Source organism: Rhinopithecus roxellana, chromosome 19, assembly GCF_007565055.1.
Source record: "Rhinopithecus roxellana isolate Shanxi Qingling chromosome 19, ASM756505v1, whole genome shotgun sequence".
In the NCBI taxonomy this organism is placed as follows: Eukaryota; Metazoa; Chordata; class Mammalia; order Primates; family Cercopithecidae; genus Rhinopithecus; species Rhinopithecus roxellana.
Window position 1 is genome coordinate 232,806 of NC_044567.1, and position 144,179 is coordinate 376,984.

At 39.6% G+C, this 144,179-nt stretch overlaps 1 long non-coding RNA gene across 1 annotated transcript; it reads right to left on the reverse strand.

The window, feature by feature from the left end:
• Positions 1-8,470: 8,470 nt before the first annotated feature.
• Positions 8,471-96,029, reverse strand: LOC104667945. Its single transcript, XR_748740.2, has 3 exons — positions 95,920-96,029; positions 55,310-55,617; positions 8,471-10,663 (listed from the first exon to the last, which is right to left on the reverse strand). It is a non-coding gene; the product is annotated as an uncharacterized LOC104667945 (long non-coding RNA).
• Positions 96,030-144,179: the final 48,150 nt, after the last annotated feature.

Below are 144,179 nucleotides of genomic sequence, written 5' to 3' on the forward strand. Positions count from 1 at the left end.
GCTCAAAATGATGGTTTCCGGCTTCATCCATGTCGCTACAAAGGACATGAACTCATCCTTTTTTATGGCTACATAGTATTCCATGGTGTATATGTGCCACATTTTCTTAACCCAGTCTATCACTGACGGACATTTGGGTTTGTTCCAAGTCTTTGCTATTGTGAATAGTGCCACAATAAACATACGTGTGCATGTGTCTTTATAGCAGCATGATTTATAATCCTTTGGGTATACACCGAGTAATGGGATGGCTGGGTCAAATGGTATTTCTAGTTCTAGATCCTTGAGGAATCGCCACACTGTCTTCCACAATGGTTGAACTAGTTTACAGTCTCACCAACAGTGTAAAAGTGTTTCTATTTCTCCACATCCTCTCCAGCACCTGTTGTTTCCTGACTTTTTAATGATCGCCATTCTAACTGGTGTGAGATGGTATCTCATTGTGGTTTTGATTTGCATTTCTCTGATGGCCAGTGATGATGAGCATTTTCTCATGTGTCTGTTGGCTGCATAAATGTCTTCTTTTGAGAAGTGTCTGTTCATGTCCTTCGCCCACTTTTTGATGGGGTTGTTTGATTTTTTTCTCATAAATTTGTTTAAGTTCTTTGTAGATTCTGGATATTAGCCCTTTAAGGAATGAGCACCAACAGCAGCCTAAGAGATTCTCCTTTCACCCAGTTCTCCAAGGAGTGTGCTCAAAGAGGATGAACTTCCAGAATGAGGAACCCCAGCTAATCAAGACTCACAATGTGCCCTCACTGTTTTCAAGGGATACATCCCGCAACCTCAAGAAGCCCCAAATTCCTGAATAATGTTGAAGGGGAGACAAAACTGCATTGAGATGTGACTGCGGGGTGACAGTCTGCACCCACTCCTACCTAGGCAGCTCACTTCTGTGTGTCCACTAACCACCCCACTGATTGAATTCCCAAGAAAAAGGCTAATTTCTAGACATCATGGACTCTAGGCTCATCGACAGTAAAAAACCAGAAATCTTAAGATAGCCAGTGACAAGGACCTGTTGGTTTGCTATTTTAATTAACTGAGAAGAAAGTAATTTCATACATCAGTGTGAATAATGCACTAATTATAATTCTCTCTATTCATTCGATTCACTCAGAGACTCTTTGAGGCCTCCCGCAGTCACATCTATGTAACAGGATTGCTTCAACCCACTCGTGTGGAAACTTTTTCTTCCTTCCTATTTTATGAAGTAGTGTAAAGGCATTCATATTGAAAGGCCTACAATCTAACTACTTTTAACAAATTGTGTTTTCTCCTGTGCCTGAGTTTAGAATAGAGTGTGTGTGTGTGTGTGTGTGTGTGTGTGTGTGTGTGTGTGTATATATATATATATATATATATATCTCCTGTGTCGCTTTTTCTTATTCATTGTTTTGCTAAATCTTTAGGGTGTTTACTATGTGCAAAACAGAGAAATGTTGCATTCTATGGGTGATAAAGTACAAGACATTATTTGTACTTTGTCTCTGAAGATCTTACAATCCATGGGAAGGGGCTGGTAAAAGTCATTTTCTTCAGCAGAATATGAGCTTGAGGGCAGAGGCCTTGTCAGCGTTGTTTGCTAATACAATGTGAACAGTGCTGAGCACATGGTAGGCAACAAAGAGATATTTAGTGAGTGAACAGAGGAATGATGTAAAACCTACTGTGTCTTATGGAACTGAAGATGCACATACTTTCATCTTTTACTATCGCTAAAAAACTAAAGCCTCTTAAAACCAATGGAATGTCACACTGTACTTTGCAAAGATTTTTTTGTTTTTTCTTTTTTAGTCTTACATAAAGTAATGGGTTATCTCACAATCAGTAGTGTTAAATTTGATGATATATGGCAAATAATGATACAAGGTAGGATTTATTGATTAGGTATTAGAATATAACACCTAATTCCTTGGATATTCTGAAGGGGAAAATTTCTTTGTGGACTGGGCTAGACCACATTTAAAGAGGGTAAAGGAATGACTTGTTGAAACTGGAGGTTGAAGCAGGGAAGGTAGAAGTGGAAGGAGGTGAAATGAGGCTTCAAATGTGTACACAGAAAGATACAGAGGGAGAAATGGTAAAAATATGTCTCATGCCTGTATTCCCTTGGGAGGCCAAGGTCAAGAGATTGAGACCATCCTGGCCAACATGGTGAAACCCTGTCTCTATGAAAAATACAAAAATTAGCTGGGCGTGGTGGCGCGTGCCTGTAATCCCAGCTACTTGGGAGGCTGAGGCAGGAGAATCGCTGGAACCTGGGAGGCAGGGGTTGCAGTGACCCGAGATTGTGCCACTGCACTCCAGCCTGGTGACAGAGTGACACTCAAGTCTCTAAAAAAAAAAAAAAAAAATGTTTCAGGGCTATTGGAAAGGTAGACAGTATTGGAATGGAGAGTTCATTTTGAGAAGTAGTACAGCATAAGCCTGTAAATAAAGGTAGGATCATGGCAGATCTTAGAGGGCTTTGAATAACAAGCTGGCAAGTTTGAATTTCATCTTGTATATACATTTTGAGCCAACAAATGACATACTAAAAATAGTGTTCTAAGAAGATTAATCTGTGCAGGGTGGATTGAAGTGTGTAAAACTGGAGACTGGGAGAGAAGTCAGGAAATTATCTTTGTAATTTAGCTGAAATGTAATGAGGGACTCTACTGGGGTGTTAGAAATAAGAATGGGGAACAGAGGTGAGAGATGAGTGAAATTTTGAAGGAATTGGTTAATGATGTCTCTTAAGTGTGTTGAAATGACCATAAATATTAAATCCAGATGAAAATAATTAGGCTTGAAAAATTTATTTTTCCATTATAGAGTATTTTTGGCAAGAATTATCCTTACATTTGCATTTCGTTTCAAAAGCATTTTAACAAAAACCATGAAGCTTTACTCTAGTCTAAATATTACTGTTCTTATTTACACTTTGCCTTCTTCGATCTTGCATTATCATTTTAGATTTTGCTTACCTGTTTATTTTGGGGCAAGCACCTTCTCTGGTCTATTTTGCAGGGACTGATGTACTGGTGAAGATTGAAAGTCTCTGCATGTCTGAGAGCATCTCCCTCTGCCATGGTTTTTCCTTACCTAAAATTTGTAGAGTTGACTTCTGGTGTTTGTATTGTGAAGAAGAAGTTTGATGTGGAATTGACTTTGTTCTTTTGTGGGTAAATATTAAACATATTTGCACTCTTGTGGGATTTCTTTTCTCCCTAAAACTTGAATTTAAAAAAAAAAGGGGGGAAACAAAAGATGTCTGGATGTGTGTTTCAGTTCATTCATTGTGTAATACTCGGTGAATCCTTTACACTGAAGATTCATATGTTTATTAGTTCAGGAATAATTTTCTTCTATTTCTTTGACTGTTAATCTTTTGAATACTCTTGATTGTTCAGGAATTCTTGTTACACATAACTACTAGATCTTCTGGATCATTCTCCTTGGGTTCCTTGTCTTCTTAATACTTGATTGTGTTTATCTCATATGCCAAGTTATAGGGAAACTTTTTGAACTTGCACTGTAATTAAATTATTCCGCTTTAGACAGAATCCATTTGCTATATACTGCATTTTAAAAGGTATCTGTCATTTTTAAATTGCTAATAAATACTTTCTGATGTCAGACTGCTTTCTTTATGGGACCATTTTTATAAATGTAAAATCTTCCTGATGAGTTTTGAAAATATGTATTAGAAATAAAGTTACCCATGATTATTTTAATAACTATTATTAAAATGGGGTAATTTTCTTTGATTTATCAGATCAGTTCCCTTTTTGAGGGTTGATGGATATTTTCACATCCTGCTGCTTTGCTTCACGATCATTTGAACAGATGATTTGTCCGGTATTCAGAGATGAGATGGTCTCTATCAAGGATTTTGAGTATTGGTACTCAAATATTTCAGGTCCAAATGCAGGGAAATGGGAAATGTTTCGATTTATAGATCTTTAGTTTGCCAGATTAGAGATCCAGTATCTTGTAGAGAATAGGTGGAGACTTTACACTAGAGGCATCTGTGGGAAGGGGGAGCCAGGCCAGGGCACCATGACATCACTCTGCATTTTAATTATCAGCAGGTATGCTGGAGCCAGCTCCCACTGGTTTGTCAGATTCAACTACTTCAGTCTCTGTGAATCTGTGTTCTCAAGTCTGTGTTCAGTGATGCCACATTGCTAACTGAAAATAGATGATGGTGGGAGTATTTACACCACTGAAATTGGCAAACACTACAAATCATGGCTCCCCCCTCCGCCACTGACTGATGTTTGTTAAACATTTACCAGCATATGACTGCTCATAGAAAACATACTTAGCTTTCCATTTTCCTGTGTCCAATGTCTAAATATGTCTTGAGAAAAATTTGTGCTGAAGTTGAAGCTTGATTTTGGTATTTCTGATGCTTCCTTCCTGTTCTGGGCTGCATTGTGCCCCCTCTCCAAATTCATATGTTGAAGTCTTAACCCCTGGTACATCAGAATATGACTGTATTTGGAGACAGGGCGTTTAAAGAGGTAATGAAGTTAAATGAAACTGTTAAGGTCATTGTATTAAGTCCCTACTCCAACCTGACTGGTGTCCTTATAAGAAGAGGGAATTTGGACATACAGAGTCACCAGGGTTGCACATACACAGAGGAAAGACCATGTGATGTGAGGACACAGTGAAAAGGTGACCATCTGCAAGCCAAGGAGAGAGGCCTCAGGAGATACCAATCCTGTGATGCCTTGATTTTGCATTTGAAGCCTCCAGAACCATGAGAAAACAAATTTGTTTTTTGTCACCCAGTCTGCGATACTTTATTATGGCAACCTAGCAAACTAATATACCCCTCTAATGATTCTGATGATTTGGTATCTTCTCATTTTCCACCCTCCCCCTTTTCCCACTAGAATGTCAATCAGGGACTTTTCTAATTCTTTACAGAATGGCATAGAATCAGGAAATGAAACTATATCCTATTTATCAACTTACACGTTTAGCGATGGGGTTAAAGATCCCATGCTTGGCCGGGCGCGGGGGCTCACGCCTGTAATCCCAGCACTTTGGGAAGCCTAGACGGGCAGATCACAAGGTCAGGAGATCGAGACCATCCTGGCGAACACGGTGAAACCCCGTCTCTACTAAAAATACAAAAAAATTAGCCGGGTGTAGTGGCGGGCACCTGTAGTCCCAGCTACTCAGGAAGCTGAAGCAGGAGAATGGCATGAACCCAGGAGGCAGAGCTTGCAGTGAGCCGAGATCGCGCCACTGTACTCCAGCCTAGGCGACTGAGGGAGACTCTGTCTCAAAAAAAAAAAAAAAAAGATCCCATGCTCAAGGGCCAGGTCAGCTGTTTCATGCTGCAGAACTGCTGATCCCTTTCTCCCTGTCGTCTTCCCTCACTTGCTCCCAGAGTCTTGGGTTCATAGAGAGTGAGGCAGGTGAGAGAATGGAGCAGTGTGAAGAATCACACATAGGTGCAAATACAAGTCAAGGGTGAAGGGCTCAAAGATGACGGACAGACAGAGTTAAATTCATATAAGGAACAAAAGAACTTTTTTGGCCACAAAGAACTGCCTTTGTCCAAAATATACTATCTTAGAAAACTATGACATCATAGACTGAGGGCTGTTCACAGATGAAATTCTGAAATTGGCATCTTTAATTCCAAAAACATCCCCAGTTGATTCAACTCCTTATCAGGTTCCCACCTAAATATGTCAAATGTATCTCACTCTGCAAAAAAGGCCACTGGATGAAGCAACTTCAATTTTTCATGAAGAATTATAATTCAGGCAGACCTCTTGATTATGTTTGATACCAGGCTTACAACTGATTTTTCAATGGTTGATAAAGTTGTGATTATGTAAGAACATCTGTATGGAAAGAATGTCTTTAATATGGTAAATAAATATTTGTCTCGCTAACTTATCCTTGGCTTGGTTTGTGATCATAGAGATTTTCTGAGGTAATATGCTCTGTGAGATAAAAAGATGACTTATAACACTGGACTTACTCAAATACATGCATGGTAGCACAATACATAAGAGATTAATACCTCCAGCAACTGCTTACCGAAGCCCTGTTGTCTGCTAGACACTAAGGATGCACAGATGAATGAGATACAACTTCTCTCCCAAAGCAGTTACAAGGCATTTGAATGGTTCCTTATAGTAAAGCAGGTTCTGACAGCTCTACCATTACATGCTGTGTACACTTGGAGAAGCTATTTTACCTCCTTGAGCCTCAATTTCCTTATCTATAAAATGGGGTTACTAAATCTTGTCTGATCATTCCTAAATCTCTGCTAAGGTCAAATAAATGACAGTTGAAGAACATGCTAATGGCAAACTTTTGGCCTTCTCAGGTCTCATCTCAAAGGTAGAAACATGGATGCTCATTGGTTTGTCTGTTCTGGGCAGAATGATCCTCCTCTTTGCATTGGCTGGGCAACTTTGGTCAACCTCGGTCACTCAAGCTTCATTTCCTGCTTCTTTCCTTTCACACATTCCCTGTCCACTATGTCACAATTTCCACTCTTACATCTGATTGTGGGATAGAAGAGTATAGGTTTTGAGTTTGAGGGGCAGGAAGGATAGATCTTATTTTCCCTTCCATACTAATTTATTGATTTCTCTGATTTCGTTTGCATTGAGCCACAGGAACAAGACCATCCATTTGCATTGAGGCTTTTCCAGGCCAGATGCTTCTATGCACACCATGAATTCTCACAGTAATTGGATTTTGCAGTTGAGAAAAAACCAAGAGAGTTTAAGTAATGTGTCCACAATCACACAGGTCGGCCTGCCCCCATGGTTCAGCTCCGTCTACTCTGCACAAATTGCCTCTCCACTGTCTCCAGGTTCCTAATGAGTTGTCAGAAGACAGGTATTCATGGAAGCCCAGCTTCTGGGCTTAGAACAGATTTGCCCATCTACCATTTTCTGTCTCTCATAATTGGGTCCATACTTTGAATTATATGCAAACATCTCTTTGTCTCAGCTATTGACCATTACTGACTTAGGAGTTGTCTGAAATTAAAATCAGAAAGGAGAATTTATATTGAAAAAAGAGGAGGTTAAGGGGCCTAGATTCTGAATTCCATTTCTCTACTACTTCGCCATGTGATCTTGGCCAAGACATCTCACAACCCGATCTTAATTCCTCATCAGTAAAAAGAGGAGGGTTGAGTTGGGTTTTATATTAGAGAGCGGTGGAGAGTCAGCCGGAGCCCAGGTGCCCTATTTCCACCCCAAGTCTTTCACCAGCGGCTCTGTAGACCGTACACAGCCCTTTTATTGGAGGGGAGAAGGGAGATCAAGTTGGCACTCTTCTTAGTTCCCTTCTGCCCATTAGTTGGCACACCCTCAGCGAATAAAAATGCCTTTTTGTGTAACTCTAATCAAAACACACGTTGAAAGGGGTGCCTGTTGCCAAAAATTTATATTTATCCCAAGAAAAATTAGAAACTATTTTTGGATTATCTGCACATGACTCGCCTGCCTGGCTGCAGAGAAACAGAAATTACTTGCATGCAGACCCCTGTGCTGCTCAGGACACGTGTCACAAAACACTTGTCGCATCTCGCCCTGCAATTCTGCCTGTGGAAATGAACGTTCTATGCACCTGCTTGCCTCCCTGGCAATTCCAAATTGTGAGAAGATTAAGGGTATGGGAAGCACTCAGATCTATGTTTGAATTCCTGTTTCCCAAGCTTCCCAGCTCTTGAAGCTTTGGGCAAGTTATTTCACTTTTCCGAGCCTCAGTTTACTCATATGTAAAACGGGTATGAAAATGCCGAATTTCAAGGTCGTTGTGAGGATTAATTGGAATAAAGCCTTGTTATTTGGTTGTCCCTCAACGACTGCTATGTTTTTTTCCCCAGATTTGGTATTGGCCTAGAAATAAAAGATCTTAATGTACATTTAAGAAGATGACTAGAGGGCCGAGGCAGAAGGATCACCTGAGGTCAGGGGTTTGAGACCAGCCTGGCCAACATAGTGAATCCCCGTTTCTGCTGAAAATACAAAAATTAGTCGAGTGTGGTGGTGGGCACCTGTAATTCCAGCTACTTGGGAGGCTGAGGCAGGAGAATCAGTTGAACCTCGGAGGTGGAAGTCACAGTGAGCAGAGATCACACCTCTGGACTGCAGCCTGGGTGACTCAGTGAGACTCTGTCTGAAGAAGAAGAAAGAAGGAAGTAGGAAGAAGAAGAAGAATGAGGAGGAGGAGGAGAAGGAGAAGAAGGAGGAGGAAGAGAAGAAGAAGGAGCAGGAGGAGGAGAAGGAGCAGGAGGATGAGAAGAAGAAGGAGAAGACTAGAGAAATTAGAGAAACACTCACACGTTTACATAATCCTCAACGTGCTTTGGACAGGGAGAACTCACTCTGGAGAGGGAAGTGCTATAGACAGCAGGCTGCAGAGCCAGAACTCAAATTCAAACGGCCTGTGAGTCAGGCATGTGCCATAGATGCTGAGAGCAGCATGAGGTGATGGAAATGCAGCTTAGTGTGGAATGCATATGTTATCTACAAGTATTCAGAGTTGAAAATTTCAAAATACTCTGTCAGTGCTGCAACCATGTGGATAGGCTGAATGAGGCCCTTAGAGGTCCAATTTGTAACTCCTGCTACAGAAGAACCTGCTACTCCATTCCTTCAAAAGCTGTCTAAAAAAATGAAAATGAAAAAAAAAATCACCTCCCCTGGAACTTGTCCTTTCTTTCTTTATTCATAGCTATTGGACTTTCTTGGTGCAGGCATTCATTTACAAGCATTTGTTAAACACTTTTCTTGCACAAAACATTGCAGAATAGCAAAAGAAACTATCAACAGAGTAAACAGACATCCTACAGAACAGGAGAAAAATTTTGCAAACTATGCATCTGACAAAGGTCTAATATCCAGCATCTATAATGAACTTAAATATATTTACAAGAAAAGAAAAGAAACAACCACATAAAGAAGTGGGCAAAGGACATGAACACTTTTCAAAAGAAGACATACATGTGGCTGAAATCACGAGAAAAAGCTCAGCATCACTGGTCATTAGAGAAATGCAAATCAAAACCACAGTAAGATACCATCTAACGCCAGTCAGAATGGCTATTATTAAAAAGTCAAAAAATAACAGGCACTGGTGAGGTTCTGGAGAAAAAGGAACACTTAAGACACTGTTGGTGGGAGTGTAAATTAGTTCAGCCACTGTGGAAGACAGTGTGGCGATCCCTCAGATACCTACAGACAGAAATGCCATTCGACCCAGCAATCCCATTACTGGGTATATGCCCAAAGGAATATAAATAATTCTATGATAAAGACACCTACACATGTATGTTCATTGCAGCGCTATTCACAATAGCAAAGAAATTGAATCAACCTACATGCCCATTGATGGTAGACTGGACAAAGCAAATTTGGTACATATACAGCATGGAATACTATGCAGCCATAAAAAAGGACAAGAACATGTCCTTTGCAGGGAGATGGATGAAGCTGGAGCCCATCATCCTTTGCAAACTAATGCAGGGACAGAAAACCAGATACCGCATGTTCTCACTTATAAGTGGGAGCTAAATGATGAGAACACATGGACACATAGAGGGGTACAACACATACTGGGGCCTTTTGGAAGGTGGAGGGTGGGAGAAGAAAGAGGTAACTAATGGGTACTAGACTTAATACCTGGGCGATGAAATAATCTGTACAACAAACCCCCATGACACATGTTTACCTATGGAACAAACCTGCACTTGTACCCCTAAACTTAAAAGTTAAAACAAAAAACATTGTGGAAAAGATAGAAAGGAAAAAATATACAACAATATGGATGTAGGCATCTGAATCTAGAGGTAAAGCATCTAGAACCAAAAATAGCATTTTAAGCTATAGAAATATAAAGAGATGGCTTCTGACCTGGGTGAGGCGAGGTGCTGGTGTAGGAGGGATGAAGATTAATTAATAGTTAAGGTGTCATATGAGCCCTCACGGGTTTTGACAGGCAGCAAAGGAGGGGTGATGAGGACATCCTTCATAAGTGATGGTGCTGGGTTTTGCTTGTCTCTTACATGTACGTTTCTTCTCTTTTGTCTATTGTCATGTTGGAAGCCCCACGAAGGGGGTCCTCTATTTGGCTTTTCTGGTTCCCTCAACGTTCCGTAACACCTATCTTAGTTTCTTGCTATGTAAGAATCTTTGTCTGGACATTGAGAAAATGAGATGCCAGGTTTCCCTATCAGTGGGAAGCAAATAGTCTAAGGCATTTGGGGAACACAGATAAAGCTAGTGAGATTGGAGTTGCGACTGAACCAACCCGTGGATTCCTGAGACTGCAGCTGGCAGATAATGTCTCATTCCTGATAACGGTGCATGAGGATTTCCTCCTCAGCTGAAAGGAGAAGAATGACAGGCACACCAGTCCCTAATTGTCCCTAATCACTGATGTTTGCAAACAACTAAGAAGGAAGACCTCACACATTACAGATCTTACCAGGAAGCCCTTAGTGAGATTATCAGCAGCCTAAGGATAAAGAGTGTTGATTTAACTGTAGGAGGATGGAGCTTGGGAAACTCAGCAAAACCAATGAAAGGGGATCTCCGTCCTTCTCCCGAGGCTTCTTGTCTTGTAGTGACAGGTCATGGTGCTTTTCACTTCAGCCTGTTTAGGTGCTCTAGGAAAGGCAAAACTGAAACACAGGAAGGGATAATACAATTTCCTGAACACCTGTTATTTGCTACAAACCACTAAATGGAGTTCTTTGCCTGGGATAGCTCAGTGACTCTTCTTAGCGCTCCAGGATTAAATGAGAGAGAGGAATTGCTTTTCTCATTTGACAATAGAGGAAAACTGAGATTCAGAAACTGCATTTAGCTTTGTCTAAAACATAAACTTTCTAAACTACCAAGTCATCTCCCTGTCTTCGGCGGGGGCCTCTAGAAAACCGACTCTGCCAATGTTGGGTTTCAGGGTAGGAGGCTTTCTGGGTAATGGCTCGGAAATAATTCCTACAAAGGAGTGAGGAAAGCAGGATAGAGCATAAAGAGAAGTTAAACTGTGATGTGTTTCCCATCGAGGTCTCAGCAGATTCAAGCAGAGTAAGACATGTTAGGTGCTCGCCTCAGGGCAAAATGTCAGGGGTGCCAGAAAACTCAGTAATCAAGATACATATTTTAATGCAGTATGCAAACATTTAAACTAATGTAAAAAAATTCATGATGATCAAAGAACCAAAATTTCAAATAAAAGGCAAAATCCAACCCTGTATTTACATGGCTGACCTCACTCGCCCCGCCCTAATCTCCACCCTGTCAGGGTTTGCCTTTACAACATTTTTTAAAAATTTATGATTATATTTTTTAAGAGACAGGATCTCACTCTGTTGCTCAGGCTGGAGTGCAATGATGAGATCACAGCTCACTGCAGCCTAGAACTCCTGGGCTCAAGCCATGCTCCAACTTTGGCTTCCTGAGTAGCTGGAACTACAGGCACACTCCACCACGCCCAGCCAATTTTTGATTTGATTTGATTTTTTTCATTTGTAGTGATGGAGTCTCACTATGTTGTCCAGGCTGGTTTCAAACACCTGTTCTCAAGCCATGTTCCTTCCTTGGTCTCCAAAGATGCTGGGATTGCGGGAGAAAGCCACCATGCCCACAGCCCTATAAAATATTTTGGGCTGGGCATGGTGGCTCACGCCTGTAATCCCAGCACTTTGAGAAGCCGAGGTGGGCAGATCACGAGGTCAGGAGATCGAGACCATCTTGGCCAACATGGTGAAACCCCGTCTTTACTAAAAATACAAAAAATAGCTGGGCATGGTGGTACGTGCCTGTAATCCCAGCTACTCAGGAGGCTGAGGCAGGAGAATCGCTTGAACCAGGGAATCGGAGGTTGCAATGAGCGGAGATCACACCATTGCACTCCAGCCTGGCGACAGAGTGAGACTCTGTCTTACACACACACACACACACACAAATTGTAATACTTTATTATAAACTTTTTGCATTAAGCTTTTAAAGTATTGATTTAAATATTTGTGTTGTTTATTGAGATTTTTTGGTTCTCCCTTAAATTTCACATCTCAGTCAAGTTCTTCACTTGCCTCACCCTAGTTCTTCTGACCTTGAATCCTAGGGAACTCTGGATCTGGGATAATCCTTCAGAGTTGTCCTGCCTTAAGGAGATGAGATCAGGCCTTGTTTTTCTCCCATCCCCAGAACCAGTTATTGGATAGATTTGCGCCTAGGAAGAAGATGTAAGCTTGGGTGATTCCCATTAGCTGAGAGCAAATCTCTGAATAGGATTTAGCTGAGAGCTGGAAGCCCCCAACACCCCCAGAAGCTGGTTGGCTCTGGGAGTTACAGCCTTGTATCCACTACACCTCCTAATGCAACAAACCTCAAGTCCAGGGCTTTCCCTGCTGTCCCCTTCTCTGAACTAGGGGCAAATCTTGTCATTAGGTTAGAACTCCTATGGCGGGAAATCTGCTCGGAGTGTATTGTTTACAAAATAAAAATTTCCAATATCATGTGGTTTTATCAAGGAGAATATTCAGGGTTGGAACTATTTATGCGTCAATTCAAGAGTTGTGTGCTGTTATTTCCATCTGCAAAGGTCATTCTACTAAGGCTAGAACTTAAGCCCCAGGGAGTTTCTTGGCTTAGTGAAGACTTCTAGTTTTCAACAGAGATGAGACCAGGAGTGTCTGAATTCATTCACCATTAGCCTCCAACTCCACCACACGTGTCCTCTGATAAGTGCCTCAATTACATGTGACTTTCTGCATGTTCTCTCATAGTAGATGTCTGTCGAACCCCTGGATGCTGACATTGAGGCTCAGACATGTTCATCTTGCTTCATTCTACATGGGACTCCATCAGCTTGGAACGAAAATGAGATGAATTGGTGAGAAACAGGCCAGAGGTGCTCTTGCAGGTGCCATGGTCAGCGGGAAAACAACACTTTGGCTTGGCCATTGGAGACCGTGTCATCAAGGGCGTCAGACCCAATAGGGACAGGACTTGAGATCTCATAGGTCAGGGGATTTAGGCAGGGGTTATACCTGGAGGAGGGGTGACCAGCCAAGCTGGGCATTCAGAAATGTTTCAGTAAGAGCTTACTGGCATGAGGAGAGGCGTAGAAAGTACAGAGAACGGATTTGAGCAGTGGGGATCTGAGGACTCTAAATGGGATTTGGAACAGGGGTTCTGTGGACAGGAGAGGTTGGCTATCCCAGTCCCTCAGTCACAACTGCCATCACATTGTCTTTAAGGACACAGACTCTGAAGCCTGACTGCTTCAGTCTGAATTCCAGTTTCTCTACATACTTGCTGTGTTGACCTTGGATAAGTTACTTAACCTCTCTGTGCTTTACTTCTTCAGAGAAGGCAATAATACGGGCTTTGTGAATTTTCATAATGTAAAAGAGTTAATAAGTGTAAAGCACTTAAACAGAAAGTGTTTTTTTTTCTTTTCTTTTCTTTTTTTCTTTTTGAGATGGAGTTTTGCTCTTGTTGCCCAGGCTGGAGTGCAGTAGCGCGATCTCAGCTCCCCGCAACCTCCGTCTCCCGGGTTCAAGCGATTCTCCTGCCTCAGCCTCCCGAGTAACTGGGATTACAGGCATGTGCCACCATGCCTGGCTAATTTTGTATTTTTAGTAGAGACGGGGTTTCTCCATGTTGGTCAGGCTAGTCTCAAACTCCCAACCTCAGGGGATCTGCCCACTTCGGCCTCCCAAAGTGCTGGGATTACAGGCGTGAGCCACTGCACCTGGCCTGGTTATTTTTTTTTTTTTTCAGACATCTTGTCAACTCTTCCTTTACCTGTCCTCTCCCCTACTTACCTTCTCCCTTTCTTTCTTTCCTTCTTTTTTTTCTCTTTTTTCCTTAACAGATCCTCATGTGACGCTGACATATGTATATTAATTTGTTATCCAAAACGTGGTACCCTTTGTGTTTAATTTAAAATCAGGTAAAGGAAGTTCTATTTCAATTGCTCCTTTCTGGTTCTCAAGTGAGATTTTCCCACGGCTATGAGGCTCCAAATAGAAAACCTGTTTCCTACCCTTGACCTCTATGCTCATTACCTCATCATTAAGCCCCTATTAGCTTTTCCTGGACCCTAATGTTACCTAGATTAGATTTAACGTGGCATGGCCAAGTACACAAGGAACCATTCAGGCCATCAGAAAGCTTTCTCCGTTTCATGAGAAATCTTGAATTCATTTTGAGATGACTTCAGGAGAGTGCAGAGATGTTCTTTTTTTAAAAAGTTATTTTTGCCTGTGGAACACACCATTTCCACAAATAATGAGTCTCATCCAAAACGCCGCTGTGGGCAGGCAGACTCACGGCTCGCGAGACGGTAACTCTTTCCTCCCCCGCTCCTCCACTCTCCCATGGCCGGCTCCATCAGCATGGAAGAGAAAATTCACCAGCTCTGGAGAGTCGTCTCAGAGATACGCAGATTTAAAATATGCAAGACAGCATTGCAAAGTTAAAAATCAGTAAAATCCTGCAAGGGGAACCGAATGGACAGTTTTTTAGTATCTCCTTACTGTTGAGGGTGGAGATAGGAAATTAATAGAGAACCACATAAAGTAGCTTGAAGCAAAAACAACTTGTGAAAAGTGGTGCTAGATTCAGATAAGCCTGAGAATGGAAGTTGTTTTCCTTCTACAGAAAGTCAGAAGCATGAAACGGCTCCCATGAAAGAGAAGACAGCATTTGTACTCAGGACGTGAACAAGGCCCACATATTGAATACAGTTGCGGCACTGGAATCTGCACAGACAAAAGAGAAAGAGATGGATCAAAGTTCAATGAATTAGGATTGTTTAGTTTGAAGCATAAACATCCCACAACTTCAGGCGCTGCAATTAATATTTACCCCAAATTAAGCAAAAGACTAATCTTATTCAGAAGAGAAGTAGATCTGTGAATAATGCAAAACTGGCAACCACAAGGAGAGGCTCTGTCTGTTCATTCGTCTATATCTGGAACGTCACTGTGAGCTTCAGAGAATTCACAGACAAGTAGGGAGAAAGCTTTACAGAAAAGACAGATGTGGTGCTGGGATAATAAGTCTAAGCAGGAGTTTACCAGGTAGACAAGGGGTTCTGTCTACCCAGGACGCCTCCTCTCCTTGTCCCCTGGCAGATAGGGAGGAAACAGGCAACCTTCTGGTTTCCTCTTTAGGAGATCTGCATTGGCTGAAATATAGAATGTTACGGCAGCAATTTTAAGAACCACAGGCCTCTCTGGGACTCTCATGAGCGTCCTGCTCCCAAAGCAAACACACAAATACACATAACACACGATTTCAGGAGGTTCCTAAACCTGTTTGTAAGCATGAGGTTGTATGGCTCTAGGCTTAAGAGGAGGAGGCGGAGAAGACCAGAATGGAAACACCTTCCCGTTAACTGAATCAACAACCTGCCTACTGAAGCCGTTGTGGCAGATAACACTAGTGCCGTGTTACTGGTAGTTTGTGTAGATCAAAGTTTAAGTTAACAGCTCCGTGCCTGGTACATAGTTCCTCCCATAGTGTATAAATAACAGGCACAGTTATTCTCAAATAAGCCCTTTATTTTGATTATTATATATTTTGGTGTAAAGAACTCCTTATTTTGTGTTAAAATGGAAAGAAATAGTTAAAGCCAGAAGACCCACTTCACATTATCAGTCAAGATCTTGGAACCTGCCAGGAATCTTTCATGTTGCCAGGAAAAAGCAGCCCTCTTATAGAATAGTGTCTGAATAAGGCTCAGTTCTGTTGGTGGCACCTTCTCTATAAACATTTATCGTATAGCATCACGGGGAAAGCTGCCAGCACAAGACTACCTTTTGTGGCAAAGCTGCTTCCTCATGGGAGGGGCAGTTACTAAGTTTGGGAGACGTTTCTTGAAATTAACAGATTTTGGACAAGTTACGGGCACCGTGCTGTAGAAATGCAACTTCAAGAAGAATTTTACTGCCTCTAACTCCCCCTAACTTCTGCCCTCCCAACCAGACTGTTACCCCTTGAACTCTTCTATATAGAATTATGGAGACCTTAGGATCTCTGGTGATGAATGCTGAAAGCATGTCAGAGCGAGCGTGGGTTCTCTGGAAAACTAGTGGTTTTCTTACTTTCCTGCAAAAGTAAATTTAGGAAAATGTATCATTATTAGATTTATAACATGGACTTGTTTTTTCTTATTTATTTCTGGAGAAAGTGCAGGAAGATACTCTTACCTACCATTTTAAGGTTTTTTTGTTTTGCTTTGTTTTGTTTTTGTTTTTGTTTTAAACGGACTCTCTCTCTGTCGCCCAGGCTAGAGTAAGGTGGTATGATCTCTGCTCACTGCAACCTCCGCCTCCCGGGTTCAAGCAATTCTCCTGTCTCAGCCTCCTGAGTAGCTGGGACTACAGGTGCCCACCACCATGCCTGGCTAATTTTTGTATTTTTAGTACAGATGGGGTTTCACCATATTGGTCAGGCTGGTCTTGAACTCCTGACTTCAGGTGATCCACCCGCCTTGGCTTCCCAAAGTGCTGGGACTACAGGCGTGAGCCACTGTGCCCGGCCCATTTTAAGGTTTAAACACTTACCATTTATTATAGTTGATGGAAAACAGCATTCTCTTTAAACTTCTGGATTATTTTTTTTACACCCAATGGTGAGCAAATGTTCATAAAGGCTTTACCAGAGTGAAGTGATGGATTGAGGCAAGCAGGCACCTCCGAAAGACACGAAAAGACTCAGTGAGCACAGTTGCTATTTGTGAAAGAGACTGATGGGTACTTTTGGAAATTAGCAGCTCCCCGTCTTTTTTGGGCTGGTAATTGCTATGTGACCAAGCTCTGGCCAATGAGCTGTAACGGAAGCGTTGTGTGGGGCTTCTATAAATCTCTTTAAAATAGAGGAGACCACACTTTCCCTCCTTTTCTCTTTCCTCCTACTTGAAGTGTGCCATTCCGATAGACAGCCTTGATATAGAATAGCTATGTAGGACCATGAAGCAACCTGGAGAATGGAAGCCACGTGCTCAAGTTGGCAGAGGATACAGTTTAGAGCCTGGGTCCCTGATGACTCTTTCGTGTCACCATACCAGACATCACACCAGCCACAGGCTGCCTGCCTCTGGACTCTTTTTATGATTAGACCACTACTAGGAGAGTTTTTTTAGTTTAGCAGCAAAATCTAATTCTAATTAATAGACTCTTACGGGAACAATCACTCCAACTCTAAATTTTTATGGAAATAATCACCTATGGCTTATCTTCCTGTTTGGTAACTGTCTGAGCATTCCAGTCATGTTGTGGCGTTGGGATCATGGGGTCATCAGCCTAATGGAAAGTTCCAGTTGACACAGTTTAGGAATAGCTCTGATGCAGCTTCCGTAAGACTTAAGAGAATCTCCAGGGCTCTGTCTTTGAGCTGCCATTGGCCAATCTTCTGTCTTTACCTGGCCTGTTGAATAACGGATATACACAGCCTAGCTCCTCCCTCTGCTATAAATATTCTAGACATGAGAAGCATCAGGCCATTTTTCTTTCAATTATTTCGTGACTCTTACGGCTATTTGACTTTTCTGCGTCGAAAAACAAACATAGAACATTAGGATGAAGCCAGGTCTGCCACAAATGCAAAAAAAATTTTTTTTCTCTTCCCTTGAATGTTTTCCTAGTGACTCCTTTTGGAATGTTATTTTGAACTTACAAAGGTTCTTTTAAAAAAAACTTTGTATATTTCTTTTAAGCATCCCTTGAGAAAGTCAGATTTAAACTTAGCAAACTCATTGGCTTTTTAAAAGCACGTTCTTAAAATAGTTGATGTAAATCTTGGTGGGAAATCTTTAGGTGCCCCGAATGGACAGAAATAGAAATGTTAATGGAAATGCCATTTGTGAAGACATTGGTGACGGCTCCATTCAGATGGACCCAATCAGGAAAGACAGGAGTTTGCAAACCATTCCAGTGTGAGTTCGACTTTAGGAGCCCCAGAGGGGGAAAAAAAATAAGAAGCCAGTGAAAGAAAGAAAGAGAGCAGGCGATTATAATGTTGTTTGGACAGGACAGACTCCTAGGTATGCATATGTTAACACATTACAAAAGTCACAGTTATTTTCTAACCCTTTTATGGAGCAACTTCATCTTTCAAAGATTACAAATATTATTAAATGAATCACTCTGGTAGGTCTGCAAGACTTGGCATGACGTCAGCTGTTTTGCCGTAGGTCAACAGGAGAGTGAGGTCGCAGAAGGTCCAAGCTACACGGAAAGCTGGTGGCAAAGGCCTCTGGGTGCTTGGCTTTACAGACTGAGGACTCTGAGGGTCAGATGTTTAGAAATGTGCTTAGTCACATGTGTGGCTCATAGTAAATCTAGGCAGTGCCAGCATAGAGGTGTGGCTTGGTGATGGTGCTGTGAGGCGACAGTACAGCAGGAGCTTTATCTCCCCCAATTCTATTCCAGACATCCCACAAATCGCCCCCCAAAATAAATCATATTTATGAAGAGTTGAGTTTTCCTTAGTGTTATTTTAAGGATGATTAAAAGTATCTGTAGAAATACAATTCTGAGGCCGGGTGTGGTGGTGGCTCACGCCTGTAATCCCAGCACTTTCGGAGGCCGAGGCAGGCGGATCACCTGAGGTCGGGAGTTCAAGACCAGCCTGACCAACATGGTGAAACCCCGTCTCTACTAAAAATACATAATTAGCTGGGTGTGGTGGTGCATGCCTGAACCCAGGAGGCAGAGGTTGCAGTGAGCCAAGATCATGCCATTGCACTGCAGCCTGGGCAACAAGAACAAAACTCCATGTCAAAGAAAAAAAATGAAATACAATTTTGATTCATCCCTTACCACTCTCACTTTCTCAGTATTTCTCTCCTTCTCTTCAAACCAGAGGACATCCGTTTTTCTATAATTCCACCACCCCCATTAAGTGTTCCTATCTACCAGAATTCCCAGCCCACAGGTTTTTATGTGATAGTGCCTTGCTATATTTATTGCAATATTCATTGAAAGGCTTCAGTCTTTAATGGCACCAGACAGATTTTTAGCACATTAATAAATGTGGTTTAGGCCAAGCACGGTGGCTCATGCCTGCAATCTCAACATTTTGGAAAGCTGAGGTGGGAGGATTGCTTGAGTCCACTTCAAGACTAGCCTGGACAACATGGAGAGAGACTCCCATCTCTACCAAAAATTAGCCAGCATGGTGGCTAAGGCCTGTAGTCTCAGCTACTCAAGAGGCTAGGCAGGAGGATCTCTTGAGCTCAGAGTTCAAGGTTACAGTGAGCTGTGATCGTACCACTGCACTACAGCCAAGGCAGCAGAACAAGACCCTGTCTCTAAAAATAAAAATATGAATAAAATAAATGTTGTGGTTTAGAGTTATAGATTCCACCATAAGTTTGGGCACTTTTGCTGAGAGTGCACTCTAGTCATGGTGACTATACCTCCTCATCTGCCCTGTTGTACCACTGCTATTATTATTTTTACTGTCCTCTTTCACTTGAGAAAGTGTCCTAAGGCCGGGTGCAGTGGCTTATGCCTGTAATCCCAGCACTTTGGGAGGCCGAGGTGGGCAGATCACTTGAAGTCAGGAGTTCGAGACCAGCCTGGCCAACATGGTAAAACCTCGTCTCTACTAAAAATACAAAAATTAGCTAAGTGTGGTGGGGTGCACCTGTAGTCCCAGCTACTCCAGACACTGAGGCAAGAGAATCACTTGGACCTGGGAAACAGAGGTTGCAGTGACAGCAGAGATGGCGCCACTGAGCTCCAGTCTGGGTGACAAAGCAAGACTCTGTCTCAAAAAAAAAAAAAAGTGTCTAAGTTTGCATGATAAATTATAGACTGTCCCACTGCCAGGGGACAAAGAATGCCAGGCTTTGAAGTCCAGAGGTTGGAGTGGAGTATGATGTACCCACGTCCATTGCTGGGGCAGGCCAGTTGGTGTTGGTCATAGAGCCAGCTCCCTGTTATTAGAAAGGTAGATCATCGGGTTCAAGACTCCTCCAAGTCAAGATTTTTCCTCTATCACATTGCAGACATGGTCCTTCAGGCTGGGACAGGGACCTGGCTTCGAGAAGCAGCCTATCCTGTGTGTAGCACTGACGGCAAGGGAGTTCTTTGTCAGACTGAGCTGAGTGCTACCTCCTGGAAGGGCAGAGGACATCTGCTCTGCCTTCCACCTGATGACACTTTAGATGGTAGTAGGGGAGGCCAGAGGATGGAAAGATGCTATCTGACCGGAGGGTCAAGAGAGATCATTTGCTTCTCCTCTCTCTCCCAGATCTCTCCCAAGGGCAGTGAGGAGGCGCACTCCCCGCCCCTCCCCCGTATCTGTCAGCTGCATATCCCCATGCAGGGTGCCAGGTGCTCATCTTTACTGTTGGATGGTCAGTGAGGGCATGAGGCTGGGTCCATTGCCCGACTTGTTTTAGCTCCCAAATGGCAGGGCAAACACATATGCTAGTTAAAAGCATCCTGAACCTGTCAGGGCAGGTGTTATTGTGCCCCCAGTCCCTTTTGTCCCTTGACTTAAAAATCTATAGGCACTGGATAAACTTCAAAGCAGCTGTCTGGAACCTCCTTCCTCAGCGGACTCCAGAAATGCCTTTAGGGACTCCTTTTCTTTTCTTTTCTTTTTTCTTTCTTTTCTTTTCTCTTTCTTTTCTTTTTTCTTTCTTTTCTTTTCTTTTCTTTTTTTTTTTTTTGAGACAGGGTTTTGCTGTCACCCAGCCTGGAGTGCAGTGACGCAATCTCAGTTCACTATAACCTCCACCTCCCGGGTTCAAGTGATTCTCCTGCTTCAGCCTCCCGAGTGGCTGGGATTATAGGCTCCCACCACCACGCCTGGCTCATTTTTGTTGGGGGCTCATTTTCTAAAAGCCTCTGCTTCTCCCTGGGCACATGGTTCCTCTTCTACACATTTGTTGGGGCTGTGACTTACCACATGCTGTTGGCCATTTATTCAATAAATACTTTCTGAGTGTGGAGTTTCCTGGTAAACAAGTAGGAGTATTCTCAACCTCATAGGGCTTTTTTTAAAAAAATTGACAAATAAAAATGGCATATTATTATGGCATACACATGATGTTTTGAAATCTGCATACGTTGTGAAATGGTTAAACGGAGCTCATTAGCATATGTGTTGCCTCAGCTACTTACTATTTTTTTGTGGTGAGAACACTGAAAGTCTATTCTCCCAGGGATTTTCAAACATACAATACATTGTTATTAACTATAGTCACTGTGTTGTACAATAGAACTCTTGAACTTATTCTTCCTAACTGAAATTTTACATCCTTCAATCAGCAGCTTCCCACTCTGGCCTTCCCAGCTCTTGGTAACAACTCTAACTTTTACGTATTTGACTTTTTTAGATTCCATATAGAAGTGAGATCATGTGCTGTTTGTCTTTTTGTGACTTGCTTATTTCACTCAGTCAAATGTCCTTCAGGTCCATCCATGTTGTCATAAATGACAATATTTCTTTCTTTCTTTTTAAAGACTGAACAGTATCTTTATGGGGCTCTAAATCAGGAGACATGTTGGAGTCAGGCCTCAGCAAACCACCTCTGGATTTTTCCTTTTCAACGCCCATTGAGAATTCTGTAGGGATCAGAGGAACTGAAAGACTAAACAGGGCTAACCCTAAATTAAAAAGCACAAGCTTTGTTTGCTTTACAACTTTTAACTAATGCAAATCATTAAGATAATTTAATAGAAAGAATTCAACCAGTCACTCTAACCAAATCTGTTTTGGTTATTTTAAACCCTTCTTTCTTCTTATTTATTTCAGCCATACTGGGCACACACTTGGCATTTTGCTTTTTATATGCAGATGTCAGAGTGTGGGTATGGCAAGGACTTCCATATGCACGGATTTGGGAGCCTTTTCCCCCGACCTTCTCCCCTATACTCCGTGTCCTTCCTGCTCCCTGGAGGGGAGGGCCCACTTGAGAAAGCTTTCAGCTCTTGCCCATTTGGCTCTTCTAGACTTTCTGTCCCTGACTGAGATTATTCAGCAGCGTACACACCTCTGTCTAACTTGCCTAAGAAAAAGCGAAGATAAGGACGCGTTCATCCATTCGCTTGGATTCTCTGAGTGGACTCTGGACAGTGCTATTTGGGAGCCTACTTCTCATATCACTGTCAAAGGTGTCAGCTGTCCAGAAAACTGTCGAGAGAAAATAACACTGAGATTAGCTAAATGCAGATGGCCACCGTGAGCCCTTCTCCAGGGCACGGGTGTGGCGATGGCAAGCGACATCGGTCTGCCAGGTGGCGTTATATCTAGAAGTTGTGTTTTTGTCGTTTCTCTTTAGAGGTGCATATCACAGAGCTGGAGGGGCACAGCTGGGTAATCCTGGGTCCAGACTCAGAGCCTTAAGCTCCTTTTACTTATTTTTTTTTTTAATAACAAAGAGGAATCTCATGTTTTGCTCCAATGAACAACATAAAGGAGAAGTAGTGCATATTTTAGGAACTTTGTGTCCCAGATACCAAAAAGATTTTGTACCATCCTTAGAATAAGCAGATAGACGCCACCTCCCCAGCCCACAGGGTCACAGCTTTGAAGGTTATACGTGTGTTTGAATGTTTACGATCCCATTTCCAGGACCTTTGCTCTTTTTATTTCTCCTTTCCGGGAATATGCTTTCCTCACATCTTGGCAGCCTCCCTCTCTCATTCCATTCACGTCTCTGCTCGAGTGTCATCTTCACACAAGATCTCCCTGACTTCTTTATCTCAAACGGCCTCTCCCTGCAACATAACTTCCTATACTGTACTTTGCTGTCCAGTATTGAGCCCTTGATATGTGACCACTGCAAGTGAGGAACGGAATTCCTACTTGTACTTAACTGTAGCCAATTTAAATTTGAAAACTGAAGAAGTGTAAAATATTGCTCTGTTAAAACAACTCTATTGTTTGATGGAACTACATTTCTCTTTAACCGTGGAACATTTAGCTTCCAAACTGAGATATGCTGTAAGTGTAAAATGTATTTGAATTTCAAAGATTTTTAATGGATTTGGAAGATTAGGTAGGGAAAATGCAAAACATCTCGTTAATGTTCATATTTATTACATGTTGAAATAAATATATTTTGGATATATTTGGTTATATAAAATATACTATTAAATTAATTTTATTGCTTTCTTTTTACTTTTAATGTAACTGCTAGAAATGGAAATTTTCCATGGGATAGCATTGCTCTATACTTTGCCTTTTTATGACCTAACATTATATATTTAATAGATTCTATATTATACAATATAAATATTATGTATTATTTCTGTATTATCTGTTTGTTTCTCTAGAAGTCCTACTAGAGCCTTACACCTTTTAAGTACTAATATTGGAATGTCTTTGTGTGATTTATATAGAAGAAACATAGCACCTTCTCAGAACTCCAAGGGGAGGAAAATACACTAGATTTGGTCCCAAATAGTAAAAAAATATGAATAGGAGCTAGGCCTAGGTGTGGGTAAGAGACAGGTGATTGGATGTTTAGAATGAGCCAGATGATTCCTTGAACCATTGTTCCAAATCTTTCATTTAATATATAGGATATCTGAGGCTGAGTGCTTGACACTCTTCAGGACTCAACTCTTGGGAGGATGCTTCTTTTTCAAACTGAAATTATAGAAACACAGTGAAATTATTTGGTAGGTTGTAGCTGAGAGGAATTGCCCCTAAATAAATGACAGTGACGTCTGTGGTCACCCAGAGTCAAAGGTTGCTGTGTATGCATACCTGCCCCTGTGTTTCATGAAAAGACAATGTTCTGGTCTTGTTTTATCTCTAGAGTCACACACATCATGCCAAAAACAAAACAAAACAAACAAACAAAAAAAAACACCTTATTTGGAATAACTTAGGTCAAAGTAAGAAATAAGATACAATAATCCACCAGTGGAGGCCATGCGGAAAGCTGGCTGGAGATAGGCTAGAGTATGGTGATGCATTTGCTCAATGCTCACAATGATATACTCAGTGCCCACAATGATATACTCAATGCTCACAATGATATACTGTACAACAGGATGTGCCGCAGTCTCTTTGGTATGAGCATAGAGTGATGGGAATTGCAAAATTCCAATCATGCTTTCATTCCATACCTTCATTCAACAGGTATATTTTGAGTATCTTCCATGTGCAAGAGATTGTTCTAGCTGCTGGTAATATTGCAGTGAAAAAGCAAGATCCCACCATACAATCCAGAAGTTTCACTCTGTGGGCTTGAAAACTTAAGGTCCACACAAAAACCTGCACACAGATGTTTACAGCAGCTTTATTCATAATTGCCAAAACTTAGAAGCAGATGTCCTTCAGTAGATGAATAAATACATCAGTACATCTAGACAATAGAATATTATTCAGCATGAAAAAGGAATGAGCTATCAAGCAATGAAAAGCCATGGAAGAGCCTCAAACGCATGTTGCAAGGGGAAAGAAGCCAATTTAAAAAGGCTGCACACTACAATTCCAACCATAAGACATTCTGGATAAGCTGAAACTACGAAAATCGCAAAAAGATGAGTGGTTTCCTGGGGTTAGGGTGAAGAAGGGATGAATAGTCAGATCACAGAGATTTTAGGGCAGTGAAACTATTCTGTTGATACTTTAATGATGGATCCATGTCATTGTACATAAAAAATGCAATACCAAGAGTGAACCCTAATGTAAACTAAGGATTCTGTGTGATAATGACATGTCAATGTAGGTTCATTAATTACAACAAATGTACCAGTCTGGTGGGAAATGTTGATGATAGGGGAGGCTGTACATGTGAAGCCGAGGAGAAGGCATATATATATATATATATATATATATATATATCCCCATATATATATCCCCATACATATCTCCATATATATATAACCCCATATATATCTCCATATATATATGACCCCATATATATCTCCATATATATATCCCCACATATATATCTCCATATATATATCCCCACATATATATCTCCATATATATATCCCCACATATATATCTCCATATATATATCCCCATATATATATCTCCATATATATATCCCCATATATATATCTCCATATATATATCCCCACATATATATCCATATATATATATATAGAGAGAGAGAGAGAGAGAGCGGAAATCTCTCTACCTTTCACTTATTTTTGCTGTTATCCTAACACTGCTGTAAAAAAAAAAAAAAAAAAAAGACCTTAGGAAAATAAAACAAATAAACAAAAAAGGTCTCTGTTTTCACGGAAAGCATATAAAGTGACTATATAAAGTTTTCACAAAAAGCATATAAAGTGACCATCTTCCCAGTTGTACAAATGTTAGGTAAACATAAAGGCCGAGAGGAGAGAAGGCAGGGGGCATTCTGCTGGTATGGGAGCTCTGGATTCTGGTCCTTCCAGAGACAGGCTCTACTCGTCATTTCCTGCATTTCGCTTTTATGAGCTTCCGTGGCTTATGCTAATGAGATATGAGTGTCAGTCACTTGTCTGTGCTAGAATGTTGATGCCCGCGGATGCCACCAACTACTTTGTAAGTTTATCAAGAGCCTTAAATAAAATTATAAATGCAAAGTAACTAGCATGATGACCAGCATACAAAAGGCTCTCAAAAAATGATAATGACAGTGATGATTTAAAATCTCTCAGAGTTCTCCAAATCTTTCTCAAGCTAAAGATCCCAAAGCAACACACAGCTTTATGCAAATCTAGCCACTGCTAAGCATTTCAGAGGAACCTATATTGATGTGGGCTGCAAAAGAGCCTTTTTCTTTTTTTCGTTAAGAAAACAGAATGAAAGATGTAGAGTAAGTCTGAGTCATTCACCTGGTGTAAGCCAGGATTCACCAGGAACAGCTGGGACACACACACACACACACACACACACACATTGAGCTCCATGTGCTCCCATCATAAAAAAAAGTCTCAGAAGTCTGGCTTGTTCAATTTTTTTTTTCCCTAAAAAACAGAACATTTTTTCCTCTTGCAAAATCTTTTGCAAAACTCAAAATATGAAACAGATAAAAGCAGAGCCCTCCATGCTGCAGTAGCACTCAGGACTCTAGCTTCTCTGCCCTTTGTGCTCCTGGGGAGTCTCTCTGGAGCTGCAGCACCCCTCAGAATGGATTTGGAAAACACTGTGGTAGGAGATGGGGGAGGATGGAAGGACATAGAGGCTTTAGTTTGGCAAACTTAACTGTTGAATAAGTGTCAGAGAGCTGGAGAGCAAGTTGAGGCATTGCAGTGGAAACAAGCAGTGATGAAGTGGGGCATTAGCCCTTGGACTTGACCTGTTACGAACTCTCCCAGTGAGGAGGGGCAGAGGCAGGCAGAGCTGTCCCAGGAGCCTGAAGCAGATTTATTAATGGGATAGACAAGCCTGAAAGTTAGAAACTGAGCTTTATTACAGTTAAATGGCAGAACGTAGGCTTTTATTTAGATGTCTCTTGCCTTTTTCTTTTCACTTTCTAAAAATGACATGTAAGTTTCTATATTACCTACAATTTATAGAGCCCACACTCATACACTGTCTTTTGCTTTGGGGGGTTTGTATATACTGACTTTACATGGCACTGGATCATTTATACTTAACATGAAATTTAATTCATTCTACTTCTAAATAATTATATTTCTTTATATACTACACTAAATGATTTTTTAATGCCTGAAGAAGATCCAAACTTGTATTTCTGCTATGCCGTTCTGTCTCTCTCTTTTAAAAATTAAAACTTTTGTTATTGGAAATTTCAAATATATACAAACGATGAGAGAACAGTATAATGAACACTCATGTACTCATCATACACCTTCAACAGTTTGCAAATGGGCAGTCTGTTCCATGTATATTTCTACTTCCAGTCCCCTGGATTACTTTGAAGCAAATTTCAGACACATATTTCATCTCTGATTATAGTTAATTCTTGTAATTCATGGCAGTTATGTTTTTTTAAAGTCACTGTGAACACTGAATTAGTGAATACTGAATCACTGCTCCTAGGGAAAATACGGGATTAGGTTCCTGAGAGCCTCTGGCCACAACATTTTTGTCAACTGATTAATACATAAACTTGTTTAATGCATGTTTCTGTTTAAAGACACCTTATTTATGTTGTTGATTCATTGACATTGAATTTACCGCCAACAGCACTATAACTAATGCCAGAATGAAGCTTACTGAACACACGCGTTTTCTCTGTAAGGCACACATAGCCTTCTTGTACTTAGGAACACTATGCAGGATTTCAGCACCATGCTTGTGAACCCCTTCCTTACACCGTAGTCAAAAATTAACTCAAGATGGATTAAAGACTTAAATGTAAAACCCCAAACCATAAAAACTCTAGAAGAAAACCTAGCTAAACCTTGAGGACATAGTTGTGGGCAAAGGCTTCATGATGAAAATGCCAAAAACAACTGCAACAGAAGTCAAAATTGATAAATGGAATCTAATGAAACTGAAGAGCTTCTGCACAGCAAAAGAAACTATCATTATAGCGAACAAGCAACCTACAGAATGGTAGAAAATTTTTGCAATCTACCCATCTGACAAAGGTCTAATATCCAGAATCTACAAGGAACTTAAACAAATCTACAAGAAAAAAACAAACAACCCCATTAAAAAGTGGGCAAAGGATATGAACAGACACTTCTCAAAAGAAGACATTTACACAGCCAACAAATATATGAGAAAAAGCTCAACATCACTGATCATTAGAGAAATGCAAAACAAAACCACAATAAGATACCATCTCACACCCGTCAGAATGGCGATTATTAAAGTGTCAAGAAACAATAGATATTGGTGAGGCTGTGGAGAAACAGGAACGCTTTCACACTGTTGGTGGGAATGTAACTTAGTTCAACCACTATGGAAAACAGTATGGTGATTTCTCAAGGATCTAGAACCAGAAATATCATTTGACCCTGCAATATCATTACTGGGTATAAATTATTCTACTATAAAGACACATGCACACGTATGTTTATTGCAGCACTATTTACAATAGCAAAGACATGAAACCAACCCAAATGCCCGTCAATGATAGACTGGATAAAGAAAAGGTGGTACATATCACCATGGAATACTGCACAGCCATAAAAAGGAAGGAGATCATGTCCTTTGCAGGGACATGGATGAAACTGAAAGCCAACATCCTCAGCAAACTAACACAGGAACAGAAAATCAAACACCACATGTTCTCACCCATAAGTGGGAGTTGAACAATGAGAACATATGGACACAGAGAGGGGAACAACACATACCAGTCCTGTTGGGAGGTGGGGGAGCGAGGGGAGGGAACTTAGAGGACAGGTCGGTAGGGGCAGCAAACTACCATGGCACACATATACCTACGTAACAAACTCGCACGTTCTGTACGTGCATCACAGAACTTAAAGTAAAATAGTAAAAACTAAATAAACAAATACAAGGTGTAACCAAAGTCTCATGTCCCGTTATTCCACAAGAAATTTCACAATAATTGAAATAATTAAACATCCAGTCTGGGTTCACATTTCCCTGATTGTCTCATAATTTGTTTTTCACACATTTTGTTCATTTGAATCATCTCTTAAAGGTTTTATCAACTTTGTCAACCGGACTCAACTTTTCCATTTATATCCACAACATTTTAGCAGCCTTTAGAGATGGCGCGCCAAGGCCTTGATTCAAGGAGATTTCCAGGAGCTCACCTCAGGGGTGCTTTTCCATTGACAGCTCAGGTGGGGCTACTGTGCATATCTTCAACTATGGGTGAGTTTCATCTGACTTCCTGCCTCTGCACTATATTCAGCAGAAATTCCTCCAAGTTGTTTTCATGTGGATAATGCCCTTCCCGATTTTGCAACACTAATGCAGATATTTTTGCTGGTTTTTCTGTGTGGGGGAATGGCAGTTCTATGGACATTTGGAAGGGGAGTGGGATTAAAAACATGTGCTTAATCAGTCATCCTTAACTGAAACAATGCAGTCTTAACAGATTTACAGCACTCTTCATTTTACAACCACTTAAGTAAGTTTATAAAGTTAAAACAGACCAAAGAAGCATCCACCATTTAAAGGACTATTCAGTCCCCTAATTTTTAGATGCAGTGAAAAATTCATTAATTAAAAAAAATATTTTCTTCTAAAATGATTTGTTGGACATCTGTCATGTGCCAGACTCTGTGTTAAATGCCAGTTATAAAAAGGAATAGGCACATTCCCTGTCCTCATGCCTCTTACAGCCTACATAGCAAGGGGGTTATACACATAGGAACAGCAGGATCCACAATGGCCATCTTGGGAACAGAGGATTCTGGGAGCAGAAGTGATTCATTCCACCTGGGGCTCCTTTGCTGGGAAAGCTTCATGGAGGAGGAGATACGGTGGTGGGAGGGTAGATGAATGGACACTAAGAAGAAGGTAAAGAATGTGCTTGGCAACTAATGGGTAGCCTGGTGCTTCTGGATCATAAAGACTAGAAAGAAAGCCAATCTGAGATTATGAAAGCCTTTAATGTGAAGACTTGGGGCTTTATCTTCTCAGGCAGTAGAAATCCATAGATACTCCTAAAAATAGTATTGTGGCATGATTAGAAGTTCAATGAAATAAGAAACCGCAATCAAATGAATCATTCTTTACGGATCAAGAAAAGACTATAGGAAAGACTATAATCAAACTTACTCCAAATCTAACCAAAATTTAAAAGTGTTCCCTATATGAGATAAACAGTATATAAACTGTGGAAAATCCCTTTAAAAAATTTTAAGATAAAAAAGGAGAGCAAAAATAATTTTCATTGCAGTTCAATCTTAAGCCCTAACTTATCTGGTGCTTTTATAAAGAGAAGAAAATATGGCCCCCAAGTTCATATTTTTGATTACCAGCAGTACACCTGGCCACACAAGAGGCCAGGACAGACTTCTCAGTGGTGCTACCCCTTTTCTTCTGGCTCAAAATTTGACTTTTCCTCTAGGCCAGTGAAAGCAAGTCCTTCTGCCACATGCTTTCCACTATCTGTTTTTCTCTCCTGATACCTGAAATACAGGAAAGGAGCATGATTTCCTGATCTACCTTTGCCCTCGTGAAAGTATCTTACTTAATTCTTTTGAATTTTAATTTTCACCCCAGAAGAGTGTTTATCTCTTTAACTTTATACGTGCTACCCCATCCCCCCCAAGTACTAGAACGCTCCAGACTTCATTATTATTATAATTTTTAAAGAATTTTGGACATACTGGTAACGATTTGCAGACACCAGGCCTTCTGCCAAAATCTAGAATCAGCTTTGGACCTGTTTAGAATCTCCGGTTCTTTGTGAGTGATAGAGAACATCTCCGGGAACACTTTTCAGAGTCCAGAATGCGCTTTTCCGGCGAAGACACCTCACAGCCACAGCTCTGTATGTCTGTATTAGCACTTTCCTCAGACACACGGTGGTCCCCATCAGCCTCTCTAATAGACCAGAGCACACGGCCTAAGGCCCTCTTGGTCTGCACTTATTAGCAAGTTACTTTAGGGCTTTGCAGACATCAGAGGAATCTTTTGTCCATCACTATCTGTAGTTCTCCAATTGCTGACATTTTCTAAGGCCTTAGAATCACATATACCAGAACTGGAGGGAGCTCAGAGACTATCTAAACCATAAATGCTCACATTTCATTTTTGCATCAAAATCTTTTGTTCAAACATATCAAAATCTTAAGCTCAAATTTTAATCTTACAAGGGAGATCATTGCTAGAGATAAAATGAATAAAAGTGTAACTCCCAAGGGTGCACAGGGCACCTCTGCTAAAAATCCTTGGGCTCTGCAGAGCAGAGTTTGAAAACCAATGGTTAATTGAAGCTTTTATGAAAGCGTAAGTCATGAAAATAATGTTCGGAGACATGAAGCCATTTGTCCGCAGTGACACCATTGGAAGAAAAGTCACTATTCTAATTCCAGTGTGATGGATCCCAAAGCCCCAGGACTTTCTATGGGGTCATGCATACTGCCCACTTATTTGCCAGTCTTGTCTCCAAAAGCTTCTCCTAAGGTAGAATTGTAGACATTCATTTTAAGGACCCATTTGCTTGGTGATTCACCTTCATATTTTTTTCCTTTTTTTTTTTCCTAAATATAATTCACCATTTTGCTCATAAGGTACAAACTTGTGTTTTGGGCATCTTGTACCCAAAGCAATAAAATCTGGATCTCAGTGTTCTTCATTAAGATGTTAGACTTCTAGCTATATTGCTTTTGGTGAATTTTCTCCTCAAACCGGTTGACTGTTTTTATAAATGTTTTGCTCTGCCTGGCAAAACAATGAGTTGACCAGTTGGCTGTTTTTATGAATGCTTTGCCCTTTCTGGCAAGATTGATTTTTCATTTTGTTTTGTTCAAACATATCAAAATGTTACACTCAAATTAAAATCTTATAAGGGAGATCATTGCTCAATATAAAACAGGTGAAAGTAGAACTCCAGAGGTTGGGTCTGGATAGTGTGATTGTATCATTTGCCGTCCAAACCCGGACATTTTTGAAAGTGAAAGGGGGTTCGATTAATTAGTAACCTGGGACAACAGGTATAATCCTGGACTGTCCTGGACAAGCAGGACGGATCACCTGTTGTCCTGTTATAGTTTCCAGGTCACCTGAAGCTGGGATGAAGTTGACAACATTTCAGTTAATAAGCCACAGGAGAAATTACAGAGAAGGAAGAACGCTAAGAGTAATCAAAGACAGAAAATACGAGAAACTGGTATGGCTGACAGCTTTACAACCAGAATTGAAGCTTTGTGTCTGGTTGATTGGACCTCAAGCCCATAGGAGTGGGTAGCCCAGATGGGCAGAGAGTAGAAAGGAAGAGAAGAGGAGAAAAGCTCCTAAAGCAGAACTAGTTAGAGGCTAGAAGTAGCCATAACAAGGGAATTTGGCTCCTATATTCTCTTCAATTATCTGTGCAGAATAGTATACGTGAGGCATTCTAGCTGGAAAATTCCCAAATTCCAGAGACAATGGCCTTATGCAAATCGTAGGAGATATATCTGTATATGGCCTGAAAAGGATGAGCTCTGGAATGTTTTGATGGAAGACAAGGATGTTGGCATTGCCTCAGCAAATGACATCGGGGTTAGAAAGGACAGCTGCTCACATTCCTGGCTGGTGTTGCATCCATTAGCGCTGCTGAGTGCTGCCTATGTCTGCCTGTAGCCACATCAGCATCCCCAAACCAGGCCCACAGGGGGCTCGTCATTGAGAGGCTAATCTGTCCCTTGATTCAAATTTTATTTTGCAGACAGGCAGTCATTTTGTATTGCTTGATATGTCACACTTACACAGTCCTCTCTGTTTCTCAAGAAAGAAAACCATATAACCTTTAAAAAGTAGAAATTTAGAGTCAAAAAGGCAAAGTTGGGTCGTGCTCTGGTTGAATGGCTCACGCCAGTAATCCCAGCACTTTGGGAGGCCGAGGTGGGTGGATCGCCTGAGGTCGGGAGTTCAAGACCAGCCTGACCAACATGGAGAAACCCTGTCTCTACTAAAAATACAAAATTAGCTGGGCGTGGTGGTGCATGCCTGTAATCCCAGCTACTCAGGAGGCTGGGGCAGGAGAATCACTTGAACCTGGTAGGCGGAGGTTGCAGTGAGTCGAGATCGTGCCATCGCACTCTAGCCTGGGCAACAAGAGCCAAGTTCTGTCTGAAAAAAAAAAAAAATCACCCTGACATCTTTATATTTATGCGCTATATATTTATATCACAACCATGGCTAGTGTCCATTGAACATTGTCTATGTGCTTTACAGGTTTATCTCAGGTGACACTTGTGACTATGGGGTGGTCAACCATCCCAGTTTGCCTCGAACTGTTCTGCTTTGAGCACTGAAAGTCCCGTTTCCTGGGAAAGCCCTCAGTTCCAGTCACACCACAACACTAGGCCACTCTACTTAACAATATTCCAATGAGGCTGGTTTATTTTCTTACCCATGTCACAGATCAGACTTCACAGATGACCTAACTGAACCTCAGACAAATTAAGTCAATTTTGTAATACCATGAGACTCCTAGAACATGAGGCGGCAGGATTTGAACCCACCTCTGCCTGACTTCAAAGTCAGTGCTCTCAACTATTACACACTCACCTCTTCATTCCCACTGATATAAAACCAGAGACATCAACACTAATGATGAACCGCACCCCACTAGCAAGACAATTTCTTAATTGCTACTGAGAAATTATGTTTCCATATGTTATAGAGCATAGGGAGCATTAGAGTTTAAAGCATTCCTAGAAGGCATCTAGTTGGCACTATCCAATTCATATTGAGCCTCAGAAGGGTACAGGGCATTACTCAACGTCACACAGCAAATGGATGACAAAACTGAGACTGTATTGAAAGTCTTCTGAATCTCAGTGCAGTGCTCTCTTTTCCATTAAGCGATATAATATAATTTCTCAGTGATCTCTTTTCCATGAAGTGATATAATATAATTTCTAAGCTTTTCAACAAAGCATATTTGAAATTAGAAACCTGGCATGGACACTCCGCCAGTAACTGGGGGGTTCTGAGTAAATTCAGCATTTCACAACATGGCATTTTATAACTGTGACAGATGACAGGGATTACAAAATTATCTTTTAATTTTAGTAAAGATTACATTGACCTTTCTTTATTTTAAGTTGGTGATTACCTACAAGGCTCATCCATCGAGAGCAGGCAGCCTAGAATTAAACCCATATTCTACACAAGGACAATCATTGTTTCTGTAGCTAATAGTTTTTTCCTACAGTTCTAGATGAGAAAGGGCATGGAGATTTTTCTCCATCTGTGGAATGGTATAGAAACAATCAACTTGCTAAGGTGTGACTTGGACCAATGGCATCAGTGTCATCCGGAAATATGAAATTTCAGACCCCAACCCAGACCTTCTGAATCAGAAGCTGTATTTTTGCAATACCTCCTAGGAAATATGTATGTGCATCACAGGTGAGAAGCATTGCTTGAAGGATTGTAGAAGAATGTGTCTTCTATTAATGGGCTTTTGACAGTCAGCTTTGCGTTCCCTAGAACTGATTTGTAAGAACTGCACACAGGATGTCAGTATACCCAGTAGAGTCACCTGGATGTTTGTTAGGCAGCTAATCTGTGTTAAAGTAAGATGGGTGAACAGAGGCAGGTGACACATCTATCTACATAGAGCCCGTTTCCTAGAATTCCAATCTGTGCATTTTTCTTCTCCTTATGGACTTGATAGTACTTTATTGCATCTCTCACATCTCTGTAAACAAAGTCTTTCTTGCTGCTTTCTCATTTGGGCTGAAATGGTATTGAACACGTATAAAACAGTAAAAGGACTTGAAATAGCCCCTTGGAATGCTTTGGAATCAAATTTGACTTAAAGTTGTGAGAAATCGCTTCAAACCTTTTCACCCATCCAAGTCCAGTTTCTCCTTTGATGTGACCATCCCGTTACGAGGACGCAGATTGAATAACTAGTTATGAATTCCACCACTGCTTCCAGAACTGAATTTTACAACTCTGTTAAGGATTGTTGACTTCTTGATCATGGCTGGTGTTTTCCCTTTTTTCCTGCCAAAACAGTAAATCTTCCTGCTTTCCTATAATCTCCTACATATGAATTTTTTTGCTGTTGATGGAATAACTAAGCTGAACAAACTGCCATCTTAAGTCAAATATCAACATAAATGGCTATTTCATGTTACAAGTATTCTTTTTTTAAAAAAGCAAGACTATCTTATCCCAGGTTCCCAGCAGGATTTGAATATATATTTACTTATGTCATATTGGCCAAATGTCTCCAGGCCTCACCAGCCTGGGGCTGGGAATGAGGTTACATCCACATCTATGCCCAAATTATGATACTGTGAGCTCAAGAAAGAATAAAGTGTCCTTTCCTACTGTTAATGACTTTCACGTGATCCCAAAGGGGTTCTTCCCAGGTGCGCACAAATCATGCTTTCAGCTGAAGAATTCTTCTGTCCCTGCCTGTTTTGTTGCAAAGCATAATTTCTAAACTCATCTTTTTCAATAACTAGACAAAAACACTCAGGCATGTTCATGAATGTAAAAAAATATTTGGAGAGTGGGTGATAACTAGCATTATCTGAACCCCGGCTTAGATAATGGCAGGCGCTGTATGACTCTGAGTTGCAAAGCACAACCTTCAGCTATTATCCCTTGATCAGGTGTGACAATACAGGAACGGAGGCAGTGGCTTTGTTTTTTACTATTCCCAAATCCATATGTATTCTTAAAGCAATTTCAGCTATATATTCAGGAGGAGGCAAAAATGAATGAATGAAAGCACCCCTGTATACCTAAATAGGTGTTTCAGTAGCCATGCCCAAAATTTCACGCAAAGACCCTTACAAAGAGTCTATTTTCTGTTGTTGTACACACAATGCAGATATTCTAGAGCCTCCCCAGCTTGCCAATTTGGTTTTCTAGTTTTCATGTTACAGACGATTCTTAGAAAAATGCTCAATGTCAGAAAGGAAAAAGACAAAAGACAAACAGCATCTCAATCTACAGCCATTTAGCACGCAGGTCAATGAGACATCACTATGTGATTACTCAGTTCAATAATTGATATTTATAAGATGACCTGACTCGTAAAGTAAAGGATGGATGGATATTGCCCACTATACCCTATATAAGGAGTGAAGGAAGTGTGATAGAAACAGTCCCCTCAAAACTGTGAATATATATATATATATATTTTTTTGACACTCAGAGCTAAGAGAGACAAGAAAATGTAACACCAAAGATCTCTGCTGGGCAAAAAAAGTTCCCAAGGTGTAGGATCAGGGAATATATGAACTGAACTCTCTTGGATTCTCCCACTTCCCATCTCTGAACGAATTAACCTCCTTTAGCAAGACAGTCACGTGAATCTGTAAGGCGGAAGTCTTCTGATTATCCCCAGGACACTGACAAAGACCTGATCTTGGTCTTCCATTCTGATGCTGGAATTACAATTCTGAAGGCCCTGTAACACCACTGGAATTATAATTCTAGGGGCCATGCATTAGCCTAGCCCAAGCATCTGAATTGTTTTGAGAATGGAGAGAAGTATGACTTTTTTTTCCTTTTTTTTTGATCAACAGAAACTTAGTACAGTATCTGATACACTGTAAATACCCCATATTTGCTGGGTGAATGAGATCACCCCACAAATTCACTGTTGCTGCTTCCAGGGTACTCTTAAACCTTCAGAACATGAGGAGATACCTGTGCCTGGAACCAGCAGGTAGGTGGAACGGGGGAAGAAAATGGGCAACAGCATTTTTCTTATTTTTGCCTGCTAAGTCCCATAAGGAGCTTCTGACTTAAGAGTTTGGATGCCAAGAGGACTTCTTTTTTCCCCTTTTCTTTTTTTCTTTTCTTTTATTTTTTTGAGATGGAGTCTCGCTCTGTCGTCCAGGCTGCAGTGCAGTGGCACGACATCGGCTCACTGAAACCTCCGTCTCCTGGGTTCAAGCACTTCTTCTACTTCAACCTCCCTAGTAGCTGGGATTACAGGTGCATGCCACCACACCCAGCTAATTTTTGCATTTTTAGTAGAGACGGAGTTTCACCATGTTGGCCAGGCTGGTCTTGAACTCCTGACCTCAGGTGATTCACCTCCCTCGGCCTCCCAAAGTGCTGGAATTACAGGCATGAGCCACTGCACCCGGCCCCTTTTATGTTCTTTTCTTGTTTTACACAGTATTCCTTCAGTTCTTATCAACCTTCATGATTTAAAATATTAAGCTATTTAAATCATGAAAAATCATGATGCGTATAAAGCTCTGTATCTTCATATGTTCAATTTCCTAGTGAAAATCTCCATTTGAACAGCTCCTTTTGATTCCTCAAACTCAAATCCAAAACAGACTCAATCATCCTCTCCAACATAGATCTTCCTCCTTGGTTTCTTAATTCATAGGCCAGTGCCCCCATCCACCCAGTTGCCCAAGACTGAAAATAGCTTCATGTTTTACTCCTTCTTCTCCCTCAGTAGTAGTATCCAACCAACCTTCAAACACAATTAAGTCTATTTTCTAAGTTTCTCTTGAATCTATTCATTTCTTCTGAATTCCTTTACCTATGCTGTCATTAGTGGTATCTCAAATATACTTGCAATGCCAAAGCGTGCATTGTATGACCTGTCGGCACATGATTTGTGTTATCATCCATAGACACACCTTATTTTACTGTGCTTTGGGTTGTTTTCTATTTTGAGCTTTGCGGATACTGCTCTTTTTTACAAATTCAAAGTTTATGGCACCTGTGTGTCAAGCAAGTCCATTGGTGCTATTTTTCCAACAGCACGTGTTCACGTCATGTCTCTGTGTCATGTTTGGTAATTCTTACAATATTTCAAGCCTTTTCATTATTATATCTGTTATGATGATCTGTGATCAGTAATTTTTTTTTTTTTTTTTTTTTTTGAGAAGGAGTCTCGCTCTGTCACCCAGGCTGGAGTACAGTGGCATGATCTCGGCTCACTGCAACCTCTGCCTCATGGGATTCAAGCGGTTCTTGAGTAGCTGGGATTACAGGCATGTGCCACCATACCTGGCTAATTTTTGTATTTTTAGTAGAGACAGGGTTTCACCATGTTGGCCAGGCTGGTCTTGAACTGCTGACCTCATGATCCACTTGCCTCAGCCTCCCAAAGTGCTGGGATTACAGGCATGATCCACCAAGCCCAGCCAATCAGTGTTCTTTGATGTTACCCGTGTATTTGTTTTGGGTTGCCAAGAACCACACCATGTAAGACGGCAAATTTAATTGACAAATGTTGTGTGTCCTGACTGTTCCACTGACTGGGAGTTCCCATCTCCTTCCCTCTCCTTGAGCATCACCATTCCCTGCGGCACAATAATACTGAAATTAGGCCCATTAATAACTCTACAGTGGTCTGTAAGTGTTCAAGGGAAAGGAAGAGTCACACATCTCTCACTTTAAGTCAAAAACTAGAAATGATTAAGCTTAGTGAGGAAGGTACGTTGAAAGCTGAGATAGGCTGAAAGTTAGGCTCCTTGTGCCAAACAGCTAGCCGACTTGTCAATTCAAGGGAAAAGTTCTTGAAGGAAATGAAAGATGCTACTCCAGTGAACACATGAATGATAAGAAAGCGAAACAGCCTTATTGCTGATATGAAGAACGTTTTAGTGGTCTGGATAGAAGATCAAACCAGCCCACAACATCCCCTTAAGCCAAAGCCTAATCCAGAGCAAGACCCTAACTCTAGCTCCATGAAAGCTCAAAAGAGGTGAGGAAGAGGTGAAAGAAACGTTTGAAGATAGCAGAGGTTAGGTCATGAAGTTCAAAGAAGGAAGCTGTCTTCATAACGTAAATGTGCAAGGTGAAGCAGCCAGTGCTGATGTGGAATTTGCAGCAAGTTATCCAGAAGATCTAGCTGAGATCATTAATTAAGGTGGCTGCATTAAAAAACAGATTTTGTGGCCCGGCGTGGTGGCTCACACTTATAATCCCAGCACTTTGGGAGACTGAGGCGGGCGGATCCCCTGAGGTCCGGCATTTGAGACCAGCCTGACCAAAATGGAGAAACCCCATCTCTACTAAAAATGCAAAATTAGCCGGGTGTGGTGGTGGGCACCTGTAATCCCAGCTACTCAGGAGGCTGGAGCAGGAGAATCACTTGAACCCGGGAGGCAGAGGTTGTAGTGAGCTGAAATTGCGCCATCGCACTCCAGCCTGGGCAATGAGAGTGAAACTCCGTCTCAAAAAATAATAAGTAAATAAATAAAAACAGATTTTGCATGTGGACAAAATAGCCTTCTGTTGGAAGAAGATTCCATCTAGGACTTTGATAGCTAGAGAAGAGAAGTCAATGTCTAGCTTCAAAGTTTCAAAGAACAATCTGATTCTCTTGTTAGGGACAAATGTAGCTGGTTGGATATGAGGAATAAATTAAAGAGATTTACTGTAGGAAACAAAAAGACTGCATGTTTTTTAACTGCTAAAATGGAAAGATGACTTTTTCCCCCTCTTAACCATTTCTTTGTTTAAATTATGGAATAAACTGACAGGGTTCTAATTCCAATTCCATTATTTCACAACTGTGTGGTCTTGGGTGAGTCATGTAACACCTCCTTACACCTTGGTTTGGGGACACGAGATCTGAAAATTGTGTCAGAATTCAGTCAGTATAAAAAGGCACCTAACAAAGCCTGGGACACAATAAAGATTATATAACTATCAGCCATTGTATCTAAACTTTGGCTTCTCAAATGCATCCTACAGAGTACTTACAGGCTGTGATCCTATGGTCCACCTAATCTTGATAGGATGACTTGCTGTATGACTCTAGACAAATTATCTAGCCTCGATAAACTATGTCCATCAGTGAGAACAGGTGAAGTAACAGTATTTCGATTGAGAATTTTAACTGAAATAAGGCATGTCACTATTAAAGGCTTATAAATGTTTTTTTTTTTTTTTTAAAAAAAAGAAGAAGCAAATGCTCATTTACCATTCTGAAAATCCTAGGGCCCTTAAGAATTATGCTAAATCTACTCTGCCTGTGCTTCCTACAAGAAATAACAACCTAGATTGCAGCACAGTTTACTAAATATTTCAAGCCCACCACTGGGGCCTACTGCTCAGAAAAAAAGAATTCCTTTCAAAACATTACTTCTCATTGATAATGCACTTGGTCACCCAAGAGCTCTGATGGAGACGAAGGTTGTCTTCATGCCTGCTAACTCAACATCCATTCTGCAGTCCATGGATCAAGTAGTTTGGATTTTCAAACCTTATTTAAGAGATACATTTTGTGAGACTATCGCTGCCGTGGGTAGTGATTCCTCTGATGGATCTGGGCAAGGTGAAGTGAAAAGTTCCTGGAAAGTATTCACCATTCTAGGTACCATTAAGCACATTTGTGGCTTAAGAGAGGAGGTCAAAATATCAACATTAACAGGATCTTGGAAGAAACTGATTCCAACCCTCTTGGATAACTTTGCGGGGTTGAAGACTATAGTGGAGGAGGTCACTGCAGATGCAAATACAACAAGAGAAGCAGAATTAAAAGTGAAGCCTGCAGATGTGACTGCACTGCTGCAATCTCATGATTCAAACTTTAAAGGATGAGAAGTTGTTCTTATACGTGATCAAAGAAAACAGTTTCTTGTGGTGGACACTACTCCTAGTGAAGATGCTGTCAACTTTGTTGAAACGACAAGAAAATGTTTAGAATACTACGTAAGCTTAGTTGATAAATGAGTGGCAGGGTTTGAAAGAATTGACTCCAATTTTGAAAGTAGTTCTACTGTGGGTCACATGCTATCACACGGTATTGCATGCGATGGAGATATTTTTTGTGAAAAGAAGATTCAATCAACGAGGCAAACTTCCTTGTTGTCTTATTTTAGGAAATTGCTGAAGCCACCCCAGTCTTCAGCAACAATCTCCTTGATCAGTCAGCAGCTATCAACATTGAGGCAAGAACCTCCACCAGCAAGACGATTATGACTTACTGAAGGTTCAGATAATCATTCTCACTTTTTGGCAACAAAATATATTTTATTAAGCTATGTACATTTGTTTTTTCTTTTACACAGAATCTCACTGTGTCTCCCAGGCTGGAGTGCAGTGGTGTGATCTCAGCTCACTGCAACCCCCGCCTCCCAGATTCAAGTGATTATCTGGCCTCAGCCTCCCAAGTAGCTGGGATTACAGGCACCCGCCACCACGCCCAGCTAATTTTTGTATTTTTAGTAGACGCAGAGTTTTGCCATGTTGACCAGGCTGGTCTCATACTCCTGACCTCAGGTGATCCACCCGCCTCAGCCTCTCAAAGTGGTGAGATTACAGGCGTGAGCCACTGCGCCTGGCCCGGTATGTACATTGTTTTTTTTAGACATAACACTACTGCACATTTAATAGACTACAATATAGTGTAAATATAGCTTTTATATGCACTGGGAAACCAAAAACTTTGTGTGACTCACTTTATTGCAATCTTTGCTTTATTGCGGTGGTCTGGATCAAACCCATTACATCTCTGAGGCATGTCTGTATTTAGAAGGCACCTACCCCCCAGAGTTGTGTAAGTTCAGCCTGCACAGATCTCCACAGCAGCTGCAACCATCGTCTAGCTCTTAAAGAGATTTTGAACTCCCTGCCCCCAACTCTATTTTCTCCTATCCATTCTGCCCACCAGTGAGTAATCATTCAAAAGGATGAATCTAACCATCCTTCCCCTGCCCCCTGCCCTTCTTTAGGACACTTCGTTGTTCTTTGCGTGAATTTGCTATGGCTGCTCTAACAAAGTACTAAAGATTGCATGGTTTAAAAGACAGAAATTTATTTTCTCACAGTTCTGGAGGCTGGGAGTTCAAGAGCAAGGTGTCAGTTTCCTCTGAGGCATCTCTTCTTGATGTGCAGGTGGCTATATATTCCCTGTGACATATGTGGTCTTCCCTCTGGGTGTGTCTGTGTCCTAATTTCCTTTGCCTATGAAGACATCAGTCAGGGCCAACACGGTGGGTCATGCCTGTAATCCCAGCACTTTGGGAGGCCAAGGTGGGCGGATCAATTGAGGTCAGGAGTTCAAGACCAGTCTGGCCAACATGGCGAAGCCCTGTCTCTACCAAAAAATACAAAAATTAGCCGGGCATGATGGTGGGCACCTGTAATCCCAGCTACTCAGGAGACTGAGGCAGGGAGAATTGTTTGAACCCAGGAGGCAGAGGTTGCAATGAGCAGAGGTCACGCCACTGCGCTCCAGCCCGGGCGACAGAGCGAGACTCCATCTCAAAAAAAAAAAAAAAAAAAACGACTTCAGACTTCAGTCAGATCAGATTACAGCCCACCCTCACGACCTCATTTTAACTGAGTTACCTCTTTAAGGACCCTCTCTGTAAATACAGTTCCATTCTGAAATGCTATAGCATTAGGGCTTCCATACATATGGGTTTTGGGGAGACGCAATGTAGCCCATAGCAATCATGGAATAAAATCCAATTTCCTTAATATGGTGTTCAAGGCCCTTCATGATGGAACTGCTCCTCTCGTTGGGCTCCGGCTCTCACCCACCTCTTGGCATCCTGTGGTCTGGTGGGGGCGCTGTCCAGTTCTTTAGACCCACCATGCTCACTCCCCTCCCTCACCTCACCTCCTTCAGGTGCAGTCACTTCTGCCTGGAGCACCGTTTCTTCTCCCTGGTCTCCCATTCTCCTGGGAAATGACTCTGCTTCCTCTGAGCCTCATGTTCCATGGACTGTTTATCTTGGCCAGCCTTTTGTGTGCCCAGGGGTCCAGGTTTCAAGGTGCTTCTCTTTTGCGCTCCCGTGAAATCGTATTGTCTCACCAATGACAGCACGTCATTCTCCATTTTTTAATGACCAGTTGGCCCCCTGGTAACTCCCACTTGGTTTTGACATATGAGCCACAGTAACGTAAGGTGTGAACAATGGGAGAAACTGGGTGAAGTGGGCATAAGCCACCGTGTCTGTGAGGAAGGCCCTCGCAAATCCTCAAGTCTCTGAGACTCGCAGAAACGCCTTTGGAAATACGGCCCTCGAGAGTGGGTGGCCCGTGGGAAAGGGCTGTGAGCCGCTGAGTCTCCAGGGCTTCCGAAGTCGCTTGGCATCAGGCATTGCCTAATATCCATGAGCTTAAACGCTACTGGGAACTCAATCATAATGTATTTACATTCTTATAAATCCAAATTACAGCTTGGAAACCATCCAGCAAATTCATTTCTGAGTAAGACAAATATATGAAAATCTTGCATTATGTGGATATGTGTCCAAAATATTACAATAAATATCAGTAACATTTGCATTCAAATATTAGGCTATTTTTTCCCAAATATGGCAGTGCCGTGATTATGTGATAAACATGAAAAAAGGCAAAATGCTTGTTTACATTTTGTCTTCAATTTTCTATTAGCAGGGTTTAAGTGTAGTGAGTTTGTATTTTCTCTTATTTAACTGGCCATTATTCTCTCTGAAAATCGTATTATAAATAACCAACACAGCAGAAAATAATGCTTGATACTGTTAAATTATTCTTTTTCTTTTTAATACATACCTTCACCCTTGTGTCTTGAATAGAATGATCTAAGCAGAGACAGGATGTGTTGGATCATAGTTAGAAAAAAGGGATATTCATTTAAATGTATTACTAAAATAAAGAGCCAGAGTCTTCAACAACAAAGAGGATCTTCTTTCTGTGGCCCCAGAGTTTTAAGGAGCAGATACATGATCAGGAAACCCCTGATTCCAACTTGTAAGACTGGAGATTTGGGGGTTCTGCCTGCCCTACACCTACTTTCAGGGATGTTTTAAACTTCAATTATCCTTTGTCCTATAAGAAATGTATATTTTTATTTAAAATTGGAACACAAACATAAGCAAAAGCAAATAATTAACTTTAAAATATATTTAAATAGGATTATATTATGTTATAATTTGCTTTTTTATGATTCCATGTTCACAAATATACTTCTACAATATTTTTTATGTCAGTTTATCCTTTATTATGTGATACGTGTGGTCATTGTACAACATTTTCTACATAAAATCTGGAAGTCATTATGTCCCGTATTCAAATCTCACTCTTCAGGATAACACATTTTGAATGGTTTGATTTTTTTTTTTTTGAGATGGAGTCTTGCTCTGTTGCCCAGGCTGGAGTGTAGTGGCGTGATCTCAGTTCACTGCAACCTCCGTCTCCTGGGTTCAAGCAGTTGTCCTGCCTTAACCTCCTGAGTAGCTGGGATTACAGGTGCTCACTACCACACCTGGTTAATTTTTGTATTTTTAGTAGAGACAGGGTTTCACCATGTTGGCCAGGCTCGAACTCCTAACCTCAGGTGATCTGCCCACCTCGGCCTCCCAAAGTGCTGGGATTACAGGCGTGAGCCACTGTGCCCGGCCGAATGGCTTGATATTTTAAGTAAACTTGTTATTTATAAAAGTGACAGATAGCTTATAAAGAGTTCCCATATGCCCTTCACCCCGTTTCTCCCATTGTTTACACCTTATGCTGCTGTGGTTCGTTTGTCAAAACCAAGAACCTGACATTGGTCCATTACTATTGACTCAATTCCAGATTTCACCAGTTTTCCATTAATGTCCTCTTTCTGTTCTAGGTTCCAATCCAGGGAACGACACTAGGTTCTAATTTTAACGTCTTTCCACATCCATGACACTTTCTCAGTTGTTCTTTTGCTTTTTTTATGAGCTCGACAGTCTTAAGTGGTCCTGGACTGGAAGGATACTTATTTTTAATCATATATTCATATTTTTCCATGTATGTGTTAAAATACTAAACATAACAAGCTATAGAATTTTAATACAAATATGACTTGTACTAAACCCGTTTTATATATTTTCTTCATTTGCGGATGTCATTGTACCTTAAAACTTACCTTCCTAAAAACTTTCATAGTATTTAGTTATGCAGACTAAACCTTAATTTATTAACCAGCCTCAGATGACAGATATCTCCTTAACATTCTATATTGAAATTACAAACCATGCTGTGATGTATCTAAATTTATTATCTAAATTCATTTAGATACATTCATTATCTAAATTTATTATCTAAATTTAGCTACTCCTAGATCTAAATTTCCAAGCATTTGATTGATAATTTTCTAAGGGTAAAATATTATAAGATGTCAAAGACTTTTCACTTAGAATATTATCTACATGGCCCAAAAGCTCTCCAAAAAGTTTTTGTGTATTTTTTTTTTTTTTTTTTTTTTTTTTTTTTTTTTTTTTTTGAGAAGGAGTTTCGCTCTTGTTGCTCAGGCTGGAGTGCAGTGGCACAATCTCAGCTCACTTCAACCTCCACCTCCTGGGTTCAAGTGATTCTCCTGCCTCAGGCTCCCCAGTAGCTGGGATTACAGGCGCCCACCACCATACCCAGCTAATTTTTGTATTTTGTGTAGAGATGGGGTTTCACCATGTTGGCCAGGCTGGTCTCGAACCCCTGACCTCAGGTGATCCGCCCACCTTGGCCTCCCAAAATGCTGGGATTACAGGCATGAGCCACTGTGCCCGGCCCTAGTTTTTGTGTATTTGTGCTGCCAATATTCATGTCTGCAACTGCATATTGCAGACCATTTCTTTCTCTAACGTGGAGTTCTGTTGCTTTTCATCTTTGACAACTTGATACATGAGAAGTGGCTGATTACATGTGAAGCCGAAATTTTTTCATGTTTATTACCCTTTTGCCTTTTTAAAAAAAAAAAAAAAAATCTTTTTATGGGTATGCCTATATTGGCAGGGGTATGCCTATATTGGCAGGAGAGGGGAATGGATGGGTCATCTTTTTCCTCACTCATTTATAAGAGCTCTTTCCATAGACAGGACAGTAGCCCTTTAATCTGATATAGGAAAGTTACTTTTCTTAAGATTCTGTTCTCCTTATTTTCTTCATAGCACTTTTTATATATATAAAGGGAGGTTTTACATTTTTAATGTAGTCAATGATTATTTTTCCCATTATAAATATACATTCTGCTCTTAGTATTATAGTCATGAAACCTTTCCCTATAATACAGCTGTTTTGCTATTTACCTGTATTTTCTTCTGATATTTTAATCTCTGTTTTTCCAAATGCTTAGCCAGCTGTCTCAACACCATTTAATGAACAACCCAGCCTTTACCCACTGATTTGAGAATCCATTTTGACATTCCAAATTTAGGGACCAGAAGCAGACCACCTGTTAATGATCCTGGAGAGATTTCCAGCAAGAGAAATAGGAATAGGCAATAATGGAAACCTGCCAGTTCTGTCTGTATGACCATTTTCAGTTAAATTGTCACTTTGCTGAAGGACATAGTCCTAGCAGAATACAATGGTACATTTATATTCCCGCACTACACAGAGTTTATAGCTCTCTTGTCTCTTGCCTTTTACCCAGGAGCAGAGCTGTACTAGGAAGCGGCTCAGGGCCGCGGGCAACAGCTCTGTGCAAAACTGCATGAGTCTCCGGAAAGGTATTCCAGTAAAAGTGCCCCTAAGCTTTAGTTAAGCTTTCTACTTTTGCCATTTCGTACATTTCTGCATAGAGAAACTTTATTTCTCAAATTAAGAAATCCACCACAAGTTACCAACTACCTAACAGTTTATAAGCTTAGTTGCAAATTCATTGAGTTACTTAAATAATTAAAAATGACCTCTCTGATAATAAGTACCTAGAAGCCAGGCATTGGACTAAAAAAAATCTAAATTTTACCTAGTTCTCAGAGATAACTGCAAATATTGTCCCTCATTTTATAGATAAGAAACAAAGGCACAGAGGTGGTAAGTAACTTGCAGACTGTCACACAGCTCTAAATGGTGCAGCGAGAATTCCAACTCCATCACAACCTGTGCTGACAAACACAGCTTTCCATAACTTTCATCTGAACCTGGAAGTTGATACATTTGCATGGCCTCTGATTCCAGGACTGAAAGACTTTAGTGACTATTGTGACAACTTCCTCACCAATGTGATTCCTTTCACTCCCAATGTATCTTCTTTTTTGCTTTATGAAATTAAATCAACAAGAACAGCAGGTCTTGAACTGGGGTGTGGGCTCAATATATTGCACTGCAAACCCATTTTCCTAATTATGCAAAGAAAATGTTCACAGAGTTTTAGTGGGTTCTAAAGGTTTATATCTGTTGCATTTCCTCTGTGGAATGTACCGTCTACGGCAAATGACAGCAGCTGACACAGAGCCAGTGACTCTGCCATCTCTGTTCCTGAGCCAGTGACTCTGCCATCTCTGTTCCTCCAGATCTCTCTGTGTTCCCTCCTGTCAACTTGCAATGAGGGATTTAATGTGATTCATTACCTTTGCAGTTATTAATTTTTATAAGATAAAATTATATCTTATAATTATCTATCAATTATAATAGAATATAGCCATTTTATGCTCAAAGTGCCCTAAGCAATCTTTTCTGCACACCCCTGACCTTATAGATTAGGAAACTGAAATTTGTCAATGTTAATTATATTCACAAAGGCACACAGCTGTTTAGTGGCAGAACCTGATGGAACGCTCAGATCTCCTGACCTCCGCAGGCTTTGTTTGCTCTTTGTCCAACAGCTTGCTGCCTTCAGTTGTATGACAAATCTTGCTTTTTGATGATTTTTTTTTCTGCAATGACTGGATGGCTGACTTAGGTTTCATGTAACCAAACACAGCTTGAAAGGGCTCTTCCCTATGCCGTACAACAAAGTGCCTGTGAATGAGTTGATGGTTAAGACATGTATACCCCAACATCAACCTTCTAATCTTTTCTCAGTACGAAGACGTACCATTTATAGTGTCAGACTCCTGCAATGCAGGGATCAGAGCCTGAATAGTTTGTAAGTACATCTCCTAACTTCTTTTAATGGTCAGATGTCACAAATGCTTTTTACAGGGCCTGCAAAGCACAATTCTTGCATAGTTTGGTTGTCACTGCATTCAGTCCATGCACTCTACAAAATATGCTTTTAATTTTGTACATAAAAATACTATGTTAAAAACTGCAATTGGCCCACTCAGCATCCATTCCTGGTCCCTTCCTTCTTGTCATGATCTACGCTAAGAGTCTGCAGAACTGCATACTGATTTTTTGGCTTCCTTTGTAGCTTTGGATGTTCATAGGGGATGTAAGCAAAAGGCTGTTGAAAGGGGTCTCTGACAAATAGTCCTGATTAAAAGAGGTATAGGCGTAGAGGGTGGGCTCTCCTTCCAGCCTGGAGCATTTGTGATATCTATAGGTGCCATAGCTGTCTTATAATGAGGCAGCAACAAGCATGACAAGGAAAACCAAAATGCTAAGGATGGCAGAATAAAAATGTCAGAAAGAGCCATCATTAAGCAGTTGAAGGCATCCCCGGACGTCCTCCACATACATTTATTGTTTTGTTTTAAATATAAAAGTATGCTTTGTAATGATATATTTCGAAAATTAAAAAATACAAAGAAGAAAAATGAAAATACATCATGATTCCCGTGCTTAATTTTCAAGCACTAATATTTCTGTGTTTTCTTAATACGTTATTTCTGTGAACATTTTTACCTATTAAAATAGCATTAGTGTCTAAACTACTGTAATGTTTGACTTTTATTATTTACTTAATGGTAAATTATGAGCATTTTTCCCATGGTGTTAACTATTCTTAATCAACATGATTTAAAATAGCCACTTGGTATTCTATGCTACAAACATGCCACACTTTAGTTAACCAATTCTTCTTTGTTAGGATTTTTAGTTTTTTAGCTTTTACAGTTATTAATACTTAATGTTATTAGTATTCTTCTTCATGAATCTTTATGTTAATCATCTTTTTCTTGGGATAAATTTCCAAAAGTGAAATTATTTGGTCCAAAAAATGATGATATTTGCGATTTTTGATACTTACTGGTGAAGTTCCTGCCAAAAAGACTGTATTACTTTGGTTCCCATCACAGCTGGATTTGCAAGGTAGGACCCAGCTCAGACCTACCTAAAGGTATATTGCTTTCATTTTATTTGAAAGGCTCATGAGTAAGCCAAAAAGGAACGAAACTAAACTGAACCAAAAATCCGAAGGAATTAATTTGTCTAATTTTTACTTCTTCAATTATTTGAAAAGATGAGCATTTTCCCATTATTTGTTAGGTATTTTATGCAAATCATCTGTTTGGGCCTTTCCCTAATTATTTTTTACTTATAGTAGTCATATTTCTCTTACTGATTTGTAAGAATTATTTATGTATTAAAGACAACCATTATTTGTGTAGAGAATATTACAATTTCACTTCTCTGATTCTATAATGTGCTTATATTTCCTCCTATATGTTTTTCTCACTTTTTAAATTAATTAATTATACAATTAATCTATCTGGAATTAATTTTGGAGTATTGTATGTGCAGAGGTCAAATTCTACTCTTTCTAGTTGGCTAGGATTCTTACTGATCTTAAGTGGTTTTTATCTGACTTATATCTATTTCTGTTACAACATTTGTGACTTTAATATTTTACAGTCTAAAATTATTACAGCTTGGGCATCCACTTTTGAAAAGATGGAGTAAGCATAGTCTTCCCTTTTCTTCCTGCTAGGTGCAACTAAAAATTCTGGATATTCTGTACAAAAGAAACAAAATAAGAGTCTCAAAGATGGAGAGGAGGGGACTGGCTAAAGATGCTGAGAGCCAATGAATGACGCAGAGGTGGGTCCCCTCCGTTTTTTTTTTTTTTTTTTTTTTTTTTTTGCCTCATGTATTCCAAACTTGGAAGTGAAGAAACCAGCAACCCAGAAACACTAACAGGCACACACACGCGCCCGCGCACGCGCGATCATAATGAAAGCCTGTTCTCATTAGACAATGGACCAGTAAAGAGTCAACCTTGCAAGACAGAAAACTTTCAGACCATAACTTCCCACTCCAGCAAAATGTCACAGAAAAAAACTGCAACTATAGCCTATACTCTCCAGTTAAGACCAACTGAAGAGCCCAGAGTGTGTTGCCAGGTTAAAATACCCCTGTCAGCCGTTGTCAAAAGAAGCTTAGTACAGATTCAGGACTTTCATCCCCACTCAGTGGGTACAAGGCCACCTGCTCCCCTCTCCATGGTGTCAGTGGGGGCCATGTACAGAGCAGTCATGAGGGCTGGGCGCGGTGACTCATGCCTGTAATCCCAGTACTTTGGCAGCCTGAGGAGGGTGGATCACCTAAGGTCGGGAGTTTGAGACCAGCCTGACCAACATGAAGAAACCCTGTCTCTACCAAAAATACAAAAGTAGCCGCACGTGGTGGCACATGCCTGTAATCCCAGCTACTCGGGAGGCTGAGGCAGGAGAATCGCTTGAACCCGGGAGGCGGAGGTTGCGGTGAGTCGAGTTCGTGCTATTGCACTCCAGCCTGGGCAACAAAAACAAAACTCTGTATCAAAAAAAAAAAAGTAATGAGGTGCCCTTCTTGCTGGGATAGTGTCAGAGAATGCCTAGTGGGAGCCTCGATTCCCATCCGCATCCAGAAGTTAGGAGGAATCCTCTCCCTTGGACGCCATGTGTCAACAGAAGAGAAGCTAGACCTTTCAAGTCCACCAGCAGAAATGAGGCAGTATCCCCTTTCATTCACTAGAGTGGTGTCAGAGAAGGCCTGCTACAATAGGATTTCAATACGATCCAATGTTTTGTATTATGATGCAAATGTATCAAGATACACTGGTTTCAATAAAAAAAAAATCACTTATCAAACCAAGAGCAAAGAACTTTTTAGCAAAATAGTAGAACATTTCAAGTGAGGCACAGCTCATGCCTATAATCCCAGCACTTTGAGAGGCCGAGGCAGGTGGATCGCCTGAGGTCAAGAGTTCGAGACCAGCCTGACCAACATAGTGAAACCCCATTTCTACTAAAAAATACAAGAATTAGCTGGGCGTGGTGGTGGGCTCCTGTAATCCCAGCTACTTGGGAGGCTGAGGCAAGGAGAATTACTAGAACCTGGTAGGCAGAGCTTGCAGTGAGCTGAGATCGTGCCACTGCACTCCAGCCTGGGCAACAGAGCAAGACTCAGTCTCAAAAAAAAAAAAAAAAAAGATAATAATAATAGAACATTTCAACAAAGAAATATAAGATAAAAAGAACCAAATGAGAATTTTAGAACTAAAATATATAATAATCAAAACAGACAACTGAACAAATGGACTGAGCGACAGGACTGAGAGAATAGAAGAATCAGAGAACTTGAAGACATAACAATAAAAATTATCTGCTCTAAACAACAAAGAGAGAATAGATTAAAAAAAAAGAAAGAACACAATCTCAAGTGCATATGGCTCTTTAATAAAGATGTAACATTAGTATGATTTGAGTTCCAGAAGGGGAGAAGAAAGACAGTGGAGCCAAAAAAGTACTTGAAGAAATAATGGCTTAAAATATCCCAAATTGACCAAAAAAGAAAAAAAATAAATAAATAAAGGATGTAAGAAATCTACATCAAAACACATCATAGTGAAACTTCTAAAAACTAAATACAAAGAAAAAATTTTGAAAGCAATGAGAGAGAAATGACATATTGGCTATATGGGAAAAACAGTTTGGATAATGGTAGATTTCTCTTCAACAATCACAGAGGCCAGAAGAAAATGCTGCAATATTTTTCAAATGTTGAAAGAAAAAAAAACACCTATCAGCCCAGAATCCTATATCCAGGGAAAATACTCTTCAGGAATAAAGATAAAATAAAGACATAAGATAAAAGAGAACTAAGAGAATTTAAAACCCACAGATCTACCCTAAAAAGTGACTCAGTAAAGTTCTCTAAACATAAAGAACAGAATAAAAGAAAGACTCAGAACATGAGAAAGGAAGAAATTATACATGAGCAAAAATATAGACAAGGACAATCGACTTTCTCCTCTTGAGTTTTCTATATGCCGACAGTCGAAACACAAAGCTGTAACACTGTCTAATGTGGTTCTCACTCTATGTAGAGCAATTATTCAATGTAAGTATTCAGACATACATCAGAGATATTGTAGGTTTGGTTCTAGACCGGTGCAACAGGAATAGAACACTCATTCTTCTCGAGTGTTCATGAAACATTTTTCAAAATAGATCACATGCTAGGCTACAAAACAAGTCTTAACAATTTAAGATTGAAATGATTTCAAGTCTCTTTTCCAATCACAATGGAATGAAACTAGAAATAAACAATAGAATAAAAACAGAAAAATTTACAAACGCATGAAAATTAAACAACACACTCTCAAGCAACTATTGGGTCTAAAAAGAAGTCAAGAGAAAATTAGAAAATATTTTGAGACAACAAAAATGAAAACACAACAAAACAAAACTTATGAGATGTATCAGAAACAGTACTGAGAGGGAATTTTACAGCAATAAACACCTACATTATAACAAAGAAAGGTCCCAAGTAAGCAACCTAACTATATCTGAAGAACTAGAATATAAGAATAAACTAAATACAAAATTAGCAAAAAAATAAATAAATAAATAAAGATCAGAACAGAAATAAACGAAATAGAAAATAGAAAACATTTTTTAAAAACTGACAAAACTATGAGCTGGTATTTTGAAAAAACAAATAAAACTAATAAAACTTTAACTAGATTGGCTGAGAAAAAAAAAGATAAAATATCAGAAATGAAAGAGGAGCCATTACAAAAGATTTCACAGAAAAGAATCATAAGAAACCATTGTACAAAATTATATGCTGACAAATTGGACAACCAAAAAGAATTGGAGAAATTCCTAGAAACATACACCCTTCCAAGAGTTAATAAAGAACAAATAGAAAACCTAAACAGTCCAATAAAAAACAAGGAGATTGAAGGAATAATAATAATGATAATAAACTTTCAGCAAAGAAAAACCCAAGACCAGTAAGCTTTGCAGGTGAATTTTACCAAACAAACATAGAAGAATTAATACTACTGCTTCTTAAACTATTTCAAAAATAGAAGACAAGGGAACACTTTTAAAGTTATTCTAGGAAGCCAGCATTACTGTGATATCAAAGCTAGATGAAAGCACCTCAAGAAAAAAAAAAAACAAAACTATAGGCCAATAACCCTGATAAACAGATACAAAACTCCTCAACAGACTACAATCAAATTGAATATAACAGAACATTTAAAAAAAATTATACATCACGACCAAGTAAGATTTATCCAGTGGATGTGAAGATGGCTCTACTTATGCAAATAAATCAATGCGATATACCACATTAACAGAACGAAGGATAAAAATAGCATGATCATCTCAACAGATGCAGAAAAAAGTATTTGACACAATTGAACACTTCGTGATAAAAACTCTTAATAAGTTACATACAGGAGGAACTTACCTGAGCACAAGAAAGGCCACATGTGACAAGCTCACAGCTGACAGAATATCAATGGTAAAAAGCTAACATCTTTCATTCTAAGATCTGGAACAAGGCCAGGATACCCACTCTTGGCACTTCTGTTCAATTACATAGTACTAGAAGTCTTTACCAGAGAATTAGCCCAGAAGAAAAAAAGCATCCAAATCGGAAAGGAAGAAGTAAAATGATTTCTGTTTGCAGATGATGTAGTCCTATATATATATATGCATATATTTTAAACCCTAAAGTCTACACACACACACACACACACACACACACACAGAGAGAGAGAGAGAGAGAGAGAGAGAGAGAGAGAGAGAGAGAGAGAGAGAGAAACTGTTGACTTATAGACATATTCAGTGAAGTGGAAGAAAATAAAATCAACATACAAAAAATTAGTTTAATTTCTATAGACTGAAAAAGAAATTAAGGAAACAATTCCATTTACAAATGCATCAAAAAAAACAAAATACTTAGGAATAAACTTAACCAAGAAAGTGAAAGACTTGTACTCTCGAAACTACAAAACACAGACAAAATTTTTTTTTAAGATGCAAATGTAAATATTTTTCATGTTTATTGATTGGAGGAATTAATATTGTTAAAATGTTCTTCCTGTAGGAGATAGCTTAAAAACTTAAGAAAATGTCCCTACTTCTCAAATCAATCAGTAGATTCAATGCAATCTCCAACAAAATCCCAATGGCATTTTTGCAGAAATAGAAAAAATATCCTATTATTCATTTGGAAACACTAAAGACCCTTAAAGCCTACAGTAATCAAAACAGTGTGGTACTGACATCAAAACAGATATATAGACAAATGGAATAGAATGCAGAACCCAGAATGGAACCCAGGCATATATGGTCAACTGATATTTACCAAGAGTGCCAAGAATATACTATGGAAAAAAAGAATCTCTTTCATGCATTGTGTTGGGAAAATGAGATATTCACATGGAAAAGAATGAAATCAGAGCATTATCTCATGACACATACAAAAATCAACTAAAGTGGATTAAAGACTTAAATACAAGACATGATACATAAAATATTAAAATAAAACATGGGGGGAAATCTTCTAGATGTTGGTCTGGGCAATAATCTCTTCTATAAGACACCAAGAGCACAGGCAAAAAAAAAAAAAAAAAAAAGCAAAAATAGGTAAGTGGAATTATATTAACTAAAAAGCTTCCGTATAGCTAAGAAAACAATTAGCAGAATGAAAAGGCAACCTGTGGAATGGGAGAAAATATTTGTAGACCATATATCTAATAAGGAGTTAATACCCAAAATATGTAAGGAATTCCTCCAATTCTATAGGAAAAACCCCAATAACTGATTCATGCTTTCTTGAATTGTACTGAGAAAGAAAAATCATGTTTATTAAAATTTTCTTTATGTTTCTTATAGTTTATCTTCATTTATGTTTCAGAGTCTCTCCATAGGCCCCAGTTGGCTATCTTCTCTGTATTCACCTTTAAAAGAGAGTTTTATCTGTATCCTGCATTTGTATAATTGAGGAGTATCCTTTTTGATTCCTCTTACGTGTTAAATGAATTCCTTTGGAATTCTGCAGTCCAGCAGCCTGAGGAGGTGTGCAGTGAACTGCAAGTCAAGAACCTAGATCTGCATCATTTCTTTTCTGCTATGTGAGAAGCTGCCATGCTATCTACTGTATCTGGTCACTACACCCAGGACAAGCTCAGACCCCTTCCTGATGTGTCAGCCTCCTGTGTTTGGACAAGCCATCCCCTCCCTGCCTGATTTCTGCTTGGCTGTGTGAACAACTGGGAGTCCTATTTCAGCTGTTTTCCAGTCCCTCAGCAATGGACATTTGCCATCTGAGTCCTACCTAACCTTGGGGTATCATTTGGCCCTGGTGGCTCCTCACTCTCTCGGTCTTGAAACTCTTTCCTTGCTTTCTGGGACTCTGATACTCCTCTGACTTGTCTTCTGTCTTCATGACTATTTTTCTCAGTATCATTTGACAACTCCTCTTGTTCAACCTGACCAGTACATGTTTTCTCCTCACGAATCTGTCTCGGTGTTCTTTTAATTCACACACTCTCACCGGGCCACCAACTACTGCGGTTCGTTCAAGCCTGAGAATGTTCGCATGACATATGACTTTCAGTGCCAAAATCGAGACAGTCTCAAAGAAGAATGATTTGCTTACCCTCCCATACAAATCTTTGTTCCATTGGTTTCAAGTACCATTTGGATGTCAAACACTCTAAAATTTATTTTTCGGCCCAGACCTCTCTTCTGATCTCATTTCCAGCTGTGTACTAGACATCTCTGTTTGAATGTTCCCTCCCACTCCAAAATATCTTCTAAGTTCTCTAACTCAGGATACTTTACAGCGTTTATCCAGTTGTTCTATCCATTACAGGGAAATGATCCCTGACTCTTCCATCTCCCTCAACTCTCACATCCAATTAATCAACAAATTTTAGTAATTTTAATTAGATTTAAAAATGCTTTCATAAATGACTCTCCATGGTCTCTTACCTAGAATACTGTTGCATCTTGCTAAATGGTGTGTAGTCCATAGGATGTTTACGACTCTCCTGGTTCTACTCCATCCAGACGAATGTCGGTATTTCACCTCTCAGCTCCTTGGAGATAGTCACGTACTTTGGCCATAACATATCAGCAGATGTGACGTGGGACACTCTGCTGTGTGACGAGCTGGTGACTGATTTGCTCCATTTTCCTCTCCCTGCTATGGCACATAACAACCCTTCATGGTGGAAACTTGTCAGTCTGCATCCCCGCGTGAGGACGAGGTGGACCAGAATCCATGAAAGATGTGCAGCCTGAGTGAGAAAAACATTTCTATTGTTTGAGCCACTGAGATTTGGGGGATATTTATTACCATAGGACAACAAAACTTACACTGACAAATACATGTGGCCTCTGCAGCTTCCACGTTCGTCTGCTCCAAGCAATTTTCCACACAATAACCAGAACAATCTTTCAAATTACATGAAAAATGGATTGGTCAATCTATGTTCAATGATTTCTTATGGAGTTAGGAAATACAATTCTTTTTCTTTCTTTCTTTTCTTTTCTTTTTTTTTTTTTTTTTGAGACGGAGTCTCACAGTGTTGCCCAGGCTTGAGTGGTGTGGCATGATCTCAGCTCACCACAACTTCCACCTCCCGGTTCAAGCAATTCTGCCTCAGTCTCCCGAGTAGCTGAGATTATAGGTGCCTGCCACCACGCCTGGCTAATTTTCGTATTTTTAGTATAGATGGGGTTTCACCATGTTTGCTAGACTGGTCTCGAACTCCTGACCTCGTGATCTGCCCTCCTCAGCCTCCCAGAGTGCTGGGATTACAGGCATGAGCCACTGCGCCCAACTGGAAATACAGTTCTTAATGGAGGCTATCATGCCTTGTCTCTTTCCAGCTTCTCTCTGCTTGCACCTCTCTCTCTCACACTCTTTTGCTCTCCCTCTCTCTGGTTCTCTATGTTTCAGACATACTGCATTTCTTTCAAAGGCTCTACTGCTACATTTTCTTTTACCTCAATACCTTCACAAATGTTTTGTTCATTCCTCCTCACTCACCTTAAGAGCAATTAATTTTCCTTTGAGTGTTCTCCTAAAAGTTACGCTTTCTAGGATAATTTTTGGACCACAGAATTAAATTAGGCTTACCTGCTGTATGCTTCTGTGGCACTCTGCTTTTTTCATAGTAAAACCCAGTGTGCCTATCATTTACTTTTAAAAATTTCCCACTGTAAGCTCCGTGAAGCCAAGGGGCTCTGCATACCTTGGTTCTATCCCCAGCATCTGATAGAGTGCCTGGCACATAAGAGCTGACATAAGTATTTGTTAAGTCAATTGAATACATTAACAACAAAAATTCCCATTGCAGTGTCTGTTAACTAAAGTGTGTGCTGTGGGGATGAGACTTTTTCCTGAGGCTGGAGTATTTGGCACTTCTCTGCAATGTATTCTGCTCACACGTGCTGTTGCTGATGCTTGAATGCTATTCCTCTCCTCCCTTACCACACACACGAATTTCGTTTTCCATTTTCTCTGCCCACTGTCTTGCTCTTTGCCTGACTAGTTCCCATCTATCCTTCAGGTCTCAGCTTAAATATAATTTCCTTGGAGAATGTTTCTCACAGTCTCCAGACCACATCAGACTCAGTCTTTTATACTGTCATGATAACAGATTCTTTTTTTTTATTTAACTTTTGAGTTCAGGGGTACATGCGCAGGTTTGTTACATAAGTAAACTTGTATCATGGAGGTTTGTTGTACAGATTATTTCATCACTCAGTATTAAACCTAGTACCCATTAGTTATTTTTCCCGCTCCTCTCCCTCCTCCCTTCCTCCTCCCTCATGTAGGCCCCAGTGTGTGTTGTTCCCCTCTATGTATCCATGTTTTTCATCATTTAGCTCCCACTTATAAGTGAGAACATGCTGTACTTGGTTTTCTGTTCCTGCTTTAGTTTACTAAGGATAAGGGCCTCCAGGTCCACCCTTGTTCCTGCTAACAATATGATCTCATTCTTTTTCATGGTTTCGTAGTATTCCATTGCATATATGTACCACATTTTCTTTATCCAGTCTACCATCGACAGGCATTTAGGTTGACTCTATGTCCTTGCTATTGTGAATTGTGCTGCAATAAACATACACGTGCATGTGTCTTTATGATAGAATCATTTATATTCCTTTGGGTGTATACCCGGTAATGGGATTGCTGGGTCGAATGGTGTTTCTGGTTTTAGATCTTTGAGGAATCACCACACTGTGTTGTCTTCCACAATGGTTGAACTAATTCATGCTTGCACCAACAGTATATAAGTGTTCCCTTTTCTCTGCAACTTGACCAGCATTTGTTATTTTTGACTTTTTAATTATAGGCATTCTGATTGACACTGATGCTTTTCATTGTAACCTTATGAAGTCATTTGGTTTGAGTTACCACTGCTGTCACCATTGATAAAACCAAGCTCACTTCTGCTTTTACCATTGCCCCTAATAGTTACTGACTGTGCACCATGTACTGGGCACTCTTCTGTGTCTTGCCTTACACAGATTAGCCACCTGTAGCCTCAGAATGTCATCTTAAAAGAGGACTGATAAGACTTTTGATTTAGAAATCAAATTTGCATTTTTACTTCAGAGCTTACATATTTTAACCAGTATATTTTATTTGGTTAATGTTTTTGACCCATACTGTGATTATTCTCCTTTGAATAACTGAATTTGTTTTATTCACATTTATTGTTATGTTATCTTTGTTTGGCTTCATTTCTATAGTTTCATTTTGTATCAGTTTTCTGTTTTTACTCATACATTTATTTTAAAAAGTACTTATTGAGCACTGACAGTTATACCAGCTATGATGTTAGATGCTGGGATACAGCAGTGAACAAAATAGAATTTCTGCCTTCGTAGAATTGACTTCTAGTTAGGACAGGCGAAAAATTATAATAACAACAACAAATAAATATGCAATGGTGGTGGTTAAGTGCTGTGGAAAAAAAATAAAGTAGGAAAATAGGAATAAGGAGCATGGTTATGGGAAGGAGTGCTGCTATTTATTTAGGGAGGTCACTCGGGGAGTTACGTTCATGTTTATTTTAAATGACTTCATTATAAATACTTCCTTTGTTTTCTTCTTTTGCGATGGGTATTTGGTTTGCTGTGTGTGTTTTCCATCTGATACATATGTTCATACAATTGTCTAACCACATGCATATGTCTTTATTTTTATCATCTTCAGACAGTAGCTGTTGATGGTTTCTATGAAAGGTGAGGAAACCAAAGAAATGATACTTTCTTTAGCTTCTCTCCTGCCCACATCTGTCTGACATTTTAAAGTTATGGCGTAAGATGGTCCCGTGAGACTCATGAGAATTATGATACGTGAGAAATTCAGATTATGAGACATCTCCTGGCAAGCACATTTATGAGCAACTCAGCCATAGTGAGTGCCACTATGCAGCCACGTTCTCAGTAGTATAGTTTGCACAGGTTTTAGTAAATCCTGGCAGGTCCATGATTTGCTGGTTTGTAGTGGTGATGATCTTGTGAATTATTTGCATCATTTGTACAGATTTTGGGGGTCATTTACTATTTATTTTATTTATTTATTTATTTATTTATTTATTTTGAGATGGAGTCTCACTCTGTCGCCCAGGCTGGAGTGCGGTGGCGCCATCTCGGCTCACTGCAAGCTCTGCCTCCCAGGTTCACGCCATTCTCCTACCTCAGCCTCCCAAGCAGCTGGGACTGCAGGCGCCCGCCACCACGCCCGGTTAATTTTTTGTATTTTTAGTACAGACAAAGTTTCACTGTGTTAGCCAGGATGGTCTCAATCTCCTGACCTTGTGATCTGCCGCCTCAGCCTCTCAAAATGCTGAGATTACAGGCGTGAGCCACCGTGCCCAGCCTACTATTTATTTTTAATTTTTAACAATTTTCATGTCTTTAGAAACAGGGTCTCGCTCCTCCATCACCCAGGCTAGAGTTCAGTGAGCTGTCGCTCACTGCCACCTTGAACACCAAGGGCTCAAGAGATCTTCCCGCCTCCCAAAGTACTATGATTATAGGCATGAACCACTGTGCCTGGCCTTATTTTTATTTAAATTAAAGATTCAATTACTCAAATATTGAGGCGATATGTTTTATTTGTAACTGAATGAAGTACAATTATAATTATGTTTTTATTTTGATAATTCACTTTACAAGGAATTTTTTTTTTTTTTTTTGAAATGGAGTTTCGCTCTTGTTGCCCAGGCTAGAGTGCAATGGTACGATCTCAGCTCACCGTAACCTCCACCTCCAGGGTTCAAACAATTCCCCTGCCTTAGCCTCCCGAGTAGCTGGGATTACAGGCATGTGCCACCACGCCCAGCTAATTTTGTATTTTCAGTAGAGATAGGGTTTCTCCATGTTGGTCAGGCTGGTCCTGAACTCCCGACCTCAGGTGATCCACCTGCCTCAGCCTCCCAAAGTGCTAGGATTACAAGTGTGAGCCACCAGACCCTGCCTACAAGGAATTTTTAAGGAAAAGATTACCCTCCAAATAGAAAATTTCATTATGTTTTCTACTTTTTCAGCATTAAGAAAAATTTATATTGTTTTCTGTGGCTATAGTTTTCGAAATTCTTTAAGTTGGTTTAACGAACATTTTCAATTTTTTTTTCATGTCTTTTCATTTGTCTCTTGGAAATCTCAATTAAGTTATCAGATACTTTGTTTTTTTCCCACAAAGACTTATGGATGTTATGTTTATTTTGTTCCTGCATATTTAAATATGTTCGCCTTGCTGTAAAACATTTGGTCCCATTCCTTACTGAGGAGTTGTGGACATTGCTTTACAGAACTTTGAACCCAGTTTGACTCTTTCTTTTGCCCTATAGGTAGCTTTTAAAAATGTATGTGTTTATTTTGCTTGGTTATTTATTGAGAGGCTGGGGAGACATACAGAGGAGTTGCTGGATGTTATAGGATACTACCTCTAATCATGGAAGCCAAAAAATTTAATGGCTATGTTTTGGTTGACCAGTTTTTCTTGGGACACAGTGTGATCTTTCAATCATAAGATGCATATCTACCTTTGTTTTATAAAATATCTTCTCTCATATGTTTGGATATTTTATTTCTATTACATTTGTTCAGTTGCCTTTAGGGGGGTTCACAAATTCCATGCATATTTATTCACTATGTCTTATTTTCTCTGTAACTGTTTGGCTTTTCCACATGCTTTGTTCATTTCGTTCTAACTTAGCCTGTCCTTCATGTCTCTCTTTCTCAGCAATATTTAATTTCAGCATGGCTTTAGCTTAAAATTTTTTTTTCTCTTCTGCATTTTCACCAGATCTCTCTCAGCTCACATTTATTTCTTTGTATTGCCTTATCATGGCTTCTCTGATCCCTGTATCTCTTCTTTGAGCTCTGATTTTCGCAGGCACCCTCATCAATTCTTTGACTCTGGATAAATGTTTGTGTGCACTGTTGTTCTGCTTACAGAGTAATTCTTCTGAGGTCTAGCCTCCATCTGGCTTTTGTTTGGCATGTTTCTTTCTTCCATCCAGTTATATCCATGCATATTTCTCAGGCTGGATCTTTTCTGATTATTACTTATCTCTAAATGGGAGACGTTTTTGCCTGGGTCAAGCATTTGCTAAAAAATTGGAGGAGGAGGAGTACCGGAGGACATTTCACAGGGCACGAGGCACTCTTCCTCAAACTTCGGAGTGGGTTTCTGCTAACAGCTCAATTTCCTCCCACTTTCTCCAAGGAATGACTACATCGATTACCTGTGTGTAATAGGTAGTCGTACTTACGGGACAGGATTTAGTGTGTATCGCATTTCAGTAGATGGTGACTGCCACCTCTCTACCTCGCCATGCAGGCCACTGGCTATTCACAATGATACTGTGTCTGTGTAATTTATCATCCAGCACCGGCTCTCCCTGTCACTAGATAATGTGGAATGGGACTTGGAGATGTTTCCAGTGCTCAAGCAGTCCCCACATCCAGACGTTCTAGCAAGGAGCCATTGGCTGGCCTCTTTAAGTTGACAGAACTGACATTTGCAGTACTGTGCCGTGGAGTATATTCACTCTTGATATTTGCCACCAATTTGATCCAACTTTCATTTTGTTTAGCAGCTGTATTTTGTAGTTTGTGGTTGCAGATGCTTCTCAGTTTCAAGAGGCTTTCTCTTCTATGTTTTTTCGTTCTTCTTATTGCCTTTATTTGATTTTAGGAAGGAGAATGGGAAAAAATGTTTTTACTCCATTGTTAATTGGACAGCCCAGTATCCTTTTTTTCCCCTCTGTATACTTTCATGGTTGTTCCAACCAGAGCTAGAAATATGAGGGTCATTGCCTCTCATCTGCACATATGTTTCCTCTCTTGTGTATTCTTGCAGTGTACTGGCTTTGGACTTGATTCATGCCATTCTTTCATCCCCAAAATATGTATGGAGCCCTGATCAATATTTTGTGATTCTTGCACTCATAAAGTATACAGTCCAGAAGTAGGTAAACATCAACCAACCAAACAAAAATATCCCACAAAATTAATGTAAAATTAGGAACTACACTAAATGATCTAGATGGGCTACTCTCCAGTGCAAACTTCTGTGATAATGGAAATCTTCTGTACCTATGCGTTCAATATGGTAGTCACTAATTGCATACGATTATTGAGCACTTTAGATGCACGCAATGTGCTGAGAAACTGTATTTCAAATGTTATTTAAATTTAATTAATTTTCATTTGAACACCCACATGCAGGTAGTGACTACTTACTGGACAGTGCAATTCTACAGGGAAAGGACAAGGGGTATGAGATAGAACAGGGAGGAAGTTTAGCTAAGGGTGTTTCACAAGAATGATGTTATATTTTATTTGAGACATAAAAGGTAAGAAGAGGATATCTAGGTAAAGGATGTGGAAGAACATCACTAGAAACTGAAAGGAAAAAATGCATAGGCCTTGAGGGAGGAGAATACGTGACATGTACAGGAACTGAAAGAGAACCAGGGAGGGGGCAAATTGATGGAGGGAGAGGGCAGTGTAAAACAAAGTTCATTACCCAATGACATGGTTCAGGCACTCCAAATCCTATAACCCAGCATTAACTTTCTGCTGGGTTATCAGGGTTTGGAATGCCTGAACTCAGATTGAGCTCATACTACCCCAAAATATTTGAACTGTCTTATGGTCTACATGTATGTAAACATGGATTATATGTACAATTAGTTTTGAAATAAAGATATTTACCCTACACTATGCAGTGTGCTGCTAATGAAAAAGGATTTAAAATATTGACAGGCTGTATTAGAAAGTAAAAACTTTATAAATAGGGTAAGAAAGAAAGGGGGAGGCTAAGGAATCAACAGTGAACTTCAGAAGGAAAAAGAGATTTGGATTCAGGTCATCTTTTTTCTATTTTTACATTCTCTCCAGTGATTGGTAGTATCATCCTACGTTGTCAAATCAAAACAAGGCAACATTTTACTAAAAAGTGATCTGCGCTTTACGTATCCTATTCATTTGCACAGAGGACTTTTAGGGCAAAAACCGATTTTGCCTGATACTATACTGGTGTATGCATTTGCCCAAACTCATAGAATGTATGACAGCAAGAGTGAACTCTAATATAAACTGTGGACCTGGGTGATAAGGATGTGCCAATGAAGATTCATCAGCAGTAACTAATGTGCCACTCCGGTGGAGAACAACAAGGGGTCAGGCTGTGCATGTGTGGACACAAGGATGTATGAGAAATCTTTGTGTTTTCCTCTCAATTTTGTTGTGAAGTTACAACTGTCCTAAAAATAAAGTCTATTGAAAAAACCCAAAACAAACAGAAAAGCCAACTTTACAGGTGATGGATACATTTATTATCTTAATTGTATAAGATACATTTTGTGATGGTTTTACAGCATATACCTATGTCAAAACTTACCCAATAGTGTACTTTAAATATGGACACTTTATTATGTTCCAATTATATCTCAATCAAAGTGTTTTTTTGAAAGTGATCTGTCATCAAAATGGGCTTATACATATGTTCATTTATGAGGCTTTCATAAGCTGATCTCTGGATGTAAAGTGATAAAGGCAAGTGAAGATCATGAGGCTCTCATCCTGTTCAAAATATCTGTGGGCTGCTATGACTTGAGCTGGACAAGGACAGGGAAGAAGGACAAGGAAGAAGCTGTGGTCATCAGCTTGTTCAGCTTCAAGCTTCGCAGTAAATTTCAGGCTGGGTTACCAATGCAGAGTTCCAAGGGGCTGGCAGTTATACTTGGGGCCAGATTGAGGGAGGGAATCCAAAAGCCCTGGAAGGACAGGGCTTCTGTCAATGAAGTGTCTGGGTGCCATGACTTACTCTCTCTTGGCTGGGAAGGCCTGGCCTTGAACCCCTATTTCCTGCTCTTTCTACTCCCTCTTCTTCCATTTAACTGAGTGGTTTTTTAAACCAAACTTGGTGCTTGCGAAGCAGGATATTTCCCTGACCCCATTCGTGGGTGGAAACTGGAGTGCATGGGTGCCAGCAGGGGCCAACTCCACTCACTCACTGCTCCACTGCTTGCAGAAGGGGGAGCACAGGTGACCAGGTGCAGGAGCCAGGGTGAGCACTTTTAGGTGCTGGCAAGGACGAACTCCATATTGGCCCCATGGCAGCATCTGGGGGAAGGTGTCCACAACCCCCAAAGCCCGAGAAAAAGTGTTAGAGTACCCTTTTAGCTTTGCCGTCTGCAGACAGCTTAAGTATTAACAACTCAGTGGAGAGTCAGTGTGACAGCCTTTTGCACCCACACTCGTGGCACCGAGTTCTTGTCCAGCGTCCAGGAGGACTGAGGTCACAAGAACGAATGGAAGGTAGTAAATGCAGAAGATTTTATTGTTGATGACAGTGGCTCTTGGTGGGAAGGGGAGCTGAAAAGGGGATTGAGTGGGAAGGTTATCTTCCCCTGAAATCCAGCTGTCCCTGGCCAGACTTCTGTCTGAAGCTATACCATCAAGCTGTCCCTCTGAAGTCAAGCCACCTCTCTCCAACATCCAACAGTAGTCTCTGATGTCCAACTGCTTCTCCTGTCAGTGCTGGCTGAGCCTGGGGTTTTTTATGGGCACAGGATGGGGGTGGGACAGGGCACAGGTGGTCTTGGAAAAGGAAACATTTGAGCAGGAAAACAGGAATGTAAGTTCTCACTTTGGGCCACAGTTCCAGGCTTAAGGATGGGGCCCTCATCAGAAACTGGTCCACTTCTGCCTAGAATTTCCCTGCCTCCTGTCCCTATCACTTGGGCTGTCACTTCTATTGGACTCATTGAGAGTCCTGTTTGTCTCATGTATTCTCTAGATAAACCAATTCCCATTGTAGTAAAATACATGATGGGCTTATTGGAGACCAACAGATGGGTGAATGTTTGCATCTTGAATTCCTAGAGGGTGGGAAGTCCCACTCTCAGAAAGCTTCCCAAAATAAGGTACATCCATTCTAAGGTGCTCTAAGCAGCCATTATTAATGATAAAGAAGGTTCAAATATAGTGAAAGAGAAAGAGTTCTCAGATTTCTCCACTTTGACTTCAAGGCAACTCTGTACATCTATTTTTAGTGCATCTAATTTTATAGGGATCAATGGCAGATCCAAACCTTAAACAGGGATGCAGACAGTTCTAAGGTAGGAAGGAAAAAAGGAGAGAAAAGGATGGTTATGGGGCACAGAAAAGAGGAGAGAGGGAGGGAACAACTGAAAGAAAGGAAGGGAGGGAGAGAGTCAGATACTAGGTAAGAAAGTGGGGAGATGCCAGGGATGAGAAGAGGAAGAGGCCGTGGGATAGAGGTGGGGACGGAGGTGGGGTGGGACTGGGAGCCAGACAGAAAGAGTGAGCAAGGACACAGGGTGGATTTGAGCTGATTCCTGCTGTCTGGCATGAACTGCTCCTGTCTGCTGATGATGTGAAGTGGTTGTGGGTTCTTATCTCGGCTCTTTGAACAGCAATCACCTCTGGAGCCACTTAGAACAAATCTTTTCTTGCTTTGAGAAACAGCGATGTGCTTTTGTTTTCAAGCCCTTGGAATATAAATTTCAAAGAGCAGGTTTATTTTCTTAAGGAATTTTGTACATCATAGAAAGCACAGAGACTTTTTTTCAGGATCTCTGCACTGGCAGTTATTATACAAACGATGGTGGACAAATTCCCTGAACCCTGAGGCGCTGCTTCATAATTATTCTTTGAGAGAGGTAGACAGACTGTTCTAGAATGCCTGCAGGCTGTCTGTAATTCAGTATTTTATTTTCAGTGTTCCAAGCCCTGTAGGTACAAACTACATCTAAAATTGGGGGAGCAATTAGGTCTTCATTGTGTTAAAATGATGAAGGCAGAAAGAAGTCTTTTGGGAATAAACCATTCACTGCTCCTGCTCTTCAACCCTCCGAAGGCTACGCCCTCCCCACCATGGCCAGGGGTGTAACTGTCTACACAGAGCTTCTAGGCCCCACCTGCCCAGGGGTTGGGGCTGGGGCTGAGAATTCCCATGTTCTCACAGTTAACTGCCAAGTCAGCGTCTCCTAGGCACACACAATTATCACTCTGAAGAAAGAAAAAAAAAAAAAAAGGAAAATGCTAGCATTCTTCTCTGTAAGTAAGAAATGAAGACACTGCGGAGGGAAAACACCAATATGGAAAAACAAACTTTGTTTTCCTCAGGTTTAATGTATCTCCATATATTAAACAGAAATAAAAAATGTCAGATGCCACTTTCTGCTAGTTCAATTCAATTTTTGGAATTATCCTGACCATAATGACATTTGTCAAACGCGAGGACAGTTTTTGGTTTTAGGCACTAATGTTCACTTTTCATTAAATCTGTCCTTTCTGAATAGGCGATGACATAATGGTCATAAATAACATCATATTGCTTTGCAAATGCAGTTGTTTTTTTGTTCAAAGGGATTCTGCTCATTTAAAAACATAAATCGAATGAGTACTTGGCTTCTGTCAGTAGTCTCAGTAAAGTACTACTGATAACACTAATGCAGTTCAGATAATAGTAATCATTTATTGTTTCAATATGTACTGTTTAAACATAACTACGTTTACAGGGTTGAAAGGAAACTTGGAAGCAAAATAATCCTCAAACGTTTGAAATCCAGTTGAAAAGACAAGATAAGACAGTAATTAATTAGTCAGTTAATTAATCAATTAATTCATTTGTGCACCAAATGTTTATTGCCAGACACTTTGTAAAGTAATGTGGATATGAGCAAAAATAGACTTGATCTTTGACCTTGGGAAATCTTTAGTCTAGTGTGGGAGAGAGACAGGAATCAAATAACCATAGCAACAGATATAAAATTAAACTGCGAGAAGGGCCTTAGCCTGTGTTATAAGAGTGTAAACTTGTAATTACTGCCTCATATTTGTGTGAGGGTTTGTAAAACATTAAGGCATGAGAGTAGCCTTTTAACTGTTTCAGATGTGTCACCATGAAGGGGTGAGTTAATTCCTTTAGTAAACAAACATGTATTATTTTTAAAAATGCCTGTGAGATTAGAAGTCTAAGAGGTCATTGGAAAAGCCAGAGTCTGCATTTAGAGCAAAGATTTGAAAGTGAGAGGGCTCAGCCATGTCCTCAAGGATCAGTTTTGCAGACAAAGGGGCAAGGCAGCAACATGTGTGGCAAGAGAGGAGAAGGAACGCATGTGTGATGGGGCCAGATTGTCAGAGGCCTTGAAGGCCAGACTCAGCTCTTGTGCCTAGAGTCTAAAGGTTCATGGTTCCCAAATCCAGTGATCTCACATCACTTAGATAATTTTTTTTAAGATACAGATTTCCAGGTTTCAGATTAACCTAGTCCTTCTCAATCTGGGACAAGACACTTGGCGATTGCTTTAAAATGTAGTGGATTGGCCAGGCACAGTGGCTCACGCTTGTAATCCCAGCAGTTTGGGAGGCCAAGGTGGGCAGATCACAAGGTCAGGAGATCGGGACCATCCTGGTCAACATGGTGAAAACTCGTCTCTACTAAAAACACAAAAATTAGCTGGGCGTGGTGGCGCACCCACGCCTGTACTCCCAGCTACTCAGGAGGCTAAGGCACGAGAATCACTTGAACCCAGGAGGCGGAGGCTGCAGTGAGCCGAGATTGCACCATTGCACTCCAACCTGGCGACAGAGCGAGACCCTGTCTCAAAAAATAAAATACAGTGGATTGTAGAAAATTTGAGGTGTAATAAGGCCAAAAGATGAGAAAACAGCTTCCACTGACAACAAAGTTGTTGCTGACAGTGAGGGCAGGCCACACCACACAGGGCCGGGTGTGGAAGCATCTCGATCGGTCAGGAGTCGGGGGAGTGGGGACTGTGGGCAAGAAGCTTTCTTGTGGTTCCTGCAGCAAGAACAGTTGAGGCAGAGTAAGCAGATTCATGATCGGCTAGTTTGGATAATTTCAGTGGCTCTGGGGCACAGGGCTGTCCCTAGTTGTCTGGCCCCTGGCCCTGGGGTTATTAGGGCAGGTGGAGAGTGGCCTGCAGTGTGACAGCCCAATAGAGAAGGTGGTTGTTGTGTGGGCTCTGGATGGGTTGGTTTGTATTTGAAAATCATATTTACAGATGAGTTGTTTATTATACCTAGGAACTGGCTAACTCTGAGAAGAGCAGCCTTCCAGGGTGAGCAAGGCTCCAGGTATCAAAGCCTCACAATACAGAAAATAAAAGACAGTGATTAATATCACAATTTCTGGGAATATTTTTGGTTGTTACAACTAGTGGGTGAGCTACAGACCCCTAATGAGTGGAGGCCAGGACACTGCTAAACATCCCATCAGACACAGAGCAGACCCTGCCATGAGGAATTGTGTAGCCCCTAGTCTCAATAGCTTGAAAGTTGAGAAACCCTGAAAATTTGCAAAGTCCCCAAAGACAACCCAGGAATCTATATAATTTTGAAACTCCTGAGAAGATTCAGAAGATGACTTGATTTGGGGATCATTGGTGTAGACAGTTGGGAGCCATTGAAGGGTTTTGAGCAAGAAAGTGGTTTGGGGTTAAAGTTTCCAGAAAAAAAAGTCAGATGTATTGATGCAGTGAGTATACAAGAACATGAATGAAAAAGAGTGACATCAACTTCAGGGCCACACAAACTCTGGGACAGGAGGAAAAAGAATGGGATCAGTAGGGTGACAAATGAGGTTTCAACTTCCTCTTTAAAATTTTGCTTCTTAATTAGAGATCCAAAGCAGATTTGGATAAATGTTATCGTTTAATGATGTTGGAGATTGGGTACGTGGATAATTATGATATTATTTTTAGTACCACTGAATCTTTGGAAATTCCTGTAATAAACACTTTAAAGAGTCGTGCATATGGGACATCTATCATTGACAAAAGAGGAGATAAAGAAGTTGAAAGTCCACAGACTGGTGGGAGAAAAACGTATTTTCTCATCAGAAAACTCATTCCATCTTTACACAATTCTGACTGCAGGAAAGATACAGCTTTTCTGTATTTCAATATATGGAGAAGGCTACAATTGTCCCCAAGTACTGTTCAATTTCTGAGTCTTCTGTGTTCCATGGTCCTCACTAAGGAACTTCTCATACGGGTGGCCTAGTCCGTGAGACAGGAACTCTGTCTTATTTTCATTGCATCTACACAGCTTAGCACAGTTCTTAGTCAATAGAAGACACGTAATGCATATTTATTGAACATCTAATCTCTCAGTAGTTTCCCCCCAGCCTTCTAAAGTGGTAGGGTTGCAGACTGCATTCTTGGATGTTTTACCTAAGAAATGGAACGTTCAGGCCGGGCGTGGTGGCGCATGCCTGTAATCCCAGCACTTTGAGAGGCTAAGGCGGGCGGATCATGAGGTCAGGAGATCGAGACTATCCTGGTTAACACGATCAAACCCTGTCTCTATTTAAAAAAATACAAAAAATTAGCTGGGCGTGGTGGCAGGCGCCTGTAGTCCCAGCTACACAGGAGGCTGAGGCAGGAGAATGGCATGAACCTGGGAGGCGGAGCTTGCAGTGAGCCGAGACTGTACCACTGCACTCCAGCCTGGGTGACAAAGCAAGACTCCGTCTCAGAAAAAAAGAAAGAAAGAAAGAAAGAAAGAAATGGGATGTTCTACTGCCTTTCTCCCCTGAAAATGTTGAATCCCATTAATGGGCAAAATTTCTGTGTATTCTCAGAATGACAGATTCTGAGAGTGAGTGGTACATGACATTTTGTATAAGAAATGTCTGTTTTGAAAGAAATAACCATCTACCCTTTAATCATGTAGTGTCAAGGGATACCTCTTCTATGACTGTAATTTTTCTCACAGGACATGATGTATGAAAAGTGCTTTGCAAATGTTATATGAATCTAAGGTGGTAGTTGCGAGTCTACGCTCATGTATCCCAGAGCATGTATCATGGTTGTAATTTTACACGGTAGTTTGAGCGATAATTTGATTTGAGTCTGCCTTTCCTTCTAGAATGTAAGCCCTTTAGGTTTGCTCATGGCAGCATCCATCACATTTAGCACAGGGCCTGAGGAAGTAAAGTAGACTTAACAAGAAAGAACCAGGAAAAGCATATGAAAAATAGAAAGGATGAGAGCAGATGTTAAGAAGAATGCCTAAAATAAAATATGTAACAATAAAGACTACAGTCTGGAATTATAATTCCGAAATTTCAATTTTGTTTTAAAAATTCAATGCCATGCCTGTAATCCCAGCACTTTGGGAGGCCCAGATGGGCAGATCGCCTGAGGTCAGGAGTTCGAGACTAGCCTGGCCAACATGGTGAAACCCCCGTCTCTACTAAAAATACAAAAAAGTAGCCAGGTGTGGTGGCAGGCACCTGTAATCCCAGCTACTCGGGAGGCTGAGGCAGGAGAATCACTTGAACCCAGGAGGTGGAGGTTGCATGAGCTGAGATTGCTCCGCTGTACTCCAGTTTGGGCAACAGAGCAAAACTCCATCTCAAAAAGAAAATTGAATGCATGCTTTTCATGAAATTATTAGTTGGTACTCATTGAGCATTTTCTATATGTCAAATACTACACTATTTGTTTTTATTGTTATTCTATTTAATCTTTTGAAACAACTATTAGAAGCGTGTATTAATGTTATTTTTCTTTAAAGAAAACACGTCTTAATCAAAATGACGCAGAAAAGTTAAAAGTAACATTGATAGTTAAAGCCTTACTCATGAACACTCAAAGAAAGATGGGTGCAAATATTTATATTGGATCAAAATGCAAGGCACAAAATGTTACTTTAAAAAAGGGAGTCATATTTCAAAAGGTGCACTTCACTATGAAAATATAACTCATACACATAACTGAACAACATCACCTCAAAGTACACGAAGAACACCAATTAAAAATACAAGGAGAAATGTATAGAAACCCAATAAAATAATTTACCACTCTTGGTTTCTAAAAGATACAAAGAGTCACAAATAATGAAGATTATAATGAATTTAAGAAAGCTAATGAAAATACTATAATAGACACTGGTAATACAGACTTGAGCCCTAAAAATGGAATTCATTTTACTTAAAAATATATATTAAACATTAATATAAACTGATCACATATTTATTTACAAAATAAACCTTAATATAGTTCCCAAAGCAGAAATTGTATAATAGCAGGATCTAAACATACTGTGGTAAAAATATATATAAATTACTGATGCCAGTTTAAATGAAACAAACCCAAACTCATAAAATGAAGACAATGTCCTAAATAAATAGCTTTTCTATATATTCTCTTTTCCTCTATAAGAGGAAAAATTATAATTCGGAATCACTTTGAAAATATTGATAAGAAGGCTGCTTATGAAAAACTACGCAACATTGCCACAGTTGCACTCATGGGCAATTGCACAGTTTTAAATATCTTATTATTAATAAGAAAAGGTGAATATTAAATAAGTATTTAACTAAGATATGAGAAAAGAATGGCATAATAAGTGCTTTAGGAAAGCAGGAAAGAGAAAATGGAGAAAGAAGCAGAAATTCATTGGCAAAGAAGAAAGTCTTAAAATTTATTTAAAAAATCTGAGATCTGGACCTTTGTAGTACCGTATCTGAACCAATAACATAAACAAACTTTACAAGTCTAACTAAAAATAAAAAAGAAAACACAAATATACAGAATTAGTTACAAGAGAATGATGCTATAGATAAGAAAGAGTGTAAAAGCACTGCTAGAGAATTACTGAGTGCTGCTCTGTCTTAATAAACCTGAAAATCTCAATGAAAGGGATGATTTTCTAGGAAAATATAAATGACCAAAATTGACTCAGGGTGGAGCAGTAAACCTGAATAGAAAAAAATAACTGGGGAAGACATTGAAAGTGTTGTCAAAGGCTTACCTCCAAAAATGGCTCTGGCTCAAATGTTTTTATGAACAGCGTTTTTCCAAGTTGAAAGAACAGATCATCCTTCTGCTCTATAAAACTGAGAGGATAGAAGATCCAAAGCTTCCTCATTGGTTTTATGAAGCTATCCTAACTCTGGCTCTAAAATGACAGCACTAGCACCAGAGAGGGATAACACAAACTATCTTCCCATTTGTATAATCAGCAAGAAGCTGAATCTGATACTATGTCAAAAACATCATGTCCCGTGGCCAAGTTGCACTTTTTTCTAAAGAAAGAAAATTAGGAGAGCTACTATTAAAATACATAACATAAATAGGCCAGAGAAAAATATTCTATAATCACCATAATAAAAATGTATTAGATAAAAATCAAATATTAATAGTACAAAATTGGGAAAAAGGTAATTCTTGACATGAGATACAAAATCTATTTATTTTAAACCACTGAAGATTATATGCAATGGTGAAACAACAGAAGAATTTCACAGAAGTGTCAGATACGTATCTTCCATCACTACGATTATGCAACATTTCTTGGAAGTTCCAGTCAAGGCAATAAAACAAACAATTCTAACAAGAAGGGTCGTCAATGGCGAAAAGACAACATTGTCATTTTCAGGTGATATATGATGTTTTTTCATTTTTTTCCCTTGGAAAATCAAGATAGGCAGTAAAAATCTATTCAGACTAGTGAGTTACACAGAAAGTTGGCTAAAAACAAAGTAAACAAGAACCGGCCACCACAACAAAAGCCACAATAACTCTTTTAGACATTTCAAAAACCAAAGTGCATTTTTTAAAGAAAAGAGATTTTATTCAAGAAAGTATACATAATAACTAGGAACAAGCTAAAAAATCAGGATCTGTGTAAAAAAACATGCTCCAAGATATTATCAAGATATATTAAAATGGCACAAAAGTGAAATAAATTTTATTACTAGAAGGAAAGACATTGGTTATAAATGTAATTATTTCCTAAATAATATGTAAGTTTAAGATATTTCCCAATTAATTTCCTAATGATGTTATTTTGTAACTCGAAAAAGTGATTTTAAGGAGTATTAAAAAACATAGAGGAATGAAAATGGATAATTGCAGGATTTAAAAGAAGAGTTCTGGCCGGGCGCGGTGGCTCAAGCCTGTAATCCCAGCACTTTGGGAGGCCGAGACGGGCGGATCACGAGGTCAGGAGATCGAGACCATCCTGGCTGACACGGTGAAACCTCGTCTCTACTGAAAATACAAAATCTAGCCGGGCGAGGTGGCGGGCGCCTGTAGTCTCAGCTACTCGGGAGGCTGAGGCAGGAGAATGGCGTAAACCCGGGAGGCGGAGCTTGCAGTGAGCCGAGATCCGGCCACTGCACTCCAGCCCGGGCGACAGAGCGAGACTCCGCCTCAAAAAAAAAAAAAAAAAAAAAAAAGAAGAGTTCTGTAGAGACACTGCTAACATGTTTATAAAAATGCAATAATCAAAACCATATGATAGCGTCCAAGACAGATAAAGGAATGAAAGAAATAGAAGGCAACCAAAACATATATGACAGAAGTAACTTTTTAAATAATTGGAGGAATGATGCATTCGTTAGTAAATATTACTAGGAAAATCGGTTGTTAGTTCTAAAATCCAATATGTACACTATAATGACAAAAATTACACTTACAAAATAAACCCCAGATGGATCAAATATTTGAATGAAAAAATTACTACAATTATGGCAGGCTAAAAGAAAATATGAGTATTAAAGACAGAAGCAAGTCTTAAGTAAAACTCTTTAAAGTAAGAGACAATTAAAAAATTAGTTTAGGTGTAGAAAAATTAAAGACATCAAAACTACTATAGAATTAAATGCTAAGGCCACATTGGGAATAACAGAATACGTATGATAGACAAAGCGTTACTGTTCTCACTATAGAAAGTATGTATGTGTGTATGCATGCATGTGTATTTATATGCTATTTATATACATTTATACACACATACACATATACCAAAGAGTAAAGGGCAATTACTGTTAACCAAAAATTGCCAGTTTACAAAAAAGCAAATTTTTAATATGAAAAAATTCAATCTCTATAGTTATAAAAAAATACAAATGAAGCAACCTATGTTGTCAACAGACCAAAGGTAAGGATAAAATATTTCATCTGTGTTTCTCAGAGTGTGAGATGAGCATTCATAAACTAAAGCAACAGTGGGAAAGTGGGTCAAGTCGAGGGTAATTAGACAGCTTCATTGGAGTTTGACGGTGTTGGTCCCTCCTTTTTATTTTCTGAGGGTGAAACTTTCTTACTGAATTTTTCTGTGCTGTATTTTTCTCCTCTCTACTATGAGGAAAACAATAGTAGTGACCTTTAATACAAGAGTCAAGTGAGTAACAGGACTCCCTCTGACCCGGCATCTTCACTTTCAGATGCTCTGAGAACTCCTGTGCTTGCTTGTCTAATTCACAGAGATCGTCAATCAGAGGTGACACCACTCCAGAAGCAAAACAAAACAAAAAGCAGCAAAAAATTTCAACTCATTAAAATATTAAACATATGCAAATGCAAAAGTGAATGAGGCCCCAGATGAGATAGGCTCTGAGTGCAATTAGGCTAACAGCTAGAGATTAGATTCTAATTCAGGCTCCACTAATTAGGCATGAGATTTCAGCAAGTCACAAGACCTCACTAAGCCTCAGTTTCCTCATCTGTGAGATGGGGCTGGGGGGAGATGAAGGTAATAATGAATTAATTATTAATTATTAATTAATAGTAGGTAATTAATAGTTAATTAATAAATAATTAATAGTTAAGTAATTAAGTAATTAACATAATAATGTTAAATATTTAAAATAGTGAAAGGGACAGAGTAAGTGCTCAGTAAATGTTAATACTTAAACAAAAATCTTAACCACTAGGAAGAGCAGTTTGGACATTCCTCAAAAAACTAAAAATAGAGCTACTACGTGATCCAGCAATCCAACACTGCTGGGTATATACACCAAAGAAAGGAAATCAGTGTATCAAAGGAATTTCTGCATTCCCATGTTTATTGCAACACTGTTCACAGTAGCCAAGATTTGCAAGCAACCCGTGTCCATCAACAGATGAATAGATAAAGAAATTATGGTACTCATACACAGTGGAGTACTATTCAGTCATAAAGAAGAATGAGATCCTGTCATTTGCAACCACATGGGTGGAAATGGAAGTCATTCTATCAAGTGAAATAAGCCAGGCACAGAAAGACAAACTTTGCATGTTCTCACTCATTGTGGGAACTAAAAATGAAAGCAATTTAACTTATGAAGGTAAAAGAATAGCAGGATGGTTACTGGAGGCTGGGGAGGGCAGTGTAGGGTGGGAGGAAGTAGGGGTGGTTAATGAGTAAAAAAATGTAGTTAGAATAAAACCTAGTATTTGATAGCGCATCGGGGTGACTAGTCAATAACAATTTAATGACACATTTAAAAATAACTAAAAGAGCATATAATTGGATTGTTTGTAATAGAAAAGATAAATGCTTGAGGGGATAGATACTCCATTTACCATAATGTAATTATTATGCATTACATGCCTGTATCAAGGTATCTCCTATAACCCACAAATATAAATACCCACTATGTACCCATAAAAATAAATGAAAATCTCACGTGCGTAATCTTTGATCTAGTAATTCCACTGCAGTGCATTGAGGAAATAATTTGCGAGGTGTATATAGGTATGTACAATTTAATGATTATAACAGTTTTACTTACAATGGGAAGACAGTAAAAACAGCTTGAATTTCCAATGTTTACAGCTTGGTTTAACAGATTAGGGCCCATCTAGAAACTGACGATAGGAAACTATTAGAATAATGCACTCAAAGAATATTTAAAGGACATAGAGTAATGCTCACAATAAAGTGTTAATTTGAAAGAGCTAAATCATATATAAAGTATAGGCCACGCGCGGTGGCAAATGTCTGTAATCCCGTACTTTGGGAGGCCAAGGCAGGCATATGAGGTCAAGAGATCAAGACAATTTTGGCCAACATGGTGAAACCCCATCTCCACTAAAAATACAAAAATCAGCCGAGAGTGGTGGCGTGCACCTGTAGTCCCAGCTACTCGGGAGGCTGAGGCAGGAGAATTGCTTGAACCCAGGAGGCGGAGATTGCAGTAAACCGAGATAGCGCCACTGTACTCCAGCCTGGTGACAGAGCAAGACTCCATCTCAAAGGGGGAAAAAAGTATAATATGGACTTTATTTTCTGAATTCATAGACCTATATTTAAGATATATGTATGTCTTATCAAAAATGCTACAAGTATAGAATTAAATATTAATTGTGGTTAGCTCTGGGTTGCGAGGTTATGGATTCAATCTTCTTTATATTTTCTGCATTTTTTCCCCAATTTTCAAATGCACATAAATTATTTTTATAATCTGGGGAAAATGTGCATCAGTGATGTAGTAACATTGTCACTTACCCACTAACTCACTACCAGGAATGTTCTCCCTCTCTCTGCTCCGACAGCTCTCAGACTCAGTTTCACTGCTATACTGCTTCCTTCTCCACCCAGTTGGGTGGTGGTGACCAGGTTCCACCATTCACTTCTGTTGTCAGCAGAGAGCAGCCCGGAGCAACAGTCAGGCTGCAGTTGCTTTGGGTTCTTTGCAATATTCTCTTTAGCCACCTTTCCCGTTAACTGATCTGCTGTAAAGAATACCTAAATGTCGTTTAATCATTACACCTAGCTCACTTACCATATATGGAAACTATGGAGTTACAGTTTGGTAATACACAGCCCTGCCTCCAGGAGCTGGCAAGCAAGTGGAAGAGACTAGCCCAGAGTACCAGACAATGTCATATCACAGTTTACAAAGATGACGCCCACATTGTCTACTCTATGGCAGGTGAATGTTGACAGCACAGGGCCATCAGATTTCACAAGTAAAAATACTGCATGGGACAAAAATGGCATGAGGCATACTTAAAAAATTATTCAGTCGGGCACGGTGGCTCACGCCTGTAATCCTAGCACTTTGGGAGACCAAGGCAGCCGGATCACCTGAAGTCAGGAGTTCGAGAGACCCTGGCCAACATGACGAAACTCCGTCTCTACTAAAAGTACAAAAATTATCTGGGCATGGTGGCAGGCACCTGTAATCCCATCTACTCAGGAGGCTGAGGCAGGAGAATCGCTTGTACCTGGGAGGCGGAGGTTGCAGTGAGCTGAGATTGCACCAGCTGCACTCCAGCCTGGGTGACAAGAGTGAGACTCCGTCTCCAAAAAAAAAAATTATTCAAAAGTATCTAAAATTCAAGTTTACCTGGGTTTCCTGTATTTTATCTAGCAACCCTAGGCAGAAATTATTTCCTCCATCTCCTCTCCCTATCCCCATTTCACAGATGAGGAAACTGAGACCAGTGTGGTCTTGTGACTTGCTGCATTCTCATATTTAATCAGTGGAGCCTGAATGAGAACCTAATCTCTAGCCTTTAGCTTAATTGTACTCGGAGTCTGGCTCATATGTGGTCACATTGACTTTTGCATTGGCGTATGTTTCAATATTGAATTTGAATGGGCTCAGTGCAAGTGAATTTCTGTTTTGCTTCTGGAGTGGTGTCATCTCTGGTTAGTGGTCCTCTGTCAATTAGACAAGTAACCACAGGGCCTGGCAGAGCATCTGGAAGTGAAGACGCTGGGTCAGAGGGAGCCCTGTTGCTGAGTCAGCCCCTATAGATGGATAGCATGCCTGCCCTGCTGCTGTTGAGGCAGCTCTTCACCACAGGTGGCTGTGCTGTGCACCCCGTGGGAGAGCAGCAATTTGTGTGCAAATAAGCCTTGCAGTCTAAGCCCAACTGCTAGGGTGCATCAACAGAGACACCCAGGGCTACCGGGGCAGTACCCTTCACTCACACCTCCTCTCCAGAGCCCGGGGGGGGGGTACCTCACCCAGCATAGGTGCCTGATTCACAAGCATCGAATGAGTAAACGAGTGCTTCCTGTTTAGCCTGGTTCCTGAGCATTCCTGGTTGGCCTGTGGCAGGAAGCAGGAGACACTTATCTACTGCTCCAGGATGCATCGCTTCATGGCGGGGCCTGAAGTGGCAGCCGGGGAGACTCTACCTTCCACGGAGACTCCGGCTGCATTCCAGACTCAACTCTGAATAATTGAGTTTTAGGCATTCGTGCTTAGCCCACTTGACACGTGCAGGGGCAGAGCTATTTCATCACACCTTGTATGTTTATCGTCTGGCATTGCATGTATGGAAATCTACCAGACAGGAACCCACTCCCTTTCTCTGCTTTTCTCTCTGCTTTCTGGTTTTGTGGAGAGACCAGGCTCTGGAGTGCAAAGAGATCTCTACAGGTGCACCTGATCCAGCTGGACACCAGGAGATGGTTTTGGCTGCACCTTTTCAAGTTCCCTGCCAGAGACAGCACTGGCTTTTCTTCGCTGGCTGCTCAGCTGACATGCTAGGCTTCTCTGGTGAAAAACAAGCATTTCAGAGCTGCCCAGAGAGGACTGAGTGTGGAGGTCATGGCCTTGTGTCAATCTGGCATGCTGGTTCAGGCCCCACTCACCCCGGAGGTCCTCTGGGGGTTTCAGACACCTGCTCTTCCACCTTCTCTCCCCTGCCTATTCCTTCTTGCATTGGGAGAAGGGATTAAATGTCTGCCACACTTCAGTGGACAGAGCAAGGGTCTCCAGGCCCTGCTATGCCTTGGCTGGTGTTATCTCCTCTGAATTCAAGTCCTGGCAGACAAGGGCCATGTCTTTGAGAGTTGTGTGTCATTTCTGATACACAGAGAAGGCTCTGGGCCAGAACACTTTTGCTGCAGGGATCCAAAGCGAATGAGAGGGCATCGAAGCTCCCTGGTCAGCGAGGCCCATCTGTCTGTCTGTCTGTCTGTCTGTCTGAGCTCAGAGGTGGTGAACAGCAACCTGAGGGAGGCATCCAGGCTAGGGAGGGGGCGGGTCAGATCTTGCTAAAATTTCATAAGATGAGCTTTGAGAGATTCAGAAAACAGCTGAATAAAACCCCCAAACCTATCGAGAGCTTTAAGTTCATTAAAAAAGAGTTGTTTCTGTTCCTATCAAAACAAACAGTCGCTCCAGGCTGGAGCTCTCTTATGTTATTGTTAAGTGCCAGGATACTGTGACTTTTTGAATAAAGAATTATTTTAAGATCAGCCCAAGGAGGTGTGGCTGATTTCAGTTGCAAACCCAAATTTAAAACAGTGGCGTTCTTCGAGGATTTATGTTTGGCTTTCTGCAGTTCTTTAAGCTGTTACACTTAATAAGTACTATGATCAGGTATTAGTTGTATGTTTCTCAAAACTGCTTTCACTGATCTGACTCTATCTCATATTAAACAAACAGTAATAGCTTTCAATAGTGTGGCTCAAAAAAAAAAAAAAAAAAACCAGCAACAACAAAAGTTTCACTTTGAGCCTAATACATGTTAAACTATCCCTCGCTCCCTCTCTCACTCATTCCATGATTTAATTAGCACCTTCCATGTGGTGTATTAGGCACCAGGATATAAAGCCAGATAAGCCATGCTGTCAACCTCAGAGTAACTTCTGAAGGGAGACAGACACATAAACAAACACAGGGAGCGAAGTGTCAGAAACACAATCCTGAAAAATCTGCCTGGGAACCATGGAGCTTGTGGTGACTTAACAATATGGATGCTCTTCCTTGAATAGAAGCATTAAAAATGACGCATAGAATATAAAAAAAAATTCAGATGCCTAGAAGAACTCATAAGAGATAAAGGAAATCACTAGCTGCCAAAAGAAAAAGAAATTTAATATCCAAGTGGTAAGAGTAACTGGAAACCCCAGGTCCATCCGAATGTAGAGCTTAGAGGCCGGGAGCCTGGGATCCTAGCACCAGCAGGAAAAGGAAGGCACAGCTTTATTCACTGCCAAGGCAAGGAAGCTAGACCTAGACTCCTCCATAAAGTGTGGAGTCTCTAGGAGGGCCCTGCCAGGTAAAGGTTTTGGCTCACTGGCCCAGCAAAGTGAAGAGAGGTCTCGCCTTCCATGTGATGCCTTGGATGGAAAACAAAAACAAACAAACAAACAAAACCCAGGTCTTATAAGAAATTGAAAGCCCTGTTCAACTTGTTATTATAGATTCAGGGTCCAAATTTACAGAACCTGTGCAGAAAATAAAAAGTACAAAAACCTGCCACCTGAAGAATGGAGCATAGAAACTGGTTCAGCACTCATGAATGACAGAGGAGCGGCTGCCCAAAGGGACCGAGGATGGGTGGAGGGGTTTTGTAATGTGATCTGATTCACATATAAGAATGATCCCTCTGGGGCTAGTGAGAGGGAGGGAGCAAGGACAGAGGGAGAGAGCTGCCAGGAGACCAACACATAGTTTCAAGTAACCGTGGGCGACAGCCCAAGCTAGACACTGCAAAGGACCAGCAAGGGTTCCTGCTCTTGGATTTCGTCCCTCCTTCTTTACTCCTCTCTTGAACATCAGATATCTTTGCTTCCACTTTTGTCTGTATCCCTGGGTGTAAGAAAAAAGCATTTTCTGCCCCACCCCCAGGCCCATCCATCTTGTGTAAGCTGAGGCCCTTCTGTCCCATGCCAGAGCCACAACTGGTCCCTGGTCTGAATGTACCAGCATCCAGGGGAACCCTCAGGCTCTTGAGTCCAGCCATGCGGACCACACCCTCTGGCCATCTGCAGGCTTCTTTTCACAAGCTCTGTGCTTCCTCCCTCCTGAGCCAATCTCGCATCTCTCTCTCCCCCAAAACCTTTGCATCCTACTATTTGGGGATTAAAAACACACAACAATACTTTTCCTGACTCCCAAACTCCTCATCACCGCATTCTTCAGTAAATATTTTCACATGTCCATGTCTTAAATAAGACTGGGTTCTCCCCTATACACAATTTCCCTCTGATGCTCTTTCATTCTCCCACACCCCGCACCGCTCAAGACCCAAAGGTGCGGTGTGTGTCTTCAATATGTGTATTACAAATATTTTAATTGCCTTAAAAAAGAAACAGAGAGTCTCGTGTGAAGCAGGTGCAGAAACATACCTCAGCAGCCTGCACATACAGGCTGGGATTTCTTGTCAAACTGTGTGGCCACTCTCCAGATGAATTATAGTCAATATGAGTTTTCAAAGACCATTCAGTTGCAGGAAGTGCTTGTATCATGAAATTTCTCTTTCAGATTTAATAAGCATATAGAATCAATTTCATGCACACTTAAGAGAGTTGGAAAGAAGGAAGGCTTTCATTTTTCCTGGTGGGAAGGTTTTCAGGGTATCCTACAATTAAGTAAGTGAAGCAAATTTTTGCTCTCTTCCTAAAAATTAGAAGGCAGAAGAACTATTTCTGCAGGTGATTTCTGCCTCCCACTCAGCTGACATGTTCCTGTGTAGCTGTTAATCACAGCTAAGGGCAACATAAAAGTCTCTATTGGAAATATATAAGCACAGTTGTCTTGTGATGACATGAGGATGATGATGATGTAATTTATTAAGCCAGTACCGACTAGGAGTTATTCCAAGTGCTTTATAACTATTAAACCATGTGGTAAGTGGGTAAGTGTTATGGCCATTTTACAGTTAAGGAAACTGAGGAAAAGTCAAGTCACTTGCCCAAGAAAAGTCAAGATCACATTACCGGGAAGTGGTAGAGCTGATATTCCATTCCAGGCTACCTGATTCCTGAGGATTCACTCTTAACTACTACACTATTGAAAGTTAGCATAAAACATAGCATTGTATAAAAACATAGCAATCCAGATATTGTGATAGGTAATTATTTGTATCATTTTTCTAAGGGGTTTATGACTATGCATATTCCTACATTGGTAGGTTTATACAGGTACAAAACTTCTAACTTTCTTGAGGAAGATAGATGAGAAAATGGAGACTGTATCCAACAACGTCTTTACAAATCACAAGCTCTCTTGCACCTACCTTTTTCTTTTTTCCAACTTTCTATACCTGGATTCTCAGCCATGCAATTGATGTGTCAGAATGTATAGGGGTCTCCATGTGTCAGTAGGTTGCCTCCTTCAGATAGCTGCATCTGTTTGCTCCTACAATGTGTAGCTCAAGTCACCTATCCTATGAGACCCTAGAAGACATCTCCTGAGAATGTGGTTTTAGAAGGTGACATAATTTTACAACAAAATTAATTTTTGTTGGAAGAGCTCTTTGACTAGTACTAGTCCTCGCGCTTAGGTGCCGAATCCTAGTTTTTCAGGCGTTTTGTTTTGGGTCCAAATCAGACCTTCTGGGCTTTATTCTCCAGAGTAAAAGAAACTGCCAGCACCAGTCCCTCTTTCCCTCTTTGAGTAACCAATTTGTGAATTTATGTTTCTTCTCTCAGTTAATAACTTTTCTGATGGGGCATGTTTAATATTTCAATATTTGTTGATAATAGTGATTTCCTCTATAAGGAAAATTCTAATACGGTAAAGCATCTAAAACCAAATGCTCTGGCTCCACGTGGGAATTTTCCTAATGGTAAACGGTGTTGAATATCTTTTCATGTGCTTATTTCTTCCTTCTGTACACTTGCTTTGGTGAGGTGTCTATTCAAATACTTTGCCCACGTTTTGCTTGGGTTGAAGGTTTTCTTACTACTGAATTTTGAGAGTTCTTTATATGGTTGGGATACAAGTTCTTTGCCAGATATGTGACTTTAAAACACTCTCTTCAAGTCTGTAGATTGTCTATTCATCTCTTGGTGTCTGTCTCAGAGCAAAATTTTAATCTTAATGAATTCCAAAATATCATTTTTTTTCTTTTAGGGATTATGGTTTTGGTGTTGTATCTAAGAACTCTTCATCTAACCAAAAGTCATGAAGACTTTTTTTTCTGTTTTCTTCTAAAAGTTTTATAGATTTACATTTAACATTTACATCTATTATGCATTTTCAGTTAGTTTTTGAATAAGGTGTGAGATTTAGTTAGAGGTTTATTTTCTTGTATGAGTGCTAAATTGTTTCACCACCATTTGTTGAAAATACTATCCTTTTTCTATTGAATTGTTTCCACATCTTTGTGAAAAACCATTTGTCTGTATTTGTGTGGATCTGTTTCTAGACTTTTATTCTATTGCATTGATTATTGTATCTATCTTTTTTCTAATACTACTGTCTTGATTACCGTAGATTTATAACAACATCTTTGAAATTGAAAAAACTATTTCTTTAACTTTAGTTTTCCTTTCTCAATATTGTTTGGTTATTCCAGTTCCTGTTCCTTTACCTTTTCAAGTACATTTTAAAAATCAGCCTGTCTATCAGTTGGGAATTTTATCACCATTTCATGAAATCTAAGGATATCTTTACTTAGAAAAAAAGATAGAGCTAAATCAATACACACAATCTAAGCTGAGTGAGAGAGAGAAAGAAAGATTGGAAAAATAGAACAGACTTTCAGGACCTGTGGGTCAGTAACAAAAATCTCATGTTCATGTCATTGTAGTCCTAGAAAGAGAAAGAGTATGGTGTGGAAAAAAATTGAAGAAGCAATGGCTGAAAACTTCCCAAGTTTGGAAAAAAGAAATAAACCTAGAGATGTAAGTGTAGAGAACCCCAAACACAATTAATTAAAGAAATGAGCACTTAGGGATATCTCAAGTTTCCGAAAACTAAAAGCAAAGAAAAAATCTTGAAAGCAACAAGAGGAAAATGGCATACTACTTCTAACTAGAGGAACAAAGATTCAAATAAGTATATATTTCTCTTTAGAAACTATGTAGGCCAAATGGTAGTGGAAATTTTTAAGTGTTGAAAGAAAAGAACTATCAACTAAGAAGTCTAGGTCCAGAAAAATTTTCTTCAGAAATGAAGGTGAAAGTGAAACATTCTTACACAAAGAAAAGTTGAGATAAAATTGTCAGGAGATGTGCTCTAAACAAATTGTTAAATGAAGCCATTGCAACTGAAGAAAAGAGATACTAGAAAGAAATTTCAAAATATCAAGGATTAAAAGAAGAGGAACAGAAATGGTAAATAACTAGATAAATAAAAGAGATTATTGTTCCTCTTGAGTTTAAAATATATTAAATGGCTAAAAGAAAACAATGACAATATTGTCTGATGGGGTATTCAATGTATATAGATGTAATATACATGACAGTTACAACATAAAAGGACCTACATAATGGTAAAGTTTTTACATTCCCCTATAAAACGGGACAGTGAAAAAAGGTAAATATGTAGTAATCACAAACACACAAAGAAAAATATATGTGTAAAATAGAGTAAAAAACACAGTAGATAAGTTAAAATGGAATGATACATAATGTAAAAAAAAAAAAAAAACCCAAAAGAAGATAGGAAAGAGAAAATAGAGAAACAAAAACCAGAGACTAAACAGAAAACAAATAAAATAATAGATTTAAATTTAAACATAAAGAATTACACTAAATGTACATGATCTAAACATACTAACTAAACGATAGAAATTGTCAAAATATATTTTTTGAATGATCCAATGTTGTGCTATTTGCAAGACTCATTTGCAAAATAATAAGTAAATCAGGCCTTAATAAATAGAAAAGACATACCATAGACTTAAATCTAAGACCTGAAACCTTAAAAATTATAGAAAATAGCATTGGAAAAACCCTTCTAGACATCGGCTTAGGCAAAGACTTCATGACCAAGAACGCAAGGCAAATGCAACAAGAACAAATATAAATAGATGGGACTTAATTAAACTAAAATGCTGCACAGCAAAAGAAATAATCGGCAGAATTAACACACAACACACAGAATGGGAGAAAATCTTTGCAATCTAAACATCCAGCAAAGAACTAATATCAAGAATCTACAAAGAACTCAAACAGACCAGCAAAAGAAAAACAAACAACTGTATCAAAAAGCGGGCTAAAGACATGAATAGATAATTCTCAAAAGAAAAGATACAAATGGCCAAAACGCATATGGAAAAATGCTCAACATACTAATTGTCAGGGAAAATGCAAATCAAAACCCAAATGTGGTAACATCTCACTCCTGCAAGAATGGCCTTAATAAAAAAAATTTTTAAAATATACGTTGGCATGGATGTGGTAAAAAGGGAATGCTTTTAAACCGTTGGTGGGAATGTAAACTAGTACAACCACTAAGGAAATGAGTGTGAAGATTTCTTAAAGAACTAAAAGTAGAACTACTGTTTGATCCAGCAATCCCACTACTAGGTAGCTACCCAGAGGAAAAGAAGTCATTATATGAAAAAGATACTTCCAAACACATGTTTAGAGTGGCATAATTTGCAACTGCAAAAATATGGAACTAGCCCCAATGCCCATCAATCAACAAGTGGATACAGAAAAATGTGGTATTATATATACCATGCAACGCTACTCAGTCGTAAAAAGAAACGAAATAATGGTATTCACAGCAACCTGGATGAAATTGGAGACCATCATTCTAAGTGAGGTAACTCAGGAATGGAAAATCAAACATCATATATTCTCACTCATAAGTGGGAGCTAAGCTATGAGGAGGCAAAGGCATCAGGATGATACAATGGACTTTGGGGCCTCAGGAAAAATGGTGGGAGCGGGGTGAGAGATAAAAGACTACACGTGGGGTACAGTGTACAGTGCTTAGGTGATGGGTGCACCAAAATCTCAGAAATCACCACTAACCACTAAAGAACTTATCCATGCAACCAAACACCACCTGTTACCCCAAAACCTACTGAAATAAAAAGAAATTTAAAATAACCCAAACATTAAAACAGAGATCTTAAGACCAAAAAAAAAAAAAAAAGAAAGAAAGCAAGAAAAAATATACCATGGAAACACTGATCAAAAGACAACTGATCAGACATAGATTTCAGAGTGAATAAGTTGACCAGGGATGAAGAGAGACATTATATGATGATATAAGAGTCACTTCATCATGAAAACATAATAATCCAATATATGTGTGTACCTACTGACAATGCTTTCAAAAACATGATGCAAAATTCATGCAAGTGAAAGGAGAAATTTTAAAAATCCACAATTATATTTGGAGAGTTCAACACTCCTCTCTCAGTAATATGCAGAACTTAAAAAAAAATCAGACAAGGATACAGAAGAATTGAACTGCATCATCATCAACTAACTAAATCTAAATAATATTTAAAAAATCATTCTTCCCATAACAGTGGAACACACATTCTTTTCAGAAGTACATGGAATAGTCAAGGTAGACCATACCTTGGTCATAAAAGACACATTAACAAAAGTTAGAATTATGTAAAAAATAAAATAAAATCTAAAATCAGACAAAGTATTTTCCTTGAATCATAATAAAAATAAACTAGAAATCAAGAACAGGATAACAGGTAGCATAAGAGAAAAATATCCAAACACTTGGAAATTAAATAACATGCTTCTAAATAATCTAAGTCAAAAAGAAAAAATTACAAAATAATTTCTATTAAACAAAAATGAAAATAAAATATACCAAAATTTGTGAGCTACAACTAAAGGAGTGCTTAAAGACAAACTTATAACGTTAAAAACTTATATTAGAAAAGAGATGCCTTATACAAGTTATCTAGGTTTCCATCTTAAGAAGAGCAAAATAAACTCAAACAAAAATAAGAAAATAAATAATATAGTGGTAGAAATAAAGAAGATTGAAAACAGAAAAATAATAGAGAAAGTCAAAGAAACCCAAATCTGGTTCTTTAAAACGATCAATAAAATCATAAAATTTAGCAAGGACAAAGACAAAAAGACAGAAAGAATAAATTGCCAGTATCAGGAATGAAAGAGACCCCACTGGCATTTAATAATAATAGGGGCATATAGGGGATACTGTGAATAATTATATACACACATTTTTAACAAGTTAGGCAAAAGGGATCAATTCCTTGAAAAACACAAATTACCTAAATTCACTCAAAATGTAATAGACAACTTAAATAGCCCTAAACTTTTAGAAAACTTGAATTTGCAGTTTAAAACTCTCTGAAAAAAATCTCCAGGCCCATGTGATTTATGAACAATTTTATTAAACATTTTACAAGAACACCAATTCTACAATATCTCTTCTAAAATGTAGAAGAGAAAACACTTCCCAACTCAATTTATGAGATCATCATAACTCTGATTCTAAAAAGCAGACAAGTAGAAAAAAGAAAGAGAGGAAGCAAGAAAGGGAAGAAGGGAGGAAGAGAGGAAGGGAGGGAGTAAGGAAGTGGGGGGAGGGAGGGAGAGAGGGAAGAAGGGAGCGAGGGAGGGAGGGAGGGAGGGAGGGAGGGAGGGAGGGAGGAAGGAAGGAAGGAAGGAAGGAAGGAAGGAAGGAAGGAAGGAAGGAAGGAAGGAAAGAGGGAGGGAGGGAGGGAGGGAGGGAGGGAGGGAGGGAGGGAAGGAAGGAAGGAAGGAAGGAAGGAAGGAAGGAAGGAAGGAAGGAAGGAAGGAAGGAAGGAAGGAAGGAAGGAAGGGGGAATCTGTAGACTAGGCCAGGCGTGGTGGCTTATGCCTATAATCCCAACACTTTGGGAGGCTGAGGTGCACAGTCACTTGAGCTCAGGAGTTTGAGACCAGCCTGGGCAACATGGCAAAACTCTGTCTCTGCAAAAATTACAAAAATTAGCTGGGCATGGTGGTGCGTACTTGTAGTCCTAGCTACTCAGGAGGCTGAGGCTGCGGTAGGATGTTTGAGCCTGGGAGGTTGAAGCTGCAGTGAGCTGTGATTATGCCACTGCACTCCAGTTTGGGTGACAGAGTGAGACTCTGTCTCCAAAAAAAAAAAAAAAAAAAAACAACCATAGACTAATATCCCTCACAAGCATAGATGCACAAATTCTGAATTTTTTAAAAAAGCGGATTTGTTCAACAATGTGTAAATAACGAAAAAACAATGCACTGCAACTATGTGAAGTTTATCTTGGAAATGTAAGGATAAGTTGATATTCAAAAATCAGTCAATGTAATCCACCACAATAGCAGTCTCAAGAAGGAAAATCATATAATCATTTCAACTGATAAAGAAAAGCCATTTAACAAAATTCAACATCCATTCATGATACTATCTGCAAGCTAGGAACAGAAAGGAACTTCCTCAGTCTGAGAAAGAACATCTAAAAAAACTGCATTAAACTAACATAATAAGTAATGGTTGAAACACTTAATCCTTTCCCCAGAAGATCTGGAGTAAGGAAAGTGATGTCCTCTTCCTTTCACAGTACACTGCATGTCCTCACCAGCACAACAGCAAATAACAAACAGGAAACGTGGGAGCTTTAGGTCTCAAATGACATAGAGACATAATGAAGTAAAGCAACTGACCAGTGGAGGAAACTCTTCTGAATGAAAGGAAAATAATGAGAATATATAAGGCATTTGAATGTGCTCTGATTATTTTTTTTCCAGTGGAAGAAAAAATTTTGCAGGGTATTCCATATTTAAGAAGCTATTGATAGAAAGTAGAAATAAAGGAGGTAAATTATTTTCTGTGAATTTCAGAAATGTAATGCTATAAGTTTCATGAAGTAAATGTCTAAGGAGTGAAAGAATTAAAAAGTACAATAAATAAGAAATAAAAGGAACAAACAGTTCTTGTTTTAAATCAGTATAAACTACAGAAGGAAAGGGTTAAGATTTCTTTTAGGATTGGTGGAAAAGGTGATTACTTGTATTGAGAAAATTAGATTTGCATATCTTGTTCTAAACTTTTAAAAAGTAATGCCATGGTAACACTAGTGTTGTGCTTTGCTGATTAGATAAACTCAAAAGCTCTATTTTTGATAGAAAAAAACAAGAATTGAATGCAAAATCATGATTATCTATGTTTCTTACTTAAATACTCTTAGGGGATGTTCAACTTTTGGCACCAAAGTGGTTGAATGCAGTAGTAAAGAACTCGTTCTTTTTTTGGTTGGAATTCTGGCCCCAGTGATGAACTGTGTGACCTTTGACAAGTTACCTAACCTTGTGTTTCAATTTCCAAAGCTGTAAACTGCAGAAAATAGTAATAAGGCCTACCTTATAGATTGTTAGAGGAACTAAATAAGTAACTGTAAAATATCTGGAATAGTTTCTGGCATAAAATAAAGGTAGATGCTGGCTATCAACTGTCACCATTATCATCCACCTGGTGACACATTGTCTGAATTGAAGACATAGTCCCTAGGGAAGAAAATAACAAAATTGTACTTTGAAAACCCATAGTTTTATTGTGATGGTACATATACCATAGATAGTATTTCTCGCTTCTGGAACTGTGCCTGAGTACTCCATAGAAAGCTGAATTAGAAATAGGGAGAAATTACATTAAGAACACAGATTTTGAGGGAAACCAAGCATTTTCTGCTAGCTGAAGAAAGAACTCAGCTGTCCCATACCCACAAGCTCTTACTTCTGTTACTCTTTGGAAAAAATGGAATCTTGATCTAATGATTCAGATCCCAGAATACTGGGGTTAGCCACTTTTACTAGGACTGAAAGTTCAGGATGTGTGGGAAACAGTTTTCTCTGTCTTCTTCCAAATATTGCTTTATTTTCCCCTTTGCAGACACCCCACTTTCTACAACGACCTTGAGTACGTGGTTGGGTCAGCTACCGTCTAGGTTTAGGGGACATGCACTCACTCTCTGTAACAGAGACTGGCTAAGAGTTCTCCAAGACACTTCTCTTTCTCTTCTGAGCACATAGCGAGGTGACACTCTTACAACAAAGGGTTGTCCTGTGGCTGGATTCTTGAATGTGGTCCCAAGTGATCTATACTATCTCAACCCCAGCATTGCTCCACGATATATCTTTCCTTCCATTCACAAATGGCCTCCAGAACCTTAAAAGATGGGGGAGCCATTAGAAGAATTATAGATCCCTGAAACACTGCATGGAGAAGAGTCCTTCTCTTCTACCAACTCACGTCGTATTTTGATGTGAGATATCAGCCTTAATCGTGCTTAGCTGTAACTCTTTGTTATAGAACTGCTGCCCTATCCTAAGTAAAAGACACTGTTATTCTGTCTTTCTGGGGCCTTTTTCTTTGGCGCTACAGAATGTAATTTTTACTTAACGGGAGTAGCTAGTTTTGAGACCTTAGGTTGTGCTTCGGTGGCAAGAGGTATGGTAGCTGAGGCTAGGTAAAGCATTTTACATAATCCAGCCCAGCTTCCCGGAGCTCTAGATAAATATTTTGGGCCAGAGGACCAGCTAAAAATAGTTACTTTGTTTTTCCTTGCTACTGTTCCCTATTCTTTTTTTCCCCTTAAAAGATAGCACCCATGAGATGAAGCAAATTCAATTATTTAAAGGCCTTTTGGACTAGATGCCATCTTAATGTAGTATCCCCTTAGAGCAATCTACTGTTGTTATTATTTTAACAACAAATATGTAAAGAAGTAGAAAAGCAACAGTCAGGTGCTTTAGACAGATACACTCAAAATAAAGAAGTTTAAATTAAGACACCTTATAGTTGGATACAATTGAATCTTCTCACTGATACTAGAAAGAAATTCTATGCTAGACACTGGAGTATGTACAATGAATAACATGACTTGGTTTCTTCTTCGTAGGAGTCAGGTGTAAGGATTGGGGAAAAAAAAAGAAAACAACATCGCATAAAATAGAAAATAATTAAAATAAGTGTAATAGATCATAAGGAGTTTTGAGAACCATTAAAGCAATCAGATACAGACAGGAGTTTATAAAAAGCGTTGCCCTGGTTGTCTAAGAATGGATACACAGTAGTTTCAGTAGTTAAAAGGGGCACAAGCCCCTATGTGAAAGTATTGGACAATGAGATTTTTCAGTCCCTTTAAGGCAGTGGTCCTGTGATTCTTTCCTTCTTTGGGGTGCCCCAGTCAAAATGTGGTAATTAACACTGCATAGACTCCTTTTTGTTCATCCCCAGGGTAAAAATGGAAATGAATCATGGATTAGATTTATAGCCACTGAATTTATTGAGCAAGGCCCAAGTTCTTGTTCTAAGTTAAGATCCCTCCTCACCTAAATAAGAGTAAAATGGAAATAATCGCCTTGAGATTCAAATTGGGAGTGAGTTGGAGTTGGTTACCTGTCTACTGGTTCTACAAAGAGTGAAAATAACTTCATATCAGACCAAAGTCAAGATGACTCATTCAATGATGCTTATAGAATCTGTTAGTGTTGCTGAATCTTTTCCCTAACATTATCTTCAATTCTTGGTGGTGGTGGTGATGATGATGACGATGATAAGTCAATGATGATGAAGGCAGCATAATAAAAATAACTACTCTTTATTGAGCTATCACTATTGCTACAGCATTGTTTCCCAAATTTCCCTGAAAACAAGAATTTCTTAACTGTGCTTGCTGAATACATAGACTCCCAGGCTGCAACCCAAATCTACTCTATTACAATTCCTAGTGGATAAATTTGGGAAGGTTGGGGAACAGTATGCCAGGCTGGCTAGGTGCTCAGCACTATTCATTCATTATGATATTTGATTCCCACAGCAATTTTATGAGGTAGATTCTATGATTAATCCTATCATATAGATGAGAAGCCTGGGGGATAGAGAAGTTACGTTGACTTGCTTTTGCCAAAAACTTTGGATAGGTTTTTCTTCAGACATGTTCACTGGAGTTCTAGGCCCGATGCTGAATTCCAACAGAAGCCCTTACAGGCTTAGCTGGCTTCCAGTGAAGCTTACATGAAATTTCCAATCTCTTGGTGTTCCTACGCAGGTTAAGACTATTCCAGTTTGGAACCTTGTCCCATCCTTCCTGGTTCCCGAAAGATTCGCTCCTGTGCTTCTCCTTTCCTTTCCAGCATTTCAAGGTCCACAGGCTTCTTCCTCTCCACCTTGAGTAATTACTAAGATTTCAGAGAGTTTGCACTTTAGGAAGGAACGTAAATCTCATAATAAGTGCCACTGAAGAGGTGCAGAGACAGAAAGTGCTGTGAAAATCTGGAAAAGAGAAATAATTCTTACTCTGGAATATTAGAAGTGGCATGGCATGGCCCAATTCACTTGTGCAAATTCTGAGATATTGGTAGGTTTTCCACTGGCAGAGGTGAGGTGAGCTCACCAAAAAAAAGAAAAAAGAAAAAAAAGTTTGCTCCTTTTCTCTACTTTGCAAATTGGGTCTTTGTGACTTAGTCCAAGCAGGGGAAATAAATCTTAGCCCCATGATGGTTTAGCAGTCTAAGTCATCTGTGTCAAAATAGGATGGAATTACAACCAGCTGGTAGTAATTTTCAAATCCTGACCCCTGCAGAAAGGGATGAGAATTCACCAGAAAGTTCATTTCTTCTCCAGGGCACCAAGCTACATTTCCCTCAGAGGGTGACATGGATGCCAAGGGGCTTTTTATTTTTATTTTTAATTTTGTTAGTAACCGCATGCCACACTGTTCCGGTATTTTGAATACAGCATGTATAAGTTGAAAGTAGAAGAAAGGTACAGAATGTGCCATATTTTCTAGTTAATTGTTCCATGTCCATAAAACAAAAACACTTTTAAAAGGCAAATTTTATATTCTTCAAGGTAGCAGCAATAGTAGTACTGTTCTCTCTGCCATTTACAGTGAAGGGTAAAACTTAAGCTGCTTGGACACTCCCTCAGTCTTATTCATCCCTGCAGCAGCAACAGCCCTTTTCATTTCTAATATTTCACAGTTCTTAGATATGAATAGGTAACCCCGTGCTTTTCACCACTTGTTATAAGCTGAATTGTGTCCATCAAGGAGACTGACAGAAGTTCTAAGCCCCAGTACCTGTGCATGCGACTTCATTTGGAAATAGGGTCTTGGGAGTTCTAATCACGTTAAGATGACGTCATCAGCGTGGGCCCCAATCCAAGTGGCTGTGTGAATACGGAGACCACAGGGAGAACGCAGCGTAAAGATGGAGGCAGAGACCCGAGTGATGCGTCTGCAAGCCAAGGGGCGCCAAGGAGCGCCGAGGAGTCCTGGTCATCCCCAGAAGCTGGAGGAAGGCATGGATCAGATTCTCTCTCAGAATGAATCAACCCTTAAAACACTGAATGCAGCCTTCTGGCCTCCAGACTGTGAAGCAACAAATTTCTGCTGTTTTAAGCCACCCGGTTAGTGATACTGCCTCAGAGCAGGCCTTGAAAATTAATACACCACCTTTATAAAAACTGTTCACAAAGGAACTCTGTGTAACATTACGCATAAAACATAACAAAAACACTTAATATGACAACTGTTGTAAATACGAAAAATATTATCACATGAAAGATAGTGGGAGATGTTACAGAGTTCACTGCCAGGTTACTTTGACGGAGAAGGAAAGAGACTGCTCACATTGAAGTTCGGTTCATCTTCGGAAAGGACCTGAGAGATGGTCTAATCCAGGAGTGGGCCAACTAGGGCCTGCAGGCCAAAAGCAGCTGACGGGGCATAATCGTACAGACCCTGAGCTAAGAATAGCTTTTACATTTTTAAAATGTTCTTGAATGTGGGCCCGTCTCTTTTTTCCTTCCATCCAGAAGTTTCCGGAGCCTTAGAAAATGAAGAAACCACTAGAAGGAAGGATTTTAGATCCCCAAAAGTTTATGTGGCATAGACACCCTAACCCCCTACTCATGCTTTACTGTGATGTGAGAAATACGATTTAATTGTTTAGGCACTGAGATTTCTGTTACACACAGACAAGGGTTTTGTGTTATAATAGTTGCCCTAATAGTTACTATTCTACCCTAATAGATGCTGTTATTCTCTAAGCCTAACTTAACCCTAACTCTAATAAAACCAGAAGAATATGCAATGGACAACCACATGTGGCCTGCAAAGGTGAAAATATTTGCTATTTGGTCCTTTAAAAAAAAAAAAAAAAAGGTTTGCCAACCCCTTTGCCTAGTCCAGTGACTTATAACGTTATTATTATTATTCAGTGATAAATACTTAATTTTGTTTAAAAAAAAAAAGAGACAGAGAGAGGGATAAATAAAACAGAAAAATGCTTCTGCTCTTCCTAAGGAAGCAGGGTCTGCAGTCTTGAATTCTCCCACTCAACCATCTTAGTTGCCCCTCACCTAATAGAGCTCTTGGGTTCCACTGATATCGTGATAGTGATATTGGCAGCAATCAATTGAGTATACATAGCGTTTCACAACAGTACTAAACATGTCCCAGATACTCTTGAATTTCGTCTTCAAATTAATCATATGAGGGGTGTGCTATTAGCTCCGTCTTTATACATGAAGACACTGGAGCTTAGATTAAATTAGTTGATCTACATCTGGTAAATGGCGAAGACAGAATTCGTATCAATGGCCCTCTGGCTCCTATACCGCTAACTATGCCCACTGAGCTCTGTTCTTATGTGGTGTTACCTCCTCATCAAGGGCCCTAAGGTTCAGGGAGGTGAAGGAATATGTCTGAGGTCTCAGGCTAGTTGGTCATTGACTGGGTCTGGAGTTCAGGTCTCCTGACTTACCATGTGATACCCTTTCCACTGTCCCATTCGGGCTCATTTGTCCTGGCAGAATGTGGATGGAGAACATAGACCAAACTGGCTCTGGGACTGGAGGGTAGGCAGGTGCATGGGTGGAGGGCCCACATTCTCATTCTCATGCTCATCGGTTGGATGGGCCAGAGAAAAAGATTTATTTAGCTTGGGACTGGTGGACCATTCTCTCTCCTACAGTTTCCTCTCATTGTCCCTGCTCGCAGAAGTGGTACCTCCCTCAGCAAAACTGCTCAGTAGCCTCACATCTCAGGAGAGGTCCCATACGTATTCTCTTCTCCAATAACTGCTGGCCATTGTCAACCAGATCCATTTCTCACACTGGCTTAGCCAGCCTTTCTCTCACTTTGCTCCTCATCCCTTTCTTCTGATTCCATCTTGTCCCGTAGGTTATAAGCTTGGATCCATCTTCTGATTCAGACTCTAGATCCTCAAGAATCTGCCTCTCTTTGCTAGCACCTGAGAACTACCTTGACTGAGGTTGGCTGATTGCTTCTTAACTCACCGCTTAGCATCATTATACCCAGATTTTACCCAGAAGGACGCATTTCCAGGAAACTCATCCCAGTCTCATACTTGGCACCAGTAGCTCCCTCTTTCCCTGTGATATGTTTACCTTCTCCTCTGTGGGATGCACTGTATATGTCAACCGCATCAACACCATTATGGTTGCTGATAGGATTAAGCTAATGGCTTTAGAGGACAGAAGTTTGTACTAGTGGTAAAAACAATGATAGTATAACTAATTCATTGAAAACTTTATACACATGTGACCTTATGAGGTAAGTACTATTATCATCTCCATGTGGCAGGTGGGGAAACTGAGGCACAGAAAGGTTAGACAACTTGTCCAAGGACACAGAACCAGGAAACATGGAACCAGACTTGGAACTTTCATATAAAGATGCAGTCACCTTTGCTGGCTTCCTGCTGTATGTCAGGCCTTCCTCTTGGTGCTTCATATAAGCGGTGGGAAATTCTTGGGAGATATTTGCCCATATGTTTTCCATGGTATTTCCTGTGTTTCTCCCCATTAGGCAGCTAGGCCTTCTGTAAAACTTCAGGGAAGGGAAAACCAGTGAAACAAAGATAACAGAGGAGTCATATTTTTAGCTTTTGAGTCTCAAATGGCAGGTTCTGGTCATAAACCAAAGATTTGGAAGATTAAATGAAAAGCTGGGAAACTTTTTCTCCAGACCAGACAAAACTTTTCAAATTTGAGAAGGAGAGCCAGGGAAGCCAAGAAACCCGACATGATGGTTGAGTTCCCAGGAAGGAGTCCTAGCGTGTAGCACCTGCCTGCAGCCTGGCTAACCGGCGGGGCAGTGGTGGAACATGCAGGCAGGGCTGAAGGTGGAAAGCTACATGGATCCGACATCCTTCTCAGGTTTAGATGAGGGCATCCTGCTTTGACTTGAGATTACATCCCCATGATGAAGCCAAATAGGGACTCAAAATAGAAACTAAGTCGAGTTATAAAAATATAAAAAGAAAGTTGCTTTTCTTACATAGCTGAGTTTGGGGGCCCATATGTACCCACACATTCATTATCTCTATTCTGCACACTGACCTGTGGAGTTATTTTTTATCATCCCCATATTATGGCATTTGATTACAGAGTGGAAAAATTACTTGCCCAGGGGACACAGCTAATAAGTAGAAGAAAAAGTACATTAGGAGAAAAGTGGAAAATAAACAATGAAGGAAAAAGAAAAAGAAAAGAAGTAGTGAGAAATAGGTAGAGACTGCAAGGCATAACCTCCGAGTCACAATTCTCCCGGAAAGAACATTTCTCTTTATTCTCCAAAAAAGTGAACATTTTATCAGGATATACTTACATTTTATTTGGAGGAATAGTCATTTCCTTGTTCCCTTTTCCCGAAGATCTAGCTTAGAACCAGACGCTGTGAAAATGTAGCCAGCCTCCACAAAAGAGTTATTTCAACTGTGTCGTCGCTGCAAAAAAATTACATGTGAATCAGAGTTCTGTCATGGAAATTATGCTTCAGGACAAATATGTTATGACTGATGGCTCATAAAATCATGCCAGTATGTATGCTATCACCGCATTCAATTATTTTAACCTGCTGTGAACTTGCTTGCGATAAATCATGGGAAAACTGAAGCGAACTATCTTAAGCCACTGCACTGTTTCACTCGCTCAAGTCATTCACGGCTCTAAAAATACAATTTATATCATTGGATTCCTGAAATTCTTTCAGTGCTTACATTCTGATTTAAGTGGCATTAAAGCTAGGGCGATTAAGCTGAGAAGTCCAAGGCTACCGACCAGTGTCCCCCCGGGTATTAGCTGTCTATCAGATTGAGAACATTGTTTATCAGACTCCCAGGAAGAAAGCAATTACAGCGTGGCCTGTGGGTTGGAAAAAGGCTTGATTCTCAACCTGAAAAAGGAAGGATGTTTCAGTAACAGCATGTGTGACACTTTTGGTGGGATTCGTCTAGAGTAGGGTGATCATAAAATTTAATAACCATCTTAGAACATTTTGGGAATTGCTGGGGAGACCATTAACATTTATATCAGGAATAAAGTAGGACTGTTTTTTCAAACACACAACACAACTGTTTTTTCAAACACAAACAGACAAGGATTTAATAAGGGACTAATAAGGAAAATGAAGTTGAATCTCCTTCATGTTTAAGGACCACTTCTTAACTCCCTTCTCCATGACCCATCTGGAGAAAAAAGTGGGTTCTTTAGCTGCATTTTCTCCACAGTCCCGACATTATTCTTCATATTCCTCGGGAACACGGGAGCAGCTGATATTGCTTCCACAAGCTACTGCACGGTATTTGTGCACAAGCAAAAAGCGGACTGGGTTAGGTTTGAATGTGTTGCTTTTATAAACACAGGGTTAGGAGACGTGAGACAGGAAGTTATGGAGTTACAGAGTGATTGTGAGAAAACACCTCCCTGAGAAAGAACCAAGGCAGTGTGAATCAAGTATTGTGGACAGTAACTTCTCCAGGCTCAATTTCCTCCACCAGTAAAATTAGGTAGCTAGACTAGACCCGTGTTTTCTATCCAAGCAGCGTATTAGGGTCACCTGGAGAATGTACCGATGTCCTCGCCCACTCCAAGAGATTTTATTTAATTAGGCTGGGATGGGAATCCCCCAGGGACTCTGATGTTCAGCCTGGGCTGAGAACTGCTAGAAGACTGAAATGTTTCTCTACCGACTTTTATTGGGCAGTTTCTGTGATGGTCTGAGCTTTTGGGAACATTAAAAAGGAAGCTGCAAGAGTGAACCATTACCATTGGCATTGGCTGGTTACAACTGGAATGGTTCTGATGCAGTGTTTACTAGGATGCTTTGTGGAGTTTTCTACCCTCTGTCCCATGGCTGGGGACAAACCACTAGTAAATTACATTCCCTCCTAGCAGTACAGAGAATATGGCCTGGGTACAGAAAGAATCCTAGTAAGTCTTAAGCAAGTTTCTACGTAGCTGATGTCCTCAACATTATTATGTGATTAAAAATATATCAAGTTCTTCCTGGGGTTCCAGTTTCATGCCCTGCATTGACCAGGGCCAGATTTCAAAGTAGACGTGAATCTTTCTAGGTCAATACGTTTATTCCACCATTGAGGCACTTCTCACATAATGCTTTGAGACACTGCCTGTGACACAGTGACTTGGAAAATGATTATGGATGTAAAAATATGATGAGAAAACCCTCCTCATCAACCGTATTCCAGGGATTTCTGGATTTGATTACCAGCTTTCTGATGCTTGACGATTTGACTGGTATTGAACGCTTTCTCATTTTTCCTGATAGGGACTACTAAGCACGTTATATTCTTTCTCCCAGTTGGCAACTCAACAAAGGCCAGCCATAAAAACCTCCACTTGTGTAATAAACTATTGTACGATCTACTGCTTATGAACAAGGTCCCTGAAAATGTGCAACCTTTCTGCACGTTAAACACAAAACAGATGGAGGTTTGAAAATAACTTTCTTCTTCATGAGAGGGAAAAGTTAAAGGAGGGGAGAGTAAAACTCATGGTCAGAGGCCTAACTTCCCAAGCCAGGGGCTGAACTCTCCATCCAGGTTGACAGGGACGGCCGCATTCTTTCAAGGGTACGCATACCATCGGGGACCTGGGAGGTAGGGGGCAGAGGACCGTTAGACTTTAGGAAAATGGTGCATACAGTCATGGAGAGTGAAGCTGGCTGAGCTGCCACTTACTAGCTGGATAATCGAGGCAAGTCACTAATTTCTTTGTTGTTTAAGCCTCATGTGTAAAATGGTGATAACCTGGAGCTCTAGACCCCACGCACCCTGGGGAACGGAGTAGCTGAAGATGTAAATACTCTCCCCGTTACTATTGTTTTCAATTTTCTTTTGTTTATTTGCTGGTTTTACATGTGTAAAAAACCAAATTACATCTCTAAGTCCTGGGACAGAAGAAATGGCGGAGCCAATAATTTATAAACGATGTAGGTATGCATGCAGGTGTGTACAAATTAATATGTCTATTTATTTTCTTATAGTTTGTCCTGTTTTCACAGAAGGAAAGTGAGGTAGTTTACAAGGATACTCATTTATCATATACTGCTTAATAGTATATAATTTTATTTGTGGAAATGACAGAGTTTGGTTATTAAAGGAAACTGAAACTTCATCTCAGAATAATAAAAGCACCACCTTCCATTTGTGGGATGTCCCTGAGAGCAGTAAACATGCTCCCCCTATTGTAAAGTATAGATATTAAAGTCTTTATAAAATGTCTTGACATCTACATGAGGTTTTCTTCAAAAAAGAGAATCGTGTGAAGCGCTGAATGAGATATCTTCTTCATTTATTTTAATTTATTTTAATTTATTTTATTTTATTTTAGAGACAGAATCTAGCTCTTGTTGCCCAGGCTGGAGTGCAATGGCGCAGTCTCGGCTCACTGCAACCTCTACCTCCCGAGTTCAGGTGATTCTCCTGCCTCAGCCTCCTGAGTAGCTGGGATTACAGGCACATGCCATCACGCCCAGCTAATTTTTGTATTTTTAGTAGGGATGGGGTTTCACCATGTTGGCCAGGTTGGTCTTGAACTCCTGAGCTCAGATGATCTGCTCGTCTCGGCCTCCCAAAGTGCTGAGATGACAGGTGTGAGCCCACGCACCTGGCCTGATGAGAAATCTTCTAAAGGAATAAGATGCCACAAGAATGGGGCAGGAAGACTGGACTTTTAACTGGTTTTGTCAGTCAGAATACAGTGAGGGAAGCAGAAACGACATCGGGAATTTCGAACAAGCAGGATTTAATACAAGAATGATTCCTCAGGTGTTGGAAGACTGAATGTGCAAAAGGAATACTGAGGAAGTTTGGTTATTCAGTTTCCTTTAATAACCAAACTGTCATTTCCACAAATAAAATTATATACTATTAAGCAGTATATGATAAATGAGTATCCTTATAAACTATCTCAATTTCCTTCTTGGAAAACAGGGCAAACTATAAGAAAATACATAGGCATATATTAATTTGTGCATACATGCATGCATCCCTACATCATTTATAAATTATTGGCCCTGTCATTTCTTCCGTCTCAGGAATTAGATATGTAATCTGCTTCTACCTCTGAGCTGATGCAGCATAAGGAAAAAGATGCAAGTTGTTGAGGCAGTGGTGCTCAGATCTCTGAGGAAGGGGCATAGCCACTGCTGATGGCGGCTCTACAGGACATAGAAGGTTCTGGAAGCTCCAGAAAAGCCCGGCGGTTACAGGCACCTGCCTCTATCTGAGCAACGCTAAATTAATAAAGTAGGAGTCCATTCTCTCTCTAGCACCACCTATTGGCAGAACGTAAGAAGTCAGCAGATGAGGGCGTAGGTTGCAGAAGGATGGGTGTGGAGCTGAGAGGCAAGAGGGCATGACTGGTGCACGGGACCGGGTGTTAGCTGGAGACACTCATGGAGTAGGATGGTGGGCAACATCCATGAAAACTAACGGAGACAGATGCAAGAGAAAACTAAGCTCTGTGGCCACATTTTCCCAGAAGCGAGAAAGAAGCAAGCAAGAAACCGATTGAATGCTATTGCAAAACAGAACGCATTGATGCCCAAAGAAAGCTCATTCTCCTCTAACAAACTCTGCCATAATTGTTTAGTGAGTGAGCGAGAATTGGCGAAGATAACAGAGCTACTAAGTGGTAGTGATTTTTTTCTACAATCCACATATTTACCCAATAGTCCCAGGTGTTTTACTCTGCTCTGCTTAGCTGCCAGCCAGAGCACTGCAGCAAGTGACTGGACTTTATATGCATATAACACTTTTTTTTTAAACAAAGTCTGTTAATTTATTTAATCCTCCTGCATGGCTACTCATCCATAAAAATATGATGCACTCAAAAATATGTCTACTTCCCTGGTGTGTGTGAAAGGGAAACAAGCCAGACTAAAAAAAAGCTGCATATTGTATGATTTCATTCATAGGATGTTCTGGAAAAGGCAAAGCTATAGAATGGAAAACACTGTATCAGTAATTGTCAGGACTTGGGGAAGGAGGAGTAGTTGGTTACAAAGAGGTTGCAGAAGGGAATTTTTAGGGTGATAGAACCATTGTGTGTGGCAAAGTAGGAGAGGATTAATGACTGTCTGCACTTGTCAAGACCCATGAAACTTTATAGCACAAGATGTGAATTTCAATGTATGCAAAGTTAAAAAAAAAAAAGCCACAGGATGTTAGAGGACCCTAGAATAGAATGTAGAATGTGATAGAAGAATCTGTGTTACAATATATGACACAACCTCACTGCAGGATATGGGTGGGGGACAAGGAGGACTGAACTAAGTAACTTCGGAAAACAGCATTTTGACTGAAAACTGGAAGGCTAAACACAAAAGCAGCTGTATCTATACAATGTACTCTAGTTGGTAATGTTGTTTCTTGTGGGATTACTGGTTAACAGTTCCAGAACTGTGTTCCATGCATAGCAGGTTTGACAAGTAAGTAAGTAAGTGGATGGTAGAGGACAGTAGCCAGTTTTCTTGCTATTCAAGAGGAGAGTTATAGAAAAGCTAAGGTAGGAAGCTAGGATGAAGTAATTTGTCCTGGATGAGGATCAGCATGAAGTCAGGTTTAGTGCTGTCTCTCTCTCTCTCTATATATATATAATGAATGCATGTAGAACTTCTTATGGTACATGTGTATACGCAAGCAGGTCTGTCCACTGGGAGAGCCTAGAAACAGTAACACCTGTGTAACAATAAGCCTACCAAGTGGCCTGATCTCAGTTACCATTCTCCAATCAAGAAACCAGGGCTCCTCGGGGAAATGGCTGGTTCCAGGACTGGTGCAAGAAGCATACAAAAATGAGCCTGGATTATCTTATAGGGTGAGAAAGTAAGAAAATGCTCAAAAATCAAACTGATGGGGGACATGCATGTCAGAGAGACTTATGAGCCAACCTGAAAGAGCTCCCAATGACTGAAGCTGGAACGAGCTGAGCAACAAAATAAATAATGTAGCATTTTATTATAACCCCAAATGCAAAATAAAAATCCGTAAGTCTGTACTGATCTAAATATGTAAGTAAATAAATAAAGACAAATCTTTCCTTACAGAAGAATAACAATTTATTTATTTATTTATTTATTTATTTATTTATTTATTTATTTTTGAGACAGAGTTTCGCTCTTGTTGCCCAGGCTGGAGTGTAATGGCGCAATCTCAGCTCACCACAACCTCCGCCTCCTGAGTTCAAGTGATTCTCCTGCCTCAGCCTCCCGAGTAGCTGGGATTACAGGCATGTGCCACCATGCCGGGCTAATTTTGTATTTTCAGTAGAGATGGGGTTTCTCCATGTTGGTCAGGCTGGTCTCAAACTCCCAACCTCAGGTGATCCACCTGCCTCAGCCTCCCAAAGGGCTGGGATTACAGGTGTAAGCCACCATGCCCGGCTGACAAATAATTGATGTAAATATTGCTTTCTCCGGGAGGTGACAGGCTTCCAAAGAGTAGCATATGAATAGGGATGAAGAATGTGACTCCACAGTGGAGAGACGCGACAAACACTGCCTCATCCAGAGGCTGAATGCTAACGCCGTTAGTTGGTAGCATGAATTTCTGATATGATATGATGGGAAAGGCACTTCCCCTCTATGGCAGCCTTCCCCAAAGTCCATAATCCCAGTCTAACTGTGAGAAAATTGAGGAAAATTTTACAACATACCTGACCAGGACTCATCAAAACTGTCAATGACATTTTTTTAAAAAATGGAAAGATTGAGAAATTGTCAGAGATAAGGGGAGAGAGGAGAGACACAATGACAAAATGTCATGTGGTATCCTGGAGCAGAAAAAAAGACATTAGTGGGAAAAAAAATAGTGAAATCAGAATAAAGTGTAGAGTTTAGTTCTCAGTAATGTACCAGTGTTGCTTTCTTGATTGTTGCAAATACACCATGATAATGCAGGACATCAGCAATAGGGGAAATTGGATGAGGGGTATACGAGAACCTTTGCGACTTTTCTATAAATTTAAAACTATTCAGAATTTTTAAAATGTACTGAAATACCATTGATATGGCTTGGATATGTATCCTCTCCAAGTCTTATTTTGAAACATAATCTGTTTTTGTGTGTGTGTGTTTTTTTTTTTTTTTTTTTTTTTTTTTTTTTTTTTTTTTTTTTTTTGAGACGGAGTCTGGCTCTGTCACCCAGACTGGAGTGCAGTGGTGTGATCTTGGCTCACTGCAAACTCTGCCTCCAGGGTTCATGCCATTCTCCTGGCTCAGCCTCCCGAGTAGCTGGGACTACAGGCGCTTGCCACCATGCCCGGCTAAATTTTTGTATTTTTTTTTTAGTAGAGATGGGGTTTCACCGTGTTAGCCAGGATGGTCTCGATCTACTGACCTCGTGATCCACCTGTCTCGGCCTCCCAAAGTGCTGGGATTACAGGCGTGAGCCACTGCACCTGGCTGAAACATAATACTTAATGTTGGAGGTGGAGCCTGGTGAGAGATGTTTGGGTCATGGGGGCAGGTCCCTCACGAGTGACTTGGTGTCCTCCCTATGGTAATGAGTGTGCTCTTGCTGTGAGTTCACGAGAGAGATGATTGTTTGAAAGTGTATCACTTCATCTCTCTCGTTCTCAATCTCCGTATGACACACTAGCTCCCCATCACCTTCTGTCATGATTGGAAGCTTCCTGAGGCATCACCAAGAGCAGATGCTGGTACAGCCCGTACAGCCTGCAGAATCAATAGCCAATGAAACATCTTTTCGTCACAAATTACCCAGCCTTGGGTGTTTTTTAATAGCAATGCAAAAATGGCCTCATACAACCAATTAGAAAACATCCCCAAATATCAAATACCTAGAGATAAAATGAACAAAGATACGTTAGATTGCTATCTAAAAAAAACCAAGTTATTGCTGAGACATTACATTTAACCTAAACAACAAAAACGATACGCTGTGTTCATGGATTGCAAACTCAATATTATTAACATAACAATTGCCCCAAACCTAATTGATATGAACCTAGCAGAATTCTTTTTTGTAGAAATTGACAAGACAATTTTGAAATTTATATGGGCATGCCAAAGGGGCCTAAAACAACTGTGGAAAAAACAAAACAAAAACAAAAAACAAAAAAAAACCCCACAGTTGGAGCACTTATTCCACCCAATTTCAAGACTTACTTTTTTTTTTTTGCTCTTGTTGTCCAGGCTGGAGCGCAGAGGCACAATCTCAGCTCAATGCAACCTCTGCCTCTGGGGTTCAAGTGATTCTCCTGCCTCAGCCTCCCGAGTAGCTGGAATTACAGGTGCCCACCACCATGCCCGGCTAATTTTTTGTATTTTTAGTAGGGACGGGGTTTCATCGTGTTGGCCAGGCTGGTCTCGAACTCCTGACATCAGGTGATCCACCTGCCTCAGCCTCCCAAAGTGCTGCGATTACAGGCGTGAGCCACCACGCCTGGCCAAAACTTAATGACTATAATCAGAACTGTGTTGTATTAACAACAACAAAAATGGACAAGTTATCATTGGCACAGAATAGAGAGCCCACAGATAGACCCAATTACATACAAATGATTTTTGAAAAATTGTAAAAGCAATTCAATGGAAAGGAAAACCTCTGCAACAAATGATATTGGAACAACTGGAATCTAATATGGTAGAAAGAAGTTCAATCTCTATGTCACAACAAGTCACAAATTAATTTGACATAGACCACAGGCTACATGTAAAAACTGGAACTATAAAACTTCTAGAAGAAATCATAAGGCAAAAAAATCTTCTCACCTTAGAGATACAAAGATTTCTTAGAGAAGCCACACACAAAAAAAAAAAACAGTTATCATTAACAAGATGATAGATGGAAGTTTATCAAAATTTAAAACTTTGTCATCGAAAAACCATCAAGAAAATTAATGGGCAAACCACAGACTGGAAGAAAATATTCACAACACATATATCTTGTGAAGGGCACGTATCCACAATATATGAAAACTTTTATAACTCAATAATAGAAGAAAAATGACCTAATAAAAATAAGCAAAGATTTGAAGAGATACTGCACGAAAGAAGACAGGAGAATGGACAAAAACGTGTAAGAAAGTTTCCATCATCAGCATCAGTGATTTGGGAAATGCAAATTAAAACCACAAAAAGGTTTTACTGCACACCATTAGAGTGGTTAAAATGAAAATAATTGGGCTGAGCATGATGGCTCCTGCCTGCAATCCCAGCACTTTTGGAGGCTGAGGTGGGAGGATTATCAGACTATCCTGGCTAACACGGTGAAACCCCGTCTCTACTAAAAAATACAAAAAACTATGCCTATGAATATCCTTGTACAAGTCTTTTTGGGAACACATGTTTTCATTTCTTTTGATATGAATGGCTGATTTGATATATGAATATGGCTGGAGTGCCATATTCATAGGCACTCCAGCCTGGGCGACAGAGCAAGACTCCGTCTCAAAAAGAAACAAAAAACAAAAAAAAAAAACAAACAAAAACGAGAGAGAGAGAGAGAGAAAGTTACCCAGGTGTAATTTGTCAAAACAGATCGAAATTGTATGCATCACTGTATGTAGATTATGTCTCATTTTAAAAAGCATCCACGCAAATTATGAAAGCTCTAGAAGCAGTGTAAGAATAATACAAATTCTGGCCAGTGTGGTGGCACACTTCTGTAATCCCAGCACTTTGGGAGGCCGAGGTGGTGGATCGCCTGAGATTAGGAGTTTGAGACCAGCCTGGCCAACATAGTGAAACCCTGTCTCTACTGAAAATACAAAAATTATTTTGTATTTTTGCATGGTGGTGTGGTGGTGTGTGCCTGTAATCCCAGCTACTCGGGAGGCTGAGGCAGGAGAATCACTTGAACCAGGGAGGCGGAGGTTGCAGTGAGCCGAGATCACGCAATTGTACTCCAGCCTGGGCAACAGAGTGAGACTCTGTCTCAAAAAAAAAAAAAAAAAAAAAAAGAATAGCATAAATTCAACGATACAAGACATTGAAAAGGAGATGGTTAAAAAAGCGAATAAAATAGAAAAATGAATTGGAGAGGATAAATTGAGGGCCCAAATTGTACAAATATACAATAAATTTAGTAGAAAGAAATAAAATTGACATCGCTGAATACTTCATTACTAACACATAGAAAAGGACTGAAATAATCATAATGATAAAAGAAAATCCCAAGATAATAAAGTGATTAGATCATGATCATATGACCAATATGACCATGCACACCTCAGCTGCCTGTAACCTAGACCTTTTATCAATAACTCGAAGCCCTCCCTACCATCATCTCTTACATCTCATTCTGACCCATCTACTCAGAGCACCTGGTATCCTGACCCTGAAATTTTTCAACTTCACTAGGACTTTCAATTTAAAAAGCATTTTTCAATGTTTTTCACATTTTAATGTTCTACTTCCTTCTTACCCAGATGAAATTCCATGGTCAATAATTATTTATTGTTCCCTTGGACAAACCCCCAATTCCTTTATCCTTCCCTAACTTTATAATTCTCACTTAGCAAAAGGAGAACATTGGTTAGATTCAACTTTCTGTCTCTCCTGCTGCTGCACACAAGTTGAATATAGGTGGAAAAATTCGTACAAACACACTGGCCTCAATTTAAGTCCATTGTTATCCCCCTCAAGTGGACCTTAATGCTGTCTGCAATTGCACATACTTACTTAGACAATTATCTTCCAGTCTCCTGAGTGACAGTTGAACTCCCTATCCTCTCTGTTCAAACCTCCAATACCTCCTTCCCCATTCTTATCCTTAGTTAGACATATGACTTCTTACTTCACTGAGATCTTCAAAGCAATCAGCAAAGAACCTCCACAGATGTCCACCACAACATCTCTACCCACCTGCCAATGTCTGCACTCACATGTTCTGTCTCTCTGTGTAGTCCTACGCAAAAACCACCCACACTCCCATCTAAGGCCAACAGCTGTACTAAGGCACCAGGCTCCTGACCCCTTGCTCACACAGGGAAACCTCATTCAACAGTTAACTCCTCTCACCCATTTTTAGCTCTGTACCATATTATTCCTATCAGTCAAGTAACATGCCACTGTTTCTTAAAAATAAACAAAACCAAAAAGTCCTCTCTCTTGGTCTTACCTCACTCATTGATTATTATAAGATTTATTTGTTCTTTTTTTGCAGCAAAACTCCTTTTGTAACAACAGCCGCAACAAAGTTATGTAATCTTAATGGTCTCCAATTTGTTTCCTCTCATTGTCTTTTAAATTCATTCTAATTAAACTTTACCCCAAAACACCCGAGGTGAGGTTAAACTTTACCCAAACTACTCCTCTTACCAAAGTTGCCAGCAAACTCTATGTTGCTAAATCCAATGTCAATTATTAAGTTCTCACTTTTTTTTTTTTTTTTTGCCATATCAACAATATTTTCAACTGATCATTCCTTCCTTCTTTGACACATTTTCACCTGGTTTCCAAGACACCAAACACTTTCTTAGCTTGCCTTTCACCTCACTCATAATATATTGAGTCAGTCATCTCAGCCATCTCCTCTGTTTTACTTCTGCCTCACCTTTTAATTTCAGTGTTTCCTGGGGCTTAATGTTTGGTCCTCCGCTTCTTCTCTGCCTCATTCAATCCCTTGGAGAAATTATGTGGTTAACAAAATTAGAACTGCAGCCAGATCTCTTTCTTGAACTCCACATTTGTTTGCCCAACTATCTATTCAACTTCTTCACATGAATGTCTGATAAATATCTCAAATTCGGTATGTCCCAAACTGAATTCCTATACACTCCATTCTTCTAGTTTCTTAAGCTAAAAAATTATCTAGTTAACCTTGACTCTTCCTATTTCTCTCAAATTCCATACATGATCCAATGCTCTCTCTGCTTTCAAAGTAGAAAGCTTTGTTCAGAGTCACTAGGTTATAACCAAGGTGTTGGTCAGGCTTTCCTTCCCTCAACTAGGGAAGAAATCTGCTTCCAAGCTTATTCAGGTTGTTGGCAGAATCTGATTCATCATATCTCTGGCTACCATCTTTGTCTATGAGTTATCACCATATACTTGCACCTAGAAAATGGGTTGAAACCATTGCATTTCCTACCGAACGCAGAGCACATTTGTAGTCATCAAATACAATTATTAAAATCTTGTTTGGAAAACTGATTTGGAACAGGAATCCTATGTTAATATTACCATGTAAACTAGCATTTACTGTAAAGTAAGAAGTCTTATTGATTCTGGAAGACTTTGACTAGTTAGAAGTGAGAGTAAGTTCTTACTCATCTTTTTTGCCTTTATTTTCATCTGACAATCACTTTTCTTTTCTTTTTTTTTTTTTTTTTTGTTTTTGAGATGGAGTCTCACCCTGTTGCCCGGTGTTGCCCAGGCTGGAGTGCGATGGCGCGATCGTGGCTCACTGAAACCTCCACCTTCCAGGTTCAAGCGATTCTCCTGCCTCAGGCTCCCGAGTAGCTAAGATTACAGGTGTGTGCCACCATGCCTGGCTAATTTTTTGTATCTTTAGTAGAGACAGGGTGTCACCATGTTGGCTAGGCTGGCCTCAAACCCCTAACCTCATGATCCGCCTGCCTTGGCCTCCCACAGTGCTGGGATTACAGGCGTGAGCCACCGCGCATAGCCTGACAATCACTTTTCAAGTAACAGAACAGTATTTTTGGACATGCTCATTCTTATACCAAACTTTCAAGACTTTTAAGTTACACAAACTTTTTTTTCAGAATGTCAAAGGGGATAATTATCTTCCTCCAAAGATAAGCAAGACTTCATTATTCTATCCAAAGCCAACAGTAAGTAGACTTTTGATTTTTTGACTTCTAACCTCTGAGTACAAATAATGTCTGTATTTGAAGTTTTCCTTTGAGTACATTAGTCAGTATAAATTCAACACTTGACACAAGGACACATGCGTGAGGGTACATGTGTCCACTGTTAATGTTCTTTGATGATGACAGAGAAATTCCATCACATATGATACATCTACATTCTTTCATTAAGCCTACTCTATACCAGATGACTTCCACAATTTTGCAGGAAGTGCTGATCTCCATTTTCTAATTTTATTCTACTTTTGAAAGAACTGAGACTATATTGTCATCATTAAACATTATTTTGGAGGTTCAGGTAAGGCCTTCTCTCTAAGAGGTGGTTTTCACATAAAGGAGAAAACTGGCCTTGGTTTTAGAAGACTTAGATCCACTTCTGGCTGTACCACTACTCGCTGGGAAACTTGAGCAAACGACTTAATATCTCAACTTCAACAGAATACTTACACATCGTGCAGGATTATAATGAGCATCAAGTGAGGTAATGGGGGTAAACACATATTAAAACTGGTAAAAGTTCTGCTCAAGTATAATTCAACAATTTCCACAGCCAGTTTACCTTGGTAAATAAACACACTTAATCATAGCCTGATACAATTTTCTCGTGGTACACTGGAGTCTTGCAAATGCCTAAGGAGGGATAGATCGTAAAATAACGTAGTAACCCAGGTGGAGAAACAGCACGTGGCATTGCTCTGCCTGTGTCATGCCACACTGAAAAGGGTAAGGCAAGGGCAGAGTTACCCTTCTGGTTTTGTACTTTTTTGTTGTTGTTGTTGTTGAGATGCAGTCTCACTCTGTTGCCAGGCTGGAGTGCAGTGGCATGATCTGGGCTTACGGCAACCTCTGCCTCCCGGGTTCAAGCAATTCTCCTGCCTCAGCCTCCCAAGTAGCTGGGACTACAGGAGCACACCACCACACCCAGCTAATTTTGTATGTGTGTGTGTGGTAGAGATGGGGTTTCACCATGTTGACCAGGATGGTCTCCATCTCTTGACCTCATGATCCGCCCACCTCGGCCTCCCAAAGTGCTGGGATTACAGGCATGAGCCACCATGCCTGGCCGGTTTTGTACTTTCTTACATCCCTTGCTTTGACAGTGCGTAAGTTTTCTATTGCTGCATATCAAATGACCATAAACATAGTGGCTTAAAACAGTACACATTTATTTCATAGTTAGGAAACTGAGTATAGCCTAGCTGAGTGATTTCTTCCGAGTCACTAGGCTGTAACCAAAGTGTTGTTCAGGTTATATTTTCATTCAATGGCTCAACTAGGGAAGAATCTGCTTCCAAGCTTTTTCAGGATGTTGGCAGAATTAATCTCCTGTGGCTGCATGACTGAGGGCCATGGTTTTTTGCTAGCTGTTGACTGAAGGTTGCTCTGAGATCTTAGACGCTGACAGCAGATCCTAGAGCACACCCACGGCCTCTTGCCCATTAGGCTTCTCCAACTTGGCCGCTTACTTCATTAAGCCTCTAAGAAGAGACTTTAGTTTCAGTCTACTAAGGTGAAGTATTATATAAAGTAATGTAATAATGGCCATCACATCCCACCACCTTTGCATATCATACCGCCTAATCATGAGAGATACCACCTATGATTGCATGTAATATCACCTATTCATTCATTATCTTTGCCACATTGGTTAGAAGCAAGTCACGAGTCTTATCTACCCTCAAGGAGAGAGAATTACATAAGGGCATGGACTCCAAGAGGCAAGGATGATATGGCTACACTAAAGCCTATTCATCATAAGCAGCACCTATACTTTTTTTCCCACAGAATCAAAGACTTGGGATAAGTTGGAGGGAAGGTTATATAGTTATTGTAAACAATCAGAGAAATTTTCTTTTTTCCCCAGATTTTATATACAGAGATTGCTACTGTCCAGTACCCTGTTCATTAGAAACCTTGGGTATCAGAGATCGACACCCTATTGAGTTTTATGGCAATGATTTTGTTCCAGCTGCTCAGTAGCAGGAGAAAATGTTTTATTGAGGTGTATTCAAAACCAAGGAATAAGGATGCCATAATGGCTAAAAGGGGGTGATTATTAGGGCTTACCTGGAATGGATGAGCGGTGGCGGCTTCTCTGTGTACTTAACAGTATTGCTCTCTCTCTCTCTTTTTTTTTCATAATATTTCCATGTTCTTTTTCTTTTTTTTTAATTTTTATTTACTTATTTATTTTATTATTATTATTATACTTTTAAGTTCTAGGGTACATGTGCACAATGTGCAGGTCTGTTACATATGTATACCTGTGCCGTATTGGTGTGCTGCACCCATCAACTTGTCAGCACCCATCAACTCGTCATTTACATCAGGTATAACCCCCAATGCAATCCCTCCCCCCTCCCCGCTCCCCGTGATAGGCCCCGGTGTGTGATGTTCCCCTTCCCGAGTCCAAGTGATCTCATTGTTCAGTTCCCACCTATGAGTGAGAACATGCGGTGTTTGGTTTTCTGTTCTTGCGATAGTTTGCTGAGAATGATGGTTTCCAGCTGCATCCATGTCCCTACAAAGGACACAAACTCATCCATTTTTATGGCTGCATAGTATTCCATAGTGTATATGTGCCACATTTTCTTAATCCAGTCTGTCACTGATGGACATTTGGGTTGATTCCAAGTCTTTGCTATTGTGAATAGTGACGCAATAAACATACACGTGCATGTGTCTTTATAGCAGCATGATTTATAATCCTTTGGGTATATACCCAGTAATGGGATGGCTGGGTCATATGGTACTTCTAGTTCTAGATCCTTGAGGAATCACCATACTGTTTTCCATAATGGTTGAACTAGTTTACAATCCCACCAACAGTGGAAAAGTGTTCCTATTTCTCCACAGCCTCTCCAGCACCTGTTGTTTCCTGACTTCTTAATGATTGCCATTCTAACTGGTGTGAGATGGTATCTCATTGTGGTTTTGATTTGCATTTCTCTGATGGCCAGTGATGACGAGCATTTTTTCATGTGTCTGTTGGCTGTATGCATGTCCTCTTTTGAGAAATGTCTGTTCATATCCTTTGCCCACTTTTTGATGGGGTTGTTTGTTTTTTTCTTGTAAATTTGTTTGAGTTCTTTGTAGGTTCTGGATATTAGCCCTTTGTCAGATGAGTAGATTGCAAAAATTTTCTCCCATTCTGTAGGTTGCCTGTTCACTCTGATGATAGTTTCTTTTGCTGTGCAGAAGCTCTTTAGTTTAATTAGACCCCATTTGTCAATTTTGGCTTTTGTTGCCATTGCTTTTGGTGTTTTAGACATGAAGTCCTTGCCCATGCCTATGTCCTGAATGGTATTACCTAGATTTTCTTCTAGGGTTTTTATGGTATTAGGTCTGACATTTAAGTTTCTAATCCATCTTGAATTAATTTTCATATACAGAGTAAGGAAAGGATCCAGTTTCAGCTTTCTACTTATGGCTAGCCAATTTTCCCAGCACCATTTATTAAATAGGGAATCCTTTCCCCATTTCTTGTTTTTCTCAGGTTTATCAAAGATCAGATGGCTGTAGATGTGTGGTATTATTTCTGAGGACTCTGTTCTGTTCCATTGATCTATATCTCTGTTTTGGTACTAGTACCATGCTGTTTTGGTTACTGTAGCCTTGTAGTATAGTTTGAAGACAGGTAGCGTGATGCCTCCAGCTTTGTTCTTTTGACTTAGGATTGTCTTGGCAATGTGGGCTCTTTTTTGGTTCCATATGAACTTTAAAGCAGTTTTTTCCAATTCTGTGAAGAAACTCATTGGTAGCTTGATGAGGATGGCATTGAATCTATCAATTACCTTGGGCAGTATGGCCATTTTCACGATATTGATTCTTCCTATCCATGAGCATGGTATGTTCTTCCATTTGTTTGTGTCCTCTTTGATTTCACTGAGCAGTGGTTTGTAGTTCTCCTTGAAGAGGTCCTTTACATCCCTTGTAAGTTGGATTCCTAGGTACTTTATTCCCTTTCAAGCAATTGTGAATGGAAGTTCATTCATGATTTGGCTCTCTGTTTGTCTGTTACTGGTGTATAAGAATGCTTGTGATTTTTGCACATTAATTTTGTATCCTGAGACTTTGCTGAAGTTTCTTATCAGCTTAAGGAGATTTTGGGCTGAGACGATGGGGTTTTCTACATATACAATCATGTCATCTGCAAACAGGGACAATTTGACTTCTTCTTTTCCTAACTGAATACCCTTGATTTCTTTCTCTTGCCTGATTGCCCTAGCCAGAACTTCCAACACTATGTTGAATAGGAGCGATGAGAGAGGGCATCCCTGTCTTGTGCCAGTTTTCAAAGGGAATTTTTCCAGTTTTTGCCCATTCAGTATGATGTTGGCTGTGGTTTGTCATAAATAGCTCTTATTATTTTGAGATACGTTCCATCAATACCGAATTTATAGAGCGTTTTTAGCATGAAGGGCTGTTGAATTTTGTCAAAGACCTTTTCTGCATCTATTGAGATAATCATGTGGTTTTTGTCTTTGGTTCTGTTTATATGCTGGATTACGTTTATTGATTTGCGTATGTTGAACCAGCCTTGCCTCCCAGGGATGAAGCCCACTTGATCATGGTGGATAGCTTTTTGATGTGCTGCTGCATCCAGTTTGCCAGTATTTTATTGAGGATTTTTGCATCGATGTTCATCAGGGATATTGGTCAAAAATTCTCTTTTTTTGTTGTGTCTCTGCCAGGCTTTGGTATCAGGATGATGTTGGCCTCATAAAATGAGTTAGGGAGGATTCCCTCTTTTTCTATTGATGGGAATAGTTTCAGAAGGAATGGTACCAGCTCCTCCTTGTGCCTCTGGTAGAATTCAGCTGTGAATCCATCTGGTCCTGGACTTTTTTTGGTTGGTAGGCTATTAATTATTGCCTCAATTTCAGAGCCTCTATTGGTCTATTCAGGGATTCAGCTTTTTCCTGGTTTAGTCTTGGGAAAGTGTAAGTGTCCAGGAAATTATCCATTTCTTCTAGATTTTCTAGTTTATTTGCGTAGAGGTGTTTATAGTATTCTCTGATGGTAGTTTGTATTTCTGTGGGGTTGGTGGTGATATCCCCTTTATCATTTTTTATTGCATCTATTTGATTCTTCTCTCTTTTCTTCTTTATTAGTCTCGCTAGTGGTCTATCAATTTTGTTGATCTTTTCAAAAAACCAACTCCTGGATTCATTGATTTTTTGGAGGGTTTTTTGTGTCTCTATCTCCTTCAGTTCTGCTGTGATCTTAGTTATTTCTTGCCTTCTGCTAGCTTTTGAATGTGTTTGCTCTTGCCTCTCTAGTTCTTTTAATTGTGATGTTAGAGTGTCCATTTTAGATCTTTCCAGCTTTCTCTTGTGGGCATTTAGTGCTATAAATTTCCCTCTACACACTGCTTTAAATGTGTCCCAGAGATTCTGGTATGTTGTATCTTTGTTCTCATTGGTTTCAAAGAACATCTTTATTTCTGCCTTCATTTCATTATGTACCCAGTAGTCATTCAGGAGCAGGTTATTCAGTTTCCATGTAGTTGAGTGGTTTTGATTGAGTTTCTTAGTCCTGAGTTCTAGTTTGATTGCACTGTGGTCTGAGAGACAGTTTGTTATAATTTCTGTTCTTGTACATTTGCTGAGGAGTGCTTTACTTCCAATTATGTGGTCAATTTTGGAATAAGTGCGATGTGGTGCTAAGAATGTGTATTCTGTTGATTTGGGGTGGAGAGTTCTGTAGATGTCTATTAGGTCTGCTTGCTGCAGAGATGAGTTCAATTCCTGGATATCCTTGTTAACTTTCTGTCTCGTTGATCTGTCTAACGTTGACAGTGAGGTGTTGAAGTCTCCCATTATTCTTGTATGGGGGTCTAAGTCTCTTTGTAAGTCTCTAAGGACTTGCTTTATGAATCTGGGTGCTCCTGTATTGGGTGCATATATATTTAGGATAGTTAGCTCTTCCTGTTGAATTGATCCCTTTACCATTATGTAATGGCCTTCTTTGTCTCTTTTGATCTTTGATGGTTTAAAGTCTGTTTTATCAGAGACTAGGATTGCAACCCCTGCTTTTTTTTGTCTACCATTTGCTTGGTAGATCTTCCTCCATCTCTTTATTTTGAGCCTATGTATATCTCTGCATGTGAGATGGGTCTCCTGAATACAGCAGACTGATGGGTCTTGACTCTTTATCCAATTTGCCAGTCTGTGTCTTTTAATTGGAGCATTTAGTCCATTTACATTTAAGGTTAATATTGTTATGTGTGAACTTGACCCTGCCGTTATGATATTAACTGGTTATTTTGCTTGTTAGTTGATGCAGTTTCTTCCTAGCCTCGATGGTCTTTACATTTTGGCATGTTTTTGCAATGGCTGGTACTGGTTGTTCCTTTCCATGTTTAGTGCTTCCTTCAGGGTCTCTTGTAAGGCAGGCCTGGTGGTGACAAAATCTCTAAGCATTTGCTTATCTGTAAAGGATTTTATTTCTCCTTCACTTATGAAACTTAGTTTGGCTGGATATGCAATTCTGGGTTTAAAATTCTTTTCTTTAAGAATGTTGAATATTGGCCCCCACTCTCTTCTGGCTTGTAGAGTTTCTGCCGAGAGATCTGCTGTTAGTCTGATGGGCTTCCCTTTGTGGGTAACCCGACCTTTCTCTCTGGCTGCCCTTAAGATTTTGTCCTTCATTTCAACTTTGGTGAATCTGGCAATTATGTGTCTTGGAGTTGCTCTTCTCGAGGAGTATCTTTGTGGTGTTCTCTGTATTTCCTGAATTTGAATGTTGGCCTGCCCTACTAGGTTGGGGAAGTTCTCCTGGATGATATCCGGAAGAGTGTTTTCCAATTTGGTTCCATTTTCCCCCTCACTTTCAGGCACCCCAATCAGACGTTGATTTGGTCTTTTTACATAATCCCATACTTCTTGCAGGCTTTGTTCATTTCTTTTTCTTCTTTTTTCTTTAGATTTCTCTTCTCGCTTCATTTCGTTCATTTGATCCTGAATCGCTGATACTCTTTCTTCCAGTTGATCGAGTCGGTTACTGAAGCTTGTGCATTTGTCACGTATTTCTTGTGTCATGGTTTTCATCTCTGTCAGTTCATTTATGGCCTTCTCTGCATTAATTATTCTAGTTATCAATTCTTCCACTCTTTTCTCAAGATTTTTAGTTTCTTTGCGCTGAGTACGTAATTCCTCCTTTAGCTCTGAGAAGTTTGATGGACTGAAGCCTTCTTCTCTCATCTCGTCAAAGTCATTCTCCGTCCAGCTTTGATCCGTTGCTGGCGATGAGCTGCGTTCCTTTGGAGGGGGATATGTGCTCTTATTTTTTGAATTTCCAGCTTTTCTGCCCTGCGTTTTCCCCATCTTTGTTGTTTTATCTGCCTCTGGTCTTCGATGATGGTGACGTACTGATGGGGTTTTGGTGTGGGTGTCCTTCCTGTTTGTTAGTTTTCCTTCTAGCAGTCAGGACCCTCAGCTGTAGGTCTGTTAGAGATTGCTTGAGGTCCACTCCAGACCCTGTTTGCCTGGGTATCAGCAGCAGAGGCTGCAGAAGATAGAATATTGCTGAACAGCGAGTGTACCTGTCTGACTCTTGCTTTGGAAGCTTCCTCTCAGGGGTGTACTCCACTGTGTGAGGTGTGGGGTGTCGGTCTGCCCCTAGTGGAGGATGTCTCCCAGTTAGGCTACTCAGCGGTCAGGGACCCACTTGAGCAGGCAGTCTCTCCGTTCTCAGATCTCAGCCTCCGTGTTGGGAGATCCACTGCTCTCTTCAAAGCTGTCAGAGTTGTTTGCGTCTGCCGAGGTTTCTGCTGCTTTTTTTTTTGTTGTTGTTGCTGTTGTTTAGTTGTGCCCTGTCCCCAGAGGTGGAGTCTACAGAGACAGGCAGGCCTCCTTGAGCTGCTGTGAGCTCCACCCAGTTAGAGCTTCCCAGCGACTTTGTTTACCTACTTAAGCCTCAGCAATGGCGGGCGCCCCTCCCCCAACCTCGCTGCTGCCTTGCCGTTAGATCACAGACTGCTGTGCTAGCAATGAGGGAGGCTCCGTGGGCGTGGGACCCTCCTGGCCAGGTGTGAGATATAATCTCCTGGTGTGCCCGTTTGCTAAGACCCTTGGTAAAGCACAGTATTGGGGTGGGATCTACCCGATTTTCCCGGTGTTGTGTGTCTCAGTTCCCCTGGCTAGGAAAAGGAATTCCCTTCCCCCTTGTGCTTCCCAGGTGAGGCGATGCCTTGCCCTGCTTCAGCTCTCGCTGGTCGGGCTGCAGCAGCTGACCAGCACCGACTGTCCGGCACTCCCTAGTGAGATGAACCCAGTACCTCAGTTAAAAATGCAGAAATCACCTGTCTTCTGTGTCGCTCACGCTAGGAACTGGAGACTGGAGCTGTTCCTATTCGGCCATCTTGCTCCGCCCCCCAGTATTGCTCTCTCTTAACTTCATCTGTCTCGCTCCTGGCTTCGGTTTATCAGTCTCCTATCTATGGTCTTCACTCTAGCCCATATCCTCCTGACTTCAGCCTCTTTTGGCAACTGCAATCCTTCTATACATTTTGTTCAACTTCCTGAGACAGAGAGTCCATTGTCTAGCTCATTTTAAAAACAAAACAAAACAACAACAACAGCAAGAACAACAAACAGGCCACTATTACAGATCACAAAGTGATGTGAGCCTTTATATTGTTTTCTCATAGGTCCATATACATGCTGGTTCTATTAGCTACATCTTGGGGTTGAAGTACACTGTTCAAAGCTTGTTCAACTTGCTGCAACTTCCTTTTGCAAGAACTACAGAAAGAAAAGCCTCTGGCCAGGCGCGGTGACTCAGCCTGTAATCCCAGCACTTTGGGAGGCCAAGGCAGGTGGATCTCCTGAGGTCAGGAGTTCAAGACCTGCCTGGTCAACATGAAACCCTGTCTGTATTAAAAGTACAAAAATTAGCCCAGCGTGATCGTGGGCACCTGTAATCTCAACTTTTCAGGAGCCTGAGACAGGATAATAGCTTGAACCCAGGAGGAGGAGGTTGCAGTAAGATGAGGTCATGCCATTGCACTCTAGCCTGGGCGACAAGAGTGACACTCCATCTCAAAAAAAAATTTTAAAAATTTAAAAATGAAAGGAAAACCTCTGTGACAACTCAGTGATGGTCATTTTCAGTCAAAAACAAAGGTAATCACCATATCCATGATTTTCAAATATTTCTAATATTTCTGAAAAATATCCAATATGTTTAAAATTTTTTAGTTTTCCAAAAGAAAACTAATCATCATATCCATTATTAAGGGCATGATGGACTAAGGTTCTGCAGTAAGATAGCATTATAGTAAGAATTCTCAAAAAGATGGAGAGAGCACAAAGTGTAGCTTCTGGATCTGAAAACAATATGTATAAATTTTAAATGCAATCAAACTACTGACAGACTAGCTACTGCTGAGAAAATGTTTTGATGGTCTGCAAGATCCCATGAAATAAATATTTTACAAGGAACATAAAAAAATTAAAACCATAAATGAGAATAGAAAAAGCTTAGAGGAGGCCAGGCACGGTGGCTCACGCCTGTAATCTCAGCGCTTTGGGAGGCTGAGGCAGGCAAGATCACCTGAGGGCAGGAGTTCGAGACCAGGCTGACCAATATGGTGAAACCCCGTCTCCACTAAAAATACAAAAATTAGCTGGGCATGGTGGTGGCCGCCTATAATCCCAGCTACTCAGGAAGCTGAGGCAGAGAATTGCTTGAACCTGGGAGGCAGAGGTTGCATGAGCCGAGACCTCACCACTACACTCTAGCCTGGACAACAGAGCAAGACTCAGTCAAAAAAGAAGAGGAAGAGGAAGAAAAAGGAGAAGGAGAAGAAGGAAGAGGAGGAAGAAAGAAGAAAGAAGAAGGAGAAGAAGGAGAAGAAAGAAGGAAGAAGGAAGAAGACAAAGACGAAGACGAAGAAGAAGAAGAAAGCTTAGAGGATAGATACAATATACCTAATATGCAAATAAGAAAAATTCTAGAAGAAAAAAAGGTCAAATATAAGAAAAGCAATAACTATAGAAAGAATACAAATTTCAACTTCAGACATATGCTTAATTTGATGAATTCTTTCAGAAATTCCACCGACAATTCATAAAAACAATGTCATGAAGAGAAAAAACTTCTGAGATACTAGTTGTGTCAAAAGAGGTAAGGAAGCTATGAAAATAAGTAAATTGTTTTCCAATTAGTAGGTAGCCCAGACTACAGCAGTGAATATCTTGGAGAATATAATTGCTTGAATTTGGTTGCCCACAGCAGCAATGCTATTGGTGTGCTAAGTTCTCATAGCGAGGTATTTTCACTCACGAATAAAGACCATCTGAAAAACTGAAGATGAGCAAGGTTAATTACATCTGGCTACCAGCAGAAGCAGAAGTAAATTCACTCAGGATAAAACTTTCCCCAACTGAGGCCCAAATGATTCCCAGAAACTAAGATTAAGCAATAAGCTTACATGAAAGATAACATTTTCAAACATATTACAAGTGAAGCTACTATTAATGGCATTTGGCAGAAACAACAGACAATATACTTAGATCCACAAGTATTGCAAATATTGGAACTGTTAAAAACAAAACAGAGACGAATATCTCAAATGTTCCAAAAATTAAAGATGCTATTACAAAGAGGAGAATGCAACAAGAGACCATCAAATACAGTGCTTTATGTATTTTAGCAGTGTATATTTGTAAACCACAAGTAAGAGTGTACTTGCCAATTTGAAGAAACAAAAGGTCTAGAAATGAAAAATATTGTTGAAACAAAAATATTCAAAGTTAGATTGAATAGGAGATAAGAACTGAAAAAAGATGCAGTTCAGAGAAACAAGGAGATGGAAAACATGTAATAGATGTTAAGAAGTATGAATTATGGAATAATAAAGTCTATTGCACATTTTATTGGGTACCCAAAGAAGAGACTAGTGAACAGAAGAAAGGCACTATTTTAAGAGCTAATAGTTGTAATTTTTTAGAAATTATTATCTTTTAAACCATAAACTAAAAAACCCAAGAAGCACAAAGTATGCCAAAAAAACAAGTAAATTAAAAGGAACAAATTTCTAGATATACCACAGCAAAACTGAAATGCAGAAAAAAAAGTTAGAAGCCAGTAAGAAAGATCACCACATACATAGGAATGGAAAAAATAAATAAATAAATGATAACAGCCTTTTCAACATCAAATATGAAAGCCAGAAGACAATGGAATAACATTTTCGAAATGATGAGAGAAAGTAATGATCAACCTAGAATTGGTTGCCAAGAAAGTTACCTTCAAGAATGAAGGTAAATATAAAGATATTTATAGAGATAGACAGAGTTTAAAACCAAGTGACTTGCACTTAGGAAACGTATAGATGATATCCTTTAAAAAAGAAAAATGATGTCAGGAAAATATCTTGAAGTGTATAAAGAAAAGATAATCAGATAAAAGAATAAAAATTTAAGCCAAGTACTTACATTTGGAGAAATAGTAATGTTTATAATAATATATTTGGGGCTTTAAAAGAGAACAAAATTACTGAACAAAAAAAATAGCATGCTTGTTACGAATGAATGATCGGATTAAAAGTATTTTAAATAGAGTAAAAGAAAAAGTCAAATGTACTGTTGACATCTAAGAAGAAGAAAGGCAGGAAGAGAAACAGAAGCAATATTTAGAGAGAAAGTGAGAGATATTTCTGAAACTGATGAGACAAGTCAGATATTCAAGAAGCCCTCTTTGGACTGCTTATAAGTATCAAAATTAAATTCATTTACAGTACATCATAGTCAAACTATTAAAAATAAACAAGGAGAAAATCTTAAAAGGAGTTAAAGATTATCTTTAAAGGAGGAAAATTTAGACAGACAGTAGATTTGTCAGCCTAAACAATGGAAGCCACAAGTTAAGTTTTATCTCACAATTTAAAAAAATATTGCCTTTCTAGAATTCTCTACAAATTGAAAACTAATTTTTAATAATATAGTATACGTTTATGTATTCAAACAAGACAAAAATGAGAGAATTTATTCCCATCAGGACCACACTAAAGGAAAAGCTAAAAGATGTTCTCAAGCACACGGTTATAAATCTAAATAGAACCTGAAAGAGGCAGGAAAAATCAAAGAGCAATGTACAAGATATACATATATGTGTGACTACATATACATATATGTGTGACATGTACAAGATATATATATACATGTGATATACATGTGACTAAATCCAAATGCCTATTGAATGTGTATAACAATAATAATAATGTCTGTGACATTTAAAGTTTGAAGAATTAAATAGATGTCAAAAAATGGCAAATAAGTCTGAATAGAGCTAAGAGAATTAAGGGTTCTAAACTTATTGCTTAGAAAAAGGATAATATTATTTATTTATTTCAGACTTTGATAAGTAAAACTGTAGTTGTAACTTCCAGGGTAGTAAGAGTATCTTATTACTATACTAATAAAAGCAAATGCAGAATAGTTTTTTAAATCAAATTAAAGCCATCAATAAAGGAGAGAAAAGACATTAAGGAGGAGAGCAATGTAAATAAGGCAAGACAGTAAGATGATAGACTGCAGTCTGAATTATTACTAATAACTTTAAATGGAGATCCACTGAATTTTCCTTAAAAATAGACTGTGTGGAAGATTAAATAACAACTATAACAAGCTATCTTCTTATTTAAAAAGACACATCTAACATAATACAGAAAAATTGAAGTTAAAAAGGTGGATAAAAGTTTAGCACAGAATTAGACAGAAAAAAGTGTTAACTTTATTTATAGTAGACAAAGTAGATGTTAAATGATAAAGCATTGCAACAGATAAAAAGAATACAAAGAAGAAAAGAGAGAACAATCAAATAGACACAATAAAAAATGATAAAGGGAATATCACCACTGTCCACATAGAAATACAAACTACCATCAGAGAATACTATAAACACCTCTATACAAATAAACTAGAAACTCTAGAAGAGACAGATAAATTCCTGGACACATACACCCTCCGAAGACTAAACCAGGAAGAAGTTGAATCTCTGAATAGACCAATAACAAGTTCTGAAATTGAGGCAGTAATTAATAACCTACCAACCAAAAATAGCACAGGACCAGAGAGATTCAGATTCACAGCCAAATTCTACCAGAGGTACAAAGAGGAAGGTATACTATTTTCATGGATTCGATGACTCTATTTTGTATAAATACAAAGTTTCCCCAGTGCAATTTCAATCAAAATCCTAGCAAGCTTTGTACTTAAAAGTGTGAAGTTTGGGCCGGGCGCGGTGGCTCAAACCTGTAATCCCAGCACTTTGGGAGGCCGAGACAGGCGGATCACGAGGTCAGGAGATCGAGACCATCCTGGCTAACATGGTGAAACCCTGTCTCTACTAAAAAATACAAAAAATTAGCCGGGCGAGGTGGCGGGCACCTGTAGTCTCAGCTACTCGGGAGGCTGAGGCAGGAGAATGGCATAAACCTGGGAGGCGGAACTTACAGTGAGCCGAGATCCGGCCACTGCACTCCAGCCTGGGTGACAGAGCGAGACTCCATCTCAAAAAAAAAAAAAAAAAAAAAAAAAAAAAAAAAAAAAAGGGGTGAAGTTTGACAAACTGATTATAAAATTTATATGAAGGTGTTAAGAAGATGTTAAAAATAGTTAAGATACTCTTCAAGGGAAACAAAATCAAAGGACTTGCTTTACCAGATACTAAGGCTTATCATAAAGTTAAAATAACTAGGAGTGTAGAAATACTCATATTTGTTGCAAATATAGCTAAACAGAGCAATGGAAAATAATAGTGTCCAGGAATAGATCTGCATAGTCACAAAACTATAGCATAGTGGGGAAGTACCATACTGGGGATGGCCTTTTCAACAAATGACAGTTGGTCAATATATATACAGAAAAAATTAAACGACCTCTACCTCACAAATCAATTCCACATGAGTTTTAAATATAAATGTGAAAAACAAAACAACTTAGCTTCTAGAAGATAATATAGAATATATTTATGACCATGCAACAAAAAAAGTGTTTGCAACAGGATACAAAACACTCTAAATACAATAAAATATTATAATGAATTTTACCATTTTAACATTAATAATTTCTCTTCATCAAAATATTTCTGTGGGTGCCTGAATTTTTAAAATGTTCCATCCCCAAGACTTAATTCCCTAATCCCTGGAAACTGTGAATGTGATGAGATACTGCTCCTATGATTGTGTTATGGTATATGACATGTTTCATTTGTCAAAACAGAGATTACCCAGGGAGCTCACATGAACCCTTAAAAGCAAGGAAATTTTGGTGGCAGAAACAGAAGGGATAAGAAGTCAGAGAGATTTGAGAAGTGAGAAACACTACACACACAATTGCTGCCTTTGAACTTGGAGGCAGTCATCTGAGATGGGAATGCGGGTGGCGGTAAGGAAAGAAAACTTCAGATCTACCACCACATGGAGCTGTACTCTACCAACAACCTAAATGAACTTGGAGGAAAATTCTTCCCCCTCAATCTCTAGATGAGAATCCATCCTGCCTGACACCTTCATTTCAGCCTTGGGAGACCATGACCAGAGAACCTGGTTTCTACTGAAAATAGAAAAACTAGCTGGGTGTGGTGGCCCATACCTGTAGTTGCAGCTACTCAGGAGGCTGAGGTGGGAAATGACTTGAGCCCAGGAAGCTGAGGTTGCAGTGAGCCAAGATCATACCACTGCACTCCAGAGGCTGGGTCACAGAGTGAAACCTTTTCAAAAAAAAAAAATAGCACAGGACCAGAGAGATTCAGATTCACAGCCAAATTCTACCAGAGGTACAAAGAGGAAGGTATACTATTTTCATGGATTCTAAAAGAAAGAGAGAGAGAGAGAGAGAGAGAGAGAGAAAGAAAGAGGAACAGAGATTGAGTGGTTAGATTAAGAAAAATATCAAACTCCATTGCATTTGGAAGAGACACAACTAAAACATAAGAAATGTAAGAACACTGAAACGTTCAGAGTAAGATGAGTCAGAAATAGCCACATATCTCTCTCAATTATGTATAAATCAAATAGACAAAAAGTCAATAACAATATTTAGGCTTGAACAATACAAATTATAAGTCTGTACTAATGCACTTAAGTAGAACTCAGCATCCAACAGACCTGAGATATACATTCTCCTCAAGTACACATGGTTTATTTTTTGAAGTTAATCATGGACTAGGGCATCAAGTAATTCTACAAAAATTCAAAGAGTCCGAGTAAGAAAATCCACACTTTCTTGCCACAAATATGATAAATGTAATATTTCTACTTACAGCTGTATATACAGCAGCAATTCTTGTGCCTGTGCCTCAGTGGACATGAACAAGAATGTCTCAGCAGGACAAATGAAATAGGAATAGCTCAAATCTCTGTCAACAGGCAAACAGTTAAAAACATTTTTAATGGCAATGGTTCATTGCCATTAAAAAATATTAACTAGTAGGGAAAATGCATAAGCTAGAGCTGCACACATGATTGAATCTTAAAAAACAAAAATTGAGTGGCCAGACACGGTGGTGCATGCCTGTAATCCCAGCTCTTTGGGAGGCTGAGGTGGGTGGATCACCTGAGGTCACGAGTTCGAGACCAGCCTGACCAACATGGAGAAACCCCATCTCTACTAAAAATACAAAATTAGCCTGGTATGGTGGTACATGCCTGTAGTTCCAGCTACTTGGGAGGCTGAGGCAGGAAAATCGCTTGAACCTGGGAGGCGCAGGTTGTGGTGAGCCAAGATTGTGCCATTGCATTCCAGACTAGGCAACAAGAGTGAAACTTCATCTCAAAAAAAAAGTATGGTGTTAAAAAAGCATGATCCAGAGACTACATACATATAGTTATATACATATGTATTACCTTTTCAAAACTTGATGGTAGATAAAAAATAAATAAATAGGATATTGGAAAAATACAATCATCAAGATGGATAGTATAGACCTTTGTTAGGTCACAAGTGGAAAATTACATATGGTTTTCTTATGCCCATAAACATCAATGAATTTTGATCATGTAGTTGGTTTCAAAGAAACCCTTAACACATTCCAAACTGTTTTAAAGAACAAAATCCATGACCATAATACAAGAAAACATGAAATAAACATAAAAAATGTGACTTTGTCAAAAAAAAAAAAAAAAAAAACCCATGGATTTTAAAGAATACGATTCTAATGGCTGTATTTGATAAAATAAACCCAGCAATATATAGTTAATGAAAAAGAAAACTCTTTGTATTAACACCTGCGATTTATAGCTAAAACGTTTTTTGGAAAAAAAGAATTATGACCTTTTGTTTTTGTTATTTATAAAAATAAATTGAAATTAAATGAGCTATGATGCTACTTTGACAAAAAAGCACAAGAAAATCAAAATAGACTATGAAAATTACTTGAAATTGCAAGGGACCCAGAATAGCTCAAACAATCTTGAAGTAGAATAACAAAGTCAGAAGACTCTGGATTTTGAAACTTACTACAAAGCTACAGTAGCCAAATAATGTGGTACTGGCATAAGGATAGACCTACAGACCAATGGAGTAGAACTGAGAGTCCAGAAATAACCCATATATCTATCTCAACTGATATTTGACTAGAATGCTGAGGCCACTGAATAAGAAAAGAATAGTATTTTCAACAGATGGTGCTGGGACAACTGGATGCCACATGCAAAAGAATGAATTTGGACCCTCACCTCACATTGTATACAAAAATTAACCCCAAATCAAGGCCAGGCACGGCGGCTCACATCTGTAATCCCAGCATTTTGAGAGGCCGGGGAGGGCCAATCATTTGAGGCCGGGAGTTTGAGACCAGCCTGGCCTACGTGGCAAAATCTTCTCTCTACTGAAAATACAAAAAATTGCTGGGCATGGTGGTGCACACCTGTACTCCCAGCTACTCAGGAGGCTGAGGCATGAGAATTGCTTAAACCAGGTAGGCAGGGGTTGCAGTGAGCCAAGATTTCACCACTGCACTCTAGCCTAAGCAATGGCATGAGATTCTGTCTGAAAAACAAACAACCAAAAAAATAAACAAAAATGGGTCAAGGCCTTAAATGTAAGAGGTAAAATTATAAGGGGCAAATCTTCATGACCTTGGATTTGGCAATGCATTCTTAGATATAATACCAAAAGCATAAGCAACAAAAGAAACATAGATAAATTGGACTTTATCAAAATGTGTAAAAGCTTTGGTTATCAAAGGATATTATTATCAAGAAAATGAAAGACAATCTACAGACTGGAAAAAATATTTGCAAACCATCTATTTGAGAAGAGACATGTTTAGAATGTGTAAGAACTCTTATAACTCTATCATAAAAAGAGTCTAATTTTTTAAATGGACAAAGAAACTGAAGACACATTTCTCCAAAAAAGAATGGCTGAACATCATTACTCAACATGGAAATACAAATCAAAACAACGAGATTCACTTCACACTCACTCATTAAGATGGCTAGAATCTGATAGTAAGGCCATAAGTATTGGTAAGGCTGTGGGGAAACCTGAACGCTTATACACTGCAAAATTGTACAACCCCTTTGGAAAATAATTTGGCAGTTCTTCAATGGCTAAACTTATGATCCAGCAACATCTACTGAAGAGAACTGGCAATGTATATCCACATAAAAACATATACGTGAATGTTTATAATAGCATTATTTATGATAGCCAGAAAGGTGGCAAAAATCCAAACGTTTTTCATTTGGTAAGTAGATAAACGTATATCCATACAATGGAATATGACTCAGCTATATAAAGGAATGAAGTACCAGTACATACTACAATATGCATGAGCTTTGAAAACATGTGAAGTGAAAGAAGCAAGTCAGAAAAGACTCCATATTATGTGATTCCATTTGTATAAAATGACCAGAATTGGCAAAGCCACAGAAACAGAAAGTAGAGTAATGGTTCCTTAGGGGTTGGGGGGCAATAGGAGTTTGGAGGTTATAGCTAAATAGCGTGACATTTCTTTTTAAGTTTTGACTATGGTGATTGTTGCACATATCTGTGAATACACTAGTGAATATATGAACAACCAGTGAATTCTACCCTTTAAGTGGGGGAACTCTACAGTAAGTGAGTATCTCAATAAAATTATTATTTAAAAAATAAAATCAAAATAAAAATAGAGAAAGTTGGAGAGACAAAATTAATAATTTATGAAAAAAAAGTCACTGGAAGTGACAACTAAAATCAAATCTGGTTTTGTAAAGTCAACGTCGATCACTCTTATCAAGTCTCATTCTTAATAGAAATGCTAAAAAAGTAAACGTTCTTAAAATTAGCATTGAGTGTTTACCTAAAGACAGCATAATATGTAACATAAAATCATTATGTATAAAGCTATTCCAATAACAATAATTGCTGGGGAAGGTTTTAGAATTTTTATGTAATGGATTACACAGAGAAAAACATGAAGAAATAGTACATAATGAAAATAAAAAGGTAGAATTATCATTATTTAGGAATGAAGAAGTTGCGTATGTTGAAAGTTAAGAAAATTTCAGAATAAGGGGCGGAGCAAGATGGCCAAATAGGAACAGCTCCAGTCTCCAGCTCCCAGCACAACCGACACAGAAGACAGGTGATTTCTGCATTTTCATCTGAGGTACTGGGTTCATCTCACTAGGGAGTGCTGGACAACTGGTGCTGGTCAGCTGTTGCAGCCCGACCAGCGAGAGCTGAAGCAGGGCGAGGCATCGCCTCACCTGGTAAGTGCAAGGGGGAAGGGAATCCCTTTTCCTAGCCAGGGGAACTGAGACACACACACCTGGAAAATTGGGTAACTCCCACCCCAATACTGCACATTAAGCAAATGGGCACACCTGGAGATTATATCCCACACGTGGCCAGGAGGGTCCCACGCCCACGGAGCCTTTCTCATTGCTAGCACAGCAGTCTGCGATCTAAGTGCAAGGCAGCAGCAAGTCTGGGGGAGGGGCGCCCACCATTGCTGAGGCTTAAGTAGGTAAACAAAGCCCTGGGAAGATCCAACTGGGTGGAGCTCACAGCAGCTCAAGGAGGCCTGCCAGTTTCTGTAGACTCCACCTCTGGGGACAGGGCACAACTAAACAACAACAACAACAAGAAAAAAGCAGCAGAAACCTCTGCAGACGCAAACGACTGTCTGACAGCTTTGAAGAGAGCAGTGGATCTCCCAACATGGAGTCTGAGATCTGAGAACGGACAGACTGCCTGCTCAAGTGGGTCCCTTACCCCTGAGTAGCCTAACTGGGAGACAACCCCCACTAGGGGCAGACCGACACCCCACACCTCACACGGTGGAGTACACCCCTGAGAGGAAGCTTCCAAAGCAAGAATCAGAGAGGTACACTCGCTGTTCAGCAGTATTCTATCTTCTGCAGCCTCTACTGCTGACACCCTGGCAAACAGAGTCTGGAGTGGACCTCAAGCAATCTCCAACAGACCTACAGCTAAGGGGCCTGACTGTTAGAAGGAAAACTAACAAACAGGAAGGACACCCACACCAAAACCCCATCAGTACGTCACCATCATCAAAGACCAGAGACAGATAAAACCACAAAGATGGGGAAAACGCAGGGCAGAAAAGCTGGAAATTCAAAGAATAAGAGTGCATCTCCCCCTCCAAAGGAACGCAGCTCATCGCCAGCAATGGATCAAAGCTGGACGGAGAATGACTTTGACGACATGACAGAAGAAGCCTTCAGTCCATCAAACTTCTCAGAGCTGAAGGAGGAATTACGTACCCAGTGCAAAGAAACTAAAAATCTTGAAAAAAGAGTGGAAGAATTGATAACCAGAATAATTAATGCAGAGAAGGCCATAAACTGAACTGACAGAGATGAAAACCATGACACGAGAAATACGTGACAAATGCACAAGCTTCAGTAACCGACTCAATCAACTGGAAGAAAGAGTATCAGCGATTCAGGATCAAATGAATGAAATGAAGCAAGAAGAGAAGTCTAAAGAAAAAAGAAGAAAAAGAAATGAACAAAGCCTGCAAGAAGTATGGGATTATGTAAAAAGACCAAATCAACGTCTGATTGGGGTGCCTGAAAGTGAGGGAGAAAATGGAACCAAGTTGGAAAACACTCTTCAGGATATCATCCAGGAGAACTTCCCCAACCTAGTAGGGCAGGCCAACATTCAAATTCAGGAAATACAGAGAACACCACAAAGATACTCCTCGAGAAGAGCAACTCCAAGACACATAATTGCCAGATTCACCAAAGTTGAAATGAAGGACAAAATCTTAAGGGCAGCCAGAGAGAAAGGTCGGGTTACCCACAAAGGGAAGCCCATCAGACTAACAGCAGATCTCTTGGCAGAAACTCTACAAGCCAGAAGAGAGTGGGGGCCAATATTCAACATTCTTAAAGAAAAGAATTTTAAACCCAGAATTGCATATCCAGCCAAACTAAGTTTCATCAGTGAAGGAGAAATAAAATCCTTTACAGATAAGCAAATGCTTAGAGATTTTGTCACCACCAGGCCTGCCTTACAAGAGACCCTGAAGGAAGCACTAAACATGGAAAGGAACAACCAGTACCAGCCATGGCAAAAACATGCCAAAATGTAAAGACCATCGAGGCTAGGAAGAAACTGCATCAACTAACAAGCAAAATAACCAGTTAATATCATAATGGCAGGATCAAGTTCACACATAACAATATTAACCTTAAATGTAAATGGACTAAATGCTCCAATTAAAAGACACAGACTGGCAAATTGGATAAAGAGTCAAGACCCATCAGTCTGCTGTATTCAGGAGACCCATCTCACATGCAGAGACATACACAGGCTCAAAATAAAGGGATGGAGGAAGATCTACCAAGCAAATGGAGAACAAAAAAAAACAGGGGTTGCAATCCTAGTCTCTGATAAAACAGACTTTAAACCATCAAAGATCAAAAGAGACAAAGAAGGCCATTACATAATGGTAAAGGGATCAATTCAACAGGAAGAGCTAACTATCCTAAATATATATGCACCCAATACAGGAGCACCCAGATTCATAAAGCAAGTCCTTAGAGACTTACAAAGGGACTTAGACTCCCATACAATAATAATGGGAGATTTCAGCACCTCACTGTCAACGTTAAACAGATCAACAAGACAGAAAGTTAACAAGGATATCCAGGAATTGAACTCATCTCTGCAGCAAGCAGACCTAATAGACATCTACAGAACTCTCCACCCCAAATCAACAGAATATACATTCTTCTCAGCACCACATCGCACTTATTCCAAAATTGACCACATAATTGGAAGTAAAGCACTCCTCAGCAAATGTACAAGAACAGAAATTATAACAAACTGTCTCTCAGACCACAGTGCAATCAAACTAGAACTCAGGACTAAGAAACTCAATCAAAACCGCTCAACTACATGGAAACTGAATAACCTGCTCCTGAATGACTACTGGGTACATAATGAAATGAAGGCAGAAATAAAGATGTTCTTTGAAACCAATGAGAACAAAGATACAACATACCAGAATCTCTGGGACACATTTAAAGCAGTGTGTAGAGGGAAATTTATAGCACTAAATGCCCCCAAGAGAAAGCTGGAAAGATCTAAAATGGACACTCTAACATCACAATTAAAAGAACTAGAGAAGCAAGAGCAAACACATTCAAAAGCTAGCAGAAGGCAAGAAATAACTAAGATCACAGCAGAACTGAAGGAGATAGAGACACAAAAAACCGTCCAAAAAATCCAGGAGTTGGTTTTTTGAAAAGATCAACAAAATTGATCGACTGCTAGCAAGACTAATAAAGAAGAAAAGAGAGAAGAATCAAATAGATGCAATAAAAAATGATAAAGGGGATATCACCACCGACCCCACAGAAATACAAACTACCATCAGAGAATACTATAAACACCTCTATGCAAATAAACTAGAAAATCTAGAAGAAATGGATACTTTCCTGGACACTTACACTTTCCCAAGACTAAACCAGGAAAAAGCTGAATCCCTGAATAGACCAATAGCAGGCTCTGAAATTGAGGCAATAATTAATAGCCTACCAACCAAAAAAAGTCCAGGACCAGATGGATTCACAGCTGAATTCTACCAGAGGTACAAGGAGGAGCTGGTACCATTCCTTCTGAAACTATTCCAATCAATAGAAAAAGAGGGAATCCTCCCTAACTCATTTTATGAGGCCAACATCATCCTGATACCAAAGCCTGGCAGAGACACAACAAAAAAAGAGAATTTTCGACCAATATCCCTGATGAACATCGATGCAAAAATCCTCAATAAAATACTGGCAAACCGGATCCAGCAGCACATCAAAAAGCTTATCCACCATGATCAAGTGGGCTTCATCCCTGGGATGCAAGGCTGGTTCAACATACGCAAATCAATAAACGTAATCCAGCATATAAACAGAACCAAAGACAAAAACCACATGATTATCTCAATAGATGCAGAAAAGGTCTTTGACAAAATTCAACAGCCCTTCATGCTAAAAACGCTCTATAAATTCGGTACTGATGGAACGTATCTCAAAATAATAAGAGCTATTTATGACAAACCACAGCCAACATCATACTGAATGGGCAAAAACTGGAAAAATTCCCTTTGAAAACTGGCACAAGACAGGGATGCCCTCTCTCATCGCTCCTATTCAACATAGTGTTGGAAGTTCTGGCTAGGGCAATCAGGCAAGAGAAAGAAATCAAGGGTATTCAGTTAGGAAAAGAAGAAGTCAAATTGTCCCTGTTTGCAGATGACATGATTGTACATGTAGAAAACCCCATCGTCTCAGCCCAAAATCTCCTTAAGCTGATAAGAAACTTCAGCAAAGTCTCAGGATACAAAATTAATGTGCAAAAATCACAAGCATTCTTATACACGAGTAATAGACAAACAGAGAGCCAAATCAGGAATGAACTTCCATTCAGAATTGCTTCAAAGAGAATGAAATACCTAGGAATCCAACTTACAAGGGATGTAAAGGACCTCTTCAAGGAGAACTACAAACCACTGCTCAGTGAAATCAAAGAGGACACAAACAAATGGAAGAACATACCATGCTCATGGATAGGAAGAATCAATATCATGAAAATGGCCATACTGCCCAAGGTAATTGATAGATTCAATGCCATCCCCATCAAGCTACCAATGAGTTTCTTCACAGAATTGGAAAAAACTGCTTTAAAGTTCATATGGAACCAAAAAAGAGCCTGCATTTCCAAGACAATCCTAAGTCAAAGGAACAAAGCTGGAGGCATCACGCTACCTGACTTCAAGCTATTACTACAAGGCTACAGTAACCAAAACAGCATGGTACTGGTACCAAAACAGAGATATAGACCTTTGGAACAGAACAGAGTCCTCGGAAATAATACCACACATCTACAGCCATCTGATCTTTGATAAACCTGAGAAAAACAAGAAATGGGGAAAGGATTCCCTATTTAATAAATGGTGCTGGGAAAATTGGCTAGCCATAAGTAGAAAGCTGAAACTGGATCCTTTCCTTACTCCTTATACGAAAATTAATTCAAGATGGATTAGAAACTTAAATGTTAGACCTAATACCATAAAAACCCTAGAAGAAAATCTAGGTAATACCATTCAGGACATAGGCATGGGCAAGGACTTCATGTCTAAAACACCAAAAGCAACGGCAACAAAAGCCAAAATTGACAAATGGGATCTAATTAAACTAAAGAGCTTCTGCACGGCAAAAGAAACTATCATCAGAGTGAACAGGCAACCTACAGAATGGGAGAAAATTGTTGCAATCTACTCATCTGACAAAGGGCTAATATCCAGAACCTACAAAGAACTCAAACAAATATACAAGAAAAAACAAACAACCCCATCAAAAAGTGGGCAAAGGATATGAACAGACATTTCTCAAAAGAAGACATTCATACAGCCAACAGACACATGAAAAAATGCTCATCATCACTGGCCATCAGAGAAATGCAAATCAAAACCACAATGAGATACCATCTCACACCAGTTAGAATGGCAATCATTAAAAAGTCAGGAAACAACAAGTGCTGGAGAGGCTGTGGAGAAATAGGAACACTTGTTGGTGGGATTGTAAACTAGTTCAACCATTATGGAAAACAGTATGGTGATTCCTCAAGGATCTAGAACTCGAAATACCATATGACCCAGCCATCCCATTACTGGGTATATACCCAAAGGATTATAAATCATGCTGCTGTAAAGACACATGCACACATGTTTATTGCGGCACTATTCACAATAGCAAAGACTTGGAATCAACCCAAATGTCCATCAGTGACAGACTGGATTAAGAAAATGTGGCACATATACACCATGGAATACTATGCAGCCATAAAAAAGGATGAGTTTGAGTCCTTTGTAGGGACATGGATGCAGCTGGAAACCATCATTCTCAGCAAACTATCGCAAGAACAGAAAACCAAACACCGCATGTTCTCACTCATAGGTGGGAACTGAACAATGAGATCACTTGGACTCGGGAAGGGGAACATCACACACCAGGGCCTATCACGGGGAGCGGGGAGGGGGGAGGGATTGCATTGGGAGTTATACCTGATGTAAATGACGAGTTGATGGGTGCTGACGAGTTGATGGGTGCAGCACACCAACATGGCACAGGTATACATATGTAACAGACCTGCATGTTATGCACATGTACCCTAGAACTTAAAATATAATAATAATAATAAAAAGAATTAATAAGACAATTTGATAAGGTGGCCATATGTAAAGCTGGGATGGCTTTACATACAAATAAGATAAAATGTCTCAATGAAGCAAAAACACTTAAAATAAAATTAGGCATATTTGGATTTCACTGTGACCTGTGGAATCCATTTCAAAAGAGAGCTCAAGTGACCCCAACATGCCTGCCTCTCATCCTCTTGTGCTACCTGAAAGCAGGAACTTAATTCTAAGTCATGTCTACTACCCTGTGTTTCTCTGAAGTTAGGATTCTGTGGCTGGATTTCTACATAGTTCATTTTAAAATGTTAATTTTACAACAAGAAAGACTTTCCTGGGTCACGTTATCTTCTTCCCTTGGGGATATAAAGGTATATTTCTTTTTATAAACGTAACTTTTGATTTAGGCAAGAAATGTAGGCATTTGAACCTTGAAAAAGGTGAGAATGTAAACTAGCCAATGAATGATCCACATCAAATCTAAATGATGGTGTCCTGTTGTCTAGGTATAACAACATATTTCTGGCAACCCAAATTAGCAAAACAAAAAAGTCTACTGGTGATTAAGGAGGTGATGACTCATTTTTAATAATTGTGATTATAATAGACTCAATTTATTAGTAATCTACATATTTTTTCTCCTGTATCACTTTATTATTAACTTGATTTAAAAATTGAGGAAACAGCCTTAAAAGATGTAAATAATTGGCCTAACAGCACATAACCAGTAGGTAGTGAAGCTGGAATTTCTATAATGATCCACCACCCTCCATCTTTTTGTACCCCTCATGTTCCACACATATTAAGTACTCAGTTAATATTGATTAAATGACCAAACAAATGTTTTTCCCTTCATCAGGACTCCAATATTTTCTAGGAACAAAGGAAAGAATTAAGTTACTTTATCTTTTCTCTTCCCCTTACATCCCCTGCCACCCTTATCTGTAACGTCAAGCACCAGAAAAGTTACAGCGAAAACATATTAACAGTCTGGGAAATTAATCAAGTACAAGGAAGTACTTTAAAGAGATGTATTTGCCTAAGACATCAAATGAAATGACTAATTATGATAGCCAAAAAGATGCCAAAAATCCAAATTATACATATTATGCAAATTACACATATAATGAGTTGGATGATTAGTGGTGTTAACATTTATACAGTCACATGCCATATAACGTCATTTAGGCCAACGACTGACCACATATACAGTGGTGGTCCCGTAAGATTATAATACTGTATTTTTACTGTTACCTTTTCTATGTTTAGATACACAAATATTTACCATCGTGTTACAGTTGCCTGGAGTGCTCAGTACAGTAATACGCTGTTCAGGTTTGTAGCCTAGGAACGATAGGCTATATACCATATAGCCTACGGGGGTAGTAGGCTGTGCCATTTAGGTTTGTGTTAAGTGCACTCTATGATGCTCTCACGATGACGGAAACGCCTAACTAGGAATTTCTCACAATGTATTCCCATTGTTAAGTAATGCATGACTGTATTAACAGCTTGTAACCTTTTTCCCAAATGTACACTTTTGTGTTTTTTCACCATCTTTTTGCTTTTCTTATTAAATGTTTTGAGCACTCGCATCAGCCTTAAGTATAAATTAAATCACACTGCGAGATCCCAGCTACTGGTTAGAATGTCCTGCTTTGGGTAAAGACAATTAAACATGGTGAGTCTAGTCCCAGAGGGATGCAGACAAGTGCCCAACCCCCATTATTTGTAATTTCCAGGAATCTACTCTGGCCTCTTCCTGCAGGGCCCCAGAGCTGGCTGTGGAGCTGTTCAAAGACCTGCACCAAATTCCACTGCCGGAAAGGAAACCACAAATATCAGGGCGGCACTCCTCAATTAGATGTCTCTCAATCACCTTTTGATCCCAGGATCCTGACACTTTGCCTGGCGTCTTGCCAGAGCCCCAGTGTCTAGCTTTCGGAATACTCCACTCCGCCTGCAAGCCTTTGAATGACAACATTTTGGTTACAGTACTTTAATGCTCTCATAAATTCCTCAGTTGTGGTTAGTGCAACAGACTATTTAGACATAATCCACAAACTGTTTGGACTGCGGGGGAGGTTCTGGCATTCAGATTTTCAGACTGGTTCAGATAGTTTCAGATGGCTGAGGATGTTATGTGTCTTTAGGAAGATTCTCGAATGGGCTTCCCTAATTAAAACATCATCTGCAAAGCAACCTGAAAAATCAAGAAATTCACACAGCGTGGATGGTGTTAGGTTTCTCTGTGGCTTTCAAGTAAAAGTACATGGTATGATTTTGTCACAGGGAAAAAAAAAATGCTCAGGGAGATTTTCTGTGGCAACAAAGAGGAATTACTAGACACGAGAGGGATTTAGAATACTGTTGATTCCAGACCCTGTGGAGATGTTGTTGCTTGCAGGTTTGTTTTATTTGGCTTGTTTGGTTGGGTTAAGAGGATTTTAGAAGAAGCTCTAGTCACTATCTAGGGCTCTGCTGTGGCTACCGAGTCCTTGAAATGTGGCTAGTTGGGAATAATGAATTCAATTTTTAAATTTACTGTTAATAAAATTAAATTTAAATATAAAAACTGTATCAATTAAATTACTGGAAAACTTTCAAGTGTTTTTTGTTTAGCTTGGGTATGTCTCCATCTACTTCTATGACATTTCATGAAAAATCAATACAAATTGAGTATTTCTGATGAAATTTAGCACTTAAATTGAGAAGTTCAACAAATGTATACGCACTGGATTTTAGAGGTTCGGTATGAAAAACTGTAAACTATTTTATTAATAGTTTGTATTGACTCTGATAAAATGACAATATTGGATACACTGAGTTTAATACATAATTTCAATTAATTTTATCTATTTCTTCTTGTTTTTTAAATGTGGTTACTAGAACAATTTAAAGTCATGCATGAAGTTCACATTGTATTTCTGTTGGAGTGCACTGATCTAAATCTTGCTGCTACACCTGCTGATTTAAAAGAAGAGGCATTGCTTGTGGGATCATTTCTGGAAAAAGATACCTAAGAAATGGGGCCAGACGTGAACATCTTTAGATCCTATGGGCTGGGTCGTCTAATACTCTCGACAACTTTAAACCTGTTGTCTAGAGTGATATGAAGGAATCCATGTTAAATCAAATTCATCTTATGCTAATTCAGTCATAATACAAATTCAGCTCTGAATCAAGTGCAATTAAGGATTAGAGGCAATTCCCGAGAGTTTACAGGCTTGTAGAGCAAAATGTATGACACACAACAGATAGTGAGCAAGAGAGGGCAGTGCGACAAGACGCCAAAAAAAGCTATTACCAGATAACATAGAGGGTGCACAGCTAAATTTAAAGTTTTAAATAAACACTGAATCATTTGTTTAGGATAAGTATGTCCCACGCAATACTAGGGTGTCCTACATTTTTTATTTGCTAACTCTGTAGCCCTAAGAAACAAGGGTTATAGAAAATTAGAGAGAAGATTTATGAACAGAAAAAGGAAAGTGACGTATAGCAAATGGAAGTAAGGCACAGAAACAGCCAGATTGGGAATAGCTCTGTGTTTGCCTTATTTGAATCCAGTTTGAACACTTGGCCACCTTTGATTGGCCAAAACTCAGTGATTGTCACAAGTGTAGGTTACAGTCTGTTTCCACATCCAGTTAGGTTCCAGCTCTCTATGTCCAGAGGAAACTTTAAGCCAGACTTAAAATATGTAAGGAGGCAGCTTTGGCCTCAACTTAGGTTAACAGTAAATAACAATGCATATCTTGCCTTTGTACTGCTGTCTTCACTTGTGGATAAGATCTAAATTCTTCTAGGTCTCTGTGCAGTGTAGAGATGAAAGAAAACAGAGAGAACAGTACAGCTTATACCTTTGCATTTAAGACTTTTCTCTGCATCTACATGCTGTCATGGGTGGAAGTCATGTGTTACTGCAGAAAGGAGTTTTTAGTAGCAGCCAGGCTGTAGGAGTTGGTGGATCAGAACCAGACAGACAGACTTAAGCAGCCATAGGACCTATACTGAAAGAAGAGGAGGGAAAAATCACAATCCTAAAAAGTACCATGATCTTCTCCTCACCATGGCCAGAGATCTGGGGATGGCCAGAAGATTCTCTCTGCGGTGAAAACATCACATTGGACAAGACCTATGAATTCACTTGGAATCTTCATGCCCCCAACACTTTTTCCCATTTTAAGCTTGAAAGTGGGGAAGTCACTTATGAGAAATCAGAGTGGAAGTGCGGAAGTAACCTGTTCTGTAGCCATGGTCACGCAGAGCCCAGAAAACCTCACAGAACTCTCCAAGTGACAAGGAAAAGAGGATGTCCCAAGCATTCTATTTACTGTCTTTTATCTGGCAAAATGGAACCTCATCCCTGGGATCTCAGTCCTGGGATTCCAAAAGGACCAACTGCTGAAAGGCATTAGCTCACATAATTTGCCCAACCTCAGAAATGCTTCCTTGCCCTCCCAGATGGACCACCTTCTACTCTCACTAGCAACCCTGCTTGCTTAACCATCTCTGTTGAAACTGAGCGGGTTATCTCACTTAGAATCCCTGAACATTGCATTTCAGTCAAATATTTGAGCCGACTGGCTTATTTCACTTACGTAATTCTTGCCATTGGACTTGCCATAGCCAGAATTTTTCCAGTCATTTCAGAGGAGGGCCACAGAAACCTCATTTTAATTTAGAACTGTAATTAGGATATATGAAGTGGTTGAGGGTAGGATCATGTTAAAATAAATCAAACAATTCCAGACGAAGCCATCCTACGTACTTGATTTTCTGAGTCATTCTAATTACTACTTTGGTGGCCCATTGTCATAGCACGCACCAGGCTGCAGGCTTTTGAATTTTCATTCAGGAAATGCCTACAGTGACTAGACTGCAAACCGAAGAGATTGTGAAACATCATTAAAAATTTTGAAGCCACATTGCCTCATCCATTTATCCCAAAGGAACATGTAACAGATCTGTAGATCTTTGAATGTGAATATGGAAAACTTCTTAATGATAAAGGATATGTAAGTATGTGGGTAAATGTATATAAATGTTGACTCTATCCATAAATATTAACAATGTTCTGGTGAAGTTCAAAATTTGGAAAGAATGAAAATGCATGACAATCATGGGATATAAGTCAGAGGATAAAAGTAGTTAAAGGGTTCAATGGTTTTTGCCTTGTCCAGGAAGGGAATAAAATATCAGTTAGTATTAGTTTTTGATAAATTATAAATATGTGATGTCATCCACAGAGTCACCACTAACTCTTGTCTCCAAGATAAAACAAGGATTAAAGTGGAATAAATAGAGCAAGACAAACAACATAGAGTAAGATGGCAGTTTGGAATTCAAATGCGTTAATAATCACTAATTGTAAGTGGACTAAACGTTCCAATTGAAAATCAAAGATTATCATACTAGATAAAAGCCTGACGATATTTAAATGAATCCCATCCAACCAGAAGGACACAGGCAGATGGAAAAAGGTATGTTATGCAAAACGCGAACCAAAATAAAGTTGGGGTAGCTATATTACTATCAGATTCTTCTTTTAGACAAAATGTACTATTAGAGTACAGAGGGACAATTCATAATGATAAATATTTCAGTTCATCAGAAAGAGATAATTCTGGATTTCTATGCAGCCATATGGAAGAAAAAACACATCTATTTCGCAGTCCTAGAACAAGCAGGTTAAGAGTTAATAAGGAATAGACTATTTGAGGGACACTAGCAGCAACCCTAACCTAATGGACATATACAGAATTGTACCTAGCAACTGCAGGATACACATTCTTGTAAGTGTGTGTGGAACACTTACAAAAATCCATAATTTGTTGATCAACAAAGCATGTTTCCTTGAATGATATTTCTGTCTCTTCCTTATACAATAGCTCTTATTAGATACATGTTAAAACCCCTCAGTCACCTTTCTTTCATTGTAACTTTTCTTGTTTTCAAGTGGCTTTGATGCTGTATTCTAAGTTATTTTCTTAGTATCATCTTCTAATTCAATAATTCTTTTTTCAATTGTGTCAAGTCTAGAATGTAACTTGCCGGCTGAGTTTTTAATTTCAAAGAATTTTTTTTTTACTTCTAGAAACTTGGGGATGGGAGAACTCCTTTGAATTAGAAAACATGTATCTGTGCTCCACAACCATGTAAATATCTGTGTGGATCAGAAACTGAACAGCACTAAACAGCCAAATGCAACCTCTCAGGTAACCCCAGCAATCATGATAAAGCAGAAAGAGGACAGATGGTTTTGTGGGATAGAAGGTGCAGAGAGTATCTCAAACTGCCTCTCAGAGTTCTATGGTCTCCAGGTGAAATGAGAGGCACTGAAGTTAGCTGGGTAAAAGGTTGTGGACCTAAAGGAGTCTCATTGCCAGTAGGAGAAGATGCTATAACAGAAAATAGCACGTACTGTGTAGCTCTGGAGGCTGGATGGGATCATTAGAGCAACAGACACCCACAAGGAGGGATGTCCAGGAAGCACAGAACATTCCAGTGGATGCCATGCTTAGGACTGACGAAAGGTGTGGGGCAGATGCATCTCCACCCTAGTCCCATATTGTTCTTCTATGTGCAGTCCTCAGGACTTCAGTGCCACCAAGGACAGAGGAGGGTCTGAAATCCAGAATTAAGTGATTTATACTGAAACGGATCTTCTGAGAAATGACAAAGTTCTGTTTTTCTCTGCCAGCAGGAGAAATGGAGATAGAAATTGAGATAGAAACTAAGTTAAATTATAGAAAAAATAAAGCTGGATATTTTATACATTTCCAACTGAGTTTTGTGGATGTACAATTTTATTATAAATTCAGAAGCATTTTAGGATGGAAAGGGACTTCCCATGTCACCATGTTCCACCCATCATCACAAAGACAAGGGATCGAAGGAATGCAGGCCACAAGTGAGGTGAAGCGTGAAGCAATGAGTCAAAGGTCACCCGGCTGAGTTATAGAAGAGTAGGGACCTAGACCTGGGACTCCTGTTAAGGAACTTCTCAGTCCTAGACTGTTTAGTCTGCACTGATAGGAGATTCCCTTTACTCGTTCATCCTCCTGATTCTGCCATCTAGAATTATTTTCGTTTTGTTAATTTCCGTTGCATTACCATAACTGTGCAACTAAGTTTCTGGTTCTGATAAGTGAGCATACTATACATAGATGAGTGGTTCTCAAACTTCACTGTGCAATTTTCTAAAGAGTACATTGAAAGACAGATTCCTTGGCCCCACCTTCTGGGGTGGGGCCTGAGAATTTGCATTTCCAACAAGAGTCAAGGTGATGCCTCAGCTGCTGGTCTTAGGACCACACTTAGAACCACCTGTCCCAGACTCTTCTTCTTAAAGGTGCCTTCTCTTCCCTACACACTTTGGTTGCCTCTATAGTAACTTCCACTTAGGAGGTACTTGTTAGGGTTTCCTCAGACATTCTCAATAGCATTATACTTCTTAAATGACTCTTGCATTTCCAGTTTTCTTGGCTATTTTCACATTTTTTTCCCCAAAGAGGAAATCTAGGTTTCTCCTAAATTCCATTTTAATGTTCTTTGAAATTGCATTGAAATTTAAGATCTGAGGGGAGAACAAATGTCTTCTCACTATTAGGCCCCACTATCCCCTGAACAGGATGTGCTTCTCCATGGATTTCCATTGAATTCTAAGCTTGTCAATAAATTTTATTGTTTTTTCTTTCATCTGTACTTTTATTTTGAAGCTTATTTCCAGGAAGTTTATATTTGTGATTGCTTTAGTGATTGGGATCTTTTTCTACTATATTTTCTAAATACTTCTTAGTGGTAAATAGGGAAAGGCTTTTCTTTTCTTATATTTATTTTTTCTCTCTGTTTTGAAGCCAGATATTTTATCTGAAGCTTAATACATAGTACTTTTTACAAAGTCCCCTATTTTCTGGTGGGGGTACACTCATTTTTTGTAGAATTCATAGTTCAAAATGTATTTTTAAAATAAACCTTATTACTTTTATTAACATTTTTCCAAATTATTCTTTATTCTTTAATTACTTTGAGATAGACATGCGTCTATAAATTTCTCCTTGTGCTTCTAAGAGTTTTAGCTTTACATATATTTTAAGCACTGATTTTGGCACAGAAAGGTTAATCGGTGCCCTATCACCACACGCACTTCTAGTTTTTACACACTCAAATAGTGTCCTTCATTTCGGTCTCATCTGATGCTCTCATTCTTAAATTCTACGCAGTCCTCTATGAATATTATACTTCAGGTTTTTCCTTTTTGCTTGCATTTGCCTTGTTATATTTTTATATGAATTTGCTTTAGGTAAGCCTTAAGTGAATAGAAGATAACTGGGCTTTGCTTTATTAACATACAAATTTGAGGATCTCTTCTAGAATAATTGAGTTTATCTCATTTCTAGTTATTCTTGTAAATACTATATTTGATCTATGGCTTCTTTCCTTTCTGTTTTTGCAGCTTGAGATTTCTCTTTACTTTCTTTTTTCTTAAGCAGACAGAACTTTTTTAAAAAAAAAAAGAAAACATTTTCCTTTTCTCTGACGAATTATCTTTAGGCTTTTAAAATATATTCTTTAACCTGTCGGTTTGCAAATTATTAGAATTAAGGAAATTGTATTTTTTCAGTCACCCTAATATAAGCAAAATATTTAACGTATGTTTACATTTTCTTTTCTCCATTCACATCTTGGTCTTTGTTAATGTAATATGGTTTTATAGATTGAGATTATTCATATCACTTTTCATTAAAATATTTTATCTTCTTTTGTGAGGACAATGGTCATTTGCATTCAGTTTTATGACAGGTTTACAATTATTTGGATCTCTCTTCAGCTTAACTTGTTTCAGCGCGCATTGCCAATACTTTTATGATTATTTTTCCCAGCTTCAAACATCTGATTTTGAGTTTACAGTTGGTTGCAATACTTCTCAAGGAACTCTTTTCCAGGAAGAGTATATGCCTAGTATTTTCTGAGTCCTTTCTTTTGAGGGTGTATTTCTGTTGCTTTCACATATAAAAACACAGCTTAACACTAGAAAATCCTTGGATCACAACCTTTTCTTCTCAGAATTGCTTTGAGGTTCCCTGTTGTCTTCTGGCATTTAAGGCCAAGAAGTTTGATAAATCAGCCTAACTTTTACTTATCTACGGATGGATTACTTTTAAAACTATTTTCTCATATAGAAGTTGAAATTTCTTCATCTATGTAGTTAAAGAGTTTTATCAAGATTGTGTCTTGGTATAAATTTGAGTGAAATACACCTGAGCATTATTCTGTATAGATAACTCTTTTTTGGCTCAGAAGATGTCCTTCCATAGTTAACAATATTGTATACCTGAAATTTACTAACAGGGTAGATTATAAGTGTTCTCACTGAACACACAAAAAGTTAGATATGTCCTTCTGCTATAGCTTGAATTTTAACTTGTATAACATTTGCTATGTCTTTTAGGTATAAAGTATATAAGGACAAATAAAAAAGGCAAATATTTGGTATTTTGGAGCTTATTGTTTGTCTCGTCTGCCAGATAGTCATTAAAAGAGTAACTTCTCCTTTAATTCTCATGACAGCAGAGTGAAGAAGATACGGTATTAATTGGGTTTACAGATAAGGAGACAGTCTCTAAGAGATCAGGCAAATTGCCTGAGCTGGGATTCAAACCCAGCCTGGTAAACAGGAGGGAGGAATACATTCAAGCCAGAAATAATGACAGGTCCTCGGGGGGGAAAGCTTGATGTATTTGAGGAAAAAAAAGAAAACCTGTGACTGAAGACAAGGGAGCAAGGGGTGTGTGGCTAAACGCTGAAGAAGTATATTGGAGCCATGCCCTTGCTGGGAAATCTGCAAATTTGGCCTCTATGGCATCATTTTTGATTTCCCTTTACTGCCTTGGAGACTAATTTTAATTCTACTATTACTTCTTTAATTTCTTGCAGACCATCTATATCCCAGTTTCTATATCTTGAAAGCAATTCCATCTTCTCTTTCTCAAATTTTATTGCTCCAACTCAAGTTGCCTTTATCTCAATCTATTCAGTCTTTCTGATGAGGTACACAGAGTATGGCGTCTTTAACCAAACTGCGAAAGCTAAATAGTTGTCTGAATTTTCACATGGATTCTGCATGAGATAATATTCAGATGCTTCTTCTTAGTCATCCAAATGCTGTCCTTTTCTATGGTGCTAGAGTATCATTTTAATGCACTCCTTGTTAAACTTTTGGCGATGTTGCTCTCTTCACATCCTTGAACAAGAAAAACCCACCCAGACTCAATTCTCACATGGAGATTAGGTGAAAGGGTGGATCTCGGTCTTATTATCTGTACACTCTGTTATGGTAAATCCACTTCCAAACTCTAGAGCTTATAAAGTATTTTTATGCTCTAGTCTAATTTCTGGCTTCCAGCAGGTTGTCACGTGTATGTTTCCATTCTTCTGTGACAGCATCCTGTTCCATCACTCCTTATCACCTGGTTCTTGGGTTTCTGAACTGATGCAGTGCCTGCAAAACAGAAATCCCCAGAATGCACAGCTCTTGAGATCCTTCCTGATTTCCTTCCCACTTTACTCTGAGAGATGGCACCTCCTGATAGAGCAGGCCACTCCAGTCTTCCCTATGCAGGTCAGCTAGTTTCCTGCATTAATTTATCTATTTATTCATTTTGAGACAGAGTTTTGCTCTGTCGCCCAGGCTGGAGTGCAGTGGCATGATCTCGGCTCATTGCAACCTCCACCTCCCAGGTTCAAGTGGTTCTTCTGCCTCAGCCTCCCAAGTAGCTGGGATTACAGGTGTGCGTCACCCATGCCCAGCTAATTGTTTTGTATTTTTCATAGAGATGGGGTTTCACCATGTTAGCCAGGCAGGTTTCAAACTCCTGACCTCAAGTGATCCACCCGACTCAGCCTCCCAAAGTGCTGGGATTATAGGCATGAGCCACCATGCCTGGCCCCTGAATTTCTTTTTTTAAATCTTCACAGGAGTATAGAATGAGGGAGATGTTAGGAAGAATAAATGTCTAGCCCAACCGAACACACTTAAAGGATTTTCAGAGGGATGTTTGTTCTATTTTCTCATTAGTTTAGGCCATGGATTTC